Source organism: Bos mutus, chromosome 3 (genome assembly GCF_027580195.1).
Source record: "Bos mutus isolate GX-2022 chromosome 3, NWIPB_WYAK_1.1, whole genome shotgun sequence".
Lineage (NCBI taxonomy): Eukaryota > Metazoa > Chordata > Mammalia > Artiodactyla > Bovidae > Bos > Bos mutus.
Genome location: NC_091619.1, coordinates 60,925,285 through 61,069,463, shown reverse-complemented (window position 1 = coordinate 61,069,463; position 144,179 = coordinate 60,925,285).

Here is a 144,179-nt window from a genome sequence, read left to right as displayed (position 1 = left end):
TAAGCCAGCTCTTTTACTCTCCTCTTAAACTTTCATCAAAAGGCTCTTTAGTTCCTCATCGTTTTCTGCCATAAGGGTGGTGTCATCCACATATCTGAGGTTATTGATATTTCTCCTTGCAATCTTGATTCCAGCTTGTGCTTCATACAGCCCAGCATTCCGCCTAACTTACTCTGCATATAGTTTAAATAAGCAGGGTGACAATATAAAGCCTTGACGTACTCCTTTCCCAATTTGGAACCAGTCCGTTGTTCCATGTTGTTCTAACTGTTGCTTCTTGACCTGCATACATATTTGTCAAGAGGCAGGTAAGGTGGTCTGGTATTCCCATCTCTTTAAGAATTTTCCAAAGTTTTCTGTGATCCACACAGTCAAAGGCTTTGGCATAGTCAATAAAGCAGAACAAGGATGTAACTAGCTATAAATAGTCAGCTAAGATTCAAGCAGGTTATAAAAGCAAACCAGCACACCATAACACATCCACTTTAGCAGATCCCTCATGTCACTCAAACCTATTTGCTTCATAGAACAGGTTCACTGTACCCAGGAAAAATTCCAGAATACTGGTTGGGCTCTCTTCCTGGGACAACTTAAGAAAGGAAGATGACTGTAACAAATCACAGCCTGAAACTGCATTTGATACTCACTGTCCATCCTCTAATATTTATTGTATATTACACTCCCCCAGTCCAGGACTTCTTTTGGTTTAGGTAGGTCACCATGTAAGTGAACTATATCCTAATATCTGAGGTTTCTGGTCCCCAGGTCACCATAAATTTATCAGACCATGGCTGCTCCCTTTTCTTTTTCCCACTAAGTTGTATGGTGGGAAAATACTAAGAAATGCTTCAGCAATTGAAGTTGATTCATTCAGTGGATTATCTGGGTGCCTAATTTATTCTTCTTTGCTCCCAGTGTGTTAACACTCCTGCTTTTAAGGATGAGTCAGCCCACAAAGGTCACTATTGCTGTCCTTGCTTTTTGGTCTCTTGGTAAAAAATAATCAAATGTGACTAGGTAGGAGCCATCACATAAAGCTTAATGGAACTCATGTGACATCCCCTAGAGTAAATGATCCTCCTGTAAGAATTAGTATCTATGGGCATACAGAGCCTAGTTATAGATGCAGATGTACAATGTTCCCAAGTAATTCATTGCAAGAGATGTGAAGTGAGGCCACTTACATTTCTACCCCCTGATTCCCAGACATGTTTTTCATCTTTTGGGGACATAGCACCACACAATGGTCATTTATTTTACTGAATAGTATGGCCCATGGAATGATATTTATCAACTCCAGGTATTAGCATCAAATTAGCACCACGTTGTATCTTCAAGAGACTATTCAAGCAGCAACCAGTGAATGGTGTAGTGTATGGTAGAACCAGTGTATCCACGACTACGTGTCCACTGTCACACTTTCATTGCTATAAAGTAGGTTCATTGAGCCAAGAAATGTTAAGCAGGATACTATGTTTGGATAAAACACTCTCAGATAGTTGTGCTGGCTAAGGCACAGATTCTGAAAGTGCAAACCCATACCAAGAGTATACCATGATCTCAACCAATATTCATCACAACCCTTCTAGAGTAAGAAGAATTCTGCAAAATTAGCTTGCCATTAACTTGGTGGTTGATCCCCTTGAGAGTTGGTGCCATATCAATGACTCATCATTGGTGTCTGTTGCCAACATATTAGAATCTAAATTACAGCAGTAGTTAGATTGGTCTTTGTAAGTAGGTGCACATAATCTGGAACTCTATCCTTTCCACCATGGCTACTCTGTTCATAAGTTCATTTTGGCAGCATTTGATTGGCTGATAAAAAAAAGACTTATTGAGGTCAACCACTTGACTGCTTGATTTATTTTACTTGGTTGATTAGCAACTTTTCTGTATTAAATGCTCTCTGGTGGAAATTAACTGCATTTCAAAGATTACCTCACTCTATGCCCATTCACATAGATCTATTCACTTTTCTCTTCTGTAGACCTCCTTATTCTGACTTCTCTTTTCTTTCTCTTTTCAAACCACCTAACCAATGAGCTGAGTCATTTGACACTGCCCACAAGTCCATATATATATTTAAACTGGAGTTCTTTCCACATAGAGTGCTAAATTTGGGGCACTGACCAAAGGGAAAATTTCCCCTTAACACACATTTGGGATCATTCCTGTGTGGAGTTCTCCTGCACTTACACTCACATTCCAAGCCAACCTATCTGGTGAAACACAGTCAGCCACTTTTCTATCACCTGGTCATAAAGGACACTCCCTCATGTGGCCATAGGATAAGCCTATGAAAAGATGACAGTACAACTATGATAGATGACATGTGGTTCTGGGCAACCTCTTCAAGCCTCTTGTATGTACCCCATGGCTCTATTCATATTCCATCCCAAAACTGGGCCTGCCTGACCTTATAGTTCAAGGGTCTGCCAGGACAGTGGGCATCTCTGGCCACATGAACATTTGATGTTTCATAGTTCAATTCTCCATGTCTACCAGAAGTCCGTAGCACACAAGGAGTTGTTTATTTGAATAGTGTGTAATTCTATGCTGCAGATGGCATGACTGATGCCAGATTGTTGCATGTCTATATAATGATTCTGTTTTGGAGTTTTACCCACCAAGATACCTAATACCAGTGGGAAGGCCAGATTGTATAGCCCAAGTGGCAAGACTATTTGAAATGCAGCCTGGATTACACAGAGCATATTCCTTGTATGTGGCAGCCTTCCATGTCACTCAGTAAATGGATTGGAGCAATAATTCTAAATGTGGAATCTGTTTCCTCCAGAACTTGAAGAAGCCTACCACATACCATATTTATTTCTTAGTGGCAGGAATATGAGATGCAACCATTTGTCTTTACTTTGGAAAAGATGTATTGGCATGCGACCCCTAAAATGTCACTGATGAGTCAGTTTCCTGAATATTTGTAAGGTTTATTTTCAATCCTTCAGAGTGTACATACTTATTAATGCCCTCAGTGTACCTGGCACTTTTTGCTCACTTCATCTGATTAACATGATGTCATCAGTGTAGTAGTCCAATGTGATATTATATGACATGTATATGTGCTCTAGATCTCTTCTGATTATATTTTGATAGAGAGCAAATAATAGTAAATAAGATAAGGTAGTAAATAAGTACTCCTGTTCACTCTATGAGAATTCAATTTGCTTCTGGTCCATCTTGTTGATAGAGATAAAAAAGAGTGCATGCTCCAGTTCACTGGTAATGTACCATGTGCCTAAGGCCATGTTAATCTTTCTAGCAAAGACAGCACATTTGGCATAACAGCTTCAATTGGTGTTGCTACTCTGTTGAATCTGAAGAAGTCTGTTGTCATCTTCTAGGCTCCATCTGTGTTTCCATAGAAACTAGACTGCAGAATTAAATGGAAGCTATCATGGGGACATGGAGAATTGAACTATGAAGCTATTGAACTAAGAAACATTAAATGTTCATGTGGCCATAGATACCCATTGTTCTGGTAGACACACAATTATCTCTACATCCTTGAAGTCTTTAATAATTTCAGTAGTATTTTTTTATTATTTCCAGATTGCAGTGTTATTTTGATTAACTATCTTAGGATACACTTTTAAGGGAGAGGTTTCAGAGACTTCTGCTTGGCCTTCCATATGATAGCTCTTACTCCATAGAATGAAGGAATCAATACATCATGGGTTTTGCCAAATACCAAATATGTCTCCTCTTGGGCCTCATATTCCACTCTAAAAGTACCCTATATCAAGATTAACTGAGATCCTGTATCCAGTAGTCCTCAAAATATCTGACTAATCCTCTTTTCCCAGTGCATAAGGTCAAGGGTTATTTAGGTAAAGAATCAGGGTATTATATTTATTCACTCTAGCATGAGTATTAGAAGATCTTTCTTCCTGGAATCTTTTATTCAGTCAGTGATGATTCTAGACCTGCAAACAGGCCCAATTATAGAAATTGAGCAAGATATATGATTTATTTATGGCTGTTGGCCTCATCCTTCTAGTTATGAATTCTTTTTTAAAACAACACTCTTGATAGCTGCCACTTACCTAGGGAAAAAAACATATTCTACTAATCATCTCCATTGCTTTCAGCAAGTCAACATCTTCCCACATGCTAGTTACCACTCCAACCTTATGTGCATCATAAATTCTCTTCCTTCTATTTTGATTATTATTTGGGAATCCTGCCATTCTCATTGTCACCAGTGTATAGTTCTTTTCCCCAATTAAGAGGCTCAGCATTTATCTGCTGGATTTATTATTGTGATTTGATATTATTTGTTGGTCTGGCACCAGGAGAGAAGGTAGCCTTTAACTGGGCGCAGTGGACCACTTCTGTAGTCCCAGATAATTTAGAGAATCTAAAAATTCAAGAATTTTAGAGCATAAAACCGTAACCCATTTTTCACCTTGGCATAGCAAGTTTGCTAACATGGAGAATTCAACTTCCACTGGAGATTTGTAACTCTTATAATGAAACCCTAGTCTGACCTTCAGCTTCTTCTACCTTCAAACCACAGGAAATGAGAGTCTTTTTCACATTATCTAAGGGGGCCCCCTGGCTTTCACATTTAGATTGAAATTGGTGATTACTCTCAGCCTTCCATTGGCTTTCTCCAATGTCTAGATTCTTTCAACAGAGCCATTCAAGCCATTACACCTATAATTACAATTTCCTTCAAATCTCTCAACACTTAAGATACTGCACCTGTTGGCACATTCCCTTCCACCAATAACCTATCCCACACCTAACTCACCACTACTGAAAAAAAGAAAGTTTTAACGATTGTCCTCCTATGGCACATCAACAGCTATACATACTCCAATCACCAAGAGTGATGAAATCTTCATGGCCAGCTGCTCTGTCCAAATCCAAAAATTCCATTTTATAGTCTACTTCCTAGCACCACTCTCAGTGCCAACTGATACAAATTAGCTTTCCTGGAAACAAACACTGAAAATCGGAGATTTGTGTACAGAGGTTTATTGGGCAGTGCCATGAGAAAAATGGTGAAGGAAGAGAAACGAAAGCAGCAGTGGGAAGAAGTGGGAAATTGAAATGTGACACAACTTCAGGTGATGATATGTAAGCTGTGAAACTGAGATGATTCTTTGGAGTTTAGCTCAAACAAGGAAACAGCTCAGGTATTTTTGATGCCATGCTAATTTATGGTTAAAGTCATCCCCCCAAAAGAGGTATAAATTTGAGAAAAACATGTTCCTTTCTGTCAAAAAAATACTGGAGAAGGACACAGCTCCTAGTTCTTAGCACCCAATAGTCACAGGATTTCGGGAATGAGTATTTTGATTATGAAGAGAGACCTGGGTAGTACAACACAGTATTCACCATCACTTCAGTTCAGTTCAGTCGCTCAGTCATGTCTGACTCTTTGTGACCCCATGGGCTACAAGCACGCCAGGCTTCTCTGTCCACCATCGGCTCCTGGAGTTTACTCAAACTTATGTCCATTGAGTTGGTGATGCCATACAAACATCTCATTATCTGTCATCCCCTTCTCCTGCCTTCAATCTTTCCCAGTATCAGGGTCTTTTCCAATGAGTCAATTCTTTGTATCAGGTGGCCACTCTTTGTATTGAAGTTTCAGCTTCAGCATCAGTCCTTCCAATGAATATTCAGGACTGATTTCCTTTAAGATGGACAGATTGGATTTCCTTGCAGTCCAAGGGACTCTCAAGAGTAATCTCCAACACAACAGTTCAAAAACATCAATTCTTCGACACTCAGCTTTCCTTATAGTCCAAATCTCACATCCATACAAGATTGCTAGAAAAACTATAGCTTTGACCAGATGGACATTTGTTGGCAAGTAATGTCTCTGCTTTTTAATAAGCTCTCTAGGTTGGTCATAGCTTTTCTTCCAAGGAGCAAGCGTCTTTCAATTTCATGGCTGCAATCACCATCTGCAGTGAGTTTGGAGTCCCCAAAAATAAAGTCTCTCACTGTTTCCCCATCTATTTGCCATGAAGTGATGGGACAAGATGGCATGATCTTAGTTTTCTGAATGTTGAGTTTTAAGCCAACTTTTTCACTCTCCTCTTTCATTTTCATCAAGAGGCTCTTTAGTTCCTCTTCACTTTCTGCCACAAGAAGTATGGCATCATCTGCGTATTTGAGGTTATTGACATTTCTCCCAGCAATCTTGATTCCAGCTTGTGCTTCATCCAGACCAGCATTTCTCATGATGCACTCTGCATATATGTTAAATAAACAGGGTGACAATATACAGCCTTGATGTACTCCTTTCTCAATTTGGAACCAGTCTGTTGTTCCATGTCCAGTTCTAACAGTTGCTTCTTGATCTTCATACAGATTTCTCAAGAGGCATGTCAGGTGTTCTGGTATTCCTATCTCTTTCAGAATTTTCCAGTCTATTGTGATCCACACAGTCAAAGGCTGACATAGTCAATAAAGCAGAAGTTGATGTGTTTCTGGAACTCTCTTGCTTTTGTGACAATCCAATGGATGTTGGCAATTTGATCTCTAGTCCCTCTGCCTTTTCTAAATCCAGCTTGAGCATTTAAAAGTTCATGGTTCAAGTACTGTTGAAGCCTGGCTTGGAGAATTTTGAGCATTACTTTCTTAACATGTGAGATGAGTGCAATTGTTTGGTAGTTTGAACATCCTTTGACATTACCTTTCTCTGGGATTGGAATGAAAACAGACCTTTTCCAGTCCTGTGGCCACTTCTGAGCTTCCCAAATTTGCTGGCATATTGAGTGAAGCACTTACACAGCATCTTGAAATAGCTCAATTGGAATTCCATCACCTCCACTAGTTTTGTTTGTAGTGATGCTTTCTAAGGCCTACTTGACTTCCCATTCCAGGATGTCAGGTTCTACGTGAGTGATCACACCATAGTGGTTATCTGGGTATGGAGAGCTTTTTTGTGTTAATGTTCTGTGTATTGTTGCCACCTCTTCTTACTATCTTCTGCTTCTGTTATGTCCATACCATTTCTGTCCTTTATTGTGCTCATCTTTGCATGAAATGTTCCCTTGGTATCTCTGATTTTCTTGAAGAGATCTCTAGTTTCCCATTCTATTGTATTCCTCTATTTCTTTGCACTGACCACTGAGGAAGGCTTTCTTATCTCTCTTTGCTGTTCTTTGGAACTCTGCATTCAAATCAGTGTATCTTTCCTTTTCCCCTTTGCCATTAGATTCTCCTCTTTTCTCAGCCATTTGTAAGGCCTCCTCAGACAACCATTTTGCCTTTTTGCATTTCTTTTTCTTGGGGATTTTCTTGATCTCTGCTTCCTGTACAATGTCATGAATGTCCGTCCATATTTCTTCAGGCACTCTGTTTATGAGAGCTAATCCCTTTAATCTACTTGTCACTTCCACTGTATAATCATAAGAGATTTTATTTAGTCATACCTGAATGGTCTAGTGGTTTCACCTACTTTCTTCAATTTAAGTCTGCATTTGGCAGTAGGAGTTAATGATATGAGCCTTAAGCTCCTGGTCTTGCTTTTGCTGACTGTATAGAGCTTCTCCATCTTTGGCTGCAAGAATATAGTCAATGTGATTTTGGTATTGACCATCTGGTGATGTTCATGTGTAGAGTCTTCTCTTGTTTTTTTGGGAAAAGGTGCTTTCTATGACCAGTATGTTCTCATGGCAAAACTCTATTAGCCTTTAACCTGCTTCATTTTGTACTCCAAAGCCAAATTTACCTGTTACTCCAAGTATCCCTTGACTTCCTACTTTTGCATTCCAGTCCCCTATAATGAAAATGACATCTTTTTTGGGTGTTAGTTCTAGAAGGTCTTGTAGGTCTTCATAGGACCATTCAGCTTCAGCTTCTTCAGCATTACTGGTCGGGGCATAGACTTGAATTACTGTGATAGTGAATGGTTTGTCTTGGAAATGAACAGAGATCATTTTGTCATTTTTGAGACTGCATCCAAGTACTGCATTTTGGACTCTTTTTTTTACTATGGTAGTTTCGCTTACTACTCCATTTCTTCTAAGGGATCTTTGCCCACACTAGTAGATATAATGGTCATTTGAGTTAAATTAACCCATTCCAGTCCATTTCAGTTCTCTGATTCCTAAAATGCCAATGTTCACTCTTGCCATTTTCTGTTTGACCTCTTCCAATTTGCCTTGATTTGTAGACCTAACATTCCAGGTTCCTATGGAATATTGCTTTTTACAGCCTCAGATTTTACTTCCATCACTAGCCATATCCACAATGGGTATTGTTTTTGTTTGGCTCCATCTATTCATTCTTTCTTCATTCACCATACCATAATGGAAAGCCCATATCAAATTCTATCTTTTTCCTTCAATCTGGAAATACTTTCATTTTTTCCTCTGAACCATCACTGAGTCTTGCTATATATTTCTTATAACACTTTCTCTTTTCTATTATATTTATAGATAAGACTCTTGAGAGTCCCTTGGACTGCAAGGAGATCCAACCAGTCCATTCTGAAGGAGATCAGCCCTGGGATTTCTTTGGAGGCAATGATGCTGAAGCTGAAACTCCAGTACTTTGGCCACCTCATGTAGAGTTGACTCATTGGAAAAGACTCTGATGCTGGGAGGGATTGGGGGCAGGAGGAGAAGGGGACGCCAGAGGATGAGATGGCTGGATGGCGTCACTGACTCAATGGACGTGAGTCTCAGTGAACTCCGGGGGTTGGACAGGGATGGACAGGGAGGCCTGGCGTGCTGCAATTCATGGGGTCGCAAAGAGTTGGACACGACTGAGCGACTGATCTGATCTGATCTTAATCTTAGTTTTATATTTGAAATTCCTTGGGTTCAGAAGTTGGGTCTGATTTACCTTTGAGTTCTTTACTAAGTCTATTTCTGTACTTTTTTATTGTGTAATCAATATTTGTTTTACCTTGCAAACTTCTATGCATCTTCAGATTTCAGCTAACAATCATTTCTTCAAGAAATCTTTCCTAATACCCCAGACTCAGGAAGGATATTGGTGTTTTAACATTGCATTAATTACAATTATACATAATTTGTCACAGAAGTACTAGCTGGTAGACAATAAAACATGAAGGCTAGATCTAGATCTCCTTTGTCTATCATTTTTCTACAAAAAAATTAACACAATACCTGGTACATGACTGGTTGTTAAATAGTTATTGAGCGAATAAGAGGATAAAAGATTAACTAATGAATGAAGAGAAGAATCCCCTTTCAGAATGAAAGTCACCTGGTAAAAAATGGAAATTAACAGTCATTTCTAAATTGGTCCATGACCTTGCTTTCTTCCTAAGATTTTTCCAGGATCAACAGAACAAGAAGGGTGAGGAAATGATGTGGAAATTAAAGGTTCAAGTATTTCAAGCATTTTGATTGCAAAGCAGAGTGAAAGACTACTGAGAGATTCAGTTCAGTTCAGTTCAGTCGCTCAGTCGTGTCCGACTCTATGCGACCCCATGAACTGCAGCACACCAGGCCTCTCTGTCCATCACCAACTCCCAGAGCCTACCCAAACTCATGGTCATTGAGTCAGTGATGCCATTGAACCATATCTTCCTCTGTTGTCCCCTTCTCCTCCTGCCCTCAATCTTTCCCAGCATCAGGGTCTTTTCAAATGAGTCAGCTCTTCACCTCAGCTGGCCAAAGAATTGGAGTGTCAGCTACAACATCCATCCTTCCATGAACACCCAGGACTGTTCTCCTTTAGGATGGACTTGTTGGATATCCTTGCAGTCCAAGGAACTCTCAAGAGTCTTCCCCAACACCACAGTTCAAAAGCATCAATTTTTTGGCACTCAGCTTTCTTTAGAGTCCAACTCTCACATCCATACATGACCACTGGAAAAATCATAGCCTTGACTAGATGGACCTTTGTTGGCAAAGTAATGCCTCTGCTTTTTAGCATGCTGTTCAGGTTGGTCATAGCTTTCCTTCCAAGGAGTAAGCATCTTTTAATTTCATGGCTGCAGTCACCATCTGCAGTGATTTTGGAGCCCCAAAAAATAAAGTTAGCCACTGTTTCCACTGTTTCCCCATCTATTTGCCATGAAGTGATGGGACCGGATACCATGATCTTAGTTTTTTCAGTGTTAAGCTTTAAGCCAACTTTTTCACTCTCCTTTTTCACTTTCATCAAGAGGCTCTTTAATTCTTCTTCACTTTCTTCCATAAGGGTGGTGTCATCTGCATATCTGAGGTGATTGATATTTCTCCCAGCAATCTTGATTCCAGCTTGTGCTTCTTCCAGCCTAGCATTTCTCATGACGTACTCTGCATATAAGTTAAATAAGCAGGGTGACAATATACAGCCTTGACGTACTCCTTTTCCTATTTGAAACCAGTCTGTTGTCCATGTCCAGTTTTAACTGTTGCTTCCTGACCTACATACAGGTTTCTGAAGAGGCAGATCAGGTGGTCTGGTATTCTCATCTCTTGAAGAATTTTCCACAGTTTATTGTGATCCACACTTCAAAAGCTTTGGCATAGTCAATAAAGCAGAAATAGATGTTTTTCTGGAACTCTCTTGCTTTTTCCATGATCCAGCAGATGTTGGCAATTTGATCTCTGGTTACTCTGCCTTTTCTAAATCCTGCTTGAACATCTGGAAATTCATGGTTCACATATTGCTGAAGCCTGGCTTGGAGAATTTTGAGCATTACTTTACTAGCATGTGAAATGAGTGCAGTTGTGTGGTACTTTGAACATTCTTTGGCATTTCCTTTTTAGGGGATTGGAATGAAAACAGACCTTCTCCAGTCCTGTGGCCACTGCTGAGCTTCCAAATTTGCTGACATATTGAGGGAAGCACTTTCACAGCATCATCTTTCAGGATTTGAAATAGCTCAACTGGAATTCCATCACCTCCACTAGCTTTGTTCGTAGTGATGCTTCCTAAGGCCCACTTGACTTCTCACTCCAGGATGTCTGCCTCCAGGTGAGTGATCACACCACTGTGATAAACTGATCATGAAGATCTTTTTTGTACAGTTCTTCTGTATATTCTTGCCATCTCTTCCTAATATCTTCTGCTTCTGTCAGGTCCATATATTTTCTGCCCTTTATTGAGCCCATCATTGCATTAAGTGTTCCCTTGGTATCTCTAATTTTCTTGAAGAGATCTCTAGTCTTTCCCATTGTATTGTTTTCCTCTATTTCTTTGCATTGTTCACTGAGGAAGGCTTTCTTCTCTCTCCTTGCTCTTCTTTGGAACTCTGCATTCAAATGGGTATATCGTTCCTTTTCTCCTTTGCTTTTCACTTCTCTTCTTTTCTCAGCTATTGGTAAGGCTTCTTCAGACAGCTATTTGCTTTTTTGCATTTCTCTTTCTTGGGGATAGTCTTGATTCCTGTCTCCTGTACAATGTCATGAACCTCTGTCCATAGTTCATCAGGCACTCTGTCTATGAGATCTAGTCCCTTAAATCTATTTCTCACACAGATCAGTCATTTGGGAAAAAAACCAAGGACCTTGAGGCTCTGAGTTCTAGATATGATAAAAAGGCAGGAATGAGGAATATAGGGAGTCAGATTATATATTTAAAGCCAAACTTTATCTTGTTTGTTATTTGACCACAGTTCAGTTCAATTCAGTCACTGAGTTGTGTCCGACCTTTGCGACCTCATGGACTGCAACATGCCAGGTCTCCCTGTCCATCACCAATTCCCAGAGTTTACTCAAACTCACGTCCATTGAGTCGGTGATGCCATCCAACCATCTCATCCTCTGTCATCCCCTTCTCTTCTCGCCTTCAATTTTTGCCAGCTTCAGGGTCTTTTCCAATGAGTCAGGTCTTCATATCAGGTGGCCAAAGTACTGGAGCTTCAGCTTCAACATCAGTCCTTCCAATGAACATTCAGTACAGATCTCCTTTAGGATGGACTGATTAGATCTCCTTGCAGTCCAAGGGACTCTCAGGAGTCTTCTCCAACACCAAAGTTCAAAAGTATCAATTCTTCAGCACTCAGCTTTCTTTATATTCCAACTATATTTGACCACATCCCTCTTCCTATGAGGGCTACGTCGGTAGCTAAGCTGGTAAAAAAAATTTGCTTACAGTGTGGGAGACCTGGGTTTGATTATAGGGTTGGGAAGATTTCCTGGAGAAGGGAATGGCTACTCACTCCAGAAGAATAGCAAGAAGACATAAGAAAGACTTCCTCAGAATCAATGCAAAGAAATAGAGGAAAAATAATAGAATGGGAAAGACTAGAAATCTCTTCAAGAAAATTAGAGATAACAAGGGAACATTTCATGCAAAGATGAGCACAATAAAGGACAGAAATGGCAGGGACTTAACAGAAGCAGAAGATTGGAAGAAGAGGTGGAAAGAATATACAGAAGAATTATAGTAAAAAGATCTTCATGACCCAGATAATACAATGCTGTGATCATCCACCTAGAGGCAGACATCCTGGAATGCAAAGTCAAGTGGGCCTTAGGAAGTATCACTATGGACAAAGCTACTGGAGGTGATGGAATTCCAGTTGAGCTATTCCAAATCCTGAAAGATGATGCTGTGAAAGTGCTTCACTCAATATCCCAGCAAATTTGGAAAGCTCAGAAGTGGCTACAGGATGGAAAAAGGTCAGTTTTCATTCCAGTCCCAGAGAAAGGCAATGCCAAAGAATGTTCAAACTACCACACAATTGCACTCATCTCACATGCTAAGAAAGTAATGCTCAAAATTCTCCAAGCCAGGTTCAACAGTATATGAACCCTGACCTTCCAGATGTTCAAGTTGGATTTAGAAAAGTCAGAGTAATCAGAGAACAAATTGTCAACATCCTCTAGATCATTGAAAAAGCAAGACAGTTCAAGAAAAACATCTACTTATACCTTATTGACTATACCGAAGCCTTTGACTGTTTGGATCTCTACAAACTGTGGAAAACTCTTCAAGAGATGGGAATACCAGATCACCTGACCTGCCTCAGAAGCAACAGTTAGAACTGAACATGGAATACTAGACTGGTTCCAAATAAGGGAAGGAGTATATTAAGGCTGTATATTGTCACCCTGCTTGCTTAACTCATATGCAAAGCACATCATGAGAAATGCTGGGCTGGATGAAGCACAACCTGGAATCAAGACTGCCAGGAGAAATATCACTAACCTCAGCTATTCAGATGAACCACACTTATGGCAGAAAATAAAGAAGAACTAAAGAGCCTCTTGATGAAAGTGAAAGAGGAGAGTAAAAAAGTTGACTTAAAACTCAACATTAAAAAAACTAAGATCATGCCATCTGGTCCCATCACTTCATGGCAAATAGATGGGAAACAATGGAAACAGGGAAAGACTTTATTTTGGGGGGCTCCAAAACTGTAGATGGTTAATGTAGCCATGAAATTAAAAAATGTTTGTTCCTTGGAAGAAAAGCTATGACCAACCTAGACAGCATATTAAAAAACAGAGACACTACTTTGCCAACAAAGATGCATCTAGTCAAAGCTATGGTTTATCCAGTAGTCATATATGGATGTGAGAATTGGGCTCTAAAGAAAGCTGAGCACCGAAGAATTGATGCTTTTGAACTTTGGTGTTGGAGAAGACTCTTGAGAGTCCCTTGGACTGAAAGGAGATCCAACCAGTCCATCCTAAAGGAGATCAGTCCTGGGTATTCATTGGAAGGACTAATGTTGAAGCTGAAGCTCCAATACTTTGGCCACCTGATGTGAAGAGCTGACTCATTGGAAAAGACCCTGATGCTGGGAAAGATTGAAGGTGAGAAAAGAAGGGGACGACAGAGGATGAGTTGATTGGATGGCATCACCAACTCCAAAGACATGAGTTTGTGTAACCTCCAGGAGCCGGTGTTGAACAGGGAAGCCTGGCATGTTGCAGTCCATGGGGTTGCAAAGAGTCTGACACATCTGAATGACTGAACTGGACTGGACTGAACCCACTCCAGTGCTCTGGCCTGGAGAATTCCATGAACTGTATAGTCCATGGGGTCACAAAGAATCAGACAGAACTGAGCGACTTTCACTCCACCAATGAGGAATGCATTTGGGCTGTCTCAGAACTCTTATACATAAACCACCATGGTTTACTTTCAGAAAACAAGAACAATGGTTGTAATGGCCCTGTAGATGTTTTTCCCTCAAGCTCCTTGACAGCACTGGGGGCAGTGAAGAACACAGGAACTCTCCTTTCTAACCTCATCATGATCAGGCTTAATTCACAGTATGTGTGTGCATGTGTGTGTGTGTGTGTGTGTACACCTGGTTTTTTGTTGATTCATCTAGTCAAGGCTATGGTTTTTCCTGTGGTCATGTATGGATGTGAGAGTTGGACTGTGAAGAAGGCTGAGCGCCGAAGAATTGACGCTTTTGAACTGTGGTGTTGGAAAAGACTCTTGAGAGTCCCTTGGACTGCAAGGAGATCCAACCAGTCCATTCTGAAGGAGATCAGCCCTGGGATTTCTTTGGAAGGAATGATGCTAAAGCTGAAACTCCAGTACTTTGGCCACCTCATGCAAAGAGTTGACTCATTGGAAAAGACTCTGATGCTGGGAGGGACTGGGGGTAGGAGGAGAAGGGGATGACAGAGGATGAGATGGCCGGATGGCATCACTGACTCGATGGACGTGAATCTCAGTGAACTCCGGGAGTTGGTGATGGACAGGTAGGCCTGGCGTGCTGCGATTCATGGGGTCGCAAAGAGTCAGACATGACTGAGTGACTGATCTGATCTGATCTGAAACATGTATTCCCTTTTCCAGGTGGCAATATGTGTTGTTTCATATTAGTATTTTTTAACATTCAAAGAGGGTGAAATTTGACATCAGAATATCTAAGTTCAAGTCCTGTGTAAACCACTTATAAAGTTACCTGTTGAAAACTCAATTGGTCCCAGTTTTATCATCTCCAAAGCTAAAGATAGTAGAAAAGACTGCCTCAGAGCTATTGTAAGGAGCAAATTAGAAAGTCAGTCTAAAAGCACTTTGTAGGTGATAAGTCAAAACCCCCATAATTAGCTGTGTTCATTGTGACAGGCCATGCTCAGTAAAGAACTTTGTTAAGGAAGTTATTGATAAGGCTATGGGCTTTTACTTGTCAATACCTTATCTGAAGCAGGTTAAAAAAAATCTCCATCATCATCTAAATAATTGATTTTAGTAGTAAAAGTGATTTAGAAGAAAGCATCTAGTATTAGAAGGGTACTAAATACAGGTACTCACTCAAAGACTGGTTGAGTTTCAAGAATGTTAGGTCAGAAATCTGGGGAACATCCTCAATTGTTGTGAAGTCAGGTCATCACCAGATGTACTTAGAATGCCTCCTTTTTACATGGTGTATTGAAATTTAGGAAAATAATTGGCTTACTTTTCCAGGTTGAACTATATATTCATACATAGTCTTAGCTTTCTCATAGCTGAATATAATCTTTATTTTTTATGTCACTTATGAAGAAATCCTTAAGGCCCACAGGTCCAGTTAAGTTTCTGCTAAAGGAATCTTCAAAGTAGTTTGAAGCACAGATAGCACTTTGCCATCTCATCAAACAACTGTGAGTGCAGAGCACAGGCCAGGCATCATCAATGCTCTTTTCTAGTTCAAGCTCTTCCAAGTGAACATACCACTTAGCTAGTGTCTGCGTCCTCATCTATAAAATGAGGAATTTGTTTCAACTAGCATTTACTGAGCACCCACTACAGTCAAGGAATTGTGAAAGGGGACAGATGATGGTTCCAGGATGTATTTGATGGTAGAACACATCTTAAAACCAGTGTTGTGCTTTGGGAATCTTGAAGATGATTTCTTCTACTCTCAACCCATTTTCTGCTTGTTTTTTCTCCTTCTATTCTTTCCTTTGTTTAATACAGGATGTGTTACACATACAGGTACCCAAGGTCCCACTTCAGAGTATCTACAATGGCATTTCCTGGGATAGAAATTTGTTTCCATAGATAGTTCTGTCACTTGAACGCTTGATACATTCGAATTTCAGTTCAACTGTCACCTCCTCACAAGTTGACTTGCCTAGATGTGCTATCTGAAGTAACAGCCCCCTTTATTCTTTAATCATTTATCTAGCCTATTTCTCTTCATAATTCTTCTCTCTATCCAACATAAAGATAACTGTGAAATTCATCAAAATCAAGGAATATCTGAAAAATTGTCACAACCAAGAGATGCCTAAGAGACACATAATGTGGTATTTTAGATGGTATCTTGAAGCATTAGGTAAAAAATAAGCAACTCTGAATAAATTATGAATTTGGTAAATAATTTTATATTACTAATTGATGTTAAAAATAGAGAAAACGGTGTGAGGAAGCTCTCTGTACTATCCTTACATTTATTCTATAAATCTAAAACTAAAATAAAAAGTTTATTTTAACAATGTTTGTGTGTGGCTTCCCAGATGTCACTAGTGGTAAAGAACACACCTGTCAATGCAGGAGTCATGAGACGTGGATTTGATCCCTGGGTCGGGAAGATTCCATGGAAGAGGGCAAGGCAATCCACTCCAGAATTCTTGCTTGAGAATTTCCTGGAGGAGTCTGGTAGGGTATAGTCCACAGGGTTGCAAAGAGTCAGACATGACTGAAGAGACTTGGCATACACGCACAGACTATTTATATTCCACTTCCCTTGAAACTCTTGTTCACTGGTATATTACCAGTCTTAGGACAATGCCTGGCACACAATGGACATTTATAAATATTTGTCTAATCAATCAATCATCTGTGTCATTTATATTTCATGCAAATCCTGTGCTGAGTTCTAAGATCTTGAATAACATTTGCTAGATTACACAAAGAGCAACAGAGAAGGCAATGGCACCCCACTCCAGTACTCTCGCCTGGAAAATCCCATGGATGGAGGAGCCTGGTGGGCTGCAGTCCATGGGGTCACAAAGAGTCAGACATGACTGAGCGACTTCACTTTCACTTTTCACTTTCATGCATTGGAGAAGGAAATGGCAACCCACTCCAGTGTTCTTGCCTGGAGAATCCCAGGGATAGGGGAGCCTCGTGGGCTGCCGTCTCTGGGGTCGCACAGAGTTGGACACGACTGAAGCAACTTAGCAGCAGCAGCAGCAGCACAAAGAGCAAGATTTCGAACTAGGATTAAAACTCAGTTCAATCCAATTCCAGAGTTCATGTATTTAACCAGTACTTAGGACTAAAAAAGGAATTTGTATTGTAGGTGCAATAAGGAATTATGGAAGGTTTTGAGCAGAGATAATCGAAAAGTGGATCTTTAACATGAAGAATGGACTAAGAAGGGCAGAGCCAGTGATGGCCAGGCCAATCTGAAGTTTATGACAGTGATACAAATGAAAAGAAATGAGATCTAAACTAGACTGCTTTAGGAATAAAAAAAAAAAAGAGAGAGAGAGAGGGGGGCATACAGGAGATATTTTGATGTAGGACCATCAAGTAATTCATCAGTGTAGGACATACAAGTAATTCAAGGTAGTGAGCAAGAAGAAAAAAATGGAGGTTAGATTGAAGTTATGGATCTGAAGGACTAGAAGAATGTTAATATCATCAATTAGAATGGGGAATGGGCTTCCATGGTAGCTCAGCTGGTAAAGAATCTGTATGCATTGTGGTACACGTGTCTCTTTCAGTTCTGGTTTCCTCAGTGTGTATGCCCAGCAGTGGGATTGATGGGTCGTATGGCAGTTCTATTTCCAGTTTTTTAAGGAATCTCCACAGTGTTCTCCATAGTGGCTGTACTAGTTTGCATTCCCACCAACAGTGTAAAGGGTTCCCTTTTCTCCATACCCTCTCCAGCATTTATTGCTTGTAGACTTTTGAATCGCAGCCATTCTGACTGGCCTGAAATGGTACCTCACTGTGGTTTTGATTTGCATTTCTCTGATATTGAGTGATGTTGAGCATCTTTTCATGTTCATCGCAGCACTGTTTATAATAGCCAGGACATGGAAGCAACCTAGATGTCCATCAGCAGATGAATGGATAAGAAAGCTGTGGTATATATACACAATGGAGAATCACTCAGCCATTAAAAAGAATACATTTGAATCAGTTCTAATGAGGTGGATGAAACTGGAGCCTATTATACAGAGTGAAGTAAGCCAGAAAGAAAAACACCAATACAGTATACTAACACATATATATGGAATTTAGAAAGATGGTAATGACAACCCTGTATGCGAGACAGCAAAAGAGACACAGATGTATAGAACAGTCTTTTGGACTCTGTGGGAGAGGGAGGGGGTGGATAATTTGGGAGAATGGCATTAAAACACGTATAATATCATATAAGAAACGAATCACCAGTCCAGGTTTGATGCAGGGTACAGGAAGCTTGGGGCTGGTGCACTGGGATGACCCAGAGGGATGGTATGGGGAGGGAGGTGGGAGGGGGGTTCAGGATGGGGAACACGTGTACACCCGTAGCGGATGCATGTTGATGTATGGCAAAACCAATACAATATTGTAAAGTTAAAAAAAAAATCCGTCTGCAATACACGAGACCCCAGTTTGATTCCCGGGTGGGAAAGGTCACCTTGAAAAGGGATAGGCTACCCACTCCAGTATTCTTGGGCTTCCCTGGAGGCTCAGCTGGTAAAGAATCCACTTGTAATGCAAGAGATCTTGGTTTGACCCCTGGGTTGGGAAGATCCTCTGGAGGAGGACACGGCAACCCACTCCAGCATTCTTGCCTAGAGAATCCCCATGGACAGAGGAGCCTAGTGGGCTACAGTTCATACAGTCACAGAGTCAGACAAGACTGAACGACTAACCACAGCACAGAATGGAGAATAGTAATTTCTCTCTGACCTTCCTATATATGCACGTTTCATTTGGGTATCATAAGCAGTACATAAATTACAAACATAGAAAATAGGATATTTTTGAACAGTTGAAAATATTAAGTAAAATACAAATTACTTTCATAGGGATTTTTTATTTATAAGATTTCTAGGTGAAAAAGCAAAAGAATATATTGCTTAGTATATGCTTTGCTTTATCTGACAGAGCATTATAAAAGATTTTAATTTTTCCATGTCTTAGTTATAAAACTTTGGTAATCAAAAAAATAAAAATCCCTATAGATAGCATATTGAGACCTTTGCTCTTCACATCAGTGTTGGAGTTACTAAACAATAATTATTACTGTTACTTAAAATCTACCTGAGACTAACATACTTACAACCTACAGAACAAATGCAAGATGTTGCCTTGGAGAAAGATAATTTTTTTTATAATCAATAGTCTATCATTAGCATAATGTTTATTTTATGCATCTGCAGACTTTTTATCACTTGAATTGTGGTTTATAAATATTAACCTATTGATCTTTGGGCTCTTCTTTCCACCATAATTTCTGATAAACATCATCACTTCTTTATTTGTATGTAAAGGACAAAACAATAAAGTAAATCTCTAGGTATCTGATGACTAGATATGGTTAGAGAGGTTCAGAATCCAAGGATGTCTAACTATATAAATTCCTTAAGCTTTCTTAAATCCTTATATTTCAGCTTATCCATAAAATCCAAGCTGATAATCTGCAGTTTTAAATAAAAATGTAGAATGAGTACAATAACATATATACTTTACCTAGCATTATGACTTGTGAATTACATATGCTTTGTAAATTATCAAATGACAGGCTAAAAATGTACTTGGCTTGTTTCAGAAACATCTACTGCCATTTATTTTCTTTTACATTTACTTTTTCAAGATTTAGCAGCAATTTGTTAAGCAAGATTTCCTGAATTCTTTCCTGGAAACATGTCTTTTCGTTCTTTGTGAAATTTATTACTCTAGATAGCAGTCTGATTTCATTTAGGTAGCAAAAAATCAATCTCTGAATGACCAAAATAATATATCCTTAAAAATAATTTTAAAAATCCATTTAGAAGAATCCAGGAAATCCACTATCTTTCCAAAAAATATATTTTTTATTCAGTTTGTGTGGATTTCCTGATAAAACACTTTACTTGGTCCATTATTTCTCTAATTTATTTTGCTAAAGTAAACCTGACACAAGATTGAAGTCCTAGACCAGCATTTGAGTTATATTTAATGAAAATTTAGAGCACAAAAGCACTTCAATTATTCATATTTCCTAATTTATACTGAAAAATGGGGGTACATATGTGTGTTCCTTTGATAGGGTTCAAATTAGCAGCGAGCTTTTGAAAATTGGTCCTTAGTATCTTCAACAAATGTCTTTTAACCAGCTTATCTGGAGCAAAACAGAGACTTTTAAATCAAACTTCTGTTTCATCTATTTCTTTTTTTATTACAGAAATGAATAAAGTAATTTTGTATGGAAACTTAAATGCTTATCAAAATTTGGAATTAATAAGTACAACAATAAAACCATTTGTTAAAAACTCCATATATTATTATATTATTATGACTGGAGTGATACATTTGTCTTCTCATAGGGAATTACATGGATTTCTAAAACTGTGAACCCAGATATGCCAGGTCTGTGCAAGGCAAAGGACCACAAATTATGTCTAGTTGAACTTACTGAAATTTGTTTATACAAAGGGACTTTAGAACTTGGAACCACAGCCACCATTTCAGCACTTGCAACATAGAAAAGACTCAGTAACAGGTTTGACAAATCCACATTCCGTTCCATGTGGTCATTTATCCTCCCTATGTCTTTGAAAGTAAAATACTATGAAGGCAGCATTTGAGGTTTTGGTGACAAATTACTTTTCTCAATGGAATCAAAGGCTGTGGCCATCTGCAATGAGATAGATGAGCCACAGCTGGCTTTCATAATAATCAATCCTGATTACAGCAGGACTGTGGCACTTCTGGATTGATTCTGAGGACCTGCTGTGACAAACAATACTGACCAACTCAGTCACATTGACAACAAGTTATTTCAATACATACACTGCCTCATGTCATCAGAGGGAAAGGAAGAGCTGGAAACCATCTGATACACTTGGTCAATAGTGGAAACATGAAACTTATGAAAATCCAAAATCAGAGACCTAAACAATTAATAGATGACATGCCAAAACTGAGAGTACATCTCTGTTATATCAGTTAAATAGGGGATCATAGTTTACCAGGGACTTTTACCATTTCTGCCTCAACCTGCATGTGCATCCTAAAGGAACGGCTTACCTACCAACAACCCCTGCTGTATGAACAGTAAACCCCTGGACTCCATATTTTCTCTTTTATCTCCTAGACATAGCTGATCAATTGTGGGTGGAAACCAATGGAAAGGTAGACATTTCATAACCATGGTTGTGACTTGGGGCCTAAGCCAATCAGATTCCTTTGTTGGGATTTCATAATGAAGCATCTAAGACACTGAATTAGTTAGATGTGGAGAATTAAGCTTAAAGTTATATAATCTCTAAGGTTGTATAAACTGTTATAGCCAAAATTAGTGGCAGAAAAGGAAAAATAGTAACAGTTAACAAATGTTGAATATTTACTCTACATTAGAACCTCTGCTAAATGTTTATCATCCACTATCTTTTTAAAAAAAATTTATTGAAGTGTAATTGCTTTACAATGTTGTGTTAGGTTCTACTATACAACAAAGTAAATCAGCCACACTTACATATATGTCCCCTCTTTTTTGAATTTACTTCCCTTTTAGGTCACCACAGAGAACTGAGGTAGGGTTCCCTAACCACTATCTATTTTCAACCTCACATCAGTATTAAACCTGTTGGTAGATGTTATCATCTTTGTATGATTGATGAAAAATTTGAAATTTGAAGTGACCAAATTCCTTGTATCCCTATGTGTAAAATGAAGAAAAACCCAAAGTTTAATTCTGTTGAACTCTTCTGGGAATCTACAGGGAGTGGAGAGGTAGAGAAAGAAAGAGAGAAAGAGAAAGCATATAGAAGCAGAAATGACCTCACTCTGTAGTCCTGAGATTGTGGCCTTCTTTCCTTACAGCTTCTGAGCTGCAGTTCCCAAGTTTGTCGTTGGGTTCTCATGAACATATGCTGTGTCTCTGGATGGATTTGCAGTATACAGTACTTTGGTTAGAGCTATTGAGAGAAGTAACATAAACGTAGTAACATAAACGTAACACTACGTAGAAATTATTCATCTCAATGTTTGATAATCACTTTGCTATCAGAAATCTGTTTCTCTGACTATACAGTATCTTGTAATTTCAATTAAATGTGAAGCTTTGATTTTTTTTCAGCAATTTTCTACCTTTCAGTTTACAAGGAACACCCAAGATCAAATAGGAAAAGCTTTATTTACCTATTATTAATAATCTATATGATACGTGATTATACACATGTTTTTTCTTCCCTCTAGAATTACTTTCATATTGTGAGATTTTAAATTGTGCTCCAACTGAGCAGGTCTCTGATGACTTCAGTCCTCTGTAATATTTCAGTATTTTAAACAAAATCCCAATTTGCAGATAGCAGAGCTGGTCCCTGTCCTCACTTTAGCAACTACATAAACTGTTACTCTAAAGATGAGAAACTGGAGAATGTATACCCAAATTCTCAAGGCCTGAATAAAGCTGCAAAAGAAGAAAGCCAGAATAAAATTCAGATAGTCTGAAATTTCTGAAGAATTCTGTTCTCTTATATAGTATTGACTTTCAAAGGAGAACAAAACTTCTGTATTATCTTACAGCTTATATTATTTGTGCATTTCAGTGTTTGCGATTTTATTATCCTATACTTTGTTTGAGGGGGGAAGTTTTAACTCCACTGTCAAGTTAGACAAATTCCAGTTTTACTGCTAAAAGGCAAGATTCTCCAAGGGCTCCATCACTAGTTGTGTGTCTCAGTCTGGGAAGGGCCTCCATACTGATTGATAGTCTATCAACAATCAGTGTTTCTTTTCCAGAGGCACTGCTGCTATGGTTGGCAGTAGTTAACTGTTTAAACACATCTAGGATACTAGATGGAGAAGGCAATGGCACCCCACTCCAGTACTCTTGCCTGGAAAATCCCATGGGTGGAGGAGCCTGGTGGGCTGCAGTCCATGGGGTCGCTAAGAGTCGGACACGACTGAGCGACTTCACTGTCACTTTTCACTGTCATGCATTGGAGAAGGAAATGGCAACCCACTCCAGTGTTCTTGCCTGGAGAATCCCAGGGACGGGGGAGCCTGGTGGGCTGCCATCTATGGGGTCGCACAGAGTCGGACATGACTGAAGCAACTTAGCAGCAGCAGCAGCAGGATACTAGAACAGCAATTTAAGATGTATAATGAGACACAGAAATCGTTCTTTAGCATTTTCTATTGTTTACATAATGCTTCACCATCATTCTCTCTAAAACTGTTTATCTTTAAAGAGGATGAGAGGGTGGAAGAAAAGGTTATTTATTGCAAAAATGTAAAGACCTTCTTTATTATCTTTGATATTGTTCCCAAACTCTGTGTCATTATAGACAAATTGTTGAGAAGATTTGTAGATTCCATTGCACTTTTTCCTTAGAATAATGCCCCCCACTATAATGAAATTTTAAGCATATTAACAGACCCTGCCATTGATCTTTCTTGATGTTAAAAAAACTATTTAATCTATATGCTGTATTTAAAAATATAAACATCATTTAAATATGCATACATGTATTAATATATTTTACATAATTCTATTCATTTAATAGCATATTTTTAAGGATCAATGACCAGTTTGCATTTCTTTGAGTTGTAGGTCTTTTGCTACAACTCCCACAAAATGCCTACCTTTTTAACATGATTCAAATATATTACATAAATTATACATTGAATATATGTGTAGTGGAATATCAAGTATAGCATTTTCTTTTTTCTTAGAGTTTTGTACATGGTTCCAAAGCTAAGACCCACAGATACTAGAACATCTGTGTAGAATGTGTCAAAAGCCGTGAAACTGATTTAGCAACTATACGTTGAGGGTATATAAAACGAAGTCAGGAGACTGAGAGAAAAGGGTTTTTTTAAGGTAGTTGTAGGTGGGATCAAATGAAGGAACTTCTTGACAGCTATGCAAAATGCCTTACATATGTCTCCTGGAGTTTGAGAGCAGGCACAGGGAAAAATCCCAAGAAAGAGGTTAGCCAAGCACAGCAAGGAGAAGAGCTGTGCCTTCAGAAGGAGACATGCTCTACCACCAAAGAAGGTGGGGGAGTAGTAGTGAAGGGCAAAAATAAAGGCATTTTTCTTTGGGTCAAGAAAACTCACAAAGGGTAGCTAGTCTTGAGTCAGTTTGAGAAGGATCTAAGGAGAAATGGAGTTGTGTCTCAGAAAGCAAAGCTGATGGATGAATTAGCCATGCAGTAAGAACTAAAGAATAGTCCAGCAGGAGACCTTCAAGAGGAGGGTGAATGAAGAACCCATAAAACTTCCCCCTAAATGAAATAGTCAATACTTGGGTATCCAGAAAGCACCCACATCCAGAAAGCACCTGCTCTAGTTTGCACTGGCATCTTCAAATATCTCCTCTGTCAACTCTTACCTCACTCTGAGAGAAGAGGTATACAATAGTAAAACAGAAGAGTGAGGAAGTAAGCCATGACCCTCTTCCTCTTTGTGATTTGGTCAACTGAGTCAGGCCCAAACTGCTGCTTCTGCCTTTTAAAAAAAATTGTTTTTAATTGAAGGATAATTGCTTTAAAGTATTGTGTTGGTTTCTGCCATACACAAACAAAAATCAGCCATAAGTATACGTATGTCCCTCCCTATTGAACCTCTCTCCTACCTCCGACCCCATCCCACCCCTACAGGTTGTCACAGAGCCCCAGTTTGAGATCCTTAAGTCATATGGCAACTTCCCACTGTCTATCTGTTTTAGATGTGGTAGTGTATATGTTTCTGTGCTACTCTCTCCATTCTTCCCACCCTCTCCTTCCTCCCCACCCCCACCCCTCCCCAGTGTGTAAGTCTGTTCTCTATGTCTGCATCACCATTGCTGCCCTTAAAATAGGTTCATCAGTACTATCTTTGTAGATTCTATACATATGCATTAATATATGACTTTTGTTTTTCTCTTTCTGACTGACTTAACTGCAAAATAGGCTCTAGGTTCATCCACTTCATTAGAACTGACTCAGATGCATTTCCTTTTTATGGCTGAGTAATATTCCATTGTATATATGTACCACAGCTTCTCTATCCATTCATCTGTCAATGGACATCTAGGTTGCTTTCGTGTCCTAGCTATTGTAAATAGTGCTGCAGTGAACATTGGAGTGCATGTGTCTTTTTCAATTATGGTTTTCTGAGATACATGCCCAGTCGTGGGATTGTTCGGTCATATGGTAGTTTTATTCCTAGTTTTTTTTTTTAAGGAATCTCCATACTGTCTTCCATAGTGGCTGTTAAAATGCTTCTGCATTTTTCAATGAGAGCAGAGAATGAGACTGAATTTGATTTTGTAATCTGGAGCAAGATTATGAGTTATCTAAAAAGTGACATGAAATGTGCAGTTAAAAGCCCATGAGTTTATATTTGAGACAGGCAGAACAATTAGAGTATGTTGAAAGAGAAATTGAGGAAAAGAAGAAAATCGTGTGTTCCACTTACCCTACAAAGTCTAACTCCTTGAGTATACACATACTTTTGAAATGTCTATGCAGGTTTAAACTAAAATAAGCTGGTTAAAAATAACAATGATAATAAATATACATAAATTGTACTGAAGTAATACTGCATATTCACTTAAGTGTTTTCAGAAAGAGTAGTGTCTCCTTGTGAAAAGTACTGTAAAGATAAGGCAGAAGAAGAGGGCTAGAGAGTGATGGAGGCGGAGTGCTCTCCTACTTTCAGGGACGGCCACTATAACAGGGCGCCATTTGAGTAGAGACCTGACAGGCTGCTCGAGAGCCTGCTCAGCTAAGGGAAGCTCATTTCAGGCACAGGTTGCAGCATGCATAAAGGCCTGAGACTTGGACATGCTAATTGTGTTCAAGGACCAGTGAGGTGGCCCAGGGGATGGGATGGCTAGAAACAGAAGCAGGAGGTAAAACGTATGGTCAGGGAAATAACAGGTCAAGAAGAGCCTCACCAGCAATAGAAGAACTTTTCATGCTACTCTGGTAGAATGCTATTGGAGGGGTAAAGCAAAGGAGTGATGTGGTCTAGTGTACATCTGTAAAGGCTCACTCTCTCGTGTTTTGCTGTTTTTTAGTTACTGTGTATGTTGTAGGGTCATAGAGGGCATGCACTGTCCAACTGACTGTTTACTATACTTGCTCTATTGTCTAACATCAGTCCTGCTTCACTCATTCACTTAACCTTTTTGGCCTATGACAGTACTTGAATTTATGACCCTTATTCCAGGCTCTTACAATTTGTGCCTTTTAGTACACAATAAGAAACCACTCTTCAGACTTAAACTCAAGCTGCTGCTCTCATGTTTCATTTTTTATTTCAATGCACCAGGTTTCCCCAGATATAATTGTGTTCACATTCTCAATTATAAAGCAGTTCTAAAACTTCCTTGTCTTCTGGGACTTTTTATGGTATACAGAATAGTTTAGGAAAAGCAACAGCTAGAACTGGATATAGAACAACAGACTGGTTCCAAATTGGGAAAGGAGTACGTTAAGGCTGTGTATTGTCACTTTGCCTATTTAACCTATATGCAGAGTACATTATGAGAAATGCAGGGCTGGATGAAGCACAAGCTGGAATCAGGATTGCAAGGAGAAATATCAATAACCTCAGATATGCGGATGACACCACCCTTATGGCAGAAAGCTAAGAGGAACTAAAGAGTCTCTTGATGAAAGTGAAGGAGGAGAGTAAAAAAGCTGGCTTAAAACTCAACATTCAAAAAACTAAGATCATGGAATCCAGTCCCATCACTTCATGCAAATAGATGGGGAAACAATGTAAACAGTGACAGACTTTATTTTCTTGGGCTCCAAAATCACTGCAGATGATGACTGCAGCCATGAATTTAAAAGACACTTGCTCCTTAGAAGAAAGGCTATGACAAACTTAGCATATAAAGCAGAGACATTAGTTTACCAACAATGGTCCATCTAGTCAAAGCTATAGTTTTCTCCAGTAGTCATGTGTGAATATGAGAGTTGGACTATAAAGAAAGCTGAGCACTGAAGATTGATGCTTTTGAACGATGGTATTGGAGAAGAGTCCCTTGGACTGCAAAGAGATCAAACCAGTCAATCCTAAAGAAAACCAGTCTTGAATACTCATTGGAAGGACTGATGATGAAACTCCAATACTTTGGCCACCTGACAGGAAGAACTGACTCATTAGAGAAGACCCTGGTGCTGGGAAACATTGAAGGCAGGAGGAGTAGGGGACAACAGAGGATAAGAAGGTCGGATGGCATCACTGACTCGATGGACATGAGTTTGAGCAAGCTCCAGGATTTGGTGATGAACAAACAAGCCTGGCATGCCACAGTCCATGGGGTTGCAAAGAGTCAGATATGCCTGAGCAACTAAACTGAAACGAAGAAATCAGATACTTCAGAAGTCTTGATCTTGTTGCCAACTGGAGACCAGGTTGGTTCTAGAGATCACTGTAAGTTTTCTTGAAGAAGAATCAGACAGACCTGGAACAAGACTTATGCCTAGATAAGTCCATCTGTAGGGAATGAGGACATCATAAAATGAACATCATAAAATGCACTCCCTGACTCTGAGGTGTGTGTTCATAGAAATGAAATCAATTCAAAGTTCACTTCCAAGGCAGAATTGAGGTGGGAAAAAGTTCTCCAAAGAACAACCTAAATATGTGTAGAAGTGGGGAGAAGGTGGCCCCCATTTTTTCTGGTAATGGCATGTGTATATGTCAAGTCAGGGGAGAGAAAAAGAACCTTGGGCTTCTTTTTCTTACAACATTCCCTCCCTTCTGCTTTCTCTTTGGTATCAAGCATGGTGTAAGTGTCACTTCTGGAAGTATCCAGAAGTGTCATTATTTAGCAAAGCACAGATTAGATACTCCAACAAATTAGATATTCCAACTTAACACTGAACAGAAGATCAAACTTGTCATTTTTGTCATTTAGTTCACCCTCTTATAGAATTCTCAGCAGTATCTCAGCAGTACTCCAGAACTGAGCTCATAGAGTCTATAAAATTCTCCAAGCAAATTCAACTCTTAATATACATTAGCAGATAGATTTGTTAAGCATACACCATGTTTCAAGTGCTCTGGGCTCTGGATATTAGGCCTTGGATATAACAAGGTTATTAAGGACCATTTTGTCCTTGATGAATGTTCTACTAGAGTACACAGAACCATAAATAGATAAGTGGCAATGTCATCTAGTAAGTGTTATTGTTTTTGTTCAGTTGCTAAGTCATGTCTGACCATTTGCAACTCCATGGACTGCAGCACACCAGGCTCCTCTGTTCTCAACTTTCTCCCAGAGATTTTTCAAATTCATGTCCATTGAGTTGGTGATGCTATCTACCCATCTCATTCTCTGTTTTCCCATTCTCTTTTTGCCTTCAATCTTTCCCAGCATCAGGGTCTTTTCCAATGAGTCAGCTCTTTGCATCAAGTGGCTTAAGTATTGGAGCTTCAGCATCAGTCCTTCCAATGAATATTCAGGATTGATTTCCCTTAGGGTTGACTGGTTTGATCTCTTTGCAATCCAAGGGACTCTCAACAGTTATACATTCAAGTCTCCTGCATAGCAGGTGGATTCCTTACCGACTGAGCCACCAGGGAAGTAATAAAGAAGTATGTGTGAAAGTGAAAGTGTTAGTCGCTCAGTCTTGTCCAACTCTTTGTGACTCTGTGGACTGTAGCCCATCAGTTTCTGTCCTTGGGATTCTCCAAGCAAAAATACAGGAGTGAGTAGACATACCCTTCTCCAGGGGATCTTCCCGACCCAGGGATTGAACCCAAGTCTCCTGCACTGCAGGTAGATTCTTTACTATTTGAGGCACCAGGGAAGCCCCAAGAGTTATTGAGGTAAAAAGATGAATTCACGAGGGATACAACTTTACTGAAAGGAGATCATATGCAGAATTGAGCACCTAACTTTTTCCTTGTCAGTTTGCATTTTAACTCATACTGCTGCCACTGCTGCTGCTAAGTCGCTTCAGTCGTGTCTGACTCTGTGTGACCCCATAGACGGCAGCCCACCAGGCTTCCCTGTCCCTGGGGTTCTCCAGGCAAGAACACTGGAGTGGGTTGCCATTTCCTTCTCCAATGCATGAAAGTGAAAAGTGAAAGTAAAGTCGCTCAGTCGTGTCCGACTCTAGTGACCCCATGGACTGCAGCCTGCTAGGCTCCTCCGTCCATGGGATTTTCAGGCAAGAGTACTGGAGTGGGGTGCCATCGCCATCTCTGTTAACTCATACTAGAATCCTGGAACAAATAATTTCATATATCGCAAAGACTATAAAGCTGTAAAAGTAAGAGAGTAGACGGGCTTCAATAACATCTTAAAGACAATAAACTGTAGCATGCTATAGCAATGAGAATCCAATGATGGGGGTTACTACATTCCTCGTTTAAATCCCTGGAACAGGCCTCTCCTCTGAGCACATTATACACATACCCAACAGCCTAGATTCTTTCCACCTCCAATTGGAGGTATCATGAGTCTCACATACATGGCATGTTCAGGTTCTTCATTTCCTTCTAATATAGTCCATCCCTTAATTTTTGCTGTCTCTTAATCTTTCCCTTCGGAGAAGGCAATGGCACCCCACTCCAGTACTTTTGCCTGGAAAATCCCATGGACAGAGGAGCCTGGTAGGCTGCAGTCCATGGGGTCACTAGAGTCGGACACGACTGAGTGACTTCACTTTCACTTTTCACTTTCATGCATTGGAGAAGGAAATGGCAACCCACTCCAGTGTTCTTGCCTGGAGAATCCCAGGGACAGGGAAGCCTGGTGGGCTGCTGTCTATGGGGTCGCACAGAGTCAGACACGACTGAAGCGACTTAGCAACAATTTTTCCCTTAATATTTGCCATCTTTGACAGTGAGTAGCATGACCATCTACCTACCACTAAAGTCAGACACTTTGAATCTTTCTCCACTCTTTCTTTTTTCTCACCTTCCGTCACCAAGTCCTTTCAGTGTCTACATCCAGGCTGTATTTGGGGTCTGTCCATCCCTATTTATTTCCATTGCTACCATCCTATTCCAGGTCACTCCTAGGCTACATCTCTACTATGGTAATGACTTCCTCCTTGGCTTCCCCACTTGTACATGTGTCTTGCTCCATGCCATCCTCTGCAGCAGCAGAAGAGTGATCTTAACATGGAAGCTAGATAAACTCACTCCTTCCCTCTGCCCCATCCTGAGGTAATATGAAAACGCCTCCAAGGTCTTCATATTATACTTAGAAGAAAGTCTGAATGTTTATCATCCTTTGGAGTCCGAAAATGCTCTGACTTTCTTATGTCTCCTTTTATACCTCTTGATACTCTCCTCCTCAAAGTTTCAGTCTCAGCTTTCTTTTATGTTCCTAAATACACCAAATATTTTTCCTATGCCAAGGTACCACATGTGATGTTTTCTCTCCCTGAAACGCTTTTTCCCATCCCACATATGGCAACTTTTTCATACCCTTCTGTTTTCTTAATAAATCTGAAATCTCCCTTGACCATTCTCTATAATTTTGGTCCTCCACTTATTATATTTTTATAATTTGTATCCTTGTATAATTTGTATTTTTATGATTTTATCCTTCATAAAACATATTGTAGTCCACAATTAGATGGTGATGATATAGATAGATACACAGAAAGGTGAACTTTATTTTCTTAATAAATATTTGCCTCCCCCCTTTGACCATTACACTGGAACCTCCATGGGGTCTATTTTGTCTGTATCCTCAAAATTGTGGCTCAGCTGAAAAGAATCTGCCTGCAATGCAGGAGACCTAGGTTCAATCCCCAGTTTGGGAAAATACCCTGGAGAAGGGAAAGGCTACCCCTCCAGTATTCTGGTCTGGAGAATTCTATGAACTGCATAGTACATGGGGTCTCAAAGAGTAAGACACAACTGAGTGACTTTCACTTTCATCCTCAACATCAAGTACTCAATAAATTGTTATTAAATACATAAAATATATTTTTCTCTTTTTCATTACTTTTCATTGAGTTTATGTAACTATTGTGCATATATTTTGAATTATTTTATTTAGATATATAAAACCTCCCTTCCCAACAGCATTCTTGCAGGTGCAAACATGAATAGAAAACATCCATTCAGCTAGTACAAAGCACTAAGGAATTTTTCAGGATATTTTTTAATGCTAAAATGCATTTTAAAACTCTTATTGACCACCAAATTTCTTATATTTCCTAATTATTTGTTTCTAGATTTACTGTAATTTTCATTTGAATGCTTATCCATTTATTATCTTCTGTCATCAAAATGAAGCAAATAGCTAAGTCTGCTTCTGTATTCTTGTGTCTTGAGCAGAATTTCTTTAAAAATCCATTCAAATTTTGTTTTAATATAAGCAGTGTTATAGGTAACTATGTAAGTACACATAAACATTTCTCATGATATTTCACTCCGAGCTTCTAGCCAAAAACATTTGAAAAAGAATACTATTCTTGCAATCCTTGCAGAATTTCAAGCCTTAGTCAAAGAAGAAAGACCTAAAAATCTTTTCAGAAATCCTGTTTGGGCTCTATTCCCAGCCTAATTTTGCAGACCAAGATGTTTGGGCAGTCTTGGTATGCTAGGGATAAGCAGTTGAGGATTTCTATCTGAATTAAACCCAAAATCCAACCCTAATTAACATACCATGACATTGTTAACTCCTTGACTATGTTTAGACATTAGTTTAGTTCAACTAATTCCGCCTCTGGAATACAGCCTCTCAGTTATGTTCTTGCTGATTGCTTATAGTTTCATTCCAGCCCTCCCATTGTTTTTCAAAGGATGGAAGTATTATCCCACTTTTTGTTGCTAGGCAAACATATTTGGAGTTGCACAAAGAAGGCAAAATTACTAAAGTCAGATAGCATAGATATGGTGACAGGAACTTCTAGAACTTTCTATTTTATCCATTTTTTTCCTCTCTGATGACTAAGGACGGTGTAAAAGATGTCTTGTGACACATTACTATTTATATTGCTTTATACAGTTGGAGAAAGGAATACTTATACACACATGCATATATATATACATGTGTGTGTATACACATCTGTCTATATATAGTTGACTCATTGGAAAAGACTCTGATGCTGGGAGGGATTGGGGGCAGGAGGAGAAGGGGGCAGGATGAGATGGCTGAATGGCATCACTGACCCGATGGACCTGAGTCTGGGTGAACTCTGGGAGTTGGTGATGGACAGGGAGGCCTGGCGTGCTGCGATTCATGGGGTCGCAAAGAGTTGGACATGACTGAGCGACTGAACTGAACAGATATTGGCAAATGCATTTACTGTTGGCATTTAAGTTCATGTTCCTCTATGTAGGAAGCATGAACTGGCAAGATTAATGCAAACTCTGTCTTATGTGTTTACATGACTGAGTATATATGTATTTGATGCTTAGAAGCTATCAGTCTATAAGAATATGCCCTAGATTCTTTGAAATCCCATCAAAGAAAATCAGCAAAGGACACACATTCTCTGCCCCTCATCCCTCATCCCTCATCCCAAGACCGCTTTACATGTGTATCCCCCTTTTGATCCTGTTGCCTTCAAACCTTCTTTAAATCCCTAAATTTCAACTTTCCTTACCTGTTGCTAGCACTGCTGCTATTTCCTCATTACTATTTCACTTAGAGTTCCAGAACCTACTATGAAGTCAAATGTAAAGTGACAAGTGAAAACCAAGGGGCTTCAAACTACAAATTGTATATGATATCTAGCCATAACAGAATAGTGTCATTGTCCTATTAAATTAGAGCATCTACGCTCTTCTACTCCAGAGAATTGGCAGCATGAATCCTACTCAACAACCAATCTGGAGAGATTTGGAAACATTTCTCAGAAGTAGCAGAAACAAGGAGTTCTTAGAGTCACCATTTAAATACTTTCCTCAGATCTTAAACATACCATTTATGTAACTGAACAATTATTTACTGGCCATCTCTCCTAAATGCTGGGCATAAGGCAACAAGGAAAAGTTAAAAAAAAAAAAAAATCTCTCTCTCTCATGGAGTTTACATTATGGTTGGGAAGACAGTTGACCAATAAATTGATAAGTACAATGTACATTAGTTCAGAGGATGGTAAGTGCTGTAGAGAAAAGTCAGAAAAGGAGAACAGGACTCAGCTGGGGATGGGGGATGTTGAGCAGTGGATGGAATTTTCATGGTGATCAGAGAATCTTCATTAACCTACATGAAAGATATTTTGGAAAAAATGTGAAAGTCACACAAATAGAATATTTAAGGGAAGGGCATGCAAGGCAGTGGAAAGGATGAACACAGATGCCCTGAGGAGGTGCATGCCTTTTGTCCTGAAGGAAGTTTCTCTCTAGGAAAACAAGAGATTTCAAGTGGAGAGGGTAAGGGAGTATATGAAGAATATGATGTCAGAGGGGTCAGGAGTAGGGGAAGGAAGTCCAGGTAGGGCCTTGTAGGTCCATGCAAGAGCTTTGGCATTAGGCTTTATTCTGAATGAGACAAGAAGATATTGGAGGTTTATTAGATCCTGGGACTGAGCGTCTTTACTTTCACTTTTCACTTTCATGCATTGGAGAAGGAAATGGCAACCCACTCCAGTGTTCTTGCCTGGAGAATCCCAGGGACAGGGAAGCCTGGTGGGCTGCCGTCTATGGGGTCACACAGAGTCAGACACAACTGAAGCGACTTAGCAGCAGCAGCAGCAGGACTGTCTTAACAAATTACCACAAACTGCATGGCTTAATAGATGTTTATTCTCCCTTAGTTCTAGAGGCCAAAAATCCAAAATAAAGGTATTTGCAGGGCCCTGCTACCTCCAAAAATATAAGGGAAGTCTTTCCTCGCCTCTTCCTGCTTTCTGTGGCTCTGTGTATGCCTTAACTTTGGGTAACATCACTCTAGTCTCTGCTGCCTGTTCACATGGTCTTCTCCTCTGTATCATTCTGTCTTCTCCTCTTCTCTCTTTAATAAGGACACTGGTTTGTGCATTTACAGTCCATCTCCATAATCCAGGAGGATCTCACCTTGCAATCTTGAACATAATTACCCTATGAAGACTCCTTTTTTTTTCTTTTTTTTTTTTTAATGAAGTCACTTCCACAGTTTTAGGAGGTAAACGTGTATACATATCTTTCTGTGGGGGCTATTAGTCAATCTATTACATAGAGTTTTGAGTAGAGGAGCAGTAAGATCTGACATTTTTTACCAGTTCATTTTACTTCCTGTGGTGAAAATAGACCATAAGAAAAGCAGAAAGACTGCACAGAAGAGTTTAAGAGACCATGGGACCCAAGGCAATAATTCAGATGAGTATGTGGTCTGTACTTAAACAGTAAAAATGGAAGTGATGACAAGTGTTGGATTCAAGAGCTGTTTTAAAGATGGAAATGACATATTTTGATGTATATGATAGCAGCGTCTCCTTTCCTATACAGCTTTTTCAAAAATATTTATTTGCAAAAGAAAAAAATATTTATTTGCTTATTTGTTTTTGGCTGCACTGGGTCTCCATTGCTGTGTGCAGGATTTCTCTAGTTGGGGAGAGTGGGGTGGTTGCTCTTTAGTTGCGCTGCTCAGGCTTTTCTTTGCAGTGGCTTCTCTTGTTGTAGACCACAGGCTCTAGGCACGTGCACTCAGTACTTTTGACTTGAGGGCTCCAGAGTGCAGGCTCAGTTGTTGTTGCACATGGGCTTAGTTGCCCCAGAGCATGTGGAATCTTCCCCGACAAGGGATTGAACTGGTGTCCTCTACTTTGAGAGGCAGATTTTTAACCACTGGACCACCAGGAAAGCCCCTCTTAAAAACCTTTTATACGGTTGGAGCATGGTCATTAGATAGCTGTTACTTCTCATTCATCAGGTCTCAAGTTACATGTCATTTCTTTTTGGAAGCCTTCCTCAGCTTCAATAGATTAGATTAGTATGTCTCTATGCTGCACCACTTCATGGGAAATAGATGGGGAAACAGTGGAAACAGTGTCAGACTTTATTTTTCTGGGCTCCAAAATCACTGCAGATGGTGACTGCAGCCATGAAATTAAAAGACGCTTACTCCTTGGAAGGAAAGTTATGACAAACCTAGATAGCATATTCAAAAGCAGAGACATTACTTTGCCAACAAGGTTCGTCTAGTCAAGGCTATGGTTTGTCCTGTGGTCATGTATGGATGTGAGAGTTGGACTGTGAAGAAAGCTGAGCACCGAAGAATTGATGCTTTTGAACTGTGGTGTTGGAGAAGACTCTTGAGAGTCCCTTGGACTGCAAGGAGATCCAACCAGTCCATTCTGAAGCGGATCAGCCCTGGGCTTTCTTTGAAGGGAATGATGCTAAAGCTGAAACTCCAGTACTTTGGCCACCTCATTGGAAAAGACTCTGATGCTGGGAGGGATTGGGGGCAGGAGGAGAAGGGGATGACAGAGGATGAGATGGCTGGATGGCATCACTGACTCGATGGACATGAGTCTGAGTGAATTCCGGGAGTTGGTGATGGACAGGGAGGCCTGGCATGCTGTGATTCATGTGGTTGCAAAGAGTCGGACACGACTGAGCGACTGATCTGATCTGATCTGATGCTGTGTATCCTAAGTTTACCTCTTTGAGAGTTTGTTGTTGTTGTTGTTGTTTCTGGTCATTTGTCTTTTGTAAACCACCCCAAAAGTTAGTGATATAAAACTAAAAAACATGCATTTAGCTCATGGTTTTTCAGAATGACAATTGGCTGTTGGTCTAGACTATGGACAATATATCTTGTCATTATCTAATGCAGTAGTGGCTGGTCGGTGCCTAATGGCCTCAGGTGAGATGGATGAGATAACAGGGTCTCTCTCCATGGGGTCTCTCATCTCCACAGTCTGTCTGAGATTGTTTCCATAGCCGTCAAAAGGTTCCAAGACTGTGAAAGGAGACGCTTACAAGGTCTCTTTAAGCCTAGGTTCAAAACTAGTAAAAATTCATTTTCATCAAATTCTATTGGTCCAAACAAGTCGGACATGACTGAAAGATAACACTTCTCTTCCTTGCTAGCTACCCCACAGGCAGGGAACCATGTCTAAGGTTCCAAGACTGTGCGAGGAGACGCTTACAAGGTCTCTTTAAGCCTAGGTTCAAAACTAGTAAAAATTCATTTTCATCAAATTCTATTGGTCAAAACAAGTTGGACATGACTGAACGATAACATTTCTCTTCCTTGCTAGCTACCCCACAGGCAGGGAACCATGTCTCTCTCTACTCATCGTTAATCCAAAAGTCAACTTTGAATGTCCTGTGCTTAGTCATTCAGTCATGTCCAATTCTTTGTGACCCCATGGACTGTAGGCTGCTGGGTTCTTCTGTCCATGGGGGTTCTCCAGGCAAGAATACTGGAATGGGTGGCCATGCCCTCCTCTAGGGGATCTTCCCAACCTAGGGATTGAACTAAGGTCTCCCACATTGCAAGCAGATTCTTTACCATCTGAGCAACCAGGGAAGTCCAGACTTTGAATACATACTTTCAAAAAATAAATGAGTGAAAGAATGAATGAGAGAATCAATTGGAAGACAAACTAAACTGCAACTGTCGCTAAGAGTCAGACACAACTGAGCGACTTCACTTTCACCTTTCACTTTCATGCACTGGAGAAGGAAATGGCAACCCACTCTAGTGTTCTTGCCTGGAGAATCCCAGGGATGGGGTCACACAGAGTCAGACACAACTGAAGTGACTTAGCAGCAGCAGCATAGATGTCATGATCCCTTGGCCTACTCCATTCTCCTGAATCTACCTCAGAATCTCCATACACAGGATATCTATAACCTGCATTTTAAGGTGGGGTAAATTACTGCTTCTAATTAAATATCTGAATTAATGTGGGTTTATACATGAAATGGGTTTCCCAGGTGGCTCTAGTGATAAAGTACCTGACTGCCATAGCAGGAGAAGTAAGAGATGTAGGTTCAATTCCTGGGTAGTGAAGATCCCCTGGAAGAAAGCATGGCAGTCCACTTCAGTATTCTTGCCTGGAGAATCCCATGGACAGAGGAACCAGGCGGGCTACAATCCATGGGGTCACAATGAGTCAGACATGACTGAAGAAACCTAGGAGGAACATACATGAAATGGTCATGATAAAGCATTATTTCCAAAGTAAACATTATAACTACTTGAAATACTTTTTAAGGCGTTAGATACTCATCTGCTTCATATAAACCTTCAGTTCAGTCGTTCAGTCATGTCTGACTCTTTGCGACCCCATGAATCACAGCACGCCAGGCCTCCCTGTGCATCATCAACTCCCGGAGTTCACTCAAACTCACATCCATAGAGTCGGTGATGCCATCCAGCCATCTCATTCTCTGTCATCCCCTTCTCCTCCTGCCCCCAATCCCTCCCAGCATCAGAGTCTTTTCCAGTGGGTCAACTGTTCACATGAGGTGGCCAAAGTACTGGAGTTTCAGCTTTAGCATCATTCCATCCAAAGAAACCCCAGGACTGATCTCCTTCAGAACGGACTGGTTGGATATCCTTGCAGTCCAAGGGACTCTCAAGAGTCTTCTCCAACACCACAGTTCAAAAGCATCAATTCTTCAGTGCTCAGCTTTCTTCACAGTCCAACTCTCACATCCATACATGACTACTGGAAAAACCATAGCCTTGACTAGACCTATAAATCTTGAACAATGAACTATTTTAAGGTTATTTTTTTGACTAGTTATGTTTGTATATACAAGTAAACAATATATTTACTCCTTAGTTATACCAGAGTCTTCCCTTGTGGCTCAGCTGGTAAAGAATCCGCCTGCAATGTGGGAGACCTGGTTTCAATCCCTGGGTTGGGAAGATCCCCTGAAGAAGGGAAAGACTACCCACTCTACTATTCTGGCCTGGAGAATTCCATGGACTGTATAGTCCATGGAGTCACAAAGAGTCAGACATGACTGACTTACTTTCATTTAGTTATACCAGATGGTATATTGACTCATTTTTCTTTAAGGTTCAGAGTTCAGGTAAGCTTCTTTGAATAAGTCACATGAATTTCTTTAGGAATACCTTACAGAAACCAAAGCTTTTCAAAAGGATTCTTTTCTTCCTTACTGATTTTTATCTTAGAATCTAAAATGCAAAGGTTTCATTAATGGTGATATGCCTCTTCTTTTAAACAACGCCATTGGGAGACTCCCAGTGTTTTATAAATGGATACAGCAGCAAGTTTTTATCCCTTTTGCAGTGAAAACATATAAGTACCTTGGTGATAAAGATAAGAATTGAATTTAAAATCCTGATCATTTTCACTAATGACTTCATTTCTAAAGCCCCATTCATTTCTAAAGCCCCATTCATTTTTCTCTGTTATTCCATATACCACAAATTTACACTATCTACCAACAAGCTCCTTTCTTACTCTCTTACATCCTTCAAACTCTCTTTAATGTGAGCCTCCTTCAGTTCGGCACTGAACCTGAACGTCTTCCAGAGCCTTATTGATCTAAGTACATCAACGTGTTGTTTGTGCTGCTTGTCTCCTCTTGCAGTTAGTCTAATAAGTCTATTGGACTACTCAATTCTGTATTTGGTAATGTGCCTATGTTTTCAGTACAACAGAGGTGTGGAAACAAAGTAGTAATTTGAGAAGTGATTCAGTGAAAGCAACTCCTGGAGAAAATTGGCTCTCCAAAGAACATTTTACTGTTCCAAGAACAAGAACTTCTGGAAAGTAGAAACACAGCAGAAACATATCTATGAGTTCTTTGAATATAGGAAGAGTGAGAGGTCAGTTCTTTGGAAATTGAAAGAGAAAGAAATTTGGTTCCGAATCAAGTAGTGTTGACTGTTAGAAACTTGTGTCTGATAAATTTTATCTACGAATTTTATCAGGGACCTAGGCTTATGATGGGCTTCCCAGGTGAACTTCCAAGATGATGCAGCAAGTAAAGAGTCTGACTACAATGTAGGAGACACAGGAGATCAGGATTCAATCCCTGGGTCAGGAAGATCCCCTGGAGAAGGAAATGGCAACCAATTCTAGTGTTTCTTGCCTGAAAAATCCCATGGACAGAGTAGCCTGGTGGGCTACAGTCCATGGAGTCGCAGAGAGTTGGACATGACTGAGTGACTAAGTGCACAATACTACAAAAGAAAAAAGCCTGATAGTCAAAGGATGAAGGAGGCTGAGTTGGTCAGGGAAAGCCTCAAAGAAGTCCTGTACTGGGAAGAAATGGAAAAGTCTTAAGAGCTCCATTATGCTTATTTATGATCTAAGGGCTGTCTGAGGAGGGGAACAGTGAAAGTGCTAATAGCTGGAGGCTGTCAGTTAACTTTACACCTTGCTACAGAACCACAGAATTTTTCTTGAAGAGAGATCTAAGTGACATATCTCCTTGACCACAGAACTTTAAGTAGTTTTAAAATATTTGAAGAAGAGCTGAATGTTGAACTAAACTGCGCTCTTTCTACCTCCATAGAGGTCAGAGGAAGGCACTGCTACTGAAAAATAATTTAAAAGAGTCCTGATATATTCGGCCATTCTTTTAATCAGCATAATTTTTTAATCATTTGTGGTTTGGGTACCCTTTTTAGAGGTTTTACTTGTCATCATGTTTATGGGAAATTGACGGTTATTAATTGTTTTTAGGCTTGAACCAGTCCTTATTAGAATTCAAATGTATTTCCCACTACTGGGTCCCAAATCTGTGTAATCATTTATCTTACAATGAATTTTACTGTAAGTGTAATATTTACAAAAAGCAATTTGTCATTCTTGGGTTAAGTATAGAAATTTCAATATTTTCTGGATAAATATGTCAAAATAGCTAAGATTCAAGCAATAGAAGAAAATGGAAGGTTATAATACAGCATTTTATATTAAAGTTGGGAGCTTTGCTATCTGATTTGACTCTGTTATTGTTATAGTTTCATAAATATAATTTTCCAATTATTAACCATCATAAGTATTGGGACAATCCCTTTGAGAAAAAATGGCAACCCGCTCCAGTATTCTTGCCTGAATAATCTCAAGGACAGCAATGTCTGGTGGGCTGCAGTCCATGGGGTCGCAAAGAGTCAGACACGACTGAGTGACTTCACTTTCACTTTTCACTTTCAGTATTAATGGCATTAATGCTGGTAATATTTCTCACTAAGATTTTCTGTATTTTTTGTATCCTAAATGAGTTCCAGGGCTCCAGCAGTGATTTCCACCCTGATTTGCTTCATCCCAAAGTCTCTAAGCACAATTAATTTTAATTCATATATGAATATTCCATATAACACTATAGGTTAAGGAAGAGAGTGGCTGACTCTTGAAAATAATTTTGTAATATTTCAAGTCCCCAAAGACTTTAGTCTCTAATCTAATTGGCAATACACCCCGCTTTACTCACCGAGGACAGCTGTCCTTGTCGTTTAAATATTTGCTTATGTGTGTGCTCCCAGGGCTGGGGAGCCCAGATGCATGCAGGTGCCAGGTGTACAGAGTAAGAGGAGGGATGAAGGTACAAATGCCCTGAGGTGCTTGTGCCCACGCCTCCTTTCTGAGACCTGCTCCTCAGTTCTTTCCTCATATTTCAGTCCCATCCTTCCGCTCTGCTCTGAGCAGGTTGTTGCGGCTGGTTGTCTCTTTCCCACCACCCTGCTGCTGTACCATGTTCACTGAACCTGGAATAAACCTGCAACCTCTCCTTCATCTCTTACTTCCCTAAACAGCTCCCACTGTGTCTTCAAGCGTCAGATCAAGCATGGCCCACTTCATAAAGGCCTTTTTAACTATTCCCAATGGTGCTTTTCCTCTGTGTTCTTTTCCTTTGTACAGATATCCAATATTAGGATTAACCTGTTCCCGTACCTGTGTCCATCATCTCCACTAGAAGTGAGAATAAGACTTCCGTCTATGGGTCGCACAGAGTCGGACATGACTGAAGCGACTTAGCAGCAGCAGCAGTGTTTTGTTGACAAAAACCTAGTCCAGGTTTTTGCTACAAAACACTCCCTCCACTTTGTTGAATGAATGAGTGAGTCCTTGTTCCCCATTCCAGTGCCCCAGAGGCCAGAACCTCCATGTTACTCTCTGTGCCGGCTGCAGGATCTCTCACATACTGGCAGATCCAATGCACAGCAGCACAAGAGCCACCCTTGTTAGGATTCCATCCCCACACATTCCTATCTACCAAATGGGCTTTCTATGCATTTTCATTGAAATCTGACTTTTCCTTGACATTGCTGATCTTCAGCAAGATAGTAGAAGAAAGCATCTCTCATAGAATAATTAAAACCACTATGAATTCATGTGTCACTCTAAGCGTAAATTTATTAATGTGTTAATTCTGCCAGTAGTTTGTACACTGAAAAAGAGAATGGGAAGCCAATAAAACATAGAAATGAACCTCTAATGGTGGCATTTCAGGAAATAAGAAAGGACAGATGGGAAGATATTTCTGGACTGGGAGCTTCTGGGTGCCCTTCACATTGTACCACATAAGCCATTTCCTATTCCTGTACAGAAGGTTGGATCTGCTGCTACGACACTCTCTAGCTCTCCTGAGAATAATATTTCTATTTCTGTCTTTTATAAAAAGGTAGAAGCACCAGCCCTTCTGGTTGTCAGGGACCAGGAAGAAGCCCTCCTCATACAATGGCCAGAAAAAGTCAAGAACAAAGAAGTCTACCTTTTCTACATCCAGTAGACACCGCAATAACACTTCCCAGTTCAGAAAGAGGCAATCAAGTTCAATGGAAACAGATTTATAATAATTGTAACAACAGGTTACACTGATTAAGTGTTTACCCAGGTGCTATGCTAAGCCTGTTCCTTTATTCCTTACACTAACCACATAATAAATGTTGTTTTATTATCCCCATTTTACAAACAAGTAATTTGCCCACAGTCACAAAGCTGATAATTGTCTTAGTCAGCACTGGTGCTCAGAAAATTGTTAGTCAAATCCTAAACATACCTTTTTACCTTCTGGAAGGTACCCCCTGGTATCATGAAGAAGGTCCCTAATTAAGCTCACGTGTCAATATAAAAGCCAGCACTGCTGCTATAATTATTATGATCTTATATATGACAAGACATTTAAATTAAATTTATTTCATTCCTTTTATTTCATGTGATTACAAGAGATTATAATTTCTGAATCTAATTTTTACAGAAAACAACCACTATAGAGAATATAAGTGCTTTACCATTATTTCCAATATATTTTCTACAGACATTTAGAAATATCTGAAATATACAAAGCACACTTTCAAAATGTTTGAGGAACTAGTTTAAAGGATGGTACATGGTCCCTGACTCCAGAGGGTTTACAACCTGAAAAGTACCATTGAGACCTCAATAACATTCCAACTCTGATATGTGTCCAAACTGTGTCCAAACTGATATAAAAAAAAAAAAAAACCCTGAGCACTCACCATCCACTCAAAGAGCAAACAGACTACTGGATGTCAGAATCATAAAATAACTATTGTCTTCATCCTTTTATTTTTAAGCAATTGTTTCCTAAACACAGTTATAGTCACTAAGTCTGCACACTTCAGAAATTCCAGATATTCACTAAATCTCACAGAAACATATGATGGCATATTCCTGGAGATCTCTTTTAAAGTATCACTTCCATCCATCAAATCAAAGTTCCTGTAAGTATCCTATGTTTAAATTTTTATCGACAGGAAAAATATGGGATCTCAACAGCAAGCAAAAATCTTACTGGCCTCGTTACTACTTTCTGCAAATATGACTCACATGTGTTTGCTAAGTTTTAATGTAATTTTTGAAATACATTTAACCCATGTCATTTGGTTCACACCAAGCTTCCTCACGGCTATGATCAATTCAGTCAACCAGCTGGTTTGACTGATTTTTCCTTTGAATTTGACCTAATTGCCTCACTGTTTGGGTATCCACAGATATCTTTACACAAAGAGAAAGCAGGCTTCACGTTAACTTGCTAAATGAGGGTTATTCTTTTCTTCTGAGATCTGCCACAGATTTATTGAGTTACAAGTGACAAGAGTTACAATCATATGCCCCTTCTCCTCTCTCTTTTTTCAAAATGAAAATATGAATATATAAAACTCTGCAAATACTAAATAAGAAATCAAGTAGCAATTGTGTATTTTAAGATACATCTGTATTATATAGAAAGAGGGATTTCTTCTGTTCTGAAATGCCATCAAGAGACATTATGAAGGAAAAAAAATAGCACCACAAGAAATTTTAAAAATCCCCTTTTTAGTTGTACATTTGGATCCTTTCAGATAATTAATCTTTAATAAATATTTAAATATCATTTTCTTTTTATATTGCAGTATATACTAGTAGTTCTTTAAAAGTTAACAAGGATTAATTTTCTTTCAAAATAAATATTCTGTTTAACAAATCTAGGTTTCTTTACTGACATTTTTTCAGTCAAGTCAAAGCTCTGATCTTATTCAAAACTCAGAGTTTTATCCGAATTTGTTTACCTGTCTACTAATCAAAAGATTCTCAGTATCTAAAATCCTGATGATAAAAGAGAAAGAGTCATAAAGTGTTCATAGAAATCGGATCAGATGGAGCATCAGGTAGTCTGAGTAAATTTTTCCCTATGATTAACCAGTTCTTAATGACAACATTTCTTATCTTACAACTGTGACATGAAGAGGGAGCTGTAGCTCTTCTGAGACACAGTTCTGCAAGAACCAGCTTATGCACGCTCTCCGATCTCCTGTCTGTTTCTCTCTCTCTCTCCCTCTCTTGCGCTGCCCCTCATTCATTCACTCTTCCATCTTTTTGCCATTGTGCCAGCTCAATTTAAATGTATCTGCTCTGTATCTGTTCAAGTGGAGATAATCCATGCAAATCAGGAGCAGTGGTTTTCAATGCCTGGTTCACAGAGAGGACTCAGCTTGAGGAGGTCACTCGTTCACAGCCGCTCCTCCCATTATATTTTTCCCCTTATTGCAGAACTGCTGTATGTATACAGTGACTGAAAGGACTCAATTTACTGCAACTGCTGCCTGGCTTTACTTACAACTTTTTTTTATAAAGGAACTTACCTCCATCTGTCTTTTCAAGGTAGGAAGTCTGATTCTTCTAAAGACGTGTGTAATGCCTCCACTGTCTGCTCATTATCAAATGTCACTTGAATGCTTTATATTGTTGCTGGCATTAGGCACAAATGCTGTGATTCCAGGTGCCTCACGCTTTTGTTACTTAACTGTATAGGTACAATTGTTTAAGTGCCGAGTAATTGTAATGTTTATTTTCCCTGCAGCCAGATTCAGTTTTACAATGCAATAAAGAGCATAGTGTCCACTCTCTAAAATACAAATACAAATGTCTATCAAGTTCTCCCTCTTAAAAAATAATCTCTTTAGTATGTTTTAACTTAGTATGTATTCTGGCCAATAATAGCCAAGGGTACAATTCAACCGTGCTATTTTTTTTTTTTTAAACCTGGAACATTCCTGCAGCATTTTCTGTGAAAAAGAACTAACTGTTGAAATGTTTTTAACAAGAGCAAGAAAAGAATGGATTTTACTTCTTTCTGCTGCAAAGCAGGAAACTGAAGGCCTTATAGCTAACAGGCCTGTCAAATAGATTTATTTTTCACAATTTATAAATTGTTACTAGGCTATGCAGAAGTATTATAATTAGTTAGGATTCATTACTGTCATTATACATGCTATTATTTATTGATTTGAGATTGAAATTGCATTATAAAAAAGTTTGATGTAACAAGGCTAAAAATAAGCTTACATTTGTATAGCACTGTTTGATATCAATTTTTAAGACTGATTTCAATAGCCAAATGGTTATGTTTGGATTAAAAATGCATGTAAGAGGCTAACAAGACTTGATGATATACATGCTGATTTATGAAGGTAATTCCTGGGCTTATATTACTTCATATGTGTTCCCTTGAAGTTGCTTGTAATGATATTTTAATCATTTCTTAGTCATTTCAATTTTAAAACATACTAAATTTCTATGTAGAAATCTCTTTCTGATTAGTACAAATATAATATTCCAGTTATAATTTAGATTTCGATAAACCCAATAAGTCTTTGAAAGCAGGCCTTATTAATATTATTTTACATTTATTACCTTATTTTTCTGGCAAGGTATGACATGTGGCTATGACAAGACTATTTAATCTCTTGTATAGTATAGAATTGAACATAAATAGTAAACAAAGTTGACAGTCCTGAAAAGAAGAAAAAATGATCCTCTGGTACACTGAATAGTTCTGATGACATAAATCTTAGTTTTCATCTTCTAGGTAGGTGCCTGTAGTTAGTGGAGTTCGAGGGAAAAAAATTTATTATCCACATAAAATATCTCAGTGCCAAAAATGTGCAGTTCTTTTTTCTTTTTGGTACAGAGTCTTCTATTTTAAAAATGCATTCTGATTTTTGAGTACAGTACAAGGCATGAAGCCTTGTCATTGTTAGCATAAAGAAGACATCTACACAAGTATTACTGTGCAGAGGGCAATCTTTCTGTCTTTGGCATTTGTTAGGTTACTGTACATAGAATTTAACAGATAAATACGTTCTGCTTTGTGGCATTTTAGTGATCCTATTGGTATGCAGGTTACTCTGCTAAGATAGCAACAGGAAGAAAAAGATATATGTTTTATAGCAGTGGGTAATAAAAGCCCTACACAGTGAGAAAAGAGGAATATGACTTATTTCTTACACAGTAATTAGAATTTCTTTAAAACTCTTTGAAATACAGAATGATAAAGTAAACTGAGGCTTCCCAAGAAGGACTAATTGAATTTATCTATTCAAATCATGTTGTTCCCCATGAATATCGTCTTCCCAGACACTGTCACTGGAGGATTCCATTCACATCTTCAATATTACCAGGGAGGAAAGAAAGGATCTGCGACTAACGGTAGAGGGTGATTCTTTCATATTTACAATGAATTTGAGAGAAGCAACCGACACTTGAAAACCTTAACAGATGGAAAGGTGTGTGGGATTGCCTGGTTGTTTGAACTTGAAACTAGTGTGAAACTGAAGGATGCCCTTTCAGAACAAAGGAACGCCATGTAATACTCTTCAGCAGTCAAGCTGAGGATAGATATAAAAAGTGGTCAGGGAGATCTTTTGGGGACAGAGAAAATGCAAACGAGGCGTTCTCTTTTCAACTAAATTACTAGTATTTGATAGGTATGACGGCATTCCCCTCATGGAGTTTCAAACCATCATTTCACAGAGTTATTTCAAAAGCATGTATTTTAGAGACTTTCACATTTGTTTGCAAACCTCCTAGGAAACTCTCCAAAGACCTAACATGTATGCCTTAAGTTAGGTTTTACTGTGCATCCTAAATAAAATGGTCACAGCTTTCAATTCCCCTGGGTTTCTTTTGCTTCATCCGTAAACTTGCCATTCCTCTAGTAACTCATTCAAGCAACTGTTCAAGATAAGTTACATTTTATTCCATTTTAGTATGCCTTGCAGCAGAATGTATAGAACTAGTAAGCCTTGTAGCTGTATATAACACCATGTTGTTATTCCCACCTGGCTCTTTTCTGCTGGTTTTACCGAGTACAGTTAAAAAGATAAATTATCATCTTAAAAGGATGCTATAGTGGGTGTTAATAAGTTCTCTGTAACTTCAGAAGTGTTTAGTAGGGCCAAAGAAACTTGCAACCCTGCCTGAGGGAAAACAATGTGTTTCATCAGCAGACATTTAACACTTTTATCATCTGTAGACATGAAAAATTTTCTCAGGAACTATTGTGTCATACCATATTTATTTTCTAAATCATGAAACTCATTGCTGTGTATGAATTAAATGTAATATTAAGTGAAAACTCAGCAGATGCTAATTATCTCTTCTGTCTTAATCTATACAACACTATGAAGTCAATGGAACCATCATACCCATTTCCTAGATAGAAACATTGAGGTTTAGAGAAGTTAAATAACTTAGCCAAGGCCACAAAGTTGTAGTAGAACTGAGCTTTGAACCCATTTACTTTGATACCAGTGTTGAAACATCACACAATAATACCTTCCTGACTAATTAGCTCAGATAACTAAATGCAATAAGAACACCCTTCCAACTCAGCAAAAACATTACTATTTGTCCATTTGTAGTCTTGGTTCAAGTATCTGATTCCGATTTTTCAACTCGTCACTTCACTTCACTCCTGTCTGTATTATCATTATAACAGAGATATATTTTTTTAAGTATTTTCATTTAATACATGACAGAAATTGTTACTCTTGCAGAACATTAGTCCTTTAGCTCAAGGAGTTAAGAACTAAAACAGATCTATAACTGACTGAATTGTCTACTGACAGCCTTTGAAGCACTATCCCCACCCCCTCCCCCAACACCTGTTTTGTCCTCCCTGTCTAAAGAACAAGACTGACATCTCTTTATATGTTTGGAAATTTTCACTGGTGTAAAGTGCTTGGTAATGATGGAAATTAACCTGAGGCTTTACCTAACTACCTTTTCTTGCAACTCCATTGAAGTTCTGGTAACAATTAAAGTTTTCATGCAAACAACTGTACCCTTCAGAAAAAATATCTTCCTCTATCTTGTCATCTTTCTTCAGAATCTCTTTGGTAGTGAAAAGAAGCCCTTTTCCTTGTCTTTCTTTCCATGGGCACATATGAATGAAAATTTCCCCGGTTGAAATACACCAGTGCATTCCAAAAGCAGATAAAGATCACAAATGAAGTGAAAATCCATCTTTAAATGATGAGACTCTGTCTGTCCTTGAGTCAGAAAGTATTGTTTCCTTCGGGAGAAATGAGCAAGAACAGGTCCGTACCAGGAAGCATTGTGGCTTTAGCTTTCTCCATTTATTCCAAATAGCTTGAATACTCTCCTGCTATTCCTAACCCCACCCCTCCCATGAAAGAAGATGAACTATTATGCATGGAACTCATAGAAACCTGATTTAAAGACTGTGCTCATTTTACCTTTGAATATCAAATATGTAATGTAAACAAAAATTTGAACAAGATTACCACATAACCAAGTGGCAGAAATGTGGAGAACATGGAGTCAGTAGCTACTAAGCCAGTTATACATTTCTCTAGTAACAAATGAAAAAAAAAAAAAAAACTGATGGCATTCCATGATACCAGCATACTTTTAAAATCTTATTTGAAGTATCAAGCAGATGGACTGTCCTATATAACCAGAACCCCTATCTGCTGGCAGGCAGAAAGTCTGAGAACCTATCTTTGAAGTTATTTTAAAATATCAATTTTGCCTGGATTAGCTAAGTGAGACATAGACCATTGGTACAGGAAAGGTTGAGAATTAATTTAAATTTGAGCTTACCCTTCCATCATCTCTTGCTGAGCAAGTTCTTAGCCTGTGAGACATTTCTTTCAGATTTTATTTCTCTATTTCTTGGTTGATAGTCTTACCTTGGAAAAAAAAGGAGGTGGCAGGAAGAGAACAGGGTATGGTGGTTATGGGCTATGTGTTGATGTAAACATTCAGAGGAGTTAAAAGTGATCTAAAACCATTTTAAGGCTGTGTCTCTCACTGCTAAATTTGTCAGCTGCATAACTGAATTTTCTGTCTGAAAGTTGTTAATTTCCTAAAATAAAAAGTAAAATCAAAAGATCGTCCTCATTCTGGAATGCTTGTGAGAAAGGCAAAAAATATTCAGATAACTTATTTCTTAAATATATTAGTAATAGATTTGGACTGAAGAGTTAACATATCCAGGCTCAAAAACAAAATCTCTCCTAGCTTTTAAGAGCCAAGTTTAAAAAGCAAAGCCAAAATTTGTAAGTCTTAAACCAGGGTTGGAAAGTCTGGTATGTTTGCTTATAGATGTTTCATATATGTTATTTTCCTATCAGTCCTCTCCCAGAAATATTAATCAAGTGGCCTTCCCACAGTCACTGAGAAATTTTCCTTATGTATTCCCAGAACCTACAGGTTACACCACATAAGTCAGCTTCTGTACTGTTTTCTTATATTCCCCTGGTTGTTTTTTGGTCATATTCTTGTATTTCAAGTAGCTTATAAACTATTTAAGGATAAAAATCATCCTTAATCTTTGTCCTTAACACACCTGACTCAGTGTGAAAGCCAAAAGGTATTCTTGATTAATACTTGAATGGCTCAGTGATTAAAAAAAAAAAAATCTGGTTATCTTAGTTGATATATATGCTGCTGTTGCTGCTAAGTCGCTTCAGTCGTGTCCGACTCTGTGCAACCCCATAGACGGCAGCCCACCAGGCTCCTCTGTCCCTGGGATCCAGGCAAGAATACTGGAGTGGGTTGCCATTTCCTTCTCCAAGTTTATATATACATATATATATATATATATATATACACACACATATATACACACATACATATATATTTAAATATATATATTTAAAATAAATATATATAAAATAAATATAAATATATATTTATAATATATATATTTAAAAATTTGTTTCAAGGGCAAAGAGAGGGACATCCATCCATTCAAAACATTTCTTAAGACCTAGCTATATTCTGGACAGTGGGCCTCAGACAGCATATAAAAGTTTACCCATGCTCACTTTTAAAAATAGCAACAGGAAAATAGATAATTTCAATAGATTAGATTACATGTACTCGTATATATAGAATTTCTCATTTTCAGAAGTTAGAGAAGCAACTAGTGAAAGAACTAAGGTGAAAAATCTGAGCAGGAAGAGAATGAAAAAGGGAAAATAAGGCAACATAGAAGGCAGGTGGTAGAGGAATGGAGAAGGGAGAGAGAACTTGTGACATGAGGAGAGACAGGTGTAGAAGATGTTCAAGAATTCAAACCTTGGCATTTCTCATTAACCACAGTTTACAGCTTTTTAACTTCTGTCATTAAATCTTCATACACTATAACTGGAATAGAAATTGTAATTAATCTCAAAGAGAAGTTATTCTTTGGCCTAAAGCTTTGGCTTCCTGGGAATGAATGTACTAAGTGGGGTTGGGGTCCTAAGTAAGGATGAAAGCAAAGAGGATATAAGGCAGCTTTTAATGCCACCTCTAAAGTAGTCAGCCTGGTACGAAATCCCAAAGGAAGCTTACAACCTTGAATCAAATTCTAAAGAAGTACGCCAAATCCAGTCTTACCCAGCAGACATTGACACCTAAGCAGGGTAGAGATGGAGCCTATCGAGGAATGGGTTTCAAGACAGCTTGAAAAGTGTGATTGTCAGCCCGTGCACTTCTGAAAAAAGGCTGGGATGCATGGAATAGGACACCAGCTTCAGAAAGCATTGTTAGCAGAAATAAAACAGAAAAAGCAGTTTGGGGTTCACCACCTGAGTAAGAAGCAGGACTCCCTTCTGGGTGTGAGGATCCAAAGAAGATAAAAATCTCCTATTTCCTCAGAAGATTCAAAGTAAAGACACTGAAGTCATGGCTGTCGCTCCAGTTGAGGTACTCCGGCCTCTTGCTACAGGCATTTTCTTGTGTCAGCTCATAGTCACTTCATTTTTCGGTCCTTAGCCATGGAGATGTTAAAGATGATTTGTGAAATTCTTCTGATTAGCATGTGAAAGTCATTGCATTCTGGATAGGGAGATTTTGTTGGATTCGGAGAGGGATAGAGCTGTCTGCAGATGACTGTGGAAGCATTATTTCTAACGGAGGCAAGAGATATAGGACTGTAGTTTAAAGTCTACATCCTTTACTGGAAGACGAAAATCAAAGGCATTTAAAAATCATGTGAATTGAGTTTACAGAGGAAGCAGAAAGAGAAAGATCACAGGCTTCAGACAGGTAGAACTGGGTTGGGATCCCAGCTAATGGGAATATTATTTCATTTCTCTGAGTTTCAGCTTCCTCATCTATAAACTGGAAATAAAAATATGCACTTCTCAATTTTATAGTGAAAATGGAAAGGATATCTCCTTATGTCTCAAGCAATGCTGACCTTGTGGAAGACATTTAACAGTACTTCCTCATATAAATTTTGTTTTCTGTCCAAAATCATCAAATTTCCATTACTCTGGATTCCACTCAGAGACACATGTATTTAAATGTTTCATGGCTTAGTTTTAATCTGTAGCTAAGAAAAGAGATTCATGGGACAACAGAGCACTGATCCAGTTATTGACATAGTACCTAAGGACAGTCAGACTTAAAATTCTCATATGAGGCTGATTATAGCCATGAATAGCAAATTCTTAAGTAAAGACGCTACCTACGCAAGGGGTTATATTTATACTTTTGATTAAAATTAATATTTCACCTATCTCTGCTGATCCAGGTCCTGATTTAATATCCTTAAGGCTTGATGCCTAATGACCAGCATGTGTTAATTTCTACAGCTCTTAAAATGGCATGTCTGTTAGAACACGCTAGTGATAGTAGCTAACTACAGAGCTTGCTGAATTTCCTTTTGAGTAAGATCTGTGCAGGCCACTCTGAGAGTTCCCAGTATCCAAGTTCAAAACTGAGAACTTTTGGAAGTGTTGACTATAAATTAGTCAAATATAAAATCCATTCAAGAGGATTTTAAGTTCTTTTTTTTTATTTCTGTGTGTGAAGTGAGAACAGAACACATATCAGAAGACAAGAAGCAAGAGAACATGGAAAAAACTCAAGAGGGTATTTCACAGCTTTGTAAGGTTTTTTCTGATTTCTTTGGAAACTGTGTAAATGAATTCCTTAAACACAGACTATCATTGATTTTTTCCAATATTCATTGATTCCCTCGTCATTGCTTCATGTATGTGTTCTCCCAAAACATCTAGTATTGACATTTCTCTCCATCAACTCCGTCCCCAATTCATTATATCATTAAACCCTGTTTAATTTCCTATGAAAGATTATATTAAGTGCACTTTTAGTGTAATTATGTCAATGGTGGAAGATAAACATGTATTAGGCAGTGCAAAATGCTGATTATCTGTCAGGGTAAATCTGTTTATTTCAGATATAGCAATCGGACAACCTCCTGGTGTTAATCGAGAAAGTACATCCTTGTGCCAGGTAGAGTTTGGTGGGGTTCTGACAGCAAAATGCTATCAAAGGCCCCCTGCTGTGGCATAATCTTCATCATATATAAACTTATATACATGTGTATCTATGTAATAAAATGCAGACATGTGGATCATGAGTTTTAGACACATGTGCCTAAACACTTTTACTTTGGCGTTTTTGCACATATAGAAAATGATATGTAATTTGAGAAGCACCAACATCCAGTTTGCATTAACATGAATGGCTTGAGAAAGGGGAGAGTGGATTTCAGGATTAGGCTGTGTTTCAGTTTGTGCACAGGGCAGGCTTTGCCCTCAGTAATGTCAGCTCAGAACTATTTTTATTAATCCACAGAAAAAGGAAAGAGGTGGTACAAAGGAGGGGAATCAGGAAAGGGAGGTTTGGTATAGGATGTTCAACTGATTCTCAAAGCAAGCATGCTTCTTTTATTCTTTTTTCCTTAAGATAGTAGTTTCTAAATATATCCTAGAAACACTGCTGACTGCCAGCTGCTATTGGGCACAAATTTCCCCTTAATGAGATAAAACATCATCAGGAAGTCAACATACCACACGTGCCATGGCTGAATTTTACCAGGTTTTCATGCAGCAGAAAATGAATCGAAATGAAAATGAATTGAATATTCAGGCACAGTTTGCGAAGCCCTCTGAAAAATAATTTTGTCTGACTTTATTACATTGTGATCATTTCCTGAATGCCGTAAAATGCTGAGTAGAATAATAAAAATTTATATGTATATTGACATTTCAGTTTTTCTAAATAGAAGCTGAGAAAATATAAACAGCATTTGGTCTTTGCAACTCTCTCGACTAACCATTCGTATGCTGACTAATTCACTTACTCCCAGATACCTCATTCAGCCTTAATATAAATGTCTTCTGAAATAATTTCTCCCCAGTAGATTATGCTCATCTTCAGTTTGATTCAGAATTTACATGTGTAGTTTGCATATCTTTGCATCAGAGTGTCTGCTTTAAATTAGATAAAGGTCACTGTCATTCATAATCAAGAAGAAGGTGGATTAAAGGTCACAATTCAATAAAAAAATATGATTAGATGTAGAGGTTTGTTCATGTGATTCAATATCATTGGATAAGTGGAAATCATGAGCCAACAAATTAACCTCAATGTAATGGGTGACTTGCTTCACTGGTATCAAAAATATTCACAGACGTTTTTCCCCCAGTGTATAACTTGTTTGTCTCTATGAAGCAAAGACAGTCAATTCTGTTAATATTTTTACCAGGAAGTGTCTTTCATAATGTTATTTGGTTTTAGGAGTGACATAAATGACAATTTTATCTCCAAAATAAAGTAGTAAGTTATAATGAATTAATAATAGACAGCTGTGGATTAGAAAGTCTCTGGGGACCGATGGTTACTTCTACCATTTTTTCCCTGAGGTGGTTCTTACTTACTTACTCTTTTTAAAAAATGGAGCTGCCACAGCACATCTCTTCTTTTACATACTATTTTATACCTCACATGGACACTTAAGAGCCTCTTTAAACCCTTCCAAATCTTGACATCTATCTACTCAGCATTTCTATCTGTGATTAGAATGCATTAAGGATAAAGTAAATGTAGTCAGTGGCAGACAGTTAGACTTTTTCAACTTGTACGTTTTAGGGTATACTTGACAATGACTTGAATAAAGGGGAAGAAACTGAAAACAAACGTGCTAAGCTGCAGTATTTATTTTGTCCATAGATCAATCTGAATACTGAAGGAATAATTGATGAATAATTTGTCTTTAGAGGCTTGATTTAAGTACTGAGGTATTAGTATCAATATTGACTGTAACAGAAATCACTATTAATACCAAAAAGTAGAATCTGATTTCTTCAGCATATAATATTTCTCTTCTTTTTCAAATGTCCTCTTGACTTAAGGGAAACTCTTATTTTTTTCCTTAATTGCTTATCCACTCTATTCGCTATATTGACATCCTAGAATAGAATAACTGACCAAAGGGAAAAACAAAAAAGAAACAGAAAGGTATATGAAGAGGTACCTCGTTTTTAAAACACATTGTTTATTTTTCCAAAGAAAATCAAACTTTTTTTTTTGTGGGAACTATAAAGGTTAAATGGTTTAAGCAGATTATAATTAGTTAATTTTGTTAAACATATACTGGATCAATTTTACATTATTTTAATTACCTTTTGGGATAAATGGTTTGGTGAACAAATTCACTTGATGTTCAGGATCAAACAAAATTACCTTTCCTCTGGGTAGGCTTAAGTTTCATAAAATGATTTGGAAACGACCTCCTTTGCTTTCATCTAAAAATATCTTTGGATTTAGAAAATGATTAAAGTTGGATATATTGTATTTTAAGCCAATCATATTTTACCATTTTCATAGCTTATTCTTTCTTTAAAGAGAAATATAATGAAGCTTCACTAAACAGATATTTCCCCTTTGAGGAGACTCTTGGAATTCATGCAATATCATAGTATTTGTAAGGCTGATTCAACTCACTTCAGCCACAAGACATGTATTTTATTCTAGTAAGTTCATGATGTTTTGCTGACAGGATACAGGAATGAAAGCTAGATAACCATTAAATGTCATGATCATGGCCAAATCAGAGATATTCTGATTATGTCTCTGCAATGTATGTGCACGTGTGTGCTATACTCACATTTATAATATAAATAGGCAATCCCTGAATAGTAAATACTAGATCCCAGATATTTGAGTAGTACATAAGAAATCCACATAACTATCTTTTATCTACCCCAATTTAGGTTATCCCTGGAGCAACTTGAGAGAATGCAAATATAATTTGCACCGTTTTTTGTCAACATGAAGTTAGCAAATTAATCTAGTACACAGAGATAGTTCTCGCTCTCTCTGTCTCTCTCTCTCTGCTTACAGAAATTGTTCTCAGAGGTGATTTTGCTTCCCTGAGGATATTAGCAATATCTGGAGACATTTTTTGGTTTGGGTTCGATCCCTGAGTTGGGAAGATCATCTGGAGCAGGGCATCGCAACCCACTTCAGTACTCTAGCTTGGAGAATCTCATGGACAGAGGACCCTGGCAGGCTACCGTCCATATGATCACATAGAATTGAACATGACTGAAGCGACTTAGCATGCATCACTTATCATTCAGTGCACAGATGTATTTTCATGTTGTTGTTTAGTCTCTAAGTTGTATCTGACTCCTTTGTGACCTCATGGACTGCAGTCCATCAGGCTCCTCTGTCCATGGGATTTCCCAGACAAGAATATTGGAATGGCTTGCTGTTTCTTCCTCCAGAGGATCTTCCTGACCCAGGGGTTGAACCCATGTCTCCTGCGTTGGCATGTGAGCCACCAGGGAGGCCCCAGAAATGCCGGGCTGGATGAAGCACAAGCTGGAATCAAGATTGCTGGGAGAAATATCAATAACTTCAGATACGCAGATGACACCACCCTATGGCAGAAAGCTAAGAGGAACTAAAGAGCCTCTTGATGAAAGTGAAAGAGGAGAGTGAAAAAGCTGGCTTAAAAATCAACATTCAAAAAACTAAGATTGTGGCATCTGGTCCCATCACTTCATGGCAAATAGATGGAGAAACAATGGAAAATGTGACAGACTTTATTTTGAGGGCTCCAAAATCACTGCAGATGGTGACTGCAGCCATGAAATTAAGAGATGCTTACTCTTTGAAAGTAAAGCTGTGACCAACCTAGATCGCATACTAAAAAGCAGAGACGTTACTTTGCCAACAAAGGTCCATCTAGTTAAAGCTATGGATTTTCCAGTAGTCATGTATGGATATGAGATTTGGACCACAGAGAAAGCTGAGTACAGGAGAAGAATTAATGCTTTTGAACCATGGTGTTGGAGAAGACTCTTGAGAGTCCTTTGGACTGCAAGGAGATCAAAGCAGTCAGTCCTAAAGGAAATCAGTCCTGAATATTCATTGGAAGGACTGATGTTGAAGCTGAAACCAATGCTTTGGTCATCTGATGCAAAGAACTGACCCATTGGAAAAGACCCTGGTGCTGAGAAAGATTGAAGGCAGGAGGAGAAGGGGATGACAGAGGATGAGACGGTTGGATGGCATCACTGGCTTGATGGACATGAGTTTGAGCAAGCACCAGGAGTTGGTGATGGACAAGGAAGCCTGGTGTGCTGCAACCATGGAGTCACAAACAGTGGGACACAACTGAGCAACTAAACTCAACCGAACTGTCCTATTAAAACTTGTTATTAAATAAAATTAAGCTTACCTCTAGAAATACCATGCAGGGTGTTTGGGTTTAGCTTAAATAACACTTAGGATACTACTTCAGGCATTGTGGGTTAAATATATAAATTGTAGTTACTGACTTAAAAACATAACTGTTTAAAAAAAATTGAGTTATAATCATTTGTAAGTAGGGGGTCTGTTTGCATATTTATTTATATCTGCATAGCTAGCTGTATTTAAAACATAATCATATGTTTATGAAACATGGCATGATTGCATGAACATATATATTTTTAATAAGGTATACATTTTAATGAAGACATTCTAAGATAGTATCATAAATATACACATGTACCTAAATGAAGAACATTTTCACATTTACATCATTAAATTTTCCAGACTCTAAAGACTGTTTATAGTTAATTTGCAAAATATTGTATTTGTAATGAAATAAGGGAAGTCCTTTCCACCTCTAAAGAATATAGATTCCTAATGAAATACTGTTATTTTTATGTTTTCTTGATATCTGTGTTTTGGGTTATGAATATGGTCAATAACAGTAGCAAATTATGAAAATTCGTGGGGCCTCGCTGGTGGCTCACCTGCCAACGCAGGAGACCCAGTTTTGATCCCCAGGTCAGGAAGATCCTCTGGAGAAGGAAATGGCAACCATTCCATTATTCTTGCCTGGGAAATCTCAAGGACAGAAGAACGTGGCGGATTGCAGAACATGGGGTTAGAAAAGAGTCAGACATGGCTTAGTGACTAAACAATATGAAAATACATCTGTACATTCAATAATAAGTGAAGCTTGCTAAGTTACTTCAGTTGTGTTTGTCTTTATGTGACCCTATGAACTGTAGCATGCCAGGGTCTTCTATCCATGAAATTCTCCAAGCAAGAATACTGGAGTGGGTTGCCATGCCCTCATCCAGGGTATCTTCCCTCCCACATCTCTTATGTCTCCTACGTTGGCAGGTGGGTTCTTTGCCTCTAGCACCATCTGGAAAGGCCAGTAAGTGACAAATTAACTTTTTCATTGATATTAATCAATGAGAGTGCAAAACTATCTCTTACATTAGTTGTTACACATTTCAACAGTAATATTGATTACTCTGCATCTTGGCAATGACAATTTATTATTCCATGAAGAGAAAGAGTGAAATCAAAATCTGACAAATCTGATTAATAAACATTATTGTTAAGTGGCTAATTTGGGTAAATAATGTTTACGTCAATAGAGCTTAAAAATTAAGAATGCATCTTTAGAACAAGAAAAATTTACATTCCATTTCCGACGCTACCACTTATAAGATGTGAGACTTTAAACAATTTCTTTAACCTCTAAGCCAAATGTTCATCTGTAAAATGGGTATAATACTGATATTTATTAATACCTACTTCATATGGTTTTTCTTTAAAGAGAAATGAAATGATATAAAAAAGAATTTTTTAATATGTCCATGGACGCATAAGTTAGTTCAATGAATGATGTCTCTTCTACAATAGTAGTAGATGCAGAGGTAACCATCTTAGTAATGATAGCAGTGGTTCAGTTCAGTCACTCAGTCGTGCCCCACTCTTTGTGACCCCATGAATCACAGCACACCAGGCTTCCCTGTCCATCACCATCTCCTGGAGTTCACTCAAACTCATGTCCATCAAGTCAATGATCCCATCCAGCCATCTCATCCTCCACCGTCCCCTTCTCCTCCTGCCCCCAGTCCCTCCCAGCATCAGAGTCTTTTCCAATGAGTCAACTCTTCTCATGAGGTGGCCAAAGTACTGGAGTTTCAGCTTTAGCATCATTCCTTCCAAAGGACACCCAGGACTGATCTCCTTCAGAATGGACTGGTTGGATCTCCTTGCAGTCCAAGGGACTCTCAAGAGTCTTCTCCAACACCACAGTTTAAAAGCATCAATTCTTCGGTGCTCAGCCTTCTTCACAGTCCAACTCTCACATCCATACATGACCACTGGAAAAATCATAGTCTTGACTAGACGGACCTTTGTTGGCAAAGTAATGTCTCTGCTTTTGAATATGCCATCTAGGTTGGTCATAACTTTCCTTCCAAGGAGTAAGTGTCTTTTAATTTCACAGCTGCAGTCACCATCTGCAGTGATTTTGGAGCTCAAAAAAATAAAGTCTGACCGTGTTTCCCCATCTATTTGCCATGAAGTGATTTGACCGGATGCCATGATCTTAGTTTTCTGAACGTTGAGCTATAAGCCAACTTTTTCACTCTTCCCTTTCACTTTCATCAAGAGGCTTTTTAGTTCTTCTTCACTTTCTGCCATAAGGGTGGTGTCATCTGCATATCTGAGGTTATTGATATTTCTCCCGGCAATCTTGATTCCAGCTTCTGCTTCCTCCAGCCCAGCATTTCTCATGATGTACTCTGCATATAAGTTAAATAAGCAGGGTGACAATATACAGCCTTGATGTACTCCTTTCCAAATTTGGAACCAGTCTGTTGTTCCATGTCCAGTTCTAACTGTTGCTTCCTGACTTGCATACAGGTATCTCAAGAGGCACGTCAGGTGGTCTGGAATTCCCATCTCTTTCACAATTTTCCACAGTTTATTGTGATCCACACAGTCAAAGGCTTTGGCATAGTCAATAAAGCAGAAATAGATATTTTTCTGGAACTCTCTTGCTTTTTCCATAATCCAGCGGATGTTGGCAATTTGATCTCTGGTTCCTCTGTCTTTTCTAAAACCAGCTTGAACATCTGGAAGTTCATTGTTCATGTATTGCTAAAGCCTGGCTTGGAGAATTTTAAGCATCACTTTACTAGCATGTGAGATGAGTGCATTTGTGCAGTAGTTTGAGCATTCTTTGACATTGCCTTTCTTTGGGATTGGAATGAAAACTGACCTTTTCCAGTCCTGTGGCCACTGCTGAGTTTTCCAAAAATGCTGGCATATTGAGTGCAGCACTTTCACAGCATCATCTTTCAGGATTTGGAATAGCTCAACTGGAATTCCATCACCTCCACTAGCTTTGTTCGTAGTGATGCTTTCTAAGGCCCACTTGACTTTACATTCCAGGACGTCTGGCTCTAGGTGAGTGATCACACCATCGTGATTAACTGGGTCGTGAAGATCTTTTTGTACAGTTCTTCTGTGTATTCTTGCCATCTTTTCTTTCACAACAAATCTTTGTTGTGACAAGACAAAGAACCGAGGAACATACACTCGCGTGACATCTATGGTGCCCTGACTCGGATTTAACCTGGCTGAAACAACCTCTGCGTGGAAGAGGCCAAGCACAGCAGGAGCCCAACTCAGCGAAGCTCCCACGCTGGAAGTGGAAAGCAAAGAAACCCAGTGCAGTGGAAGGCCCATCGTGCTGGAAACCGGGACAGCGAAAAACAAACTCAGCAGAAAGCTCACACGGCCCAGTCTCAGATTCCAGAAGACCTCCAGTTAAGGTAAGAGGTCCTCCCTCCTATGGCTGGAGGGACCTTTACAATCTCTCATTTCTTGTTTCCTCGAACCTCCTGTGAACAGGCGGGCAGCAGGAGGCACAGTTGAGGGACTCTGGAGAGGCTACTCCTCAGCACGTCAGAAAGGCGCTATCTGCTGAGCCCCAGATACCTGGCCGGTGTTACCCAAGCCGGTGGGGGTTCTTCTGTCCTTTCTCTTCTGTGTGCCAAGGATCAGACCAATGAAACTGTGAGCACCAGTGAGATATTTAGCAAATTTTCCGGCGGGCTATGAAAGGGATTCCTTGGCACGTTTTTCCCACTGCTTTTTCCTCCTGTCCTTCAGCTCTCTCCCGGGATTCAAGCCCGGCCAAAACTAATGAAACTCAGGCTCTGATGTCTCATTGAAAAAATTCATTGCGAGACAAAGCGGTAAGAGGTGGATTTGTTAGGATCCAGAGAGAAGCCACTCTTCAGGGTGTGAACCATTGCCAGGGCAAGGGCTGGGGCCATGGTTTTAGACCTGGTAGGTTTTGTGAGGGGGTGGAATTCATATGCTAGTGAGTGAGAGGATCATCCCAGCCACTGGGGAACCACCCACTCCACCTTCTTTTGACCATGCCTTGGAGCTGTCCTGCCACCTCTGGGTGTTCTGTTGCCTTATAGATTGGGGATTAAGGTTTACTTGAATCATCTTCATTGAGTTAGACACAGCCTTGTCTAACTCAATGAAACTAAGCCATGCCCATGGGGCAACCCAAGATGGGCGGGTCATGGTGGAGAGATTTGACAGAATGTGGTCCACTGGAGAAGGGAATGGCAAACCACTTCAGTATTCTTGCCTTGAGAACCCCATGAACAGTATGAAAAGGCAAAATGATAGGATACTGAAAGAGAAACTCCCCAGGTCAGTAGGTGCCCAATATGCTACTGGAGATCAGGGGAGAAATAACTCCAGAAAGAATGAAGGGATGGAGCCAAAACAAAAACAATACCCAGCTGTGGATGTGACTGGTGATAGAAGCAAGGTCCGATGCTGTAAAGAGCAATATTGCATAGGAACCTGGAATATGAGGTCCATGAATCAAGGCAAATTGGAAGTGGTCAAAAGAGTGAATGCCGACATTCTAGGAATCAATGAACTGAAATGGACTGGAATGGATGGATTTTAACTCAGATGACCATTATATCTACTACTGCAGGCAGGAATCCCTCAGAAGAAGTGGAGTGGCCATCACGGTCAACAAAAGTGTCCAAAATGCAGTACTTGGATGTAATCTCAAAAACGACAGAATGATCTCTGTTCGTTTCCAAAGCAAACCATTCAATATCACAGTAATCCAAGTCTATGCCTCAACCAGTAATGCTGAAGAAGCTGAAGTTGAATGGTTCTATGAAGACCTACAAGACCTTTTAGAACTAACACCCAAAAAAGATGTCCTTTTCTTTATAGGGGACTGGAATGCAAAAGTAGGAAGTCAAGAAACACCTGGAGTAACAGGCAAATTTGGCCTTGGAATACGGAATGAAGCAGGGCAAAGACTAATAGAGTTTTGTCAAGAAAATCCACTGGTCATAACAAACACCCTCTTCCAACAACACAAGAGAAGACTCTATACATGGACATCACCAGATGGTCAACACCGAAATCAGATTGATTATATTCTTTGTAGCTGAAGATGGAGAAGCTCTATACAGTCAGCAAAAACAAGACCAGGAGCTGACTGTGGCTCAGACCATGAACTCCTTATTGCCAAATTCAGACTGAAATTGAAGAAAGTAGGGAAAACCACTAGACCATTCAGGTATGACCTAAATCAAATCCTTTATGATTATACAGTGGAAGTGAAAAATAGATTTAAGGGCCTAGATCTGATAGATAGAGTGCCTGATGAACTATGGAATGAGGTTCATGACATTGTACGGGAGACAGGGATCAAGACGATTCCCATAGAAAAGAAATGCAAAAAAGCAAAATGGCTGTCTGGGGAGGCCTTACAAATAGCTGTGAAAAGAAGAGAAGCGAAAAGCAAAGGAGAAAAGGAAAGACATAAACATCTGAATGCAGAATTCCAAAGAATAGCAAGAAGAGATAAGAAAGCCTTCTTCAGCAATCAATGCAAAGAAATAGAGGAAAACAACAGAATAGGAAAGACTGGGGATCTCTTCAAGAAAATCAGAGATAACAAAGGAACACTTCATGCAAAGATGAGCTCGATAAAGGACATAAATGGTATGGACCTAACAGAAGCAGAAGATATTAAGAAGAGATGGCAAGAATACATAGAAGAACTGTACAAAAAAGATCTTCATGACCCAGATAATCACGATGGTGTGATCACTGACCTAGAGTCAGACATCCTGGAATGTGAAGTCAAGTGGGCCTTAAAAAGCATCACTATGAACAAAGCTAGTGGAGGTGATGGAATTCCAGTTGAGCTATTCCAAATCCTGAAAGATGATGCTGTGAAAGTGCTGCACTCAATATGCCAGCACATTTGGAAAACTCAGCAGTGGCCGCAGGATGGGAAAAGGTCAGTTTTCATTCCAATCCCAAAGAAAGGCAATGTCAAAGAATGCTCAAACTACCACACAAGTGCACTCATCTCACACGCTAGTAAAGTAATGCTCAAAATTCTCCAAGCCAGGCTTCAGCAATATATGAAACGTGAACTTCCTGATGTTCAAGCTGGTTTTAGAAAAGACAGAGGAACCAGAGATCAAATTGCCAACATCCGCTGGATCATGGAAAAAGCAAAAGAGTTCCAGAAAAACATCTGTTTCTGCTTTATTGACTATGCCAAAGCGTTGACTGTGTGGATCACAATAAACTGTGGAAAATTCTGAAAGACATGGGAATACCAGAACACCTGATCTGCCTCTTGAGAAATCTGTATGCAGGTCAGGAAGCAACAGTTAGAACTGGACATGGAACAACAGACTGGTTCCAAATAGGAAAAGGAGTTCGTCAAGGCTGTATATTGTCACCCTGCTTATTTAACTTATATGCAGAGTACATCATGAGAAATGCTGCACTGGAAGAAACACAAGCTGGAATCAAGATTGCCGGGAGAAATATCAATAACCTCAGATATGCAGATGACACCACCCTTATGGCAGAAAGTGAAGAGGAACTAAAAAGCCTCTTGATGAAAGTGAAAGTGGAGAGTGAAAAAGTTGGCTTAAAGCTCAACATTCAGAAAACGAAGATCATGGCATCCGGTCCCACCACTTCATGGGAAATAGATGGGGAAACAGTGGAAACAGTGTCAGACTTTATTTTTCTGGGCTCCAAAATCACTACAGATGGTGACTGCAACCATGAAATTAAAAGACACTTACTCCTTGGAAGGAAAGTTATGACCAACCTAGATGGCATATTCAAAAGCAGAGACATTACTTTGCCAACAAAGGTTCATCTAGTCAAGGCTATGGTTTTTCCTGTGGTCATGTATGGATGTGAGAATTGGACTGTGAAGAAGGCTGAGCACCGAAGAATTGATCCTTTTGAACTGTGGTGTTGGAGAAGACTCTTGAGAGTCCGTTGGACTGCAAGGAGATCCAACCAGTCCATTCTGAAGGAGATCAGCCCTGGGATTTCTTTGGAAGGAATGATGCTAAAGCTAAAACTCCAGTACTTTGGCCACCTCATGTAAAGAGTTGACTCATTGGAAAAGACTCTGATTCTGGGAGGGATTGGGGGCAGGAGGAGAAGGGGACAACAGAGGATGAGATGGCTGGAAGGCATCACTGACTCAATGGACGTGAGTCTGGGTGAACTCCAGGAGTTGGTGAAGTACAGGGAGGCCTGGCCTGCTGCGATTCATGGGGTCGCAAAGAGTCAGACATGACTGAGTGACTAAACTGATCTAATCCTAATCATATTGGACCCAATTGATTTTAATTGGTTTACATTATACCCTTGGGCTATGTTATTCTTTGAAAGGTTGTGCTCTGCCCCCTTCCCTCCTGTTTCATGCTCTTTTCCTGAGCCCCATCCAGACCCACAAGGCTGCGTCTACAATCTTCTGGAGAGACAACCAGAAATTAGCTGGCCTTGGGAAATACTCTATAATATCCAACCTCCTAATCCTACCCAATTGGAGAAGGCAATGGCACCCCACTCCAGTAGTCTTGCTTGGAAAATCCCATGGACGGAGGAGCCTGTTAGGCTGCAATCCATGGGGTCGCTAAGAGTCGGACACGACTGAGCGACTTCACTTTCACTTTTCACTTTCATGCATTGGAGAAGGAAATGGCAGCCCACTCCAGTGTTCTTGCCTGGAGAATCCCAGGAATAGGGGAGCCTGGTGGGCTGCTGTCTATGGGGTCGCACAGAGTCAGACACGACTGAAGTGACTTAGCATCTGTGTATTCTTTCCATCTTTTCTTAATATCTTCTGCTTCTGCTAGGTCCCTACCATTTCTGTCCTTTATTGAGCACATTTTTGTATGAAATATTCCCTTGGTGTCTCTAATTTTCTTGAAGAGATCTCTATTCTTTCCCATTCTATTGTTTTCCTCTATTTCTTTGCACTGAATGCTGAGGAAGGCTTTCTTATCTCTCCTTGCTATTCTTTGAAACTCTGCATTCAAATGGGTATATCTTTCCTTTTCTCCTTTGCTTTTCTCTTCTCTTCTTTTCTCAGCTATTTGCAAGGCCTCCTCAGACAGCCATTTTGCTTTTTTCATTTCTTTTTCTTGGGGATGGTCTTGATTCCTGTCTCCTGTACAATATCCCGAACCTCCATCCATAGTTCATCAGGCACTCTATCAGATCTACAATAGTCTGGCTCCACTTTCTTCTAACACTGTTATTTCTAATTTATTTATGTGCTCTAATCACCTGTTCCTCAGTTTTTAAAATTTATTAAACTCTTTTTCACCTTAGGCACCTAAATTATGATACTTTGCAATAAATAATGATAAGAAAGGATAGAAAATACTACAATAAAAAATAAACTGATTTGATATAATTGGGATGGAATATACTGTCAAGGGATGCTTTCTGAAAAATGAGCATTTAAATCAAATAAAGGGGGAGGGCAGGCTTTATTCCAAGCTTTGATAATAGCAAATGCAAAGTCTCATACTCAACATCCCTAAGCTGAAAAAGAGTTTAATAAAACTTAAAAACTGAGGAACAGGTGATTAGGGCACATAAATAAATTAGAAATCATTTATTAGAAGTTAGAAGAAAGTGAAGCCAGACTATTGTAGCCCCTTTGGAATAATTTTAAGGCTTCTATCCTAAGTTCCAGGAGAAGCTACAGAAGAATTTAAGTGCAGAGTAAGGCAAGGAGATTTGCTTTTTACAAAGCTCTCTGACTTTGTTTGGGTCATATACTGGAAAGGAGTTAGATGTGGTGGGGGATCGACTTCAGAGGCAATTGCAGTAGAAGAGGCAAGAGACAGGGCTTCCCAGGTGGTGCTAGTTGTAAAGAACCCTCCTGCCACTGCCGGAGTCTTAAGAGATGTGGGTTGGATCCCTGGATTAAGAAGATCCCCTGGAAGAGGGCATGGCAACCCACTCCAGCACTCTTGCCTGGAGAATCAATGGAAAGAAGAGCCGGAAGGGCTGCAGATAATGTTGCAAATAATGTTGCAAATTGTCAGACATGACAGAAGCAACCTAGCATGCACACCTGCAGGCAAGAAATAAAAGTTATTTAACCTCTTGTGGAGAAGGTCGAGACTGAATAAAAGAGAGGTTCAAAGGCATTTGGGAGGAAATATCAAGAGAATTTGATGATGGATTGAATGCGCTTTTGGAAAATGAAATATGGTGCTAAGCAAGGCCCCCATTTTCTGGTATAACTAGATGAATTATTGAGAATGAGTTGGAGAAACTTTAAAGCAAAAGCTTAAATGCCTTGTTTTGGCCACAAAAAGTTTGAGAGGTAGAATCAATTGTTTAAACAATAGTAAAAACTACAAAAACCGTAAAGAAAATTTTTATATCATTTGGGTGAATATGTGGTGAATTTCCGATGGAAGTGAGCACAGATTTGTTTTGTTTTCTTCAAAAGAATCGATCCATAACCACAATGTCAAATTTACTAGAAGGTCAATTTCAGCTCAGTCCACAAAAGAACTCTTCTGCAGGAACTAGACTATCCAAAAAAAAAGAAGAAGAGGAAGATTGCCTTGCTGCTGCTGCTGCTGCTAAGTCACTTCAGTCGTGTCCGACTCTGTGCGACCCCATAGATGGCAGCCCACCAGGCTCCCCCGGCCCTGGGATTCTCCAGGCAAGAACACTGGGGTGGGTTGCCATTTCCTTCTCCAATGCATGAAAGTGAAAAGTGAAAGTGAAGTCGCTCAGTCGTGTCCGACTCCTAGCAACCCCATGGACTGCAGCCCACCAGGCCCCTCCGTCCATGGGATTTTCCAGGCAAGAGTACTGGAGTGGGTTGCCATTGCCTTCTCCAGAAGATTGCCTTAGAAGGGGATAAGTAGTGATATTAGCAGAGATCAAAGTCTCAGAAGATATTTATGATTTTTTTTTAAAGATTTCTGCACTTTGTGGAAGACTGGACTTCGGTCTTTTTCAATACTGTTGTGTTTAATTCCAGATATCAAGTTTTAATCCTTGAGAAGAAATCAAGGACGATTTTCACTTAGGTCACCATATGTATTTGGTAAACCATTTAATTGCTAGGTCACATTGCACCTCTGTACCAGGATGTCTATTGATAACATCAAGCAACTATTGGTTGTACACTGAAATGTTCGCTTCCCCTCTTGAGTTAGCAGAGGTCAACATCATACCAGAATTGGGTTGCAGAGGTTAGAAGCTGAGAGTTCTCTTCCATCATACCTAAACTCTCCTTTTATAAATGTCACTAATTTATTATGGCTTTCTTTCTTGCTGTGCTTAAACTTAGCCTCAAGCATCCTTCTCCACCCAGCACTTCCAGACAATCAATACTCACTGATTGGCATTGTCATTTAAGATGATATTCAACCCAGTTGTCATGAGTGCTCAACCCCATGACTCACAGCTCTTAAGGGTGTCTACCCTCACAGACTCCACAGGGGATAGAAAGCTGTGATGATTTCTTCTAAGCACACGCAGAGCATCTTGCTGAAAATTAATACCACTTGCCAGCCAAAACAATCTTTTTTTCTTCCCCTTGATAGTGATTCTTTTTTTTTTTTTTTTACCCTGCAAAAGCTTTGTGTATTAGAGATTTTGCAGTGTGGTCTGTATAAATATATGTAGTAGGGAGGAACACCATGTTTTTAAGTTTGTCATGATATCTTGGTGTGTGATCCCACCTTAAATGGAGAGTGGGGAAAATAATTGGCCACATAGCCAGGAATTTCATGGTAGACCTGTATGTAATAAGAGCCAAAGATTTGAGGCAAAACATCTCAGTCCTTAGAGGGGACAAAAAGTTTGTTTTTCTTTTTCATAGATTTTAGTCTTCCGTAATAATTGTGAGCTTTGTGATTCTGGTTCAGGGATAGTATCTATCACATTAGAGTTCAATTTTAATAAGACAGTCTGTTAAAACTAGGGCACTGACTGATTAATAACTTGGTTCAAGTAGACTCATTCGGTCTCAGGAATAAGTGCTCTGTCTAGTTGATAAATTTCCACACTAAACACAAACATTGTTATTTGTCATATACTAACTGTTTTAATGGGCCATTCTTCATGATCTTTAACAACTATCAATTGATCTCAAGACTCATGTTGCACTGCAATCCAACTATGTTCAAAGAATCTAAGTTTAAGTAAATGACAATACAAAATAATTTAAAAAATTAGTTTTCTCTAGGGACAGAAATATATTAAGCACATTAACAAAGATGTGAACAAAAAGCAGTGAATAAGGGCTGCTATTTTTCTCCACAGCAGAAATATAGTAATCAATCCAGACATTTATATCTTCAGATCCTCAGGTTTTAATAAAGGTAAGTCTAAGAATTCTATTTAGACTTTCAGACCATTGCATCCTGAACCATCAGAAATAATCAGATATGCTTTAAATCAGCTGGGAGATAAACTGATCGATTCCATTCTTGTAAAACATAAACTCTAAAGGTAGCTTAATTTTCACATTCATCATTTGTGATTATTTTTCCAGTTTCTTCTGGCCTAAAAAACTATATCAGACTCAGATTTCCCTTCAGCAGACTGGCAGGCCTAGGTTACTCAATACAAATAAAACCCAAAATGCTTAGAAAGGAAATAAGTTGTTTTTTAAAGAGGTTCAGGACAAACACTTATGTCCTAAGAGTACAAAGGGATATGATTACTTTTTATCAGATAGTCTCTGGTGGCAGCATTAGCACATCGATGTTTTATGCATTTCATACATAATGCTCCATGTGATTATAAAATCCAGACTGTAGAGCTGAATTAAGTTTGCTGAGAATGGAATGGGACAGGAGGATGAACATGTGCTATTGAGAAAAATCATCCTATTCCTTTATCTTCTAGGAGATCTGTGGAAGCCTTTCTTTAGGAAAGTGCTCAAAGACAGATCAAATGTGATAATAAAGGTTCACTATCTGAACAGGTCTGCCCTAGAAATAGTGCTTTGGAAATTTGAGGTGGGAAAGAAAGGCAGTCTGTGCCAGAAACTGATTAAATTTCAGTCATCTATCCAAAGAAGTCCCTAGTTGCTTGTAAAATGCTCCATATAATTACAGTAACTACGGATTTTAAAGGAATTTACACATTAGCTTTTATCACGGGACTTTCTTTGTGGGTGCATTTCTACTTTAAAATCAATATCCCTAAAATAAACTTTAATAAGATTTATTAATTTTATCTGTGTGGACCTTTGAAAAGTCAATATCAAATATCTTTCTCCAGATTCTTCTTGGCATTTGAAGAAGCTTAGATATAATCAAATGTCATGCCCTCTGTATGTTAAATGATCATTGTTCTATGACTTTGCTCATGTATACAACTTAGCCCAGTTTTAAACTTTGAAAGAGTTGTGAATTGATATAAAGACTGTTTAAAATGCATGGGTCATCCTGATACATGCGTTCAGTACTGCGGACAAGGGCCATTAGCTGCTTCTTGAGCTATTATCTTGCTCAGTGTTAAATTTGAATAACCCAGGGAAGCAGTTTGACAGCCCCCAGCTGACCCTGCACCATAGTGGCTAAAATTACTTTTTGAAAACAATCTACAGGCTCTATAAAACACACACACACACACACAAACAAAGATTTGATAAAGTTGTGTCCCAAAGAAGAATAAGACTACTACTTTTCACTGAAAGTAGAGTAAGGAGCATTTATAGGAAACCACAGATTTCCAACCTTTTCCTTTTCAGAAGAAACTCAGCACCAACATATCCTCACAGTAAAATTTAGAGGGGAAGACCCTCTAATGTAGTCACACAATGACTACGTTAGGTGGCTATAATTTTAATCCAAAAAAAAGGTAGATTGAAATTTTTCACTGGAAGGGAGTCAAAACTCAAATGTTAAGATCTTCCTTGATGCCAGAAAAATTCTACCAGTAAAGCACAAAGGAATTATCAAATTTTGTTATCCCCTGAAAATGAAACCTGTTTTAATCTTAAATTTAGGGCCTTTGTAAACATAAAAGTCAAATCAACCTCTAATCCCCAGGGAAAGGTAAAAATTAATCCGCATAACTAGATTGGAAGCTTACTGAAAGCAATTAGTAAGTCTCCCTTTTTCCTGTCTCTACTTCCTCCTCATTGTGTCTTTGTTGTTGTTATTGTTCAGTTGCTAGGTTGTGTCCAACAACTTGAGACCCCATGAACTGCAGCACGCAAGGCTCCCCTGCCCTTCACTCTCTCTTGGAGTTTGCTTAAACTCATTTCCATTGAGTCAGTGATGCCATTCAACCATCTCATCCTGTGTCTTCCCCTTCTCCTCTTCATAATGTATAGTTTCCTAAACTGTAATTTCTATCTAAAAATGTTTCTATACTATCCTGGAAAACCTATTGTAAAATGAATTCATAATATTGAAAATGTGCTGGTTAGGCATACATTAAAAATATAATTTAGTAGTTAATAAAGGTAAGCATCATATCTTTCCACTTGGATAAAGTTGAGGGAACAATATTCTAATACTTTAACATGGCTGACTACCCAGGAGTAAGAATCACCTCTAATCCAATATCTGTATCCACCTAGTATAAAGTCCCTCACACACCCACACTATTAAACACTGCATTGACTCAAATTATCAAAAAGCCCAGATGTACTTAATTATCATTTTCCATTTCTTCCCCTTACCTGCACTAATTAAATAAAGCTTAAATTTTCTTTGGTATTTGTTAGTAAAGAATATTTTATATGATCTATAGAGAATCTATATTAGGATAGGATTTGGTTGTTTATAGTGTAAAACCAGCAGCAGCAGTGTAAAACCCAGTTAGCAATGACTTAAACTAGTTAATATCTTTTTTCATGCAAAAGCAGTCTACAAGTAGTCTGCCCTGGAGTAGAATGGCAGCAGCAGAGTCAGTCATCCATGGGATCCTGCTGTCTTTTTGCTCTGCCACCTGAATGTTGGCATCTCTTCTTTAAGTTTGCCTTATGTTTTCAAGATAGCACAAATGCATTCTTTTTCTAAGTACTAGAGAAGGAAAGAAAAGGGCTTGTAGAATCATCCTATTGTTTTCTTCCCAGAACACCGCAGCCACCGCCACCACCACCGCCACCGCCACTCAGCAAAAGATTCATATTTGTATCTCCTGTTTTGAAGAGGCTGATAGATAATTTGTAGACAGATGTATCACTCTTCCCCATAAGGTAGGGATTATGTTACTTAGGAAGAGGAGGAGACTGTATATTACATAGGCAGTTAATAGTCTCTGTTATACAATCTTTGAATTTGCTCCTTAAATATGCTACCAAGGCTAACCTCAAATTTAATGCAAAATACTTCTCCACATGGAGATGGAGATTCTGTTAGTAGAGATTGTTTAGCCTCATGTGCCTGCTTGAGCACCATCATATTTTAGAAGTGAAAGTTCTAAATATAAGCTGCAGCTTTAAAATAATTTGATTTAATGAAACCTGTCCAAACCACCTATTGTTTTTTAAGTGCCAATTTATTTTTCACTTGGAAACTTTGAGGTGATAGGTGTTTGTGGTTTAAGCAACTGTTATTTTCCAAGCTTAAGAGAATCAAAGAGAAAAATTGTTAGTTTCACACTATAAAATATTCCTATTCTCTTTCGCCTGAGACATTGTAGCTACCAGCACATTATTGTATTGCTCTAGAAATGGTGATCTTTACAGGTTAATTGTTATCTGACAACTGTGCTAGTGCAAATTCTCTTCTTTTGCTTTTCATGTTCCTGATGATCAGTTTCTCATTTGAGTTGAAGGAAAATAGAAAATTGTCATTATGATTAAATTGCTCTTAAATAGATGACTGTTTTTCCTCATCCAAGAAGCTTTTTAGTTCCTAGCTAGCATTTGCCATAAGCTAATAAACTAGAAAATCACAAGATTAAAGAGTATTAAGATATGAATTTTTCTGACCATGTTTAGCATCTCATCATCATGATGAGGATGGCCAAAGATATCTGAAATATCCTGATGCTTTACAGAAAAATAGGGTCAGAAGATAATCTCAAATACTGACCCCAGAGGGATTAATTCAAACAGATTTCACAAACTGTCACATGTCACTGAATAAAACACATGTGATACACTGCCTGGTTCATGACATCTATAGGTCAGTGTGGAAAAAAAGAGAGGTCATATTTTTATTTTAACAAGTATGCACTTTTCCTTGGAAAATATTCTACTGCAGGGGAACAGAGACTTCAGATCAGATCAGATCAGTCGTTCAGTCGTGTCCGACTCTTTGCCACCCCATGAGTAACAGCACGCCAGGCCTCCCTGTCCATCACCAACTCCCGGAGTTCACTCAGACTCACGTCCATCGAGTCAGTGATGCCATCCAGCCATCTCATCCTCTGTTGTCCCCTTCTCCTCCTGCCCCCAATCCCTCCCAGCATCAGAGTCTTTTCCAAAAAGTCAACTCTTCACATGAGGTGGCCAAAGTACTGGAGTTTCAGCTTTAGCATCATTCCTTCCAAAGAAATCCCAGGGCTGATCTCCTTCAGAATGGACTGGTTGGATCTCCTTGCAGTCCAAGAGACTCTCAAGAGTCTTCTCAACACCACAGTTCAAAAGCATCAATTCTTCGGCGCTCAGCCCTCTTCACAGTCCAACTCTCACATCCATACATGACCACAGGAAAAACCACAGCCTTGACTAAATGAAACTTTGTTGGCAAAGTAATGTCTCTGCTTTTGAATATGCTATCTAGGTCGGTCATAACTTTCCTTCCAAGGAGTAAGCATCTTTTAATTTCATGGCTGCAGTCACCATCTGCAGTGATTTTGGAGCCCAGAAAAATAAAGTCTGACACTGTTTCCACTGTTTCCCCATCTATTTCCCATGAAGTGGTGGGACCAGATGCCATGATCTTCGTTTTCTGAATGTTGAGTTTTAAGCCAACTTTTTCACTCTCCACTTTCACTTTCATCAAGAGGCTTTTTAGTTCCTCTTCACTTTCTGCCATAAGGGTGGTGTCATCTGCATATCTGAGGTTACTGATATTTCTCCCGGCAATCTTGATTCCAGCTTGTGTTTCTTCCAGTGCAGCATTTCTCATGATGTACTCTGCATATAAGTTAAATAAGCAGGGTGACAATATACAGCCTTGATGAACTCCTTTTCCTATTTGGAACCAGTCTGTTGTTCCATGTCCAGTTCTAACTGTTGCTTCCTGACCTGCATACAAATTTCTCAAGAGGCAGATCAGGTGGTCTGGTATTCCCATCTCTTTCAGAATTTTCCACAGTTTATTGCAATCCACACAGTCAAAGGCTTTGGCATAGTCAATAAAGCAGAAATAGATGTTTTTCTGGAACTCTTTTGCTTTTTCTATGATCCAGCGGATGTTGGCAATTTGATCTCTGGTTCCTCTGTGTTTTCTAAAACCAGCTTGAACATCAGGAAGTTCACAGTTCACATATTGCTGAAGCCTGGCTTGGAGAATTTTGAGCATTACTTTACTAGCGTGTGAGATGAGTGCAATTGTGTGGTAGTTTGAGCATTCTTTGGCATTGCCTTTCTTTGGGATTGGAATGAAACAGAGACTTCAACCCTAATTTATTTAATTTCAATACAAAAATATTTAAAGCATTTTCCTTGATCGGAGTTAAGGTGCATTTCAGGAGTCTGTTATCTAGAGAATTTAGATATCCTTAAGTCAGAAACTATTATTTCAAACTGAGATATCTTTAAAATTTAGTCAAATTAATGAATCTTTCCTATTTTACCATGCTATTATCATCTAAACACATAAGTGCTGTTAACACTTGGCGTACCTGATCATCATCACTACCGGCTCCCCACAGATGTATCAGTCAACAACAAATGTATTCTAATCATGTCCTGGAAAGAGCTCTTTCACACTTTTGGAGGGTGACATCTGCACCTTGTAGAAGCGCAAAATAGTGCTTAGGGTCTGCATTATTGGTACCTGCTATGTGCATTCAAGAAGACATATAAAGTTACTCAGATGATGGTTTTGAGGAATTCAGAACACATACTAACATTTTAAAGTGTAACAACAGATTAATTTGGTTGATGAGTATACACATTACAGACTCATAAATTTCATGAGTGCTGGAACCATGTCTTAAACTTTTTTTCAAGTACCATAGCACCTGGCACAATGCCTGGTAACTTGTATGCTCTCAATGAATATGTGATTATAATGAGTATTTTACTTTACATCTGAATCAAACCAAAGCATCATTTGAAAAAGGGAGGATTTTTGACATTTAGATCTCTTTACTTTATATATATTCATACCTCATATAATTTCTTTAAAAAAAACAGCAAATAATTTGGAACTGCCTTGAATAATAAAAATATGCAGGAATGATAAAGACAATAGACCTTAAAGAGATAATTCACATTTGCAAATAAAATGGATGGTTCTGGAATTAATTCATGCTACTAGTTAGGCTCTGAAATAATGATTAGGTAAATTTTGACACTTAAAAAAAATATTTTGGACCATGATATCCATACAGAAGAAATATGGACAGTAATATATCTACTCACAGGCATGATAGCACAATGAATAAGTGCTCGTCTTTTCACCCTTCATGTTATATTTATTTTCCCCAAATAATTATTAGCTTTATATAAATAATATACTTTATTCCCTTGCTGGAGGAAAATGATGTCTGACATTAAGGAAAGGTCAGGCATCATGACTGGGAAGCCACAATATGCATTGCCTTTAAGGATTATTGAATTAAGAGGTACATATATTTGACAAAGTATAGAAATCAAATAGCTGCCATGTTAGCAGTGCCCTTTTACATGCCATAGATTTATTGACATTTACTAAATACAAAAAGAATTGAAATTGTGAGTGCTTAGTATGCATTATGATGAAAACCTTAATATCACTTCCCTAAAGATTATATGAGAACATTTGAACTAAGGTAAACTCATCAATTGATTGGACATCAGATTGGAATATAAGTTAATCAGGGTATTTAACTTTAAAAAATATACACGAAAAATAGTTAAGTTACTTATGTCGGTTAAATGATATCTGTTTACCTGGTACAGGTTAAACCCACAGGACACCCACATGCACAGAGCAACACATACTCGCCATGGGCCCACATCCTGCTTGATATTTTGGAGCAACAAATGAATTCTTCAGTTCACAAGGGTGCTTATTGCTATGGGCTTCCTTGGTGGCTCAGCTGATAAAGAATCTGCCTGCAATGCAGAAGATCTGGGTTCAATCCCTGGCTTGTGAAGATCCCCTGGAGAAGGGAAAGGCTACCCACTCTAGTAATCAGCTTATTTCTATAAACGTCATGGTAATATATTGCCAGCTGAAATGAGAAGAAAACGATTGTCCAACTTCATGCCTTTCATTTGTGCAAAATCACAATGAACATTTTTATATTTAGAGCTAAGATAACAGAAGTCAAAATCAATATATGGGTTCAAGGTTCTAGAATACTTGCTCTTAAACTTGATTTTTTTTTTCCTGTTAAACAACACAATTTCTGCCCACAATTCTAGAGTCTCCCATTTTATTATCAGTATATTTAAACAGTAAAAGAAATACTTTTTGCAGAGACTGGGGGTGGGGGGGGTAAATATAACAATCTTTATAGAGGTTTCATAGTCTTTCATATGCCAATCAAGTTGAGTATCTTATACTGTCAAATCAATATTTATTCATTTGATTTAGTGATATCCACATTCTAAGAGTTAAAGAAATGTTCAATTCAAAGCTCCTCATGGAAAGAAAATTTATTCCCAAATAAGGTTGTTATTTTCCATCACTTAAATGATGAATATGAGGCTTCTTTGAGAAAATATATGTTTAAATGAATATATATTTAAATGATAATACTCAATGGCACCCCACTCCAGTACTCTTGCCCGGAGAATCCCATGGATGGAGGAGCCTGGTAGGCTACAGTCCATGGGGTCGCTAAGAGTTGGACACGACTGAGCGACTTCACTTTCACTTTTCACTTTCATGCATTGGAGAAGGAAATGGCAACCCACTCTAGTATTCTTGCCTGGAGAATCCCAGGGATGGGGTAGCCTGTTGGGCTGCCGTCTATGGGGTTGCACAGAGTCGGACACGACTGAAGCGACTTAGCAGCAGCAGCAACTTTATATGAAATCAAAGCAAATATCCCTAACATAATTGTCTTTTGCCTTATTTTCCTTAGTAATAGATCAAAGGAAGAAAGTTGGTTTTGAAAGAGGTAGAGAGGTGGATTTTTATGTGAAATTTGAGTTTAAGAGTTTTGTTTTAATCTGTAAAGTTTTAAAGCCATATGTTTGTCTCTGGTTTTGTTTTTATTTTTCTTTTCTCAGAGAAATATGAATCATTATAGGATTGTAATATTTCACAATGACGTGATTTCAGAGTTCATACACTGGAAAAAATAGTTGCCTAAGAATTAAGAAACTAGTTTCTGAAATGAACTCTACCATCATCCCGCTGTATACTTTGGGCAAGACACAAAACCCCTCTAGACCTCATAGTCATTGCCACTTGATGTTGTAAATGGAGGATATTGGAATATATCATTTAAAGGCATTTATTATGTTAGAGCTTTGCTTGGCATCTACTAACGACAAAGAGAACTCAAAGAGAGGTAACCTAAATACAGAGTTTTATTTACTGATCAGTTCTCCTATCCTGAATCTGCTCTTCTACTTACAGAAAGTAGATTGAAAAAAATGGAGAAATACCAGGAAGTTTGTTTTTTGTTTGCTTCATTCTTACAGCCTAAACCAGCATCAGGCCAAAGGACCCCACTCTTTAGCTGCCTTTACTCTGGGGACCTCTCTCACCGTCTCAGCCTTCAGATATAAGATGTCACCTCCCACAGCCACCCCTCCCCCCAAAAGGTGTCATTTTCCATCCTAATGGAAAGTGATAGACAAGATACTGTTCTGTGGTAGTCCATCCCTTTGGGACGTTTTGACTCTGAAACCTATCAGGAATTTTTCCTGTCTACTTTGTTTCCCAGAGCCCCATTTGTGTAATTTAAGCTCAGATAAGAATTTTTCAAAGGTATATTTGAGCATTACAAAATTAGAGCAGAATTATTAAATACAGATTTAGAATCAGCCTGTGTCCTTGTTTGAGCTTTTCCATTTATCGCCTGTGCAACTGAGCAAGTTAGTTGATTTCACTAAGCCTCACATTGTCCACTTGTGAACTGCCATTCCCAGGAGGACCTTCCTCACAGGATCTTTGGTAGCATCTCTGGGCTTTAACCCCATGCTGCATTGACTCCATAATTCATGCTCTTTAACATTACACTGCTTGCTACTGTACCCACCCACTGTGGCACCCTTCCTCCCAATTTCAATAAAATTATTATCTCTTTGACTTATTTGATACTTCCTAGAGCAGCACACAGGGAGCATGTGAAATAGAACATTTTTCTTTAAACAGATGAAAATATAATCTAGGTTTGGCATATATGTGGTACCAAAAAAAAGTATTAAGTAATTTTCATGCCTTCAAGACCACCCAGCATAGCACCATGCCCAATGTAGACATGTAATATATGTGTGGCCAGTGAATAAAGTCTTTACTTGTTGCCTTGCAAGTCACATGCCAAGGGGGCCTAATTACTGGCCTTAACTTCTTTCTTAACCACAACTACTTACAAGGATCACTGTGATGTGAGGTAAATTGGCTAGTCCTGAGGTCAGGAATGCAAGAAGGTAGACTTGGAAAAGCTATGGCTTTCCAGTGTTCATTTATCTATCATTCCTTTATTCATGTAATAAGTATCTACTGTGATATTATTACAGGACAGTGAATGATACTTTGCTCTTATACACATTCATGTTAGGGAAGATATTCAATAAACAAGGAAATGAATGAGCCTGTTAATACTGGATAGTAAGTGCTTGGAAGACAGTTTCTAAAGGGTAGTATGATAGGTAGGGGCCAGGTGGGGGCTACCTCAGGTGACCAGGAGGTTCTCTATGTGGAGGTAACTTCAAACTGAAGTCTCAGTGACAAAGACAAATAGACACAGGGTGACCTCAGGTAGGAACATACTATTCAAAGGAACAGCAGCAGGAAAAACACTTAGAAAACAGATGATCCACATGGCTGGGGCTCACTGATCCAGGGAGGGCATGTGATCCAGATGAGGTCAGAGAATTGGGCAGGGTCAGCCCTGTTCAACAGAGGAGTAAATGAGAGAAAAGAGGAGAAATCAGTCTGCCAAAGTGGCCAAAGCCATATTTGAGCATATATGGTTTCAAATCTCTGCTGTGTACCGTGCTACGTACCTTGAGCTTTTCCATTTATCGCCTGTGCAACTGAGCAAGTTAGTTGATTTCACCTGATACCTTGTGCAAGTCACTAAACTTCTCTGAACTTCAGTTCTGGTCAGAAGAATGCAAGTAAGAATAACTGCTCCTCACAAGTCTGGTGAGTGTTGAATGAAAAAGTGAATGTAAAGATTCTAACTCAGCACCTCTCATAAAGTAAAGCCAACAATTATATTACTATATCATTGTAATTCTTAGTGTGATGATGTAGACATGGTGTCACAGTTTGGATAGTGGTAGCAGTTACCTTAAATTGTCTCTTTTTCAGTCTAAGAGACCTTGTACTGAAGTAAAGTAAAATTTATATGACAATCAAACTACAGCATGATTTCACTATCCCTACTTATGCACAAAAACATGAAAAATAAATCCTTTATACTGGATTCTGGTCACTAGAAAGATACTTGATATATTATTAGTAACCCCCATCCAATTTGGCCTAGAAATGAGTTGGCTTATTATTCCAGTCTTCAGATCCAATTTTCATGATAGGATTGAAGGAGCAGCAGGTATGATATCTTCCCCAATATTCACAGAATAACATATGGTTACTAGCACAGGCTCTGAAGCCAGCCATTCTGGGTTTGGATCCGGCCCCACCACTTGTCAGTGTGAGCCTGTGCAAGTTGTTCACCCTCCCTGTGTCTTGGTTTCCTCATCTCTACAAACAATAAGATCTTAGCAGTCTCATAGATGTTAATTAGATAATGCACATAAGCTACTTATTATAATTGTTAACATAAAGTAAATTCTCAAAATAGTTAGGTATTATTAACTATTGTTATGAACAACCAGCCTGTCTTTCTGCAATATAAGTTTTATTCTTTTTAAATACTTTTCTAATTTTAGGATGAAAGGTTAGAAAATCATTGCCATGTTGGAACTTCCCCAAATATAACACAAATACTATTTCAATTGCATCAAAGAAATATCAATTTTAAATTGTGATCTTCTGGTCAATAAACTAAATTATATAAGTATATTTGTTCTCCAAAGGCCTTAATAAATAAACACAAAATACAAAAGTAGTTTGTTAATATTTAAATGGGGCTGTCAATTGATATTAGGATTTCAGGTGATTTTTTACAGTATTCTTTTTTTTTTTTTTAATATAGCCTATTAACACATTTATTTTCCCAGAATTGGCACTTGTAAAAAATGGTTGCTCACCTCTGCCTGAAGTCATTATCACACATTGATTATCAGTGAGCACCTTAGAGGGATTGGTTGCCAGTCAGACAGTAAGAATTCTCACAGGATAGATGTGTGGGAGACAGTGGAAACTGAGGGGCAGGGGAAGATGTTTAAGGAAAAAGGAAAAGAAAGACGTCTATGGTGATGATTAAATGAAGTGAGGTATGTCAAGGGCTTAACATATTCCTTGGCTCACGGTGCATTCTGTTACCCCTGATGAGCCTTCCTCACCTGAGACTAATCATCACAAATTCATCGTTTTAGAAATGAAGAGATTAAATCATTTGCCCAAGGTCGCAATACGGAAGAGTCAAAACATGAAACCAAGTTGATATGAATCCAAAGTCTGATGATTACAGTGATAACAATAAGATACGTTTTCTTAAGCATTTACATATGCTTTTGCTTTACTAAAAACAACTTTTCCTCCTCTGGAAAGAGTTCATAGACATCTCATGTGTCATTCTAGCACTCTGATATCTCTCACAGAATACCACTTACTTTAAACTGGAGGAGACTAAGTTATCCTTGTGTTTCTATAGCTGCTAATCTTCGTTCATCTCCAAGTTATTCCACTGTCCAGATCTACTTTTTTTTTAAGATGTCTGTTAGTCTACAGGATATGGTAGAAAACAAACAAAAGTTGCTAGCAAGAGTTATATATTTTCTACTCTAGAGATTTCTTTTGTTCAAAGTGATTCTTAGGACATTCAGTTCAGTTCAGTTGCTCAGTCCTATTTGACTCTGCGACCCCACGAACCACAGCACATCAGACTGTATCAAATGGTCAGTCTGTCATCTGAGATTCCATTATGTGTGTTATGAATCGTGTGAGTCTGATAAAGTTTTCAGTCACATACTTTATAAATGGATATCCAAAGAGGGCCAGAGTTCCTAGGTGTGAAATGCTAATTTCAAATTTCACTTCTTGTTTCCAATATACTTCTTTAAATAGAAAAAATAATGTCCACATTTATTGATATGATTATTTTAGAAATTGTCTACTCTGTAAGTGATTTTGAGTTACTACAATTAACATTCCTCTTAGCATAATGTTTTCCTGTTGTCTAGTCTGGACCAGGCGCTAGCGTATTAACTGATAATAAAGGATCAAGGCTAACTATGAGTTCACAGTGATTAAAAATTAAATAACTAAAAAAGGGCAAAGAATGCTCAGGGATCCAAGAAGCTCCTTCACAACTCAGATGTTACTTTAGGCTAACTCTACCAGAAACCTAGAAATTTAATAAAAATTGTTAGCAATTTCATAGCATTTGCTATGTCAGATAATGTCCTATGTAATTCCTCATTCTATCTATTGCAAATATTGGTATCTCTCTTATACAAATGGAAAAACTGAGGCACAGAGGGATTATGTCACTTGACTAAATTAAAATCATCTCTAAAAGGCAGAACAAAAAACTGCACCCGAAGAGTCTGACTCCAGTGCCCAACAAGCATATGGTACAACTCTGTTTCTGACCTCTGGGTATTAAAATACCCTCTACTTTCCCTTATTTTGAGAGTTTTACTCTTTTCTTATTCTCCCATCTCATTATACTATTCTAATGCATGGGATGTTTTTTTCCCCATGTTCTTTGTGGCACTAATTCCTACTCATCATCCTACAAAACTCAGTTCCTTGAATCTTTTTTTTTTTAATAATTTTATTTATTTATTTATGTTTGGCTGTGCTGAGTGTTCATTGCTGTGTGGAATTTTCTCTAGTTGTGGCAAGCAGGGGCTACTCTCTGGTTGCTGTGAATGTGCTTCTCATTGCAGTGGCTTCTTTTGTTGTGGAGCACATGCACAGAGGGTGTGCAGGCTTTAGTAGTTCGGGCATGTGGGCTCAAGTAGATGCAGCTCTCAGGTGTTAGAGCATAAACTCAATAGTTGTGGCTCATAGGTGCAGTTGCTCCATGGCATATGGGATCTTCCCATATTAGAGATTGAACCTGTGTCTCCTCTATTAGCAGGAGGATTCTTTACCACAGAGTCACCAAGGAAGTCCCCCTCCTTGAATCTTTAGTCTAACTTGGATGCACTCTCTTCAGTGTTTCCAATTTCTGTAGTGTATATGTGTGTGCATATAATAACTAATATTTATTGATCATTAATGTATGCCAAGCATTAATGCCTTTTGATGGATTATTTTGTTCCATCTTTGCAGAAACCCTATAGATAAGTCATTCTATTTCACAGAAAGAATACTGCAGCATAAGTCAGCAGAAGACCCAACTGCCCCTCCAACTCTGAGTTCATCCTCTGCAGATTCGGCTCTGCTCAGAACAGGGAAGATGTTGACTGGCTTCAAGCACAGTTGACCAAGCAGCAAACATTCCTAATAGTAATAATTAAGGACTTCAAGACTGAAATGAATTAATTAGTGGTAACTGAGAAAGCCAAGATTCAAACTCAGCCAATCTGATTCCAAATACCTTGCTCTTAGGCACCATATCCAAATACTATTGTATTATAATCATAATACTTGTATTTTTCTCTCATCTTTACTACAAGAAACTTAAGAGTCAGAGCCTCAGTTTCTACTGCAGTGACTAGCAAATAAATAGCTTGAAATTTAAATTTATGATTTTCCTTATTTGTTCTCTCCTTGTTTTCCCTTTAGTCCTTCACCTAATACTTATTTCATGATGTTTCCCAGACACCATGGTATTTATTTCATTGTGTTTCTCAAACAATTTCTAGTTTTCCAACTCCAGGTGAGATCCACTGCTATGGCTTTAGCTCCCACCTGTATATTCTCCGTTTCATAGTACAAAGTACCAGCACTGATATCTCCTGAAATTTTCTTTCTCCTTATCTTTGTAGACACTGATCTTTCTGTCTGAAATTCCTTTCTTTCCTTTCTCTGATTTGCAAAGTCCCAAGTAATGCTTCTGATTCAACATTGGGTTGTGTATTCTTCCCTCTGAACTGTTTTATCCATGTCTATATGAGAGCAAGACATGATTTGCATCATGTTACAATTATGCTTACCTTTATCGTTCCCCCCCAGCAGACTATCAGAAAGAGCTACAGTATATTCATTTCAGTATCCCAATGCTGGTAAGCGTGTATCACAATAAATTGCTCAAAAAATCATTTAGCAAATGAATAAATGAGAAACCTAAAGAAAATATTTTGAATAATACTATATTTACAAAAAGATGCTATTTATTGAGAAATTATGTGTTAGTGTTATGTCATGTCATAATAAAAAGTAATTTGAAGTCATTTTCACAAATATTATTAACTCATTTCAAAGTATAGATCTAATATAAGAAGCTTGATATTTTATTCTGCCTTTTTCATGCTTTTTCAATGTATTATAATTACTAATAGAAGGATGCATTAGCCTTATCACTAATATCTAAGTTTCTGCCTTTTTGAATCCTTTACCCAACTTGTGCTTGCCCAGGGTCGAGTCTACATCAATGCTTCTGGTACAGAAGTAATTTTTTTTCTCTCTACCAGGGTAGCAGGGTCATCTGATTGGACTTTCCATGGTCCTGGCTGAATAGGAAGGGAATTAAATTGCAGTGTCAAAGGAAATTACTCATTCTAAGAAGCATTCACATATTATCTATGGCCAAAACCATCTCTGACACTCATTTATGATTAAAATTAAAAGTAAGAAAGAAGAAGCAGTTTGGCAGTACTTCTATGACAATAAAAATGTGAGAACCAAGTTTGCTCAGTAGTGTTTTAGAGTTTAGAGGCCTATCTAGGGAGACAAGGAGAGGTTGTGTGTGCTCTAGTGTGAGATGGTCTATACCAACTTCATTCTAGAACAAATCTTATTTAAGTTGATGCCCGATAAATTTAAGTCACCCAGGCATCTCTCATGGGAAGTTTTTTTTTTTAAAGAGCAAAGATCTTTTCAAATGAAACCATAAAGGTCTTAAAGTAGATATCTTTTCTAAAATGAGCTGAGTCTTCATATTGTCCATAGCATATACCATTTTGCTTAATTTTATTTTTACAATCATTTCAATCATCTATTTGAAATATGTTTGCATTTTCTAAAGTAATGGGTGGCTACAATGTGTGGAGGAAAATATAATAAGTTTTTGATAATGCATCCTTTAAATAACATGGAATTGAGGTAAAATGCAATTTTTAAGACATTTCAAAATTATACAGCCTAGCTTAAAACTGTGCCGAATCTTATGCCTAAAGAAGAAATCAAATTAAACTGTTAGATTTAAAACAAAATTCAAATTGATTGTTAGGAGGAAAAATGTTTTTTTGAAAGGCCATGAAACTATTTTAGTTTCTGGAATAAATACAGCAGCAAAGATAGTTTAAATGAGAAAAGCTTCCAGATTTATTTAAGAGATGTGTCATCTCTTCAGCCTCTTTACACAGGGCAGACAGAACAAAAATGATTTATCAGCTGGGCTATTTGCCTTGTAGAAAACTGTGATTTGTTTCTTACATAGGCCTATTTTTATGTTTTTATTTTATCTTCTGGCATTTAAATACTTAAGAGTCAGTTTCTCAACCTCGTGAACATTTATTTTCTCATCTAAAAGCAGCTTCTTTTCAAATTTGAAGTAACAGTTTACTATCTACTTTATTCGGGTTTTTAAGCCTTTAATGGAACTTATATGTGTTTATGTATCCATTATGTACCTATCTGCTAAAACCCATCAACAAAGAGAACTAGTACTAATAACTATAATAAACGTTAGTAACTATATCTATTTTGGATCAACATTTGAACTAAAATAAATTCAAGTTTCAAGTTTGTTTTTTTTTTTTTTCAGTTCAGTTCAGTTCAATTCAGTTGCTCAGTCATGTCCGACTCTTTGCGACCCCATGAATTGCACCACGCCAGGCCTTCCTGTCCATCACCAACTCCTGGAGTTCATTCAAACTCACGTCCCCTTCTCCTCCTGCCCCCAATGCCTCCCAGCATGAGTCTTTTCCAATGAATCAACTCTTTGCATGAGGTGGCCAAACTACTGGAGTTTCAGCTTTAACATCATTCCTTCCAAAGAAATCCCAGGGCTGATCTCCTTCAGAATGGACTGGTTGGATCTCCTTGCAGTCCAAGGGACTCTCAAGAGTCTTCTCCAACACCACAGTTCAAAAGCATCAATTCTTCGGTGCTCAGCTTTCTTCACAGTCCAACTCTCACATCCATACATGACCACAGGAAAAACCATAGCCTTGACCAGATGGACCTTTGTTGGCAAAGTAATGTCTCTGCTTTTGAATATGCTATATAGGTTGGTCATAACTTTCCTTCCAAGAAGTAAGCATCTTTTAATTTAATGACTGCAATCACCATCTGCAGTGATTTTGGAACCCAAAAAAATAAAGTCTGACATTATTTCCACTGTTTCCCCATCTATTTCCCATGAAGGGATGGGACCAGATGCCATGATCTTCGTTTTCTGAATGTTGAGCTTTAAGCCAACTTTTTCACTCTCATCAAGAGGCTTTTTCGTTCTTCTGCACTTTCTGCCATAAGGGTGGTGTCATCTGCATATCTGAGGTTATTGATATTGCTCCCGGCAATCCTGATTCCAGCTTGGGCTTCTTCCAGCCCAGTGTTTCTCATGATGTACTCTGCATAGAAGTTAAATAAACAGGGTGACAATATACAGTCTTGATGTACTCCTTTGCCTATTTTGAACCAGTCTATTGTTCCATGTCCAGTTCTAACTGTTGCTTCCTGACCTGCATATAGATTTCTCAAGAGGAAGGTCAGGTGGTCTGGTATTCCCATCTCTTTCAGAATTTTCCACAGTTTATTGTGATCCACACAGTCAAAGGCTTTGGCATAATCAATAAAGCAGAAATAGATGTTTTTCTGGAACTTTCTTGCTTTTTCCATGATCCAGCAGATGTTGGCAATTTGATCTCTGGTTCCTCTGCCTTTTCTAAAGCCAGCTTGAACATCTGGAAGTTCACAGTTCACGTATTGCTGAAGCCTGGCTTGGAGAATTTTGAGCATTACTTTACTAGCATGTGAGATGAGTGCAATTGTGTAAAAGAATTGTGAGATGAATGCAATTGTGTAAAAGTGTAAATCTCATGAAAACTCGTTATTTTCTGAAAAAAGAATAGGAGATGAGTAGTGGTGAATGTTGTTCAGGCAAATGTGTTCAACTCAAGGACAGACCTTTCTGAATTAGCAACAGGTCAAGCTTACAGAACAAAGCTTGTTTTGGATCTAACTATAGAGCTAGGGATTAGAATATATTGAGTGTACATATTTAGGAATAGACAATAATTTAATAACAGCCAAAATTTTCTGCAGGAATTTTCCCTTTAGTAAAATCCTTATTATAAATACTCTAGTTAATCTGTTTTAAAATATTACTTAAATGAGCACATGTTTTAGATTGTATGTTGAGAACCCATAATAATTACAACAAATATTGAAAAAGTAGTCACACGGGGATTAATCAAAGTAAATAAGATCTGCATTCCAATTTTATCACATGGCCCTTTATAACAATTTTATGTTCATTTTATGATTATATTGGAAGAAATTGATTGGGTTTGTCTGAATTTGGCTATGCCACTAAATGATATCAAGCTATACCTTCACTGTGGTTCATAGATCACTTCACCATTTTACAACCACCAATAGCTGGAAAAAGTTTCCGTATGGCAATTTGGATATAATTTTAATTCATTGATGTCAATGGAATTCAAAATACTCGGATCAACCACTTGAGTAGGGAAAGTAATAATAATAATCTAGCAAATTTTAACTCTCTATTTAGTAGCTTTAAAAAAAACTGAGTTCTCAGTACATGCATTAAGTTCTTTACATTTAGCATATTATTTTATAACAGCCTAATGAGGTCAAAGTGAAGAGGAACTAAAAAGCCTCTTGATGAAAGTGAAAGAGGAGAGTGAAAAAGTTGGCTTAAAACTCAACATTCAGAAAACGAATATCATGGCATCTGGTCCCATCACTTCATGGGAAATAGATGGGGAAACAGTGGAAACAGTGTCAGACTTTATTTTTTGGGCTCCAAAATCTCTGCAGATGGTGATTGCAGCCATGAAATTAAAAGACGTTTACTTCTTGGAGGGAAAGTTATGACCAACCTAGATAGCATATTCAAAAGCAGAGACATTACTTTGCCAACAAAGGTTCGTCTAGTCAAGGCTATGGTTTTTCCTGTGGTCATGTATGGATGTGAGAGTTGGACTGTGAAGAAAGCTGAGCGCCAAATAATTGATGCTTTTGAACTGTGGTGTTGGAGAAGACTCTTGAGAGTCCCTTGGACTGCAAGGAGATCCAACCAGTCCATTCTAAAGGAGATCAGTCCTGGGTGTTCTTTGGAAGGAATGATGCTAAAGCTGAAACTCCAGTAGTTTGGCCACCTCATGTGAAGAGTTGACTCATTGGAAAAGACTGTGATGCTGGGAGGGATTGGGGGCAGGAGGAGAAGGGGATGACAGAGAATGAGATGGTTGGATGGCATCACCGACTCGATGGACGTGAGTTTGAGTGAACTCCAGGAGTTGGTGATGGACAGGGAGGCCTGGCGTGCTGCAGTTCATGGGGTCGCAAAGAGTCGGACACGACTGAGCGACTGAACTGAACTGAACTGAATGAAGCCAGTGTTGTCCCCCACCTTTAAATGAAAAATCAAGGCTCACAAATGTTAGCCAGCTTTTCTTCTGACAGACAGCTAGTAAGTTATGGAAATTTAATTTGTGCTCAGCTTCTGTTTGCAAACTCCAGGTATTGCATCAGAGTTTTCCAAATTGTGCTCTATGTTTTTATAGAGATGTTAATAGATATTTTAGTAAACTAAAAAGCAAGTGATCTTTTTTATTGAAACTTTTAATGTACATGTTCAGAAAATAGTAAGTGCACTTATATAATAATTTTATTTATATAACAATCTTCCTTTAAAATCAATTATATGTCATATTTATAGATGTGTATAATAAAATATTTTTAAAAGCCAGTTAAGATTAACATAAAATTCAAAACTAGAGTTTCCTTATGTTTTAGCCAGCTCAGGCTGCTATAGCAAAATAGAATAGACTATGTAACTTAAACAACAGAATTTTATTTCTTACAGCTCTGGAGGTTGGAAAGTCAAAGATGAAGGGGCTGGCAGTTTTAGTGCTTGGTAAGGGCCCTCTTCTTGGCTGCTATGTGTCTACCTTGTCATGTATCTTCAAGTGTGGAGAGAGTACTCTCCAATATCTCTTTCTCTCCTTGTTAAGAACTAATCCCACTATAGAGGCTCCATTCTCATGACCTCACTTACACCTGATTAGCTCTTAAAGGCCTCACTTCCTAATACCTGCACAGTGGAAGTTAGGGCTTCACCATATGAATTTTGAGGGTTTGAATGAACAAAAATTCAGTCCATAACAACTCAGGTAGGAAATAATTATGTGATGGCATAGGGGACTAAAGCACAATAAAATATAAATTGTTAATAATCTAGTTGTGGGGTAGATGTTTGGTGGTAGATTGACATGGATAGGGTCATTACAAAGAAAAATTTAAAAATAAATGAGGGTCATAGGTGAATCAACAATGAGGATAAGTCAAGAGTTACAATTTGTGATTTATGATGGTCCAATTTTGGATGCTAAAGATGCGGAAGTTTATAGGAAAAAAAGAAAGAAAGAAACTTTGTCACATTGAGAAACCCAAATATTCAAATGAGGCACCATCTGATTCTCAAAAGGATGTTGTCCCATCCTCACATTTAAGCTTTGGAAGCATTTACCAAGTAATTTCCACATTAATTTCTGGACTATATTACATGTTTTGTCTTATAACTTTAGTTAGTATTTTTGATTACTAATTTTTAGCCTATATTAATTGCACAACATAAATTTTTCCCATGAATTTGTGATTGCTAGAACATTTTAATCAAAAAATTTTGTATCTAAATCAAATAAGCAAAATTGGAACATTTCAAAATAAAAATCAGCAAACTTAGTCTTTAGTCCTCAAAAATCATAAAGCAATTGTTATACATGAAACAGTTATTTTTTAGCATCCTAATTCACTGTGCAGATCATATAATTAGTGATTTTCTTTCCCTTAACACTCTGTACTCATATCAAACAGCTATATGTTTGTAATCATTTCACCATTTTTCTTGCATATAAAATTTTCCCCAAAATGTGAAATTATCTTTTATTTTATCCTATAAGATCTGTTGTTTTATATTTAAGAAATAAAATGATTTAGCTTTTCACATTTTACTGAGATTTGGGGACTAATATAAAGTTTGTGTGTTTATTAACCATTTATTTTCTGCATAATAAATTATCTCCAAACTTAGTGGCTTAAAACCAAAAAACATTTTTCTCTCTCACAGTGTTTATGGGTCAGGTATCCAATAGTGGCTTAGCTAGATGGTTCTGACTCAGCGTCATCTCTCATGAGGTTACAGTCAAGGTATCAGTAGGGTCAGCAGCATTGGTGAGCTGGAGCTGCCTCAAATGTCTAACAGAGAGGATTCTTAAATTTTCTGGAATATTACAAAAGAAAGGGAAAGAAAGAAAGTGAAGTCACTCAGTCATTTCCGACTCTTTGCGACCCCATGGACACCAGGCTCCTCAGTCCATGGGATTTTCTAGGCAAGAGTATTGGAGTGGGTTGCCATTTCCTTCTCCAGGGAATCTTCCCAACCCAGGGATCGAACCCAGGTCTCCCACATTGTAGACAGACGCTTTAGCATCTGAGCCACCAGGGAAGTCCTAAAAGTAAAAGTCGTGTCTGACTCTTTGCAACTCCATGGGCTATACACTCCGTGGAATTCCCCAGGCCAGAATACTGGAGTGGGTAGCCTTTCCCTTTGCCAGGGGATCTTCCCAACCCGGGGATCGAACCCAGGTCCCCCACATTGCAGGCAGATTCTTTACCAGCTGAGCCACAAGAGGCTAGCTGTTAAATAAAGGCATTGTTAAAATGCAATTATATAAACATTATAGCAATTTATGTATAAATTATACATAAATCATGTTAAAATCAAAGGTAACACTGAAGGCTCATCACTTTCAGTAATTTTACTCTTTTACTATAACCAATGCTTTTGAAGTTATTCACTTCTGTTTTTTGTGTGTGTAGTGTAAACACTCAAGAACTGTGTGCTACTGTGTGCTCTCTCTCTTCCCAACTCCACATCCCGTGACCTAAATTTGTAGGTTGAAATAGGTCATGGTGTGAGGATTTATACAATAGACCTGGGCAAACATTGTGAATCTTGGCTTAGTTACTATTTTGTTAATTGCCTAAACTTAAGAAAGCAATACAGAAAATATTAATAATGTGAAATACATTTTAAAGTGTATTATGTCCATATCTATCACATTGTCAACAGCATAAAATATTGAGAGGATATACTTCCAGTATTTGGAAGCATTTTTCAGTTTGTTAGAGAAGTTATTCATGCTGCTGATGAACAAGCAAAGTTGCAGTATAGTTTTTCCACTTTTATTTTACTTGTTAATGTAAACAAAAATATCAAACAGTACTTATCTCTCAAAACTACACTTGCACATCAATAATATGAGTGAATCCTTTGCTGAATTAACCAGTAACAAGGATTCATTAAAAATGTGACTTTGTGACACTATTTTTTGGTGACAAATTACAAAAACTGGTAATAAATTTTGCAAGAAATAGGATGTCATATTGAAGGACAGGTATATGGAATTTATAAAGACTACTATATATTTTATTATTATTGACAAATTTTATGCTTCACATTTTTTGTAATAAGCTAAGGCATGTGTTCTCTGTGTGCGTATATAGCTAGATATAGAAAAACACATTCTTTTTTAGAGAAAAAAAATATTTGCCAGCATTACTATTGAGCTGATTGAACTTCCAAAGTGACTCACTCACATGGCCGGGAAGTTGGCGCCAGTTGTTGACAAGAAGTCTCAGTTCCTGATCAGGCAGGCGTCTCCACAGGGCTGCTCCACATGACATCTGGCTTCCTCTAGAGAAAGCAAATCCAGGGAGGAAGAACTAGATGGAAATTATACCTTTTTCATACCTAGCCTTGGAACTCATAAAGCATCTTCTCTCTATTGAAATAAATCTAAATCTAGGATTGTTCTCAGAAAATGGTTAGTTAGATGTGGGTCATTGCTATTGATTGAATGTTTGCTGTCAGCCTCAAATTCATATGTTGAAACTTTACTCCCCAGTGTGAAGGTATTAGGAGGTGAGGCATTTGGAATTGCTTAGGTCAAGAGAGTGGGGTCTTATAAAAAGTATAGAGACTGAGAAAAGAAGTTCCCTTACCACTTCTACCATGTGAGGTCACATTGAGAAGGTAGCATCTATGAACCAGGAAACTCTGCCTCATTAGACACTGAATTACCCTGTGCTTTGATCTTGGACATCTCAAATTTCAGAAATGTGAGAGAAGAATTTCTGTTGTTTACAAGCCATCTGTGGGGCATCCCAGGCGGCTTAGTGGTAAAAAATCTACCAATCCAGGAGACAAAGACAATGCGGGTTTGATCCCTGGGTTGGGAAGATATCCTTGAGGAGGAAATGGCAACCCACTCCAGTAGTCTTGCTGGAGAATTCCATGGACAGAGGAGCCTGGCAGGCAGCAATCCACAGGGTCCCATGAGCATGCACGTGCATGCACAAACAAACCAGTCTACAGTGTTTTTGTTGTAATAGTTCAGACTAAGTCAGTGACTGAGCTCAGACTCAGGCCACATCCAAGGAAAAGAGACATCTCTCTCTCTCTCTCCTCCTCTTATCCATGGTGATTTATTTCATCTCAAAAACATGTGCCAGTATTCTGTTGATAGTTTTAAAAGAACCACACTGGCCAAATATGTTTTGAAAGCCATGCATCCTACTACATAGTCCCATCTATTCCTATTGCCACAAAATGACTTCCTGGAAGTAATCAGAAGATTAATAGTAATTTTTCTAATATATTAGGAAAGAGAAGTGATAACCAAGTTATCTGTTAATGCCAGAATGTATGAATGAAATATACATATAGAGGATAATTTTCACTTTATAAATAGTAATGCCACAGAATCTACATAGCAATTAGAAAATTTAGGTAAGCTACTTTTGACTTACTGACCATAAGTATTCTAGATTTAAAACTACTTAATGAAAGGGTGAGAGAGAAAGAGAGGGGAAAGGGCAGAAAGGAAGATAGAAAGGAATAAAATCTATATAAAATGATTTAAAGTGAAATAGGAAAATGTTTTAATAAAAATCTAGATATTCAACTGAGATTATGAAGTTTGGAATATTCATTATATATTCTATGCACTTACCTAAGTACTATTTCAAAAGATTTAAGCTTTTGTTGGATCTGTTCTTAGATTCAGAATTTTATGAATTTTTGTTATATTTCTAGCCTCTATTGTTTCACATTTGATTTTCTGTGACAAAATATAATACAGCAACAGTAATAGTTTGCTTTTTTTCCATAATAGTTTCTGCAGCAAATGTATAAAAGTATTGTCTGTTAACCCAAAGCTAAATTGCAAGCTGAGAAATATGACAGATATTTGGGGTGGGGGAGGGAAGTAAAAGGGAATGGAGTGGGGAATACTCACCTGGGAATACAATGCTTCCTACACAGACTTGCAAAATGTTTGCAAAATGAAAGTTATCCATCATACTTACATAGAAATAGGTCACAGTCACACTTTTTTGTGATTATTAGAATCCTTTTGACTAGTGTAAACACCCACTCCTCATTTGTGACATTATAGTCTCATAGTCAGAAGAAACAATTTGGCAAACCATCTTTACTCAAACTCTACCTAGTCCACAATTCCAGATTAATTACAATTACAGGAGCATCAGAGGCTACTACGGACTGAATTTTGCGCTCCTAAATTTATATGTTGAAGTCCTGGTCCCCAATGTGAATACATATGGAGATGATACAGACTGAATGAGGTTCCAATCCAGTAAAACTGTGGCCATGAATAAGAAGAAGCAATATCTCTGTGTCTGTGTTTGTTTATAGTGTGTGTGTCTGTGTCCCGGTCTCTGTGTCTCTCTCTCTCTCATTCACCATTTGTGAGCACACAGGGAGAAGGCAGTCATCTATAAACCAGAAAAAGAGATCTCACCAGAAATCAAACTGGCTAGTCCCTTGATTTTCCATTCTGTAGAATTCCGAGAAATTTCTGTTGTTTAAGCCACCCAGTTTGTGGTATTTTGCTTTTGCAGCCTAAACTGACAAAGATAGATGTTGCTATGAGAAACAATGTGCTATTTCAACATATACCTAAAAATGTGGAAATGGTATTGGAAGAAGCTGGTAGGTAGATATTGGAAGAGTTTTAAGGTGCATGCCAGTAAAATGTTGAAATAGCTATGAAGGAACTGTTGGCAGAAATATGGACAATAAATGTGATTGTGATGAGGACTCAAAAGGAAATGATGAGAGAAGGAGAGAAAGCTCCCATTTTCTTAGAGAATACACACAAAATAATGAACAAAATTGTGGTAGAAGAAGGGACACTAAGGATCATTCTGGTGAAATCTCAGATGGAAATGAGAAATAGTTTTAGAAATTAGATTATTGATTGTTAGGAAGCTGAGCTTTGCTATAAAGAACCAAAGAAATTAATTGAACTGAGAATGTTAATGTTCTATGGAAGGTAGAACTTGAGAATGATAAAATTAATATTTAGTGGAGGGCATTTCTAAGCAAAGTACTGAGGATATTCTCTGGAATCCTCCTCACTGTTTATAATAAAATGAAAGAGAAAAAATGTTGATTTGAAGAAGATCTCATTAAGAAGAAAGGAGCCAGAACTTGGGAGATTTAGAAAATTCTCAGCTTATCCATATTGCAAAAAATTAAAAAGCATTTCCCTTTTTCCTCACTTTTCTCATTTGTTCTCACATTCTCACTTAGTGTTGAAGAGAACATTAAGTGTGTTACTGAACAACCATTTGATAAAGAGATCATGGGTGAAGCTTATGTACTTAGCCATCTCAGCAGAAGCCAGGAACAGAGATTATATCAGCAGAGCCACAGCCAGTTTGAGACAAAAGGGACAGAGAAAGCAGGACAGAGGAAAGGGAAATGGTGGGACTTTTTTCTCGAAGCACATAGTTCTAGACCATATAACTATTCAGCTGCAAACATGTGCTATTTTTTTAAGAAAAGGGAGAAAATGCCCCCAAAGCATTTAGAGATCACCCTGGCTGCTACCCCTATCCTAGAGCCTAAGAGGTGAGTTTGCCTTGCAGAGCCTTGGAGGTGAAAGTGCCCCCTGGAGAAGAGAGCACAGAACCAGAGGATTATGGTCTTAAGATCTAATGGATCTTAGCTTCTCCTGTAGCTAAGATTTGAAAACACACTCACCACCACTACAAATACACACATCACTAATCTAATTCAGCCACTCCTGATGTTTTAAAACAGCATCATGACAGAAGCATCCCCTGGGGTTGCAGTGTTTCTTAGTGCCACGCAGAATCTAACTTCTTAAAAGTCACCCTGCTTTTTCACATCTGTTCCATTTTGTTGGCTGTAAAAGGTACAGTTAGAATGTTAGAACTACAGACAAGGTGGGGATGAGAGGGAAATAAAGACAGTTTTATTGAAAACTCAAGATGATTTCCGTGAACCTGACTCAAAGAAGCATAAACTGAGATGTACATTTTTGAGTTTGAGACCAGATTTTAGAGATGTCAAAGGAAAAAAGAATACCCAAGGAAAGGACAAAGACAAAATTTGACCCTGTACTGCTTTCAAAGACAACTCTTCTTGCTGTCATTAAGAAAACAAACAAACAAAAAAAAGTTTTTCAATACAAAAAGACAACCCTGAGAAAGGGAGAAAATATTTGCAAACAAAGCAACTGACAAGGGACGAACCTCCAAAATATACAAATAGCTCATGAAGCTCAATATCATAAAAACAAATAACCCAATCAAAAAATGGGTAGAACACCTAAACAGACATTTCTCTAAGGAAGAGATACAGATGGCCAACAAACACATGAAAAGATGCTAAACATCACTAATATTTAAAAAATGCATTCAAAGCTACAATGAGGCATTATCTCACACTGGTCAGAATGGCCATCATCAAAAAATCCACAGACGATAAAAGCTAGTGAGGGTATGGAGAAAAGACAATCGTCTTACACTTTCAGTGGGAATGTAAGTTGATGCAGCCACTCTTGGTTCAGTTCAGTCACCCAGTCGTGCCCAACTCTTTGCAACCCCATGGACTACAGCACACCAGACTTCTCTGTCCATCACTAACTCTCAGAGTTTGCTCAAACTCATGTTCATCAAGTCAGTGATGCCATCCAACCATCTCATCCTCTGTCATCCCCTTCTCCTCCTGCCTTCAATCTTTCCCAGGATCAGGGTCTTTTCCAATGAGTCAGTTCTTTGCATCAGGTGGTCAAAGTATTGGAGTTTCAGCCTCAGCATCAGTGAATATTCAGGACTGATTTCCTTTAGGATTGACTGGATAGATCTCCTTGCAGTCCAAAGGACTCTCAAGAGTCTTCTCCAACACCACAGTTCAAAAACATCTATGCTTCTTCAGTGCACAGCTTTCTTTATGGTGCAGCTCTCACATCATACTTGACTACTGGTAAAAACATAGCTTTGACTAGATGGACCACTGTTGGCAAAGTAATATCTCTGCTTTTTAACATGGTGTTTAGTTGGTCACACCATTTCTTCCAAGGAACAAGCATCTTTTGATTTCATGGCTGCAGTCACCATCTGTAGTGATCTTGGAGCCCCCAAAAATAAAGTTTGTCACTGTTTCCATTGTTTCTCCATCTATTTGCCTGGAGTGATGGGACTGAACGCCATGATCTTAGTTTTTTGAATGGTGAATTTTAAGCCAGCTTTTTCACTATGCTCTTTCACTTTCATCTAAATGCTCTTTAGTTCCTCTGCCCTTTCTGCCATAAGGGTGGTGTCATCTGAATATGTGAGGTTATTGATATTTCTCTGGGCAATCTTAATTCCATCTAGTGCTTCATCCAGACCAGCATTTCTCATGACGTACTCTGCATAAGTTAAGTAAGCAGGGTGACGTGTACAATCTTGATGTAGACCCTTCCCAATTTGGTACCAGTCTGTTCCATGTCCAGTTTAACTTGACCATGACCTGCATACAGATTTCTCAGGAGGCAGGTGAGGATGATATTCCCATCCCTTAAGAATTTTCCACAGTTTGTGGTGATCCACACAGTCAAAGGCTTTGGCAGAGTCAATAAAAGAGAAGTAGATGTTTTTTTCTGGAACTCTCTTGCTTTTTCTATGATCCAGTGGATGTTGACAATTTGATCTCCGGTTCCTCTGCCTTTTCTAAATCCAGCTTGAACTTCTGGAAGTTCACAGTTCACGTAGTGTGGAAGCCTGGGTTGGAAAATTTTGAGCAATACTTTGTTAGCGTGTGAGATGAGTGCAATTGTGCAGTAGTGTGAGCATTCTTTGGCATTGCCTTTCTTTGGGATTGGAATGAAAACTGACCTTTTCCAGTCCTGTGGCCACTGCTGAGTTTTACAAATTTGCTGGCATATTGAATGCAGCACTTCCACAGCATCATCTTTTAGAACTTGAAATAGCTCAGCTGGAATTCCATCACTGTCACTAGCTTTGTCCATAGTGACACTTCCTAAAGCCCACAGAACTTCGCATTCCAGGATGTCTGGCTCTAGGTGAGTGATCACACCATCGTGGTTATCTGGGTCATTAAGATCTTTTTCTACTGCCACTACGGAGAACAGTGTCAAGGTTCCTTAAAAAATTAAAACTAGAATTACCATAAAACAGTATAACTGCATACCAACAATCCAACTTCAAGGCATATACCCAGATCAGTTCAGATCAGTCGCTCAGTCGTGTCTGACTCTTGCGACCCCATGAATCGCAGCACGCAAGGCCTCCCTGTCCATCACCAACTCCCAGAGTTCACTCAGACTCACGTCCATCGAGTCAGTGATGCCATCCAGCCATCTCATCCTCTGTCGTCCCCTTCTCCTCCTGCCCCCAATCCCTCCCAGCATCACAGTCTTTTCCAATGAGTCAACTCTTTACATGAGGTGGCCAAAGTACTGGAGTCTCAGCTTTAGCATCATTCCTTCCAAAGAAATCCCAGGGCTGATCTCCTTCAGAATGGACTGGTTGGATCTCCTTGCAGTCCAAGGGACTCTCAAGAGTCTTCTCCAACACCACAGTTCAAAAGCATCAATTCTTGGGCGCTCAGCCCTCTTCACAGTCCAACTCTCACATCCATACATGACCACAGGAAAAACCACAGCCTTGACTAGACAAAACTTTGTTGGCAAAGTAATGTCTCTGCTTTTGAATATGCTATCTAGGTTGGTCATAACTTTCCTTCCAAGGAGTAAGCGTCTTTTAATTTCACGGCTGCAGTCACCATATGTAGTGATTTTGGAGCCCAGAAAAATAAAGTCTGACACTGTTTCCACTGTTTCCCCATCTATTTCCCATGAAGTGGTGGGATCAGATGCCATGATCTTCGTTTTCTGAATGTTGAGATTTAAGCCAACTTTTTCACTCTCCACTTTCACTTTTATCAAGAGGCTTTTGAGTTCCTCTTCACTTTCTGCCATAAGGGTGGTGTCATCTGCATATCTGAGGTTATTGATATTTCTCCCGGCAATCTTGATTCCAGCTTGTGTTTCTTCCAGTCCAGCATTTCTCATGATGTACTCTGCATATAAGTTAAATAAACAGGGTGACAATATACAGCCTTGACGAACTCCTTTTCCTATTTGGAACCAGTCTGTTGTTCCATGTCCAGTTCTAACCGTTGCTTCCTGACCTGCATACAGGTTTCTCAAGAGGCAGGTCAGGTGTTCTGGTATTCCCATCTCTTTCACATATTTCAAAAAGATATATGCACCTCAATGACACTATTTAAAATAGCCATGATATGGCAGCAGCCTATATGTCCATCAACAGAAGAATAGATAAAGAATATTTAATACATATATACAATGAAATATTAGTGTCATAATAAGTAATGAAACTTATAGTTGTGGATGTGACCCATGATAGAAGTCTGAGGCTGTAAAGACAAATATTGGGTAGGAACCTGACAGGATGTTTGCATGGACCTAATAGGATGTTAGGTCCATCCATGAATCAAGGCAAATTAGACCTGGTCAAACAGGAGATGGCAAGAGTGAACATTGACATTTTAGGAACCAGTGAACTAAAATGGACTGGAATGGGAGATTTTAATTCAGATGACCATTATATCTACTACCATGGGCAAGAATCCCTTAGAGGAAATGGAGTAGCCATCATAGTCAACAAGAGTCCAAAATGCACTATGTGAGAGCAATCTCAAAAACGACAGAATAATCTCTGTTCATTTCCAAGGCAAACCATTCAATATAACAGTAATCCAAGTCTATGTCCCAACCATAGTGCTGAAAAAGCTGAAACTGAATGGTTCTATGAAGACCCACAAGACTTTCTAGAACTAACACCCCCAAAAGATGTCATTTTCATCATAGGGGACTGGAATGCAAAAATAGGAAGTAATGAGATACCTGGAGTAACAGGCAAATTTGGCCTTGGAGTACAAAATAAAGCAGGGCAAAGGCTAATATAATTTTGCCAAGAGAATACACTGGTCATAGCAAACACACTATTCCAACAACACAAAAGACTCTACACATGGACATCACCAGATGGTCAATACCAAAATCAGATTGATTATATTCTTTGCAGCTGAAGATGGAGAAGCTCTATACAGTCAGCAAAAACAAGACCAGGAGCTGACTGTGGCTCAGATCATGAACTCCTTATTGCCAAATTCAGACTTAAATTGAAGAAAGTAGGGAAAACCACTAGACCATTCAGGTATGACCTAACTCAAATCCCTTATGATTATACAGTGGAAGTAGCAAATATATTCAAGGGCCTAGGTCTGATAGACAGAGTGCCTGAAGAACTATGGACAGAGGTTCGTGACACTGCACAGGACGCAGTGATCAAGACCATCCCCAAGAAAAAGAAACACAAAATGTCAAAATGGTTGTCTGAGGAGGCCTTACAAATAGCTGAGAAAAGAAGAGAAGCTAAAGGCAAAGGAGCAAAAGAAGTGAAGTGAAGTCACTCAGTCATGTCCGACTGTTTGCATCCCCATGAACTGTAGCCTACCAGACTCCTCCATCCATGGGATTTTCCAGGAAAGAATACTGGAGTGGGTTGTCATTTCCTTGTCCAAGAGATCTTCCCCACACAGAGACTGAACCCAGTTTTCCACATTATAGGCAGATGCTTTACCATCTGAGCCATCAGGGATGTAGAGTTCCAAAGAATAGCAAGGAGAGATAAGAAAGCCTTCCTCAGTGATCAGTGCAAAGAAATAGAGGAAACCAACAGAATGGGAAAGACTAGAGATCTCTTAAGGGAAATTAGAGACAACAAGGGAATATTTTATACAAAGATGGGCACAGTAAAGGACAGAAATGGTATGGACCTAACAGAAGCAGAAGATATTAAGAAGAGGTGGCAAGAATACACAGAAGAACTATATAAGTGAGATCTTCATGACCCACATAACCACGATGGTGTGATCGCTCACCTAGACAGACATCTTGGAATGTGAAGTCAAGTGGGCCATGGGAAGCATCACTACAAACAAAGCTAGTGGAGGTGATGGAATTCTAGCTGAGCTGTTTCAAATCCTAAAAGATGATGTTGTGGAAATACCACACTCAATATGCCCTCAAATTTGTAAAACTCAGCAGTGGACACAGGACTGGAAAAGGTCAGTTTTCATTCCAATCCCAAAGAAAGCCAATGCCAAAGATTATTCAAACTACTGCACAATTGCTCTCATCTCACACACTAGCAAAGTATTTCTCAAAATTCTCCAAGCCAGGCTTCCACACTACATGAACTGTGAACTTCCAGATGTTCAAGCTGGATTTAGAAAAGGCAGAGGAACCACAGATCAAATTGTCAACATCCACTGGATCATAGAAAAAGCAAGAGAGTTCCAGGAAAATATCTACTTCTCCTTTATTGACTAGGCCAAAGCCTTTGACTGTGTTGATCAGAACAAACTGTGGAAAGTTCTTCAAGAGATGGAAATAACAGACCACCTTACCTGCTCCCTGAGAAATTTGTATGCAGGTCAAAAATCAACAGTTAGAACTGGACATGGAACAAGAGACTTGTTCCAAGTTGAGAAAGGAGTAAATCAAGGCTGTATATTGTCACCTTGATTATTTAACAAATATGCAGAGTACATCATGAGAAATGCTGGGCTTGATGAAGCACCAGCTACAATCTAGATTGCTGGGAGAAATATCAATAATCTCAGATATTCAGATGGCACCACCCTTATGACAGAAAGCAAAGAGAAACTACAGAGCCTCTTGATGAAAGTGAAAGAGTGGAGTGAAAAAGCTGGCTTAAAACCCAGCATTAAAAAAAACTAAGATCATGATATCTGGTCCCATCACTCCATGGCAAATAGATGGGGAAACAATGGAAACAGTGACAGACTTTATTTTGGGGGCTCCAAAATCACTGCAGATGGTGACTGCAGCCATGAAATCAAAAGACACTTGCTCCTGGAAGAAAAGCTGTGACCAACCTAGACAGCATATTAAAAAGTGGAGACACTATTTTGCTGACAAAGGTCCATCTAGTCAAAGTTATGTTTTTTCCAGTGGTCAAGTATGGAAGTGAGAGTGTACCACAAAGAAAGCTGAGTGCTGAAGAATTGATGCTTTTGAACTATGATGTTGGAGTAGACTCTCAAGACTCCCTTGGACTGCAAGGAGATCCAACCAGTCAGTCCTAAAGGAAGTCAGCCCTGAATATTCATTGGAAGGACTGATGTTGAAGCTGAAAGTTTAATACTTTGGCCACCTCATGCAAAGAACTGACTTATTGGAAAAGACCATGATGCTGGGAAAGATTGAAGACAGGACAAGAAGGGGATGACAGAGGATGAGAAGTTTGGATGGCATCACTGACTCTATGGACATGAGTTTGAGCAAGCTCTGGAAGTTGTAACGGACAGGGAAGCCTGGTGTGCTGCAGTCCATGGGGTCGCAAAACATCCGATATGACTGAGCAACTGAACTGAAGTGAAGGACTGAAACTGTGAAATTTGCAGAGATGTTGATAGACTTAGAGACTGTCATACAGAATATAGAAAGTCAGAAAGAAAAACAAATATGGTATTAATATAATATCAGTTATATGTGGTATCAAAAAAGCAATAGAGAGGAATTTATTTGCAAAGCAGAAATAGAGACATGGAGGATGTAGAGAAGAAACATATGGATACTGGGGGTGGGGGTTGAGAAAGGGAGGGTAGTATGAATTGGAAGAATGGGCCATATATTTACTATTACGTATTATGTATACAATAGATAACTAGTGACCTACCGTATAGCTCAGAGAACTCTATTCAATGCTCTGTGGCGACCTAAGTGGGAAGGAAATCCTAAAAAGGTGGGTTATATGTTTATGCGTAGCTAAGGGGCAATGGCTGCGCTTTGCTGGAGCAGCTGTGAAGAGATACCCCCACACCCAAGGTAAGAGAAACCCAAGTAAGACGGTAGGTGTTGCAAGATGGCATCAGAGGGCAAACACACTGAAACCATACTCACAGAAAACTAGTCAATCTAATCACACTAGGACCACAGCCTTGTCTAACTCAATGAAACTAAGCCATGGCTGTGGGGCAACCCAAGACGGGCGGGTCATGGTGGAGAGATTTAACAGAATGTGGTCCACTGAAGAAGGGAGTGGCAAACCACTTCAGTATTCTTGCCTTGAGAACCCCATGAACAGTATGAAGAGGCAAAATGATGGGATACTGAAAGAGAAACTCCCCAGGTCAGTAGGTGCCCAATATGCTACTGGAGATCAGTGGAGAAATAACTCCAGAAAGAATGAAGGGATGGAGCCAAAGCAAAAACAATACCCAGTTGTGGATGTGACTGGTGATAGAAGCAAGGTCCAATGCTGTAAAGAGCAATATTGCATAGGAACCTAGAATATCAGGTCCATGAATCAAGGCAAATTGGAAGTGGTCAAACAAGAGATGGCAAGAGTGAATGTCGACATTCTAGGAATTAGCGAACTGAAATGGATTGGAATGGGTGAATTTAACTCAGATGACCATTATATCTACTACTGCAGGCAGGAATCCCTCAGAAGAAATGGAGTGGCCATCATGGTCAACAAAAGAGTCTGAAATGCAGTACTTGGATGCAATCTCAAAAACGACAGAATGAACTCTGTTCATTTCCAAGGCAAACCATTCAATATCACAGTAATGCAAGTCTATGCCCCAACCAGTACTGCTGAAGAAGCTGAAGTTGAACGGTTCTATGAAGACCTACAAGACCTTTTAGAACTAAAACCCAAAAAAGATGTCCTTTTCTTTATAGGGGACTGGAATGCAAAAGTAGGAAGTCAAGAAACACCTGGAGTAACAGGCAAATTTGGCCTTGGAATACGGAATGAAGCAGGGCAAAGACTAATAGAGTTTTGTCAAGAAAATCCACTGGTCATAACAAACACCCTCTTACAACAACACAAGAGAAGACTCTATACATGGACATCACCAGATGGTCAACACCGAAATCAGATTGATTATATTCTTTGTAGCTGAAGATGGAGAAGCTCTATACAGTCAGCAAAAACAAGACCAGGAGCTGACTGTGGCTCAGACCATGAACTCCTTATTTCCAAATGCAGACTGAAATTGAAGAAAGTAGGGAAAACCACGAGACCATTCTGGTATGACCTAAATCAAATCCCTTATGATTATACAGTGGAAGTGAGAAATAGATTTAAGGGCCTAGATCTGATAGATAGAGTGCCTGATGAACTATGGAATGAGGTTCATGACATTGTACAGGAGACAGGGATCAAGACGATTCCCATAGAAAAGAAATGCAAAAAAGCAATATGGCTGTCTGGGGAGGCCTTACAAATAGCTGTGAAAAGAAGAGAAGTGAAAAGCAAAGGAGAAAAGGAAAGATATAAACATCTGAATGCAAAGTTCCAAAGAATAGCAAGAAGAGATAAGAAAGCCTTCTTCAGCAATCAATGCAAAGAAATAGAGGAAAACAACAGAATGGGAAAGACTAGGGATCTCTTCGAGAAAATCAGAGATACCAAAGGAACATTTCATGCAAAGATGGGCTTGATAAAGGACAGAAATGGTATGGACCTAACAGAAGCAGAAGATATTAAGAAGAGATGGCAAGAATACACAGAAGAACTGTACAAAAAAGATCTTCATGACCCAGATAATCACGATGGTGTGATCACTGACCTGGAGCCAGACATCCTGGAATGTGAAGTCAAGTAGGCCTTGGAGAGCATCACTATGAACAAAACTAGTGGAGGTGATGGAATTCCAGTGGATTTATTCCAAATCCTGAAAGATGAAGCTGTGAAAGTGCTGCACTCAATATGCCAACACATTTGGAAAACTCAGTAGTGGCCACAGGATGGGAAAAGGTCAGTTTTCATTCCAATCCCAAAGAAAGGCAATGTCAAAGAATGCTCAAACTACCGCACAATTGCACTCATCTCACACGCTAGTAAAGTAATGCTCAAAATTCTCCAAGCCAGGCTTCAGCAATATGTCAACCATGAACTTCCTGATGTTCAAGCTGGTTTTAGAAAAGGCAGAGGAACCAGAGATCAAATTGCCAACATCCGCTGGATCATGGAAAAAGCAAGAGAGTTCCAGAAAAACATCTATTTCTGCTTTATTGACTATGCCAAAGCCTTTGACTGTGTGGATCACAATAAACTGTGGAAAATTCTGAAAGAGATGGGAATACCAGACCACCTGATCTGCCTCTTGAGAAATCTGTATGCAGGTCAGGAAACAACAGTTAGAACTGGACATGGAACAACAGACTGGTTCCAAATAGGAAAAGGAGTTCGTCAAGGCTGTATATTGTCACCTTTTTATTTAACTTATGTGCAGAGTACATCATGAGAAACGCTGGACTGGAAGAAACACAAGCTGGAATCAAGATTGCCAGGAGAAATATCAATAACCTCAGATATAGATGACACCACCCTTATGGCAGAAAGTGAAGAGGAACTAAAAAGCCTCTTGATGAAAGTGAAAGTGGAGAGTGAAAAAGTTGGCTTAAATCTCAACATTCAGAAAACGAAGATCATGGCATCTGGTCCTACCACTTCATGGGAAATAGATGGGGAAACAGTGGAAACAGTGTCAGACTTTATTTTTCTGGGCTCCAAAATCACTGCAGATGGTGACTGCAGCCATGAAATTAAAAGACACTTACTCCTTGGAAGGAAAGTTATGACCAACCTAGATAGAATATTCAAAAGCAGAGACATTACTTTGCCAACAAAGGTCCGTCTAGTCAAGGCTATGGTTTTTCCTATGGTCATGTATGGATGTGAGAGTTGGACTGTGAAGAAGGCTGAGCGCCCAAGAATTGATGCTTTTGAACTGTGTTGGAGAAGACTCTTGAGAGTCCCTTGGACTGCAAGGAGATCCAACCAGTCCATTCTGAAGGAGATCAGCCCTGGGATTTCTTTGGAAGGAATGATGCTAAAGCTGAGACTCCAGTACTTTGGCCACCTCATGCGAAGAGTTGACTCATTGGAAAAGACTGTGATGCTGGGAGGGATTTGGGACAGAAGGAGAAGGGGAGGACAGAGGTTGGATGGCATCACTGACTCGATGGACGTGAGTCTGAGTGAACTCCGGGAGTTGGTGATGGACAGGGAGGCCTTGCGTGCTGCGATTCATGGGGTCGCAAAGAGTTGGACAGGACTGTGCGACTATCTATCTGATCTCTGATCTGATTCACTTTGCTGTACACGAGAAATTAAAACATTATAAACAACTATACTCTAATAAAAATTAATTTAAAAATAAATTGAAGGATAAAAAACAGTTTTAAAATTAGGACAGTATGAAATATGAGGTGGCCCAACCAAGCCTTTCCAATATAATACTGGGAAGCAGTAAACAATTACATTATACAAACCAACCATCTTAGCAGAAATGATAATTAAAGTGATGAATCTGTATGCTTCATTGATTTATGAATTTGTTTAATGATTCTTATTCAGAGTAGCAAAAACTATTATGCATTCACTGATTTTAAAAGACAGTGTATAACTGTATGACCTTTGCAGCCCCAAGGGAAATAATCTGCAGTAATACTCTGAGATTCTAACAGTCACACTGATTTTTTATTATACTTTAAACTGTTTTTTTTTTTCCTTCATTGAAAAGTTTTATAATTTTGTATTCATAATTATTGATTGTTTTGAAAGGAATCATGGCACCCAAGCAAAATTGCTTCCCAAGAGCTAGGCTTAGGCTTAAATCAATGCAAGCAAAGCCATTAACTGTAGTGGGGACCTTGGCACCAGGCCCCCTGCAGCCCTCACTCCACAGCCACTAAAGAGATGTCTACTTACAGCCAGGTGCAGCTGGACAAGTGCTAAATGGTGGGTGGTTGTTCTTATCAGGGAATTTCTTTGTTTATATGGTGTAAAGTCACAGGCTGATCTTTCTATTCATGTCTTGTGGTGTAAACTTCCTTGTTTGTTTTCATTTCTTTTTAGCCTGGGAGCCAGAGAACTTTACACACAAACTAACCTGAGCAGGAAAGATAGGAGCTAAGAATAAGTGATGACAAGAATGGCAGGAATGTAGGAACAGTGTTAGTGCTCTCAATTTTGAACTCTTTCTTCCTTCTTTCTCTTATTCTCTCTTCTCTCCTTTTCTCTCACTCTCTCTCTCACACACATACTCACACTCCTTGCACCAATCTCTCCAAAAGTCCAAAGAATTTGTTTAAAGACATGTTTTGCAAATGGCATACACACACACATTAATCCTCATTCATTCAGTAAACCCAAGAATTCTTTCATCATTATGTCCATGCCTGACTGAAAGCAGATATAAAAAAATATATAGGAACAGTCAATTTGCCATATCACATCAGACATTTATCTATTTCTGTACCTTGCCTCTGGAAGTGACGAATTTCTGACGCTTCATAGAAAGGTGGGCCGTGGGTGGGGGGAGTCAAACAAAGAAAAATATATTTTCTTCAAGCATGCTTTAGATACTCATTTCCTGGTCAGTACTATATTTTACAATCTTCTATTCTTATGATCTTTTATCTACCCCCCTTTACCCCGCAACTTCCTATCCCACATCAGACTTGAAATAATTACTGCAAATGCCATTTGGGCATTCTGTGAAACATTTTGACAACTTTACATTTTATTATGCACCTTTCATTCCTCTTAAGAATTATTTCTGTTGAAAAGTTCATTGTGTTTTTAGGAATAAAATTTTAAGTGGAAAAGAAGAAGACAAAGAATTTTCCTTGATGTCATTAGTGCATACCTATAACTCTCTTACATACCACTTTCTCAAAGTTTGTGTTGTATTAAGTGATGCAGTGATTTACCTACCTGAGAATATCCTGATAATAACACATGTGCTTATCACTACCAGAAATTTGCAAAGAACAAACTAAGCAGAGGTTTGAGACTGACTCAAATAATTATTTGTAAAACATTCGGGTCCTGTAAACTAAGATTGAACTGAATCCTCAAGGATTTCTGTGAAAAGTACCTAAAAGTATTTTGGAAACAATTTAAAGAGAATTGCTAAAAATTGAATCTAAAGAAGATTGGTGAAGAAGTCAGTGTTTAACATGAAATATTGAAATGAAACCAAATAAAATATTTGAATATGGAATTTCTTTCATAGTTGTAGAGTAGTTTGAATTCTATTAATAGAATATTAGGGCCAGATTACATTGAAGTACAAAGAAAGCACAGAAGCAAAGTCTACCAAAGTAAGATCTTTCAGTGGAAAATTTAATGACAATAAACGTCAGGTAACTTGAGACTTTTTGTGCTTCATATTGCAATTCTAAAATCTTAGTTTTTTTTTGGTTGTTGTTGTTTGTTTTGATTTTTTACATGCAGGCATTTTTTTACACATGTACACTAAACAATATGACAGTTAATTTTGTGGCAAAGTGTGGATATTCTATCAACGTATCTCTTATCAGGAAAATAAAAATCTTGCTCACTTTTATTGACTTTCAGCTCAAAAGGATGATTCTAAGTAAACAATGCCCATTATATTTTCATTTATTTTTATGAACAAATACTATGTTACAAAAATAAAAATATTTAAAATCTGGAATATATTTCCCACCAGAGTATGACAAGTTAAACTTGGTCAGAATTGGACCCTAAATTATTTGACAGTGTCCCTTTAAGCCTTTTAAGGGTCACTTAGCATTTCCATTACAAATCTCGACTTTCAGAAGTTTAAGGCTTGTCAGTTCAAAGTTGCAGAAGTCTGGAACTTATACAAGTTGGCAGACCAGATGTTTCTTATTTATTTATGTGAGATTTCTTTCTACCCTTTCTTTTCTGTTTCACTAAAAATGTTTCTAAAATTGCTGGTAACTTCCAAATTACACAAAAACTAAAAATCTGAGGTTTTTATTTTTCTACACCAGAGCTATAAATATTTTCATTTAAAAATATGATAATATGTAGGGAATTGCTCCCCACCCTTTGTTGATAATAAGTCCACCCAATTCCTGAATCATTTATACGTATTCTGAGGACAATAAATAAAAATGAATTTTAAATTCCAATGAGAAGTAGCAATCAGAATATATTAAACCAAATGAAAAAGTTCTACTGAATGGACAAGTTATTTGACAAATATACCAAGTAAAAGAAAAATGGTTACAGATTAATTGTGAAAAAGTCCTTGATGTCCTTCACTTAGCGTGTAAAACCTACAAATAGATGGAAGGAGGTTTAAATCCTACAGGGAACATGCTCAATGCTTAGAATCAAGCTCAAACTAAATAATGTTTTCAGTGCTTACATTTTCTGCTCAGAAAAAGTACTCCTGTTACTGACTGTACTTGCTTTTTAAGAACCTGGATGACTACATAGGTGTCAAAGTTATAAACCCCTTCAAAGAACTGACAAGTGTCTAAGTCAGTTTTAAAAAGATTAAGAGTGGCTCCCTTGTTCTGAAATTATACAAAAGTGCCATCGCACTTTTCAAGTAATTTGAAAGCCATTCATTTCAGTGGCAGGTAGCCAAAACACAAAAGCCAGAGAATGGCAGCAGGATGTCATACAGGCATACACACATGTTTTCCAAAGGCTTGTGCTGCTTCTAACCTCAATGCCACAGCCTCAACAGACCAAAGAGTCACAGCAAAAATCTTTGTGAGGTTCACCCATCAGTACTGGGTTCTGGCTGCCCTCATTCACGCACACTCATTTCCATTCCCTTAATTGAGCCCAGATATCAATGTGAAGGATGCCACATTATGGATGCCTAGATGCCAATGTGAAAGTGAAAGTCACTCAGTCGTGCCCAACTCTTTAAGACCCCGGGGACTATACAGCCCACAGAATTCTCACTTGGTAAAGAATCCGCCTGCAATGCCAGAGACTCCGTTTCCATTCCTGAGTCAGGAAGATCCTCTGGAAAAGGGGTAGGTTACCTACTCCAGTATTTTTGGGCTGCTCTTGTGGCTCAGCTTGTAAACATCAGCCTGCAATGTGGAAGATCTAGGGTTTGATCCCTGGGTTGGGAAGATCCTGAAGAAGGGAAAGGCTACCCACTCCAGTATTCTGGCCTAGAGAATTCCATGGACTATACAATCCATGGGATTGCAAAAAGTCAGACATGACTGAGCAACTTTCACTTCACTTAGCCAATGTGAAGTTTCTGGCAATAAAACAGAAATTTCATCCTCCCAAATATCTGATGAACAGTCTCAAATGCCAATGGACATTCTGATGAACCATCCCTGAGTTTCAACTTCTGAAATTTTCTTGCAGTTTATTTACCAGCAACATAACCATTTAGAATCACACAAAATTCTAACAAAATATTTGCAAGTAATATCCTATTTCTCTTCCCCATCCCATCTAATTGGAATATAACTTTACACCACAAGCTTAAGCTCCAGCTATAAAAAGCTTAAGTTTGAGCAGCCTGAGATAGCATCAAGAATACTTTAAGCCATAGGTTAAGCAGTTTGCTAGTTCTGGAGTTTCTAGGAAATTCTAGAACTCTCAGTGGGAGTTGAACAAACAAGACAGTCTTGGAAATTTTGGAAAATTCTGTTGTACCTCAAAGTTCTACCTTAAATTCTTAAAATCAATAGGTATTAAAGAGTGTTGTATGTTAGTACTGCATGTCCTTCCTCCAAGGTTAAGAAGTGATCGTTTTTTTTTATTATTATTTTGATGAAGTTTATGCACCTATTGAATTCATAGCCATTTCTTTTAGTATTCTAGACATTTTCAGTATAAAAAGGAGAAATACTACATATAAACAACTTAGTAAATTAAAGCAGTAGCAATGGAAATAAAAGGAAAGAGTGCTTAAATTTGACGGGTAGAGTCAAAAAAGGCTTCAAAATAAGACAACATTTAAAGTAGTGTTTAAGAAATGAAATTGAATGATTTAGCCAGGCAAATAGTCAGACTGGGGAGTGGGACAAAACATATATTTTAAAAAAATACTAAGAGATAGCAGTGGTGGGACATGGATTTTGTGCTGGGGGCTCTGTAGAAGTGATGATAGCCAATACGTATGTAATGTATGCTTGCTGCTTGCTATACAGTGGTGATATTCCACATGTTTAAATATGTTAGTTAATCATCATGAGAACCTGACAACTGGGTATTATCATTAACCTCTTCTTACTTGCTACGATTTGCACCCAAGCAGTCTCTCTGCCCGACCCTTGCACTTACGTATCACCTATAGGTGGCTCAGAGGTTAAAGCGTCTGCCCGCGATGAGGGAGACTGGGGTTCAATCCCTAGGTCGGGAAGATCCCCTGGAGAAGGAAATGGCAACCCACTCCACTATTCTTGCCTGGAGAATCCCATGGAAGGAGGAGCCTGGTAGGCCACAGTCCACGAGGTCGCAAAGAGTCGGACATGACTGAGCGACTTCACTTTCACTTTCACTATGCTACCTGTAGCAATAATGAGACTGGAGTGCCAGGTGAAAATGGAAACACCAGGAGTCTTGTGTGCATTATGGACAGTTCAAACTAGGCCCTTTTATTCTGTAGATATTAGGAAGTCTTTGAAGGTTTTTGAGCAGCTGAATGTCACAATCAGACTTGCTTGCCATCTAAATCAAGGACAGATTGAGGAGGAACTTAAAGTCTAGGATACAGGTTCTGATAACTGGGCTTCTGATTGCACCTGAGCTTCTAAAGAGGCAGATTTGGGAGCTCTGTACCACATCTGCAAAGAATTTTTAAGAGAATAGAATGGAAGTTTTCAAGAGTGAAAGAATAAGAATAGTGGAGAAAGGGGAGTTCATCTGAAGATAAATATATAAAGAAGATTTTATAAGATATGATGATTGATTGGAGAAGGAATGATGAGGAAGAGAGAAAACCTTGATCCCAAGGTTGATGTCTGGAAGCATATTGGAGAGCAATGTCTTCAATAAATTAGAGAATCCAAGGAGAAAAGAGTGAATATAGTGTATTTCAAGTAGCTTTGGGATGACAGTGTAGGCATGTCTAGAATGCTGTGGTTCTGAATCTCTTGAGAGAAGCCTTGGATAGAGTTACAAATTAGTAGTTGGTAACCAACAGTGAACTGATGGTTGTTGACATGATGTGAAAAGGAGAAGATATCCCAAAATAAAATATGTGGAGTAAGACACTCTAGCATAGAGCCCTGAGAATTGTAGCATTTAATGGATGAGTATGAAATGAGGAATCAAGGAAAAAAACAGCATGGAAGAAGATGGTATGAGATCATGGGCTTAAAATAACATAGTGGTAAGAGCTTAGACTTTATAGTCCAGCAGAAACAGATTCAAATTTGTTGGATAATGACTGTAAGCCAGGCACTGTGTGAGTGCTTTATAGGCATTATTTCATTTAATCCTCCCACATAATCCTACAAGGAAACCGCAATTACCAGTTTCATCTCACTGACAGGGGAAATAATTCTTAGAGAGGAATTTGTTCAAGGTTGCTTAACCAGTTAATGATGAAACTAGGTTTCCACTTCTTCCCCAGAGCTAAACTTATAATCATATGCTAACTCACCATACTTCAAATGCAAGGACATGGATATTTTAACCATTGCATTTCTTTGTACCTAACACACTACCAGTAGATTCTCAATAAATGCTGATTGAATGAAAGAAAGAACAAGGGTTTAAGTATAACTCTTTTCTTTCCTCTCATCAGCTCATCTCCTCCCAGAAGGCCTCCCGATTAACCTTGTTTGAAACCAGCACATCACGTGTTTCACATTTACACTGAAAAGTTTCCCTGTCAGGATCATCCAGAGATGGACCGCCTTCTCCTGTACTCGTAGAGCATTTGTCTGTTCCACTTCCCTAGAATCTATTCTATTTTGTCTTATACAATCAGTTCCCTTTTTGGATTCATTTTACTTCAAAACCAGGCTGCAAGGACATTTATGTATGTCTGTATTCCTTAGGTCAACTAGCTCCACGCCTTTTATCTGGAAGGTGTTAGTAATTGTTTGCTGACTGATTTAACTGGTTAAAGGCAGAATATGAAATGACATTTAATCCATGACTGTATCACAACCTCCCCTTTATCTTTTCAGAAGGATATTAAAGGATATAAAATATGGATTTTAGTAAAAGCAACGGTGGGCTTCCCAGCTGGTACTAGTGGTAAAGAACCCGCCTGTCAATGCAAGAGACAAAGAGACATGGATTTGATCCCCGGGTCAGGAAGATCCCCTGGAGGAGAGTATGGCAACCCATCCCAGCATTCTTTCCTGGAGAATCCCATGGACAGAGGAGCCTGGCCAGCTACAGTCCATGGGGTAGCAAAGAGGCAGATACTACTGAAGTGACCTAGCACACACACATGAAACAGCAACTGTAGAGGTAAAAAATACATGCCAGATATTCACAGTGACTCTCTCAAGGTTCTTTGCTACTTACTATCACAGCCGACAGGCTTTGTCTATGCTTTAATAAATCCCAATTTTCATAGCTTTTATGTTTTTTGCATTTCAAATTATATTCATTTGAAGTACGGCATATTATATATTTCCATATATATATATATATATATATATATATACACACACACATATCATATATATGGCTTCCCTGATGGCTCAGTGTGTAAAAAATCTGCCTGCATTGTAGGAGACACAGGAGACACAGGTTTGATCCCTGGGTCAGGAAGATCCCCTGGAGAAGGAAATGTTAACCTACTTCAATATTCTCACTTGGGAAATCACATGGACAAAGGAGCCTGATGATCTACAGTCTATGGGGTCACGAAGAGTCAGATATGACTTAGTGACTAACCAACAACAATAGCATACACACACACACACACACTCACACATGCACTCTTAATCTATAGACTTGCTTGGATGTATGGCCCAAAAAGTAAATTACCAATTAATACTTCAGGTGCCTAGATGGATAAGATAAAAGTGAAGGGATATAGCTGTCCATAAAGGGAACATATAACATCTGCTGGTATTTGGGAAAGAAAGCATTCCTATCTTGAAAAATGTACTGCAGACCGCAACACACGGAACCTTTCATGGAGAGGAGAGAGCTGATTAGAATCAGGTTCACTCTGAGTCCACATTTGCCTGGTCTCACACAGCAGCTTCTGAATCTCACAGGCATTTTGTGGGCAATAAGGACCACTTTTCATCTGCTATTACCCCAATGAAGGGTGACCTACTCCCTCTTGGCCTGATCTTGTTGCTCTCTTTGTAACCCCAGGATAAGATGTTTTTTTTTTTCATTTATACAGATAATACTGCCTGAGAACTTCATCATGTGCAAAATTCAGAAAAATGTTTTCTTATTGTCACCTTTACATATTTCCCTCTCCTGGTGTTATTCTTTTCATCTTGGGTAGGATATGCACACTGTTTGCTTAGGAACCCTAACCAAATGCTCACCAGTGACTTGCAATTATTCTATTGGGTAATGATTTGCCAGTAGGTAGAAAAAAATGGAACTGAGATAGCATTCAAGGACAATTCTCAAATGCTTCTCTCATTCCCATCCCTAATATTTATACAATTGCTCTTCTCAATTAGATTTAAAATGAACTAAGGGAAATGGTGTCATCTCTAACAGGAATATTAAGAAATTAAGCATGCTAAATTCAACCTAAAATTTCACTGAGGCTTAGGTTCTACTTTGCAAAATTCTAGCTCCTTTTAAGAGGAAATAAAAGATTCTCAAATCACATCAAAAAGGTATACTAATCAATAAAAACAATATGGTATTTTGCTAGGCCTGTTTTCACCTTCGGTCTCCTTGCTTACTAGATAATCTTGGACACATAGTTTGAAACTGATTTTTGTTAGGGGCGGTGGGGCTTCAAAAACCAGAAAGCAAAAAAGAATAAGGAGAAAGAGAGGGTTACAGCTTATTCTTTGTGAAGGAATGCCTGGTTATTTTGTCAGCTACTGAATGATGTGTGCTGGAGTCTTTTCTGATGGAAGCCTTCTAAACATGTTCTGAGTGGGAGAGTTTACTCTGTCTTCAGGGAACATTAAGAAGGTGTTTTTGTTTTTTGAAGCCCCTTAAGAGACAGATTTCCTTTCATCTAAGGTACTACTTAAAGCTCATCTGTCCAAGAGATATAGATAATGGTCACTCACATTCATAGACCCTATGAAAAAGAGCATAAGCGTAGCAGGACTTGTCTTCCCGGTTGTCCTCCTCTTCTGCCTCGAGAGGCAACTCTGAAGGAGGATCTCTGAGTCTTGGGGAACTGTATATGTTTTGCCTTATCTTTTGCCTCACAGATTTATATTCATAGGCTATGAAAGACTAATATTTTGTGATCAGGTTCCCAGATTTCCTTTCTTTTCAGCTTTTGGGTTGTAAACATCCTACACTTGAAAATATAGCATCTGGCTCCCCAATCCCCTAAATTTTTATTCTAGGCTTCTTTACATTCAGTTGATTGTTTTTGCAAAGCCCTAGGTCTATTAAAGTCATCCATCTTTTCTCTTTTCCTGGCTGTTTCTATTAAAGTTTCCAGCAAATTTGTTATGATATAACTCGAGTATTTTATCCCTTTAATTATTTTTATATAGCATGACATTATTTGAAAAAAATCACTGGGCTTGGTAAAAAAAAATCAACACTATTTTGGATAATTTTTAAACATATAGAAATGTCTTGTCATTTAATCTGTGTAACAATCTGCTGCTGTTGCTTAGTCACTATCCGACTCTGTGTGACCCTATGGACTGCAGCCTGCCAGGCTCCTCTGTCCATGGGATTCTCTAGGCAGGAGTACTAGAGTGGGTTGCCATGCCCTCCTTCAGGGCATCTTCCCAACCCAGGGATCAAACCGAGGTCTCCTGCATTGCAGAGAGTCTTTACCACTGAGCCACCAGGGAAGCCCCCCATACAACAATGGTATGAAATAAACAACACACCATGATTTTACTGATGAAATAAATGAAGCAGGGAGGGAGGAAGTGGTTGAGGATGAGGGTTCAGGAGGTTAATGATCATTTGCCTAAGTTCCTATAGTCAGTAACTAATAAAATCCATGGATTAACTCAGTTCTTCTAACTCTAATATGCATACTCTTTTCACTAAACTATTATGCCTCTGAAGTTATTTAAACTCCTTAAGCCTTAATTCATTCATTTACAAAATGAGGGTATTAATCACTGGATAGCTCAGAATGCTCTTGTGAAAATCAAATAAAAGAAAGTGCTTGATAAACATTAAAATATTATAGAAATATGGGGTAATAATAAGGTAAATTAACAAATGCTGGGTAACAATCATTTTCCTATAAGTTATTATACATATTAAGCTAAAAGGCACTTAATATTAGCCATTTATACTTAGAAGAATAAAGCCCCCAAGTGTGGAAATTAGATGTCTAATTCCCTTGTCAACATAATTAAAAAAATAACAACCACAAAAGCTAATTTATGGGAACAGGGTAAAATTTACACTTTTAAAACTGTGTGACAGAGGGTGAATTTCCAAGGCAATGTGGGAAAATACAGATTTTTCATAAGCAGGTATGAGAATATTTTTCCCACATCATATGAATAAGGTACAGTGAGAGAAAGTGGTGACCTCTCCTCCCTTGAAATGAATGTGCTTTGATGACTAAGTCAAGGATGTCATTGCAAGCCATGTGTGCTAGGGTTAAGTACAAGCATTGAATCTAGATTTTCTAAAGTTAATGATGTCCTAGATTTTTGTTGTATTAAATTCAGTCTGAATCTCTAATAATCCCAATTTTAAAACAGGTATGTGTGCAGTAGAATGCTGCTTTGTGCTCATTTCTTCAAAGATGCAGTATACATGAAAGTTTATTTTTGGTGAAAATGTCATTGATAGTTTTATTCATTCCAATTAAGAGTTTAAAAAATCAGCCTAAATAAAATCACCTTGTATCTTTCTTGTATTTAGAAATTCCATAATTCTTGTCACTCTAAGGATCATGCAGATACTTGATTTCTATTAAGCACCTACTGTTGCCTTTGTCTGGGTATAATCATGAGCAAAACAGACCTGTTTAAATTATAATGGAAAGTAAGATATTAACCAGGCTTTCCTGGTGGCTCAGTGCTAAAAAAAAAAATCCACCTGCCAATGCAAGAGATGCAGATTCAATCCCTGGTTCATGAAGATCCCCTGGTGAAGGAAATGGCAACCCACTCCAGTATTCTTGCCAGGGAAATCCCATGGACTGAGGAGTCTGGTGGGCTACAGTCTATGGGGTCATAAAAGAGTCAGAAATGACTTAACAACTAAAACAGCAAAAGCAAGACATTAACCAAGCAACTGCACAAGTATATAATTAGAAATTTAAATGAGTGCTACACAGAAGAATTATCAAATGATAGGAAGGAGATCTGCTCAATCGGATCAAGAAAAGCCCCCAGAAGAAGGGATGCTTGAGCTGAAATCTGAGAAATGGGCAGGAATTAATTAAAGGAAGAGGATGATGGTGCAGGGAGAGAGAAAGGAATTCAAAGAAAGCAAAATAGTGTATTTAAGTCCTGATGTTCAGTGGCCTTTGGTTCTCCCCAAAAGATGAAGAACAAACTGGAAGGTAAGGGCAGGGGGATGTTGACATGTACAAACGGAAGCCAGGTCATCCTTAAGCATAGATACTTTCTTGACTACAAACAGTAACTATGTAGGCTTTCAAAATGTTGTATTTAACAGACTCACAGACTAGAGAATGAATTTATGGTTGCCAGGAAGAAAGGACATGGGGAAGGGATAGTTAGGGAGCTTGGGATTGACATGTACACACTGCTATATCTAAAATGGATAACCAATAATAAACTACTGTATAGCACAAGGACTCTGTTCAATATTATGTGGCAGCCTTGATGAGAGGGGAGTTTGGGGAAGAATGGATACACGGTTATGTATGGCTGAGTCCCTCTACGACTCCACGTATATCACCACCCCAAGCTGTGTATGGGAGGAAGGATTAACCTCGTCCTTATGAGGGGCTTATCATTAAGTTTTATTGTCAGCATATATCTTGCTCCTGAGCTCCAGCATTATATATCCAACTGCATAGCTATCATCTCTACTTAAATATCTAATAGGAATCTCAAACTGAACATACTAAGGAGAACTTACATTTGCCCACAAATCCCCTTACTCCCAACTTGTTTCTCTCCTAGTCTTCCACACTTAGTGAGAGCCAAAAATAAGTCATACAAGATTCCTCTGTTTCCCTCATTCTTCCAACATCCAATCCAGCAACAAATATTTTCAGCTCTACCTCAAAACTTTATTCAGAATTTATCTTTGCAGCCATCCCTCACTACTACAGTAGATACAAGCCTTTTCCCACACAGCTTCCAGGTGATTATTTTATAATAATGATCAAATGGTGTCACATCTTTACTTATGCTATGCTATGCTAAGTTGCTTCAGTCATGTCTGACTCTGTGTGACCCCATAGATGGCAGCCCACCAGGCTCCCCCGTCCCTGGGATTCTCCAGGCAAGAATACTGGAGTGGGTTGCCATTTCCTTCTCCAATGCATGAAAGTGAGAAGTGAAAGTGAAGTCGCTCTGTCATGCCTGACTCTTAGTGACCCTATGAACTGCAGCCTACCAGGTCCTCCATCCATGGGATTTTCCAGGCAAGAGTACTGGAGTGGGGTGCCATTGCCTTCTCCACATCTTAACTTAAAAGCTCTCTAATTGCTTTCTATTTGAATAAAATCTTGACATTCAACAAGGCCGCTAAGAATCTGTATTATCTATCCTTTGTCTAGTTCCACCACATTCCCTCCTTTCATGCTTTCCTTTAGAGCTATTAGCTTCACTCACAATAGTTTTTGTTTTTTTGTTTTTTTGCTTTTTTTTTTAATTCCTTGAGCAAGCCAAACAGGGCCTTCGAACCAGCTGTTTCCTGTGCTTGGAGCTCTCTGCCCTTGGATCTTTGACTGTTTTCTCCTCCGGTGTCATGTAGTTGTCAGTTTTAGCATTATCTCATCAACAGAGACTTCCCCAACCACAAATATAATATAGTATCTTGCTCATCCAAATCATTATTTATAATTTTATCTAGTTTTATTGTCTACATTATTCTTATTATACTTTGTAAACATGCTATTCCAAGAAAAACGTAAATTTCATAAGAACAGAAACTATATCTATCTTTTTTATGACTATATTTCTCATACCAGGGAAAGTGATCCATAAATATTTATTAAAAGGAAGAAAGAAAAGAAAGGAAGAAACAAAGGAACAAATGAAGAAAAAAAGAAAATACACAGCAAGTGTGTCCAATAAAACAAATCAACATCTCTTATCATTTATATTCACTCTTCAATCTAGATGTAATATAAGGAAAAAATATTTTGCCCAAAGCACTCCAAAAGCTTTTTAATGCACCCTGAGGATAAAGTCTACTTACCTAATATCTATACGGAAAAAATTGAATAGTAAATCTATGGATAAGACAGGAATGCAAATGGAAAGATAAACTTTTAAAAAAATCTAATTTTGCACTTTTGAGCAATGTTAGTTGCATTATCTTGCTTTCTTTTCCGTTGTATTTAAAAAAAATAGAAAAGAAATTGGAAAGAAAGACAGCAAGCCACAATGAAAACTCAAATGCATCTTTATTCTGGGGGGATCATTCATTAGATGATGCACTGGGCTACATTTTTGCAGTATATATTGTTCCCTCTGAGTGGAGCTCCATTGATTTCAAAGTCTCTAAGCTGCCATTTTGGAGGCTGCTGAGTGCAAATATTATAATGCCATTTGGGATACTCTAAAGTGCTTTTTACAAAAGTAGTCTCTCAGTAATACTCAAACTTACCCTGATTGGGGTTTGGACTACATTCTTGCTGAGAAAAGATGACTCTGCTAGCTCTTTTGGTTTATTTTCAGTACTTAAAAATTGCAAGCTATATCACAGTTTTTGCCCCAAACTTTGTTGATTCTACACAGAGTGGCCCAAACCCTTGAAGAAGTCTGTGGGTATGTGCTCCCTAAGGACAAAGACTCTATGCTATAAAGCACTGTATCACAAAAAGACTGGAACAGGAACATGAAAGACAATAAATGCTTGTTGAATGAATAAATAAATCAATATTAATTTCTACTTTCTTAGTAAGACAAATGAGCAATCTGCCCTGTCAATCTGACTTCTACTTCAGGCATCTGAGAGTGAAATATTTAACAGAAATTTCCTTTAGATTTCCAAAAGGTATAAACACTTTCTTTCCCCTGATTTTTTTTTATGCATTCAACATTTATTAACCATATATTATATATGCAAGGCATTGGAATGAATGCAAAGCAATTAAGGATTTTTCTGCCCTCAAACAACATTAAGAGACAACACCATGAAGACCCCTATCTCACCTTAGAACTTTTTCCTGCTTTCCCTACAGTAATTCCCTGCTGTACTAAAAAGTTCACAAACCAGATTTCCTATTACCGCTGCTCTCCATTCCTAGGAGGCCCATGGTTCTCCTGGTTTATGTCTACTTAGTGATGTAGTGTCTATTCTTCCTTCAAGCTTCAACAGACATTGTAGCCCAAAAAGCTAAACATTAAATACCACTCTTTAGGCTCTTCACAGGATTGCTTTCTCAAAGTACTTTGGGATAGCATCCTAAGTTTTCATTAAGCCTTCCTATAGTAAAACAATATAGAAGTCTTAACTTGACATTTAATATAAGAAATATTTTTCAGCATGATATTTTTCGTTATATCACTTTGTGTCCCCTCTCTCTATGAAGTGTCATGTGAGAATATTTTTCTAAACTAAGGACTAAATAAATCTTTGCTTTTCTGAAATAATTATTTTCTTTATGTTCAAGGATAATCTTATAACTTTTGCAGTTGTATTTTAAAATTTTTTCTTAATTATCAAAAAGCTTAGAGTCAGGTGCAACCAAATTTTAGTCATTAGATGGGATTATATTTTTTACTATCATTTCACTGACTTCTCCACAAGATGAGAAAATAGGGGTCTTCAAATTTATGTTGTAAATTTTTTAAAATGGGAACTAATTTCTATATCTATATATACACATTTCATTTTTTCAAGGATTAGAATAGCAATCAGTAAAGATTAAAAAGTGCCTATCTTCATGGAATTTATATTCTTTATATTTGTCCATAAAATTTTTTAACCTAAAGAAGAGAAAGATCACATATGGCTAATATTTTATTATATTTGCTTAAACATATCTAAATATATAACCTTTTCCGTGTCACTACAAATCTCTTTTCAAATTATTCAGTATGGGCTTCCCAGGTGACTCAATGGTAAAGAAGTCACTGACAAGTCTGGTGATGCAGAAGAAACGGGCTCAATCCCTGGGTCCAGTAGATCACTTGGACGAGGAAATGGCAACCCAGTCCAGCATTCTTGCCTGGAAAATTCCATGGACAGAGGAGCCTGGTGTGCTACAGTCCATGGGGTCACAAAGAGTTGGACATGGCTATGTGACTGAGTACTCAAGTACTCAATTTCTTCAAGTGGATATACCGGTTTTATTTAATCTATCCTAACATCTCAAATATACAGGTTGTTCCCTACTGTTTAATCATTGTAACCCTGTTATGTTTGGGGATTATCAACCTAAAGGACCTCTCCACCACTTTTCCTATTAGATTATTCCAAATACACATATATATCACTTTATTTTGTTCACTGTAGTGCATTTTTTCCTTCACTTATCAGCATTTACATACTTGCTATGTGCACTTACATATTGCTAAAGATTTATTAAGCCAAAATATACTAAGTCATTTAAGTATTTGGATGTAATATTGACTTGAAAAATACATTACATACAAAGACAAAATTTAGTGTTGTGTAGTATTCCTGACAATCATAAATGTCAAGAGTAGGAAACTTTGATTTAATCTTAGAAATAAGAACCTTTCTGTGATATTTCAATAATCCCTTTGCAACAGTCAAGCATGCTAAAGAGTAACTCAGTCATTATTCAAATTAGGCCATTAATGAGTCAATCCTATGATAATCCAGCTGAATATTTTTTTCTCTAGAGATGTCTATACATAACCGATTTTCCATAAAGTTTGACAATTTTTTTAAAAAATGTGTTCTAGGGCAGAATTACCCTCCCTCTGGGCAGAATGCAGGACTACCAACTATGTAGAACTCTGACTTAAGAGCAGTCAGAAGAGAGACCACAAAGCTTTCTTAACCTAAACCTAAATCATTGGTTCATTTGGTCAAATAAAATGACAAAAGTTGTCCTACAGTATACTGCTAACCAGTCAAATCACTTAAATGTTATCTCTATATAGCAACAATTGTAAGAGTTGTGTTTTATTTTTCTCAATTCAGAGAGGTTAACTTTCTTACTTGCCAGGTTAAGAGATTTTTTTGAAATAGATATTGGAAGATACATTAATGTCTATATATTGTACCGAGGAAACAAAAGTCTAATAGTGGAAGCCTACAGATACTTATGCCATGGTATTTTCTTAAGACTCTTGTATAAGTGTCTGCTTCATTAATGCATTCCTATTTCTAATATCAAGGTACACACTTCAGTTAAACTGCATCACAATGACTTTTCTAAGAGCATTTAATGTTACTGAATACTTAGTTTCTTTGTGATAGTGAATAATCTTTACATTCTGTGTCTGTAGAGAATATAAGTCATTCCTCAGCACTTATCTCTGCTATGCTTTTGTTTATTTTTCTGTTTTTGTTCTAAATCAACTATTATTTCAGTTCTCTTTTTATCTCACTCAAAAAGTCAACAGAAAATCAGACTGTAGGACAAAGGAAGAAAGAGCCTTGAAATTTTTTATTTTTATTTTTTTATGGTTTTGCCTTGGTCCAGGATCGTGCCTTCTTTTATTTAACCTAGAGTGGAAACTCATCATTCATATTTTGACCTATTCCCATTTTCCAAATGTAGCTCTTCATAAGTCTATCTGAAACTAAAAATGAACTTACTAAGTGGACAAAAAGGTAAAGATACAAAAGATTCTAAAGGGAGAAAATTGATCATTTTTAATGTGATGAACCCAAGTGTAGGATGATTAAATTGGCAAATGTGGATGCTTAACTTTACTGTTCAGACCTAATCTTTCATAACAAAAAATGCAGTAAAACAATTGAATGCTCAAAAAGTTAAAAATGTACTTTTTATTATCTTTATTACTGTAAGAAAAGAGGAGTGAAGCAATTGGTAAAAACTGCAAAATTCTAAACAGTACTTTTGTAATCAGTCCACAGAATTTTTCACGACCTCTGGAGTACAGAACAATAGAACACTGGTAATAAATATTTCAAATCTGTGACTCACCTAAGACTTGAATTGAAATAACCCATTATTTCCTGCAGTTATTTGCTTCTATTTCTTTCTCCATTCCACCTCGCAGTTGATTCACCTAAGGTTGGCACTCTGGTGGAAAGTACACTGGACCAAGACTAACTGGGCTTCCCACTGAAACATTCTACCAAGACATGTACAAAATTTGAACAAGAGCCCATTTGTATGTGGTCAGTTAAATACGGTCAAGCCAGAAGAGAGGGAGCAAATCATGAATTGGAAGAAACAGTGGTGGTTTAGACAGTAAGTCAAACCAAGGTGGCAGCTAAAGCCAGGACTGGTGACATGGAGAGCAGAGGAGGAAAAAAGTTGTTAATGTGTGTAGGAAAATTGATTAATGGAATTTATGAATGCTATTTTTATTTGTACTTCTGTTCACCTATAGTAAATAACTTACACTGTCCTTCAAACTGGATAAAATTAGTTATATATGCCACCCTTCCTCTTTACAACATGATTATCTCCACTTCTGTTATGTTTATTTCTATCAAGTCTAAAGAAAATGAAATGTTTTTTCTTCTTTCTTGTATCAAAGAAAGTGAAAGAATCCAGCTTTGTGACATAAAACATATCTCTTCATGGCACTGAAAAATCTTCATTTGATGACCACAATATATACAGCCTGGTTACAGCATTTACATTTTACTGCCTTGATTCAACTTCTGCACTTATTCAAGCTTACTTGAAATCTATTAGATTTCAAGCCATATTATTGACTTTGGGTCATTCAGCTTTGAGTGACATTTCTGACTAAACTATCTAATTTTCAACATATTACCTGATTTTCCAGGTTTGGTTTCTTCATTGGTAAATGGAGTGAACTAGCTTAAAGAATGGTTTTAAAGGTTAAATGTGTCTATTAATGTATATTAATAGATTAACCTAAGACTCGCCTTAGGTTCTTTTTTTTTTTTTTTACATTTAAAAACTATGATGTTATATATATTTTTAATTTTATTTTATTTTTAAACTTTACAATATTATATAGTTTCTTTCTATTCTCTACAACTCCAGGGAATTTCCTTCTCTTTTGAATAAGGATTGTATGTTGTTTTTCAACAGATATTTTCACACCTTCCTTTTGAAAATATCTATGGAAATCTTTAGAGGCTGTCTCTTTTAGTCATCATAAACTTCCCATGTTTCCCAAGTTTTGAATAACAAATGAACTGATTACTACAGTCATATTTAAGAGTAAGTCATGCAGCCAGAAAGAATCTCAAACACCCTCATCTCCTCATAAGTTCTTTTCTAGGAAATTCAAAAACTACTATAATAATGTAAAGTAATTAGCCTCCAACTAAAATAAATAAATTTTTAAAAAATAAAAATTTTAAAAAAAAAAGAAGAAATTCACCTGGACATGATAAGTATTGGCTCCAGACAAATAGTAAATCTAATCTGCAAGATCTGTTTTTTTTAAATCACATTTATTCAAAGAAGCAGTTTCAGTGAACAAATATTTATAGGAACACGCCAGAAATCCTACAAAACCACTGTCAACAGAGAGTAATAAAACAAAAAATAGTAAAATTAAATACAGGACTTATATTATACAGATATTACGTTTTCTACCAATTTTCTTGCTTAACTGTTGTTGTCATTATCCTTTTCACTAGCCCAGGATTACATATTCTGTAATATACACACCAAGAAGATATTTCTCTATCAATCTATTAAAGTCTCTAGCCTTTGATTTAATATAAAAATATTTTGTATTAACCTGAATTCCACACTTGTGCTATAGATTTGACTAATCTTCCTTTAAAATAAAATAATATAAAAATGCTTTAATATATTTAAAGTTTAACTTTATGTATATCGTTAAAGTCTTTAATAAAATTTAGTTAATTCTTTTCAAATCTATGATTCTTCAAAGCCTCCCACACATTAAAGTGAAAGTGAAAGTAGTTTAGTCGTGTCTGACTCTTTTCAACCCTATGGAATAGTCCGTGGAATTCTCCAGGCCAAAATACTGGAGTAGGTAGCCATTCATATCTCCAGGGGACCTTCCCAAGCCAGGGATTGAACCCAGGTCTCCCGCATTGCACGCGGATTCTTTGGATTCTTTAGCAATTGAGCCATCAGTGAAGCCCATTGCATTTTATCAACTAAGGCTCTCTTCATCCTTCTACTTCTTTGATTATTTCTATCTCTCCTCTCCTTTTATCAACCTTTATGTTGTTTTTCCCCCAAGTGTTTCATCCGTAAGCTCTACTCTCTATGTTACATGTTTTCCTGAGATAATCCTAATCTGAATGCCTATGATCTATGCATTCTCCTACCAGTAACTTTCTTCTGAGTTGTAGGGGGCCATATAATGTCAACTGATTATCTTTCTGTCAAATTCAAATGTCTGGCAACTCTTCTTGCCCAGCCCCATTCTTCCTCATATATCTCTTATTTTGGTGTCACCAGTTTCAATACACAAGCCTGTAACCAGGTAATAATTTTTAATTGGCCTTCCTTTCCTCCATCTAATCATTTACCAAATCTGAATAGTTTTGTATCCTTAATATCTCTTAAGTTTAGCTATCTCCACCTTAATTGCCAATTCCATAGTTAAGGCTTTACTATTTCTCCTTGTCCCCTTTTCCTTCTATTCACCATACATCTGCTGGAGAGACTGATCTAAGTGTACATCTGGAGATGTCAATCCATTGTTTAATACCATTTAATGACTCTCTGTCAGGTATAAATAAAGCTGAAATTACATCAATGGCGTACAAAGACCTTTACCATTCAATCCCTAATGATTTCAACATCTGTCTTTAATGTCTTTTCTTCATATTTTACATTCCTGTAATACTGAACGGCTGACAATCTGTTCACCACCTCTATGCTTCTACTTTCCCATCAACCATTAGTTTGTATCCCTTTATCCCACTGGATGTTCTTTCCTACGCATGAAATGTACTTACTCATATCTCCACATGCCCATCTTGAGAAGCTCATGCTTACTTTTCTATTCCTCTTTAGGCATATCTCTTTTACAAAACTTTATTATTATAAAATATCTACAAGATACATGTCCTTCTTCTGAGAAAATCAGATTCATATATTTCCCTTATTATATCATATATATATATATATATACACATGTATATGCATATACATATATCTGTTAAACAAATGGTTGGCCTTTGCTCTGAATAAGAGAAAAAGAGTAATAGAAGAAAATTAATCTTGTAGGAATATGTGTGTGTATTTGTGAAAGAGAGACAAATAGACACAGAGAAAGATAGCGATACATAGAAAAAAGAATAAATAGAGACAGTTTCCTCACAAGTTTATATTTGGAGATTCAATAAAGAAAATATTTGGCAACAGAACTAAAATTATCATTAATACATTTGCAATTTGGGCTATCATTTTCCCCTGAAACAATACTCCAAGGACTCACCAAAGGAAAGTTCCTAAATAGAAAATTCCTAAGTTTTCCCCTTTAAGCAAATGCAACAGTATATTTAATCGCATACAGCTAAATATGGTGATAGAAAGGCATGTTTATTTTTCTGTCAAACTAGACACATCATAGATACAAAAAATGTTTGCATCAGTTCAGTTCAGTTCAGACGCTCAGTCGTGTCCGACTCTTTGCGACCCCATGAATCGCAGCACTCTAGGCCTCCCTGTCCATCACCAACTCCCGGAGTTCACTCAAACTCACATCCATCGAGTCGGTGATGTCATCCAGCCATCTCATCCTCTGTCGTCCCCTTCTCCTCCTGCCCCCAATCCCTCCCAGCATCAGTCTTTTCCAATGAGTCAACTCTTCGCATGAGGTGACCAAAGTACTGGAGTTTCAGCTTTCCCATCATTCCTTCCAAAGAACTTCCCTGGTGGCTCAGACGGTAGAGCGTCTGTCTACAATGCGGGAGATCCGGGTTCGATCCCTGGGTTGGGAAGATCCCCTGGAGAAGGAAATGGCAATCCACGCCAGGACTATTGCCTGGAAAATCCCATGGACAGAGAAGCCTGGTAGGCTACAGCCCATGGGGTCGCAAAGAGTCGGATACAACTAAGCGACTTCACTTTCACTTCCAAAGAACACCAAGGACTGATCTCCTTTAGAATGGACTGGTGTGTATTTGCATACTCAGTCACTCAGTGGTGTCCTACTCTTTGCCATCCCATGGACTGTAGCCCACCAGGCTTCTCTGTCCATGGGATTATCCCAGCAAGAAGATGGAGCGAGTTGCTACTTTCTCTTTCTGGGGATTTTTCTGACTCAGGGATTGAACCTGTGTCTCCTGTATTGCAGGCAGTTTCTCTGCCACTGAGCTGTGAGGGGAGCTTCTATGCATGATGTGTATATATACGTGTATACGTATACCTTTACATATACCTAAAAATACATATATGTGTGTGCATAAATACACACATACACATTAGCTAGTAGCCACTTGGCACAATGCAACATTCCCAGGGTTATTTTTTGTTTGAATTAAGGTTAAAGGATTTTGCACAAAGCATTCAAATATAGTCTACTTCTGGCAAAATGCAAGCCTCTCTATACAGGGCTATTGTTCTGCTTCTAAAAGCAATCTTGCTTCAGCTGAATGAATGGATGACCTTATTCTGAAGTGATTGGCTCATTTGAAAGGGCATGTATACTTTTTTTTTTTTTTTTTCCATGAGCAAAGTAAAGCTAGACTAAACCAATTTATATTTCCTATGGACATGGGAAAAAAATTCTTTGGCCCAGAAAAGGCATAACAGAAAAACAAGTCACATAAAACAAAGCATCATTGAACTTGACCATTAATTTTCATGAAGCACATGTAATCTTACAAGAGCACTAGACTACTTTTGGTATCAGGACTAGATATTTTTTTTATTTATTAATTTTTTATTATCACTAAGGTTTTTGGTTCTGAGGTATTGCAAATTGGATAGCAGCTTGTACTGATTTCCAGAGCCAGTGGAATAGCCTTGAGAGTTTCTTCTTTACAGGGTGATGTCATCAGTTAGCCAGTTTCCGTAGCGCCCCATACACGACCAAAAAAGTTCCTCCCTGTATTAGTTCTACCTTCACCTGCCAAGAAAAGAAAACATACAGCTTCCTTTATTCTACAGTGAAGCAAAGTGGTTTGGACACAATTTGGAGGAGAACTGCCAGAAAAAACAAAAAAGGCTTTGACTTAATAATGTTTCCATACATTTAGATGCTTTCCTAGAATATATGACTTTAATTGATTTTTACCTTTTTTATGGAATACAACTAACATAGTAGAAATTGAACCTTGGCATTGACCCAGAATTTTAAAGAAACAATATAAAACTTTATAAAATACAAAACTATTAAATCATTCCTGGAGGGATTTTTTTTTTTTTTTGTCTTTTTGCCTTTCACAAAATAGTACAATGCTTATTGTTAACAGAAAATAATCCTAATTTCATCTGAGGTAATGTTTTTGTCTGTTTTATCTGCGAAAATATTTTGAATAAGGTGATTCATTAAAACCATGTTGTATATAAAAGAAACTTAATTACCATTGTTTCTACATGAAAATTATTATATTCACATTATTTTTTCAGCTAAATAGAGGCATCCTAAAGATATTTGTGTATTTTATTCTCAGAAAATGCTCCCCATTAAAATTTTTCCAGGTACTAAGCTCTGAAGACACTTAAAATTTATCTTAGAATGCTTAGGGGAGTCTACTTCAGAAATTTTAAATGTTTCCAATCCTTTGAGGAACATCCTATAGCACTTAAAATCACCTCATCCCTTATCAAATATGATTTTGCCCCTTTGTGCTTTAAAGAAAAAAAATTACTTTATGTAATAAATTTTCACATGGAGATACCAAAAGAATTAAGTTACATTAAATATAATAGAGTCATTGATATTAGAGATGAGAAAAAATGTATCAGCCCTATCCTCTAAAGTCTCATGAGGACAGTTTTTAATATAGTGTGTGACTTAGTGAGTTTTCTAGTCTAGTATTTAACGGGAATTTTCAGTATGCTAATAAATTGCTTTTAAAAATCTATCTATTCGGGGCCATATGTAGCCAAGTGAGGCAGATGTTACCGAAAAGTAGAATAAAATTTCATTTTCTGTACTTCATCTATCTTGAGTAGAAAAGCAGCATCTTTAGGGTTTCCACCACCCACAGATTTATTAAATGAATCAGGAAACTAGAGTCAACCACCTTTCTATTGTATGCTTGCTTGGACCATAGTCACAGGGCTAAAACTTTAGTATTATGTGTAATTGGGGTAACTATTTCCTCAAACTCTATTTTTATATACCAAGGTAGGTTGAAATACCATAAGGCATAAAAATAAACTAGAGCTGAAGAAAGACAATTAAAAGATGGTGATTAGGACAATGGGAAAGGAAAAGTATAAGTGAAAAGGATGAATTTGTAGAATGACACATGGATTTCCCAAACTAATATTTCTGTCAAAAATATTAAGCATGTCTACCAATATTTTCACTTACAAACACTTGTTTTTTAAATATAAAGTGAGAGAATAAATGTAAAGCATTTAGCACAGAGAATATATATCCCATCATTAATCATAATTAATGATAAATTAATATTTATCATTAATAATAATAATAATAATAATCATAAATGAAATGTTCTATCAAAAACAAGAAGTAACCTGAAATAGAATGTAAAGGTATAGCCTTAAATCTCCATGATAGTTTCTAAGTAAAATTGCTTACTAGTAAATACAGAGACTATTTTTCAGGAAGCATGACATGATTTTGAACAAGAAAAATCATGCCCTTCATCATCCAACCATTCTTTCACTTATTTAATAAATACTTGAGGAACAAATCATCTCTCTAGCATTGCATTAAGTGCTGGGCACATAGAAATGGACAGAAAACCCAGTACGCTCAAATACCAATGGAGGTTACAGATACATACACAGATAAACAATGGAATAACTGCTGGAATGGAGATCTGTTGTAGGTACAGCTGAAGGACAGTCATGTAAGAAGGGTCAGCATAGGAGGCCTAGAGCACTGACGTCTCTTTTCCCCCAGTAGTAAGCCATGGCATAAAGATCTTTGACAACACACCAACATGAAACAAACAACCTGTCAATTGTTCATGTAAAATGATTGGCCATCCTTAAATCTGCAATATCAGTATGACCTTACACACTCACACACTCAGCATCAATCACTTAAAAAGAAAAAAAAAAAAAACTGAAAATCCATTACAGCAATACTTCAATGAATGGATCATTTAAGAAAGGAGATGAATAAAGTCAAACTCTGTTAAGAATAAAAAGTGAGCAAAATTCTTCATAAATTATTCAAAGAATGTTAGTACATCATAGAGCTTGTAACCAAGTCTCCATAAAATAAAAAAGTGTTGGGCAAGGTCAAAGACTCACCTTATATAAGGAGCTCAGAAAGGGTGAATGCATGGAAGAAGCATCAATGCAATCAGGTTTTCTTTTCTCGTTGGTACCCTGCTTGCCACCCTTTGTAAGTACCTGCACAGCCTGGAAAGTGTGTCTGTTGCTGACTGAATCTCATTTAATTTCAGTAAGCTGCAGTATGTTGTCATATCAGCTTATGGCTTCCCATGCTTATGATTAATTTTTACCCCATCTCATTTCAAAGACATTTTAGTGATAGCAAATCTTCTGATGGTTTAGTAATAAATTTTGCCCTCTGTTAAAATAACAAATTCAACAAGCAAGTAAAGAGAAGTTGTCTTTCTACCAGGGAACCTTGAAACCAACCTTTTCCTGTCCACCTATACACATGACTAAGGTACACAGATTTATGATGTACTTCCATATTAATTTGGTTAGTTACTCCTCTATTCTCCAGAAAAAATGTTGAAAACAAGGGTAGTATAACACTATAATGATTTCCTTACATACAAGATTTACTGATTCTGTAAGTCTGGGGTATAGCCCCAAATTTACCTTTCTAACAATTTCTACTTGATATTGTTGCTGCTAATTTGGGGCTCAAACTTTGGGAACTACTAAGGTCAGTATAGTCAAAGCTATGGTTTTCCCAGTAGTCATGTACGGCTGTGAGAGCTGGACAATAAAAAGGGCTGAGTGCTGAATAATTGAAGCCTTTGGACTATGGTGCTACAGAAGACTCTTGAGAGTCCTTTGGACGACAAGAAGATCAAAATAGTTAATCCTAAAGGAAATCAACCCTGAATATTCACTGGAAGGACTGATGCCAAAGCTGAAGCTCCAACACTTTGACCATCTGATGTGAAGAACTGACTCCTTGGAAAAGACCCTGATGCTGGAAAAGATTGAAGGCAGGAGAAGGGGATAACAGAGGATAAGATGATTGGATAACATCACCAACTTGATGGACATGAGTTTGAGCAAACTCTAGGAGATAGTGAAAGACAGGGAAGCCTGATGTGCTGCAGTCCATGGGGTCACAAAGAGCTGGACATGACTGAGCAGCTAAACAACAGTCCCATTCAATGAGGTTCTCTGATGTCTCAGTGGTAAAGAACCCACCTGTCAATGCATGTTCAATCTCTGGGTGGGGAGATCCCCTGGAGAAGGAAATGACAACCACTCTGCTATTCTTGCCTGGGAAATCCCATTGACAGAAAAGCCTTGTGGGCTACAGTACGTGGAGTCACAAAAGAGTCAGACACAACTTTGTGACTAAACAACAAGAATCCTATTCATACCCGGTAAATCCCTAAGTAGTAGAAACTGACTCTTACCTCTGAACAGAACCTTTTAAAAAATGCTCAATAAATACTAAAATCATTGACTAAGTGAATAAATAATTGTACCTTATTTATTTTTTCAAGAAGGAGAGAATAAACAGCTCTTTATCACACTTCTCAATGTTGGCCCCTGAAAATCCTATGTAAAATGAGCTGGGGGCAAGACCATACAGAGAGCTGAACATCTATGACTGCAAATGTCAAACAATGATTCAGTCTTCAGTTTCCTCAGTGATAAACAAATGAGCTACACATACATTTTTTATAAGATTCCAAACATATTTTCAAAGGGATAGGCCATGGAAATGTTGGAAGGGAAGCAGAAATCAGGAGAATCCTAGGGTTTCATGAAGAAGAAAGACTAACTGCAGCATTTTTTCTTTTTTTTTTTTTACTTAGTACATCAGGGACACACAATAGGCTGTACAGCATTGACAAAGATAAGTTACGTGTCCAAGAAATTAGATTAATTAATAAAAGACCTAGATGAATAATATACTGATATCAGCCTGGAAAATGATTGTAGTGGTAAGGCAATCCCTGATAACTCAGTTGGTAAAGAATCTGCCTGCAATGCAGGAGACCTGGGTTTGATCCCTGGGTTGGGAAGATCCCCTGGAGAAGGGAAAGTCTACTGACTCCAGTATCCTGGCCTGGAGAATTCCATGGACTGTATAGTCCATGGGATCGCAAAGAGTTGGACATGAATGACTGAATTTCACTTCACTTCACTTCACTCACTTCACAGATTGGCACCCCATTACTTAAATTCAAATGCTTATTATCATCAAGAGTTTGGATGATGACATGCAGGGCAGGTAATCAAAATTATAGAAGATTCAAAACTGGGGGGTGGTGGGGAGGGAAATGGAAGGTGAATCTGGCCAGATTCAGACAATCTGAAGCAATAAACTGAAGCACAGATTATACTCAATACATGTGATAATGTGAAAATATAGTAGATTCAAAGATTAATTTCATAAACCCCAGATTCAATAAAACCTTGAATGAGAAAGATTCAACAGTCGTCAACAGTATTTTGTGACTACCTTTAAACATACTTGAATATACATGCAAATAACTATAGTCACACACACAAATAGACATTTATAACATTATATATACATATATACATAGGGAGAGAGAAAATATCAAAGAAGGTACAGTGATAGGTCCATTCTTTAAGATACTGAGATTAATTAAACGTATTCAGAGTACTTAATTCCATCCTTTAATCCAGTTCTTGATTCAGAAACACTTATTAAAGCACATAATAAAGCCCCAACATAACAGTGGTTTGGGTAAAAATGTTTAACCCCATAAAATGCAAAGTTACTTGGCTAGGAAGCTCTTGAAATGACTAGGACAAACCTGTCCAACTAAACCCGGGGATCCTGGCATGCAATTCACACATGTACAGGTCCCAGCTGAGGTAGTAATGGCCTACTCTAGCTTACATACATACTGACTTACATACCCATTTAGGGTTCTGGGATATATTGAGAATTCCAGCACAGCAAGCTACTTCAGGCGTTTCCTGATTTGTCAGCACCAATTTCACTGGTCTCCAGTCAGGAAGATGAGATGAGAGAATACTGAAGACTCGAAGACCCATCCTTTGTCTCTCCCTTCCTGAGTGGAGAGTACCCTTTTTCCAGTCAGCCTTCACTTGAGAGCAGAGGTGGGTGGAAGACCATGCCCACAAGGTGTAATCTGTCTGTTTTAGGACTTCCAAGTGAGGTCAGTTACCATCAAGGTTTCATTCAAGGTATAATGCTAGGTCCCCAGCCCACAAAGATAACCAGATATCATCTCTGTCCTCAGGAGGCTTGAGGTCAATTGAGATGTAAGTACCTGTGAGCAGATTCAGTTTGATATCTGCTTTTACAAGTATATAAAAAATATAATGACAGCAACATAGACCACTTAGGTGTGGCTCAGGGAATCAAGGAAGTTTTTATATGACAGGTATCATTCAAGCTCAAAATGGAAGGATGAGTAAGTGCTTGCCAGAAGATAAATGATCAGATATTACCACTGAAAGGACAAAAGATGAAGCTAGTGGTGAAGCAAGTCCAAATTATGAAGGGCCTTGAATTTTATTCAAAGGTATTTAAGATAACAAACAGCAGAAATAACTAATCATTTATAATAATATATGTGCATAAAAAAGAGAATTTTTATCAAGAAACTATAAATGAGCTATTACTGCACCAACAACTATCAGCTGAACATTTGTGTTTCTAGAAACACATTAATACAAATGGAAAGAACATGATACTGCTTACAAACTGAAACAATGATCATCTTTAGATGCTTCTAACATTCTACCGCTCGTTCTGGGATTAAAGTATGTTAAAGTGGAATGTTGCAAGAATATCAGTACTTGAAATGGTGTCACATTATTTGCTCGGTATTCTATCTTAGATGACTCCTTGACTGTTTAAAACAATCTCTTAGTAAATGAAATTTTGGGACACCCCCTTCTGTGAAGGCTTGCACTAGATTCATGCCATAATGTAGTGGTGGCCTCAGGGATAAATTCAGTTCTGCTTCATCACTTGGACTTAATGATTTTTTTTTTTAATGCTATCATTGATGCTATTTTTAAAAGCAAGAATACATCTTCTACACACTGATAATTAGAACAAAGAGACTCATATTGGGTCTTATGCTCACTATGTTCAGTAAAATAAATTAATTTGATATTTTATAGTACAACAACAAGACCATTACCAAGACAGCAATAAATACCAGCTTTCACTCTTTAGTGGGTTGTCCCTGCCATTCCTGGCATTGGCCCTGTCTCTCTTCCTTTTCTTAGGCCGAATATTATAGATATCCTTAACCTTACTTCCCAAATCAATTTGCAAAGTTTTAAAAATCCCATTTTGTTCTATTCAAAACTGTGAAGTCAAAGCTGGACATACTAGTTTATTGCTAACCTATTCCAGAGAACCATTAGGCTTTTTCCCAGCTGCCTATGGGGTAACATTCACTTTCCACACTTTTTTTTTTTTCAGTTCTGAGAAAGAGAACAGCAGAATACTGCCAACCAAGAAAAAACTGCCTCGTGGCCTGATATTCTGGGATTTTTTCCAGCCTGCTTCGTGGAGGCAGACCAAACACTACAGTGCTCCCAAAATGCCTGATTTAATTGACTAGACCTATAGTAATTTCACAGAATCTTATGTTATAATTGGTTAATAAGAGTCACATCCTTTTCTTCCTCACTCTTTCCCTCCCTCCCCCATTCTCCTTTCTCCGTCCCTTCCCTCTTCCCTTCTTTCCTTCCTTCTTCCTGCTCTATCTCCCTTTCTCCCTCCCTACCTGTCTCTTCTCCTTCTCTCATTCTCTCTTTTCACTATCTCCTATTAATTACCCAGCCAGCCAATATTTTGTGATTTGGTATTAGAGTTGCTTTATTTACTCCTATGTCTCAGAAGAAGCTGAGTACTCCACGAATAAGCTGTTCACTTCATGTGACCTAACAAGACTGAATATGAGCTGTGACTATTGGAATTGGAGCCACAGTGTGTTCAGGCAGAGATTGCCAACACCAATAGCACATCACTTGGTCAAGAAGATAAATTCATGACTTTTTATATCTATCAAAAGCAACCAAACTGCAGCCAAGAGATAAATAATACCTTAGAGAAAAAATCAATCAGCAAATATATGAAACAGATAATAATAATACTGTAAATTTACACTGAGAGCTAGCGTGCAAGGGAAGTATTCAGCATAGTATCTGGCATGTAATAAATGCTCAGTACATGGTGCTATTATCATCACCACCTTCCTCATGCTCAAGTTACTGTCAGTATCAAAATCTTCAGTTAGCACCTATTTTGGTAAAATCATATCCTGATATTGTCTGGATGCTATTTGGTATATATTTACACTGAGACAGCAGGAAAGGTATTATCCCAGAAGCTGTTTCGGTTGGAAAATCTTCAGATTCTATGCAATCTCTGAGATTCCTAAAGGGGATTTTGTAACACTTACAATCATCCTAAGTCCATGTTGACCGTTAGCGTTTCCTGTTTGTGCTACAAATCTCTATGATGTGGAAATAGATGTAAATATTTTTAATTGCCTGACAGATGTTTTTCATTTCAAAAATATCTTACAACTATCATTCTTTAATTTTTACTTCAAAAAGAGAAAAATGATGAATTGTCTATCCTACCACCTAGCACATCGCTCAGTGTTTTAATGTTTGGAGTTTTTATGCACTTTTAGAATCAAAATTATAATGTACATACTATCTCATGCCACAGTATTTCACATTATGTGTAATGTAGTGATTATGAGCAGATTTTCTTGTCAGAATGTCCAGGGCCAAATTGTAGCTCCCTTGTTTATTAGAATGTAAGATTTACAAGTCTCTTAACCTCCATAAAACCCCATTTTTCCTTATGTAAAAGTGAAGTAATAATAATAACAATAGCAATATATACCTCATTGTGAGAATTAAAGAATCCATGTAAAGTGCTTCCTGCAATGCTCAAAACATAGTACTCACTAAACATTAGGCATTTTAATGGTTGAGATTAGTTTCTAATCTTTTAACCATCTCTAACTGCTTGTTAACATCCTATAATACAATATTATTAATGCTATTTTAGATAGTAAAATACCAGGTTCACACCACTACAATATTTTATTTTATTTTTCAATATTTTGCTGTTGTGACCTTTGAAGTGTTAGTCACTCAGTCGTGTCCCGACTCTTTGTGACGCCATGTACTGTAACCCACCAGGCTCCTCTGTCTATGGAATTCTCCAGGCGAGAACACTGGAGTGCATTGCCATTTCCTTCTCTAGGCAATCTTCCCAACCCAGGGATTGAACCCGAGTCTGTGGCACTGCAGGCAGATTCTTTACCATCTGAGCCACCATGAGGTGATAAATGAAAGATGATGCCATATTTCATATTTATTAATACCACACTTAGCAGTTTGTTAAAATTAATTTCAACTTAAGTAAAGAAAATAATAGCATCTTTCTCAGAATTCTCCATCCAATCTTCTACACCCCCACCACTCAGTCACTTGTTCCCAGAAAAATTTCGGGGAGAAAACTGCAGGGCAGCAGTTTTCTATCAGGTCACTATGACACAGTTTTCTCCTGCCAATTGACATCTCATAATTTCTCTAACAAACAGAAATCCCAAGACTCAAACTACTTCTACTCCCTCCTTTTTTCAGAAGACTGAGCTATGAAAACAAACTATAACCTATTTTTTTCCCAGTCTAAGTTGAATTTGCATTTCGTTGACTACTAATGAGGTAAACATTTTCCCATAAGTTTGCTTACGAGTTCTATTTCCTCTTCGGTGAATTGTCTATTCATGTCCTTTGCCTAGTACTTACGAATTTATATTTTTTAATTACAAAGATATTAACCCTTTGTTAAATATAGAGTGAGGTATTCTTTAAAAAATAAGTATTTTTCATATTTATGAAACTAAATTTACTGACTTTTATAATTTTTTAATCTTTTGTGAATTCATATTCATCTTCTATCTAACAATATACTTTATTTACGTCTATTTTTTCTAACTTAACAATGTGTTTGTTTTATCATTTTAACATTTTAACTCACATGGAACTTACTTTGGAAAAAAGGTGAGGTGAAGAATACATGTACATGCTCAGTTGCGTTCTACACTTTGTGACCCCATGGACTGGAGTCCATCAGCCTCCTCTATCTGTGGAATTTTCCAGACAAGAATACTTGAGTGGACTATCATTTCCTCCTCCAGGATCTTCCTGATCCAGGATTGAACCTGCATCTCTTGTGTCTCCTGTGAATCCCAGGTGGATTTTTATCACTGTGACACCTGAAGGGTCACAAGGAATAAATGGCTTTTTCCAAACTGTTTAAGTCTTTATCTTACACGGCTTTTGACTAAAGCTTCTCCTCCTCATTGTATTGATCCATACTTCCTTTATTATACCTTGGGGACTTGCCTGGTAACTCAGTTGGTAAAGAATCTTCCTGCAGTACAGGAGTCCAGGGTTGATCCCTGGGTCAGGAAGATTCCCTGGAGAAGAAAATGGTAGTGGCAAACCACTACCAGTATCCTTGCCTGGAAAATCCTATGGACAGTGGAACCTTGCGGGCAAAGAAGGAAATGGCAAACCACTCCAGTATCCTTGCCTGGAAAATCCTATGGGTAGTGGAGGCCTTGAGGGTGGCAGTCCATAGGGTTACAAACAGTCAGGCACCACTGAGTGACTGACACTTTCTATTATGGATTGCATTTTTTACAAATAATGACAATTATTTCTAGGCTATTTATTATTTTTTATCTATTTTTATATCAAAATTATAGGTTTACTTATCAGAAGTTTACAACCTATTCTGTAACGGTGGTGATGGTGGTAGTGGTAGTAGTAATAATTGTTTCAAATTTACTTTTAAAGTCTTGCCTTCTTTCCAATTGAGTGCTATGTCAGAAAATATTTTTAACTTTCCCTAAAAGCTCCAGTTTTATTTCATTTACCTTTTCATTTCCCAAATAAGTGTGGGAATTATATTACATATTTAATAAATGAGGTTCAACTATCTTTTCCAGAATCATGTTCCCTTAAAGATCTCAATAAAGTTCTTAACTTTCTTTATATATTATACTTAAATAGTTTGCAACTATATTTGCAATTTTCTTTATAAGATGTAGAGATTGCATTTTATGAGTATCTTGCATTACTGATATCTTTTATTGATGGTTTGACTGGGATTTTTTCTTTTAATTACATTTCTAGATTTGCAATAAACATAATTATATTTTAAGTCATCAGCTAGTTAGTTCAGTTGCTCACTTGCGCCTGAACCTTTGTGATCCTAGGGACTACTGTAGCATGCCAAGCTTCCCTGTCCATCACTAACTCCTGGAGCTTGCCCAAACTCATGTCCATTGAGTTGGTGATTCCATCCAACCATCTAATTCTCTGTTATCCCCTTCTCCACCTGCCTTCAATCTTTCTTAGAATCAGGGTCTTTTCTAATGAGTCAGTTCTTAACATCAGGTGGCCAAAATACTGGAGTTTCAGCTTCAGAATCAGTCCTTCCAATGAATATTCAGGATTGATTTCCTTTAGGATTGACTGGTTTGATCTCCTTGCAGTCCAAAGGACTCTCAAGAGTCTTCTCCAACACCACAGTTCAAAAGCATCAATTCTTCAGTACTCAGCTTTCTTTATGGTCTTGCCTTCTCCTGTTTGACTACTTCCTATTTACCTTAATTCATGGAACTAACATTCCATGTTCCTATTTTAAGTCATATGCATAGTCTTTTGCATAATTTGGGGGGGATTATAATTGCCCGATAATTGTAACCCATATTTGATTTCATGTATATTGCTTTTCAGTTCAGTTCAGTTGCTCAGTCGTGTCTGACTCTTTGCGACCCCATGAATTGCAACACATCAGGCCTCCCTGTCCATCACCAACTCCCGGAGTTCACTCAGACTCACGTCCATCGAGCCAGTGATGCCATCCAGCCATCTCATCCTCTGTCTTCCCCTTCTCCTCCTGCCTCCAATCCCTCCCAGCATCAGAGTCTTTTCCAATAAGTCAACTTTTCTCATGAGGTGGCCAAAGTACTGGAGTTTCAGCTTTAGCATCATTCCTTCCAAAGAACACCCATGACTGATCTCCTTTAGAATGGACTGGTTGGATCTCCTTGCAGTCCAAGGGACTCTCAAGAACCTTCTCCAACACCACAATTCAAAAGCATCAATTCTTTGGCACTTAGCTTTCTTCACAGTCCGACTCTCGCATCCATACATGACTACTGGAAAAACCACAGCCTTCACTAGATGGACCTTTGTTGGCAAAATAATGTCTGCTTTCAATATGCTATCTAGATTGGTCATAACTTTTCTTCCAAGGAGTAAGCGTCTTTTAATTTCATGGCTGCAATCACAATCTGCAGTGATTTTGGAGCCCAAAAAAATAAAGTCTGACACTGTTTCCCCATCTATTTCCCATGAAGTGATGGGACCAGATGCTATGATCTTAGAAATCCCCAAATAAAAACAAAATTAATGATGGTAATGAGGATCTTCTCTTATTCCTAGATTTCACCATTAAATACAGACTTTTGGTCTTCAATAGTGACTCTTTTCATGTCCAAAAGATAGTCTACTATTACTTTTAGTGCTTCCATAAAGAACGTTTGCAGATATTTTCAGCCTCCATTTCAGAAATGTTTGACACAAACATATCATTTCCTTTAAATGTATCAACTCGCTATCCTCTATGAATAGATTTTATAATAGTGAATCATGCTTCCATTCCTGAAACTAAACTTCATGTGGTTGTGGTTAAATATTTTTCACCAGACTCCAACAATGGACTTATAGCCCAAGAATTTAAGCTAGTAATAATTGTTGCATCAAACAATTCCTTAAAGTCCTGCTCTTATAACTCCACTTGCTTTGTTTATCCACCAATTTGGTAATCCTATACAACCAACAAGTAAGCTTGTCTGGCCTGATTTGTACTGACAAAGGTCATGTCCTTCATTGGTCATGATTTCTTTGTCCAACAGTGCCTTAGTTTTTCTTCCTTAGTGTTTGTTCCTATGTTTCACTAATTATTGACATAAAATAATTTTGTAGATGGTCTTCTCAAGTACTGGCCCAATTGAGCCCTTCTGTGCTTTAAAGTTCTAAATAAGTTTATCATACCATGGCATACATTATATAATCATCATTATATAGAACTTTCCCAAGGGAGTTATTCTGTCGTTCAACAAGTTATCAGTTCTTCACCTCTCACATCAAATCACATCAACATTCATAACTATAATGCATGTTTTATTCTCCTTGGCATGATTAGAATTTTCAAATTACCCAGATTCAACATATGTGATTTTCAATATTTTATCATTATCAAGACTTCTATTGCTATTTAAATTTAAGATAATAATGATTTGAATGACTATTAAAGACTAACACACAATAGGGGTAACTGTTGTGAGCTAACAATTGCTAGGCAATGTTGTGTGCCTGATGACCCACACATGTCTGAGATAGAAATGAACTATTTTCAATTGCATGCTATTGTCTAGATCATTTGCTCTTTAAAAAGCAACTTTATTTTAAGATTGAAAGAAATTGTAAGGCACTGAGTAAAAACAGAGCTAAATAAAGGAGGTAAATCAGCAAAGAATTTTGATCAAAGACAAACCTGCATTTAAAGACTCCAGTTCCATTTTGAACTGAAAGTCTGCCAAAAATAAACAGAAAAAAAAATGAAAAAAAAAATTGGATTGATATAATTCTTCTTAGGATCCCAGAATTTCTGGGAGTGATAGAAAATATGAAAGATTTTATTAAATGTGTTGGGAGATCCTGTTCTGCTAAACTGGTGATTATAAAACTTGAATGTTTCCATGGGAAGCCTAACTAACATATGTTCTGGGATGTTTCTGTTTATCAAGGAAATTTTGCAGGATTCTTTCTCGAAGGTAACTTTGTAATTACTTTACTTACATGTTTAGCATTTACAGTTGTCCATGTATTCATTTAACCTATCTGTCTTAAGCACTTAAAACAAATCAGGCATTGTCCTAAGCTTTGAACATACACTAGCAAAGAGAAGTCCTCAAGTTTCCAATATTTTTCTAATTTATATAACATCTGCCCTTTGCATCCATGCCTCCAGCTCTCTCTATTGAACCATTTTGGAGAGAAGCTTAGATACTTAGAAAAAGTTTACTCCTTCGGAGTTATTTTAAACTGAAAACTCAACTCTTTTAATATTTCTTTCAGTTTGATTTTAATAGTAGATCAAAGTGATTGACCTGATCCTGCACCATTGAAACATCTCATACAACAGCTAAAAAAAGTTTGGGGATTCTGAGTGTTTCTTGACAGTGTGGGAGAGAGAGATAAAAAGAGAGGAGGACTGTGTGCATGTGTGTGTGTGTGTTATTTGAACAACCACAAGTGATGTGTTCTTCAGTATTCAACAAGTTCTCCAGAGAAGAGTTTGTCAGAGGTGATCAACTTCTGGATAATTAAGAAAATCCAAATTAAAACAACTATAAGATATACTCTATAAATATCTAAAGGCTTTATATCATCCAATTTTAACTTAAGCATGGGAAAGCAGATTCTTTGCAAACTGTGTTGTGAGAAAGCACTTTGGTACAATATTTTTGAAGGGAAATTTAGCAATGTCTATCAAAGCTAAAAATAAACCCAAAATACATAAGCTCTTTCACTGAGTAATTTTCAGAATTTTTTCTATGAAAATTCTCACATAAATATGCAAAGATATATGCAACTATATAGAGTGTAGCTTTTTTATCACAGAAAACAATTAAAAACTGTCAAGATGCCTATCAGTTGGAAATTGAGTAGAAAAATTAGAGTATACTCATACAGTGGCATGTTATGCAACCCTTAAAAATGAGACAGATCTATATGAGCCCTATATTGGGAAATCTGTTTTTAGGTTATTAAAAATAGGTTATTAGGAACTTTCCTGGCAGTACAGTGGTTAAGACCCTTTGCTTCCACTGCAGGGGATGAGGGTTCAACCTCAGTTAAGGAACTAAAATCCTACATGCTTAGAGGTGTGGTCCCCCAAAAATAGATTGCTGAAGTATAGTACAATCTTATTTGCATAAAAATGGTAGGTGAGCTTGTGTGCTTATGTGTGTGTGTGTCTGGTACAAGATTACCAGAAAGATTTTTAAGAAATTCTTAAAACTAGCTTCCTGGTTAAAATGTGTGGGCAGGTTTGAAGTGGTTGGAAAAGCAGCTTTTTACTTTGTTCCTCTTCCCACTGTTTAATAATTTTTTGCATTTTAAATTAAGCTTTAATAATGAATCATTTCCTGGTTTGAGTAGTATAAAATCACAAGTTTATAACAGATGTGAAATCAGAATATACTATTTCCATCACTGTCACTATAATTCTATACATTATATGTTTTTTGAGTTTTACTGATATGTGATCTGAAATATTTGAATGCCCTCTGTAATAACCCATTTTGGCTGTCATAACAAATACCACAGACTAGGTGGCTTAAACAACAGACGTTTGTTTTCTCACAGTTTCTCACAGAAAGCCAAAAGTCCAACATCAAGGTAGCAGTGGAACTGGTTTCTAGTGAGACTTATCTTCTTGACTTGCAAATGGCTGTTTTCTCATTGTGTCTTCACATGGCTTTTCCTCTGTGTGGTAGGAAGCAAGAGAGATTTCTGGTGCCTGCCTCTTTCTTATAAGGACAGTCCTAATGCAGTTAGGACTCCGTTTGAATCCATCTCATCTGTTTGATTTCATTTAACATTAAGTACTTCCTTAAAGGTTCTATCTCCAAATAAAGTTATATTGAGAGTTGGGGCTTCAACATATGAATTTGAAGGGGACATAATTCAGTCCATACACCTGTTGAACATTTAGAACATTATAAGTGACCATGTATCAATGATAACCAACATGGTTGAAAACATGACTGAGAATGGTTAATTCATAATATCACTAGTAATAGATCAGTGTAAAAGGACAAACCAAGTCATCAATTGTATCCATTCATTTTTAGCACAGGATGTTTTAAAAATTAATTTTTAGATATCTATTATCTTCTCTCTCAGTTGTTAATGCTTTTGAAGAACTTGACTTTATCTTCCTCCTATTTACCTTAAACATAACTCAGTAGCTATCATAACCTTCATAACTGGCCAACATGATAATAAGTTGTGATCAGTTCTATATATTATTGCCTATAGTTGGGTAGCTTTTGATAAATAAATAAAAAGGGACATAATATTCCATCCCCTTGTTCTTCTGCTATACCTAAAGAGAATACATAAATTTTATCAAAACTATTTTCACATATTCATTTATTATATGACCAAATAAAAGTAATAGTCATAAATTTATTTAAAACTAACTATTTGTCTTTAGTGAGGTACAGCTTTGGGGGCTTGGGTGAGTACTGAAAAATCATAAATCCATGTGAATATAATATAAAAGTATAGCTTTTTAACTGATTTTATTTTCCTGAGTTGAAATATATTTCAAAGGCTACATAAAATGAGAACTCAAAAAACATCAACTTACTACAGTTGTGAAACTGAAAATTTGTGAAAATTTTGTCTATTCATAATAACTGGTTGATGTCAAGTAAATACAATATTGTAAAGTTAAATAAAATTAAATTAAAAATAAATAAATAAAAGAGAAAAGGAAGATAAAGTTTCAAACAATAAGAAAGAATAAACACGAGTGATTTAGATAAAGCATATAGAAATGTTGCCTGATACGTAAGGCTATCAAACACTGTTTTAGAAAAAGGGCCAAGGAAAAATCCTTAGATATTACTCGGTGAAACTGGAATGCCTGCTCTAGTATCACAGAAAACTTGTTGATTAGGATAATTAGAAAATGACTTAATTATGTGTTAATAATGAGATATGTTCTATATTTAATTAATAACTAAAATAAAAGCTAAAGAAGACTTGATTCACTTATATCAAGATTGTTCTGTGGCAGAAAACTAAGAAGACAATTCTACTTTTCAAATCTAGAGTTGCTGCTCAGTAAATACAAAGATTTACTTGGAAGCCAAAGGAAATCGTCCCAAAAATTATCACTAAAGATTTGAAAGGTCATCAGAAACCAGAATAATAAGCATTAACTTGAAGTCTGAGACCACATAGCTCAGTACGTTTCTATAATTGCCTAATGTCCTTTAGGAACTTGTGGCTAATTACAAAAAAAAAAAAAGCTCCAGAGCAATCTTAATTTGTTTTCTGTTTAAATAGCATAATCTATTAGGTTGCAAAGTCTGACTTAAAAGAATTTTATTTTTTCTTCCCTGAAAAAAGTCCTATTCTTTACCATAAAATATGACAAGTACAAGGTCAAATTCAAAGGTAATCTAATGACATGTCTGACTATTCTTCTACCTAAATGTAATAAAACAGACACAGGCTCTTTTATAAGGGACCTAATAGAATGAATCTAGTAAGCAGGAAACCATTTTATTTAGCTTAGTTGTTTGGGCCTTGATTTCAAAGGTGACCAGCAGTCCTTGGTGGGTGGAAAGGTGGTAACTGAACTGGTTCTATTTGCTAGTCTCCACCTCTCCCCTCCCATTTGGTAGCCATATAATAACAAGTTCCCAATGAAGACCAAATAAATGTACTGTTATCAGGCATGATTTTCTCTGCAATAACCTAGAAGTTTACATTGTCTTGGCACTAGTAGCCCTTGTGTTTTTGTCACCATGCTTTACAACAGAATTTATACTGAACCAATAGAAGCACATTAAAATAAATGATGTGCAGCATTTTAGTGTGTGCTCAGTCGCACAGTTCTGCCCAACTCTTTGTAAACCCATGGACAGCAGTCCACTAGGCTCCTCTGTCCTCTACATTGGCAGATGGATTCTTCATGTATGTACCACCTACTGTGTATATACTAGGTTTAAAAAAATCCTTGACCAATTTGATGCAAACAGTTGGTACTAAATAAATGTCTATTGAATCAATGGTCACTATGGAAATGTGACTGCTGCTACCATTCTTGTGAGTAGAAGCATTCATTTCAATTGCATTCTGTTAAATTTCCTCTCATCTCTATGGTCCTTGATATTGTCTTTTCTACTCTGCTGTCCATCAATATCCAATCTATATTGCATGAGGACCACAAGACCAATGTTCTATCATTACCCCGAGGAGTGGTTAGGCAATGCATCACAGTATTAGACAGTCATGGCTTTTAGGAATTGATTTTAATATAGTTCTGATTTTAATAGAAGTTGATCTTTATTTTCAGAATTAACTTCAGCTAGTTTTGCTTGTGATTTACTGTTCCACAGGAAATTACTCATTCTTCAGAAGCTATAGTTTTGAAAGTCAGGCATGAAATGGTGTATACTAAAGCACTTTGAACTTGTAAGGCAATACACCAATATTAATTGTTATCATTATTGATTTTTGAGTCTGTGCCAAATGTTGTAGACTATTTTAGTCACTAACATTTTTTCCAAAATAATTCATAATCACAGACAGGCAAATTATACTAGCTAAATATGTCTATTGTAGAGAGGAACTCAGAAAATAAAGAAAACAAATTAAGAAAATTTTCATTTATAATGCTAAATCATGCAAATAGTTACTTTATTTTTGTATTATAACAACAAAGGAAGATTACATTTAATATGTGTTTTCCATGCGAGGCACTGTTTCATATGCTTTAAGTATTTATTAATCCCTTCTACAATCATGAAGTAAATACCATTGTTACCCTCTTTTACAGAAGAGGAACCAGAACTTGGAGAAATGAAGTAAACTAGCCTGTTATATGACTGAACACAGCAATCTAACCTCAAAGCCTTCAGTGTTAAGTACAAATTAGTTCATTTATCCAACGTTATATTAACCAACTGCTATATTTCAGGCACTTTGTTTTTTGCAGCCTAAAGGTTCATGATGATGTAGGTGGTATGCCTTGTTTTCTATTTATCCTGCCTGAGAATAGGGGCTATTTCAAGCATTTGGATGAGTGTCTTTCTTGAACTGAAAATTTCTCAGCTCTTTTATTCACTAAATAATGTCAGTCTCATCTTCTCTTAACTCCCCTCTGGGAATCTAATATATCCTAAAATCCTTCATTCTATGCTATATATCTTTACCTTTTCCTCTATATTTTCCTTCATTTTATTTCTCTATGGTTTGTTCTAAATCATTTTTCTGATCTATGTCATTGGTGTTTTATGTCCTTTTAAATCTACCTGTTGTATTTTAATCTCAATTTTTGAAGTTTTCTGAAAAAATTTTAAACTAACAGTTTTTTTTTAACTCTTCTATGTCATTTTTTGGAGAAGGCAATGGCACCCCACTCCAGTACTCTTGCCTGGGAAATCCCATGGATGGAGGCGCCTGGTAGGCTGCAGTCCATGGGGTCTCAGAGAGTCGGATACGACTGAGCGACTTCACTTTCATTTTTCACTTTCATGCACT